The sequence below is a fragment of the Ambystoma mexicanum genome, chromosome 5p, assembly GCF_040938575.1.
Source record: "Ambystoma mexicanum isolate Mex_15411 chromosome 5p, UKY_AmexF1_1, whole genome shotgun sequence".
Taxonomy (NCBI): domain Eukaryota; kingdom Metazoa; phylum Chordata; class Amphibia; order Caudata; family Ambystomatidae; genus Ambystoma; species Ambystoma mexicanum.
Genome location: NC_090930.1, coordinates 1,035,334,637 through 1,035,478,815, shown reverse-complemented (window position 1 = coordinate 1,035,478,815; position 144,179 = coordinate 1,035,334,637).

Genomic DNA, 144,179 nt, shown 5'->3' with positions numbered 1-144,179 from the left:
GGGACGCGATCCTAAAACTTTCAAGGCTCCCTGCAATATGAAGGAAACAGAGTCCACATTTATCCGTATTTTTCGACCAGCGTCCAAATGCAACGCAGATCCTATAAAAAGCCAAAAAGCTTCTGAGATTGCGTCATGTCCCATACGGCCTCATCTTCCCGGCGAAACTACGGATTCAACATGGAGGTAGGTCGAATTTCTTTGAAACCCCTGCGGAAACCATAGCGTACATTGAGGCGTCCATCCCCATTCCTCCCAAAGAACATCCACGAGATCGGAACAGGCCACCACGACCGGGAGACGAAGTCCCGGACTCAGCCGACTGAAATTGAGTTACGCAAACATACTTACTTAAGCTGTGAAGAAATCTCTCCCGAGAGCAACGGCTTCAATTGATATTGTTTGAAAAGGGTGGGATTGTGAGCCTCTACTGATGGAGGCCCTGCAACTGCAACTAGCGATCCTCAGGAAAGTTCCACAGCTTATGGGGAAAGGGTTACATCATCGGGTTGGGGTTGATGGTGTGGGCCGGGGTGGGGGTAGGGTACAACGTTTTGCCACGGTTGGCAAGAGTTCTAAAATGCAGAGACGGGTTGCATCGGGTTCAACTGTTAAGGTTGGTGGCGTAAGCGAATCACTTCACACATTGATAGTAATAGAATACCATGGTACTGGGTGACAGGGGGGTAACTGTTAAACGTCTTTCATGGAATATCTGGGGCCTAAACAACCCGATTAAGGCCAGGAAAATCGCAGCATACATGACCAGACATAACCCCCAGATCGTGTTACTGCAAGAAACTCACGCACTGGGGCAGGTCTGTACCAGTTTTCTCCCTAGATGGGGAGCATTGCGATATTATACGGAATATTCCTCCCAATCCAGAGGTGTTCTAACCCTAATACATCCGAATATGGGCTTCCGTATTCAGGACGCTAAAACTGACACACAAGGGAGATATTTTGTAATCTGGGGCGAGTTGGCGGAAAGGAAGATGGTTATAGTTAACACGTATGGCCAACATAGAAGACCCTGAATTCTACAATGCTATGTATAATATGTTGGTTGAAGCTGAGGATGCGGCAGTGATTTGGGGAGGAGATTTTAATACGATACTTGACACGACCCTCGACAGGTCTACAACTTCTCATAGAACCTTGACCAAAACTGCATTAGGTATACGACAAATAATGCAACAGATGACCATGGTAGACATCTGGCGAGAACTACATCCCCAAGAACAGCGCTTCACGTTCTATTCATCAGTGCATGACTCTGAATCTCGAATTGATTACTGGCTTATCAGCTCAACACTCACGAATATGGTCCAGCACTGTTAAATGTACCCCCGTACCCTCTCAGATCACTCCCCTGTGTCAATTACTTTGTGTATCGGCAAAGCTGCCCCGAGGGCCAGACGCTGGAAAATGCCCCCTGTTCTACTTAGAGACCCTAACTTTTGTGAATCACTGCGCACTGACATAGAGGAATTTTTTCAACTAAATGAGGGGTCGGTAGACCGGTGCACTACACTGTGGGAAACATTTAAAGTATGGATACGTGGCACAATTATGGCCAAAACTACAGGTCTACGGAAGGCAGTTAGGCAAGAGTTGGACACAATGGAGGCCAAACTTGAGCTCCTGAAGTTCGAATACACCTGTACACATAGTAAAGAGGCCCTCCTGGATATTCACACTACATTGGCAGAATTTAATAAACTTGCTGCAAGGGAGGTACAAAACATGGCTGCCCCGGTCCCAGCCCGTAGATACGGGGCAAGCAATAAAGCAGGGAGATTCCTAGCCCGGATGCTTAAGGCCGAACACGGCCATCTCCCAACCCTGACTCCGGAGACACGCATGATATTAGACACCCCCATATCACTCGAGGAAATTACAGAGGCAATGAAAGCATTAACATCAGGCAAAGCCCCCAGCCCCGACGGTCTAGGTGCCGAATTATACAAAGAATTCCATGACATACTAGCCCCTGTCTTACTGAAAGTATGGGAAGAGGCGATGGAGTGCGGCATACTGCAAGACACTATGCGAGAGGCAGTGATAACAGTCCTTCTTAAACCCTGTAGACCCCCTCAGGACATGGGGTCATATAGACCCCTCTCACTCATTAATACCGATGCAAAGATTTTCGCAAAGGTCCTAGCTACCAGGCTCCTGCCCTATATGCCTATATTGTTGCATCCCGACCAGGCTGGATTTAAACCAACAAGGTCCACTGCTCTTAATCTGCGCAGACTCTTTGGAGTGATGACACAGATAGACCCACCGGCGGATGCGGTGGCGGCGTCCCTTGATGCCGAGAAAGCTTTTCACTCTGTATCCTGGGTCTATCTGTTTTAGGTCCTTGAGAGATTTGGGTTGGGAAGATACTTCGTTAGCTGTGTAAGGTTACTGTATACTTGCCCGGGAGCGAAGGTACTAACAAATCAAACCATGTCATCCCTGTTTCGCCTGGGTAAAGGTACCAGACAGGGCTGCCCTTTCTCCCCAATCCTTTTCGCACTTACAATAGAACCCATGGCTGAATACGTCTGACAAAACCATGCATGTAGAGGTCTTCGTATGACAGGGAGACCACAAATAATTTCCTTATATGCGGACGACACCCTACTATATATTAGGAACCCGGAGGTAAATCTAGCGCCAATTATGGCTGAGGTTAAGAGGTCCTCTGAATACTCGGGGTACAGGGTTAATGTTTCTAAGTCAGAACTGTTTCCGCTTACACCTGAAACTAGAGATATGTCAGATACACAGGGATTCAAATGGTCACCAACACACATCCGCTACTTGGGGATCAGGGGATCCAGAGACAGGAGTACATTGCTCGCAGAAAAAAATGGTGAACTCCTACAATCCCTAACAGTTAAACTACAAGTCTGGAGCAAGCTCCCTCTATCCCTATATGGGTGAATATTGTTACTTAAAATGATAGTGCTACCCAAACTCCTATACCTTTTTTGCAACATACCGATTTGGCCAGGCAGAACATTCTTCGTCAAACTCAATACGCTCACCACTACATTTGTATGGGGAGGGAAAACGCCCAGGTTGAAGTGGTCCAAAATGACAGAACCCTTTGCAAAAGGTGGGATTGCAGCACCAGACTTTGAACTTTATTACCTAACATCACAGGCACACTGCGCGAGACACTGGTTCGACCCAGAGGACACGGCACCACACATTACCCTGAAAAGATTTGCGGCATCCACCTCAGACCTGCGAGCAGTTATGTTTGGCCTTAATCGGAAGGACACATGCAAATATGATCCTGTAAGCGCCACTGCGCGTGCATGGGCCATGTTATATAAGAGACCTGCCATTACAACCCCGTATGACCCGGAGGTGCCATTGTGGAACTTCCCGGGCATAAGCCCCACATTTGATAAGGCACTCATGGTACCTGGGACCCACAGAAGCAATTTAGAAGGCAAGACATGTTCCCGGAAGGGAGATACTGTGCATTAGACGATTTTGTCGGGGCAGTGGGTGGAGATCACCTTAAGCGATTTCAGTTTCACAGGATGAAATCTGCCTTCACCGCCAAATGGCCCTCCTTCCCAGAAGAGCCACCCACACACAAATGTATTGCAGCCCTGACGGAACCAGGGGGACACAGGAAAAGTCTGTCTGCACTATACAGCCTTGTTCAGATCTATTCCAAGCCATGCAATAACATTAAAGAGACCTGGGAACGAGATCTGGGTATGGAGCTGTTTGAAACCACATGGTTGAGATATTGCCAGTTGACTAAATGTGTATCCATGAACTCAGGGCTATGTCGCATTCATTTTAAAGTTCTAAACCAGTTGCACTACACCCCAGCCAAGTTAGCTAAGTTTGTGCAGGGCCACATGGGAAAATGCCCTAAATGTGACACCCCTGACACAGACTCCTATTCCCATGTATTGGGCCTGCCCACCGATAACTAAATTCTGGGGGGAGGTGGCAGAGATTCTGGAAGACATTACGGCAATACCTGCTACACCTTCCCCACGGAAATACCTTTTTGGGGATATTGGTAAGGCTGCAACTACCACTAGACGATTGTTCAATTTAGCATGTGCGGTTGCGAAACGAAATATACTGAAATGTTGGAAGTCCATAGATCCTCCCAGGCGACTGGACTTCTTGAAAGACCTGTCGATGGTTAATGAACTTGAAGAACAATTTATTATTACATTGCCATCGAGATGCCACCCCAAAGACATATGGACGCTGTTCAGATTCTATCTATGTAATATGTTATCTGATGAAGAGGAAAATCCATCGTCACCGCTCTAGTACTGTCAAACAATGTGCAAATGTGTAGTGTATACTTTAAATGTTCATCTATGTTGTTATATCATGCTGTGATTCTCTAGCCGCTGGCAAGTTTGGTCTTGTTGTACCTCTCTCTGAACAAAAATAAAAAAAAGAAAGTCATAACCGCCTATCATGACACGTTAATGGAAGGACACCCAGGAATAGCCAAAACCATGGCAAAGATACTAAGAACTTATTGGTGGCCCACCTGGCGGAAGGACGTCATTCATTTTGTACTCTCCTGCGGCGTGTGTGCGCAAAACAAATCCCAGACACAGAAACCGGCAGGCCTCTTACATCCGTTAGCTGTCCCACCGACGGCATGGCATACCTTGTCTTTGGATTTCATTACCAATCTTCCCTCCAGTAATGGCTACAACACTATATTGGTTATAGTGGACTTGTTTTCAAAGATGGCCCATTGTATTCCATTGAAAGGGCTACCCACAGCACTCACCTTGGCAAAAGTCTTCTTGGAACAAATAGTCATATTACATGGATTCCCAACTATTGTAATTTCTGACCGTGGCAGTCAGTTTATTTCCAAATTCTGGCGGAAGTGTTGTGAGTTGGCTCAGATAGATGTACGCCTATCAACCAGTCACCATCCCCAAACTGATGGCCAAACAGAGCGCACAAATCAAACGCTTGAGCAATATCTCAGATGCCTTCTCCACCAATCTGAAAATACTTGGAAAGATGTCCTATGGATTGCAGAATATGCATATAACAACTCACAGCATTCCTCTACCGGACAAAGTCTGTTCTACATCCTGTACGGCCGTCATCCACGAACATCAATTTTCGATCCACCAAAGGAGCTAGAAATGCCAGCGGTACAAACCTTGCACTCTACCATCAGACTAGTATTTAAAGAAGCTATGGACTTTATGGCACAAACCAAAGAAAGACAGAAAAAATACACAGACCAGCATCGAAAGGCAGCACCTGAGTACTGAATAGGAGATGCAGTATGGTTAGCCTCCAAACATATTCCATTGAAAGGACCACGAACATTCTGCCCAAGGTATCTAGGTCCGTACATCATTGAGGCCATCATCAATCCGGTGGCAGTCAAGTTAGCCCTACCGGCAAATATACGGATTCACCTGGTATTTCATGTTTCCCTCCTGAAACCTGTCCAACCTAACACGCGGGTAGAGGCACCTCCAACACAGTCAGTGGTAGATGGGGAATTAGAGTATGAAGTCAGGAACATACTAGACTCCAACATTGTCAAATACAGATTATATTACTTGATTGAATGGAAAGGTTACGGTCCACAAGATACATCCTAGGAACCTAGTTGAACATGTGCACGCTCCTCGATTGATATGAAATGATATGATATTTTATTTATATTGTGCTATTACACAGGTGTTTCAGAGCGCGAACAGGCAAAGGGAGGGGAACAGCGGAGAAACAAAAACAACGATCTTACTAGGCCCAGTGACATTGAGAACGTGCAAGTGCATGGGGAAGGAAAAAAGGGGGCCCGAAAGGCAGAAGGTGGCCAGGTGCAGACTGCCGAGGGAAAAAGGCAGATCAGCAGGGGAGATGCGGGGCGAAGGCAGAAGCGAAGAGGAAGGTCTTGAGAAGCTTCCGGAACCTTAGATGGTTCTCCTCAAGTTTCAAGGTGACAGGGAGGCAGTTCCAAAGGGAGGCCCCTGCCGAAGACAGAGATCTACCTCCAGGTCGTTTCTTTGAAAAACGACTGACCCTGAGTGAGTTAGAGGTAGAGGCGCGAAGGGCTCGAGAGGGGAGGTATTTACGGAGGGATAGTTGAAGGTATTTTGGACCAAGGCCCCAGAAAGCCTTGTGGACAATGCAAAGGGTTTTAAATGTAATCCTTGCATCCACTGGGTGTCAATGAAGGGATTGTTTAAAAGCCAATGAAGGGATTGGTTAAAAGATTCCATCACACCCATCCAGACAACCGGGACCCGGGGTTTCTAATCTGAGAGGGGCCTTGGGGGGGAGTACTGTCACAACCCTTTCTGCAATGGCTTCCACCCACCGCCAAACACAACCACACACACTTACTCCCAGAGCCCCTCATTGGTTATGCAGTTGTCAGTGCCCCAAGGAACCTAGGTGGACCAGAGCATGGCGCTCTTTGGTCCATTCACAACTACCAATGGGGAGTCATGAGGCAGCATAGCATTAGGGAGCAACAGTCTAGTTTTTACACATCCCTGGGTGTGGCCAGCTATTTAAACCACGCCCAGGTTCTGCTCCACGCTTTGCGCTGAACCGTCTCTGACAGCGAACGCTCACCGCGGTTCTCCGGACCCGGCCCCTCGCAGCTCCTGCAACTCTGCCGGTCTCCGCTCCTCAGCTGTCTTCACACTTACCTGCTCAGCTCCACGACGTCTTGGCATCCAGTCCCGCGTAGAGAGCTTCTCCAGCGGCAGGTCCACGGCCCCTCCGTGGGCTCTGCCCCTCCATCTGTTCCCGTTTCGATCACGCCTCCAGACTGCAGTCACCTGGAATAGAAGGACAAGAGAGAGGCACGTTATTTAGCCCGTATTGACAACAGGACAAAAAGAAAAGCAAATCTAAGACAAGCACATGTGCACGTAATTCAGCTCGTACCGACAAAGGCACAAGAAATGCACAACGCAGATAAGCACAATGCAGACAAGCACAAGAAAAGGCGCATATTACGGCAGCTGCGAACACCAGAACAAAGGCAGGAAAAGAAGGCAGGTACTCAGCAAAGGAACCGCACAAGGAGAGAGTCTCAGCACACGCAGAGTGAAGGTGTGGCCGTGAACATTAGTAGGGAAGGCTGCACAATAGGCAAAGACAATGTTAGAGAATCAGTATCTAGCCGACAGAACGTGGACAAGCAAAAGCCAACAAGACTGGCAAAGACAATTAACCGTGATAACTCAAGGCGCAGCATACTTCTCCACACCACAGCGGGTCTGGGCAGGACCGCCCAGTGAAGTAACTGGTGGAACAGAACATTGCGCCCCTGCTACGATTGAAGCAGGATGGAGAGCTTTCCCTCTAATCATTCAAGGTGAGCATGTAATTAAGGGGGGGGTTAACATAAGGCTAGGAGAGCAAGGAGGGGAGTAGGGTGCAGGCACTCAGGCCCTTGTTCTCATCATTGGTTTACTCGTCTCTCCCTGCAGGCGCAGTCCTTCCAGTGAGCACTAGCAAGTTCTGAACGGAGGCTCCTGATACCCCTGCAGAGCTAAGGTGAGCGTGATAATAAGATACATTTCTCCAGGCGTTATTTAAGATTGAATAGGCCTTTTGTGGATGGGGACTAAGGGGTACCCTGGTCTCAGCTCAACTTTCCTGTGGGTGTCCTCGACCCGACCCCAGTCGTCCCTACTTACCCACAGCAAAATCTAGGCACAGTAACTCCCGCTTTCTGGATCTAGTCTGAGGGGAGCCTAACTGTTGTATCCTTCTCTAACTCTATCCCTCAGACGATTTTCTAAAGGGATCCTCAAGGTGTTTTCTGTGTGCCAACTAAAAAGGTGTATCTGTTTTCATCCTCTCTCACTTTCTACAGTTGTACTCTCCCCTCTCTTTCACACAGGCACACACACACAATCTTCCTCTCACTTTCTATCTTGCTCTCTCTCTCTCTCTCACTCTCTTTCTTTTTCTCTCTCTGATCTAACCTGCTCCTTCTTCTCCAAATCCCTCTATCTCGCACTTCCACTATGATCCGATTTTACCCTCTCCCTTCCACCTTCATACACAGCCCTACTCTCCTTCTACTCTCACATTTCCCTATCTATCTATCTATCTATCTATCTATCTATCTATCTATCTATCTATCTATCTATCTATCTATCTATCTATCTATCTATCTATCTAGCGCTCTCTCTCAACCACTCTCTTAATTACCCTTTCTCTCTCAGACTCAGCCACTCTAATTGGTAAAATTTGTTCTCACACACAATACCTTACATGCACTCTCTCACTATCACCATAATCTTTGTAACATTTCTCGACATGTCCATTTTCCCCGCTTGGACTTTTGGTCCTCCACCTCCATCCTTCACCTCACCTGAACACTTATCGTGCTTACTCTGTCTGGCTTTTTTAGCACAGCTGATTCCCTGTCAGTTCCCTCCAAGTTCCCACTGGCTGTTACAGTCATTTGCCTTCGGTGGCCAATCAAATAATTTCTTTCCCCTACAGGGTTGGGTCAGTACATGGGAGATTCCAAAATGTTCTTCAAGCCCGACCCCCTTTTCTTTATTTATCACATTTTCAGAGCGGTATCAAATATGGCCACTTTGCTGTATGGTTCTTCCCCACTTGGAATGTTTCCTATGGTTTTTTCCCAGACTAATGGCATGGCAAATCATTTTATATCTGGGTGCTAATTGACCATAGCAAGTTCTGTGTGGTGTTCCTACTTTTCCTGGGACTCCGGTTCAGGTCTTCTCTGGAGCCGCCAATGTCTTCTGGCTTGGTATTTCTGTAAGAAAAAGAGAAAAGATCTGGCCATAACGGAGGCTGCAAGGCATTGTAGTTGAGAAAATGCTACCAATATTTTTACACTACATCAATCTCTTAAGGGAGTCCAATACTAAAGCCCTCCCAAACCCCCTAAGCCCACTTCTGGTTTTGTTCTACTCTGGCCTCTGCCGTGGTAGGCACCCTACCTCAGGCTGTGAGGGTTCCCTGTTCCCCAGTACAGGGACAAGACCCTGACCCTGTCACAAGGGCATGGCTTTTTACCAGGAAGAGGGCTAGGTCTCATTAGCGGTGCTTCTCATTTGGTGCGTGGTGAGAATGGGAGGAGTATTGCATGATATGCAGGTGAGGGAGGTACAAGGCTGATATTGTGGGTGTGGATGAAGGGCTAGGATTTAAGGCAGAGAGGACTGGAATGGTGTTAAATAGTGGTGTTCAGATGAAAGTGGCCAAGCCATGTGTGGTGTGGAGGGGGATCTGCTTGGTGTCACTTAGTGAGGGCTGGTCTGGAGGGCTTTCGGCAGGATGGGGGCATGGGATTTTACCTTTCGATAAGCATGAATGTATTCAAGCTTACACAACTGAAAATGGTCATGTTCTTGTGACAAGATAGCTTTTAGGACATGAATGAGACCCTGAGCCAATATGTAGGTTGTTTGGATTACAACGAGAATCCAATTCTTTTATTAAACTAACAGGTTTTTATTCTTTCTTTCTAGGTATTTTGAAAAAGGATACGTCTTCTCTTGAGTAATTTCGGCTTCAGCAGGAAGACATCGCTGAGGTAACTTCAGGTAAGAGTCATTATGTATGGTTCCCTAAAGTTTCTCCTTTCTTGTCTCTTTACACATTTCTTTAGTGTCTCTCTTTTCTTGTGAGCTTCTTACTTCATGTCTTATTCAGATTTAGCCCCTGAAATGGCTTTCTCTCTTTTATTTGTCTTTCCTTTTCTCGCTCTTGCCCAGACCTCTTGTTTGTGTACGTAGCTTCTGGTTAGTGGGTGGTGATGTAGCTTTTGACTGTCTCTTTCTTTAGCTTCTGCATCGGTAGTCAGCTCCCCCTTAAAATAAAAATTCAGCCGGGAACGCAGTTCTCTCTCACTTTTCCCTTTGTGTAAAAGCTGTTCTCAGATGAGAATGTTCTCTCCTCCTCTCATATTGAATAACTTCCCTTCCGTTTAGAAACGGAACATGCTCCGTTCACCATTTACATTGTTAAACTTGGACTCGTCCAGGTAACGCTGGAGCGCTTGGGTGCTTTTCGTCCAGACTTTTACAAGCGTAACACTTCCTTTCACTGATAGCTCCTAAACGTTGATTGCGCAACTGCGCTTATTTTATAACTTTACATAAACCTTTAAACTTTCGTGTGTTGTATGAATGACTCTAAGCAAAAGCGCAACAACTCCATCTTCATTAATGTCCTTCCAGCGACAATGTTCGCCTGGGTTCTTTACCCAATCTGCATACGAGTAAAGCGGTAAAGGTTGCCTCTCGCTCTCTCACTCACCTCCGACTGCGTGGTCTCTGCCAGGCTTGGATGTAAAAGCCGACTGCAGAAACAGACTTTGCACCGGGTTCGGAGAAAACGTTTGCCTTGTCAATTTCACGTTCTCATCATCATACGGCCTTGGGTGCCCGGAACAGCGTCCTCGAGAGACGTTCCCTAGGAAACCAAAAGAGGCAATCACTAGAGGAAAGTCCATACATGCAGGACTTCCTGTATTTACAATCTGTATTCTTTTCCCACTACTCTGCCCTCAAACCATGTTAACCATGTGCCTAATATGACACATTTTCACACCCCCTCCACTAGGCCCTTACGCTAGGGAAGGGTTTCAGCTCTGGACAGATAATCAGCTTGTGTTAGTAGTCTTCCAGGTTTATGAACAGTTTTGAAAGAGAAGGGCTGGAGGGAAAGAAACCACCTAAGCACTCTCTGGTTTGAGTCTTTATTACGGGCAAGCCAGACTAAGGGAGCATGGTCGGTCACTAGTGTAAACTCTCTTTCGAGTAGATAGTACCGCAGAGCATCGATGGCCCATTTGACTGCCAGGCATTCTTTTTCTATCGTCGGATAACTCAACTCGTGTGGTAATAATTTCCGACTTATGAACAGAATTGGTCTTTCTTCCTCTCCCTCGTTCTGGAACAATACTGCTCCAATGCCCGTGCCTGAAGCATCCGTCTGAAGGAAGAACGGGGCATTAAAGTCCGGACAATGAAGAACAGCCTTAGTAGACAGTGTCTCTTTTAGTTTGTTGAAGGCTCGGTGAGCTTCGCTACTTCGCCACATTTTCTTTTCTAAAGAGGTCCTTTTCAACAAATCCGTTAGCGGTGCGGCCAAGGTAGAAAAATGAGGGATAAACCTCCTGTAATACTCCACAAATCCCAAAAAAGCTCGTATTTGTTTCAGAGTTTCCGGGAACTTCAGTTGCCTAATAGCTTTTACTTTCTCCTCCTGCGGCTTAATCATCCCTTGCCCTACATAATACCCTAGATATTTAGTGTGAAAGGTGGCAACATGGGTTTTCTTTGGGTTTACATATAAGCCCGCTTGTCCCAATGTTGTGAGTATTTTCTCCAAGTGTTGTAGGTGATCCTGCCAAGTGTGACTGTAGATTATGACGTCATCAAGATAGGCCCCTGCATGCCCCTCATGACCCTTTATAATGTAATTCATTAGTCTTTAAAATGTTGCTGGAGCCCCATGCAACAAAAAAGGTAACACCGTGAACTGATACAGCCCGCTAGGGGTGGCAAAAGCAGTCTTCTCTTTATCGGATGGTAACAATGGGATTTGCCAGTAACTTTTGGTTAAGTCAATGGTGGTCAGAAAGCTGGCTTTTCCCAAGCTATTCAGCAAGTCGTCTATTCTTGACATTGGGTAGGCATCGAACTTAGAGACTTCATTGAGTTTTCAGAAGTCCATGCAAAACCTTACGCTACCATCTGGCTTTGGGACCAGGACTACAGGGGAGCTCCAATCACTATAAGACGGTTCAATGATCCCTAGGTCTAACATTTCTTGAACCTCTTGGTTAAAGGCTTTTACCTTAGTTTCCGGTGTTCGGTAGGGTCTGAGTCGTACTATAGTTTCCGGTTTGGTCACAATTCGGTGGTGGGTTAACTTAGTCCTCCCCGGTAATGAAGAGAATACCTCTGAGAAACTTTGTAACAGATGAGATAATTCACTTCTTTGAACAATCGTCAGTTCTGAGTTAACATTTAGAGCTTCTAGTCCTATTCTCTCATTAGCTTTTGAAAAATGTTCTTCGGGACTTACATCTAGCATGATCATGGCCACTGACTGAGGAGGGGTTACCCATTTTTTTAACAAGTTTACATGATACGTTTGACAAGGTACTCTACTTCCCGGTTGTTTCACTTTGTATGTCAGAGGCCCCAACATCTCTTGAATTTCATAAGGTCCCCTCCAAGCTGCTAGCATTTTGTTCTCTGACGTGGGCAGCAGCACTAAGACTGGGTCTCCCACCTTGAACGTACATACTTGAGTTTTTTTATTATAATACCTTTCCTGGACCCCTTGGGCCTGAAGAAGATTATCTCTGGCTACAGTTTGTAACTGTTCAATTCTTCCTTGTAGTTGAGAGACATACTCCGTCAACGTTATTTCACAATCTGGTTGCTCTTCCCAATTTTCTTTCAATATATTGAGGAGGGTCCGCACCGGTCTTCCGAACAATAACTCAAAAGTTGAAAACCCTGTTGACGATTGGGGAGTGTTCCATAAATTCATCAATATCCATGGTAAGACGCGGTCCCAATCCTTATTCTCAGGAGAAGTAGTTTTCTTTAGCATTTGCTTGATGGTCTGATTATAGCGCTCCACCAAGCCGTCCGCCTGTGGATGATAAACCGCTGTCTTCAAATGTTCAATTTTCAGCGTGGCACAGACCTGCTCAAGTATTTTGGACATGAAATTTGAACCACGATCAGTGACAATTTCTTGAGGGATTCCAACTTGTCCAATAAAACGGATAAGGACGTCACAAATCTGCTGCGTATTTGTGTCCTTTAAGGGGAACGCCTCTGGATATCTGGTGGAATAATCAACGACCACAAGGATATATTTTTGACCTCTCCTCGTTGCTTCCAACGGTCCCATGATATCAATTCCTATTCGACTAAATGGCTCCAGGACAAGCGGCATAGGTTGTAAGGGCGCCTTCTTTATATTGGCTCTATTCTTTTTCTGGCACTCCTCGCATGATTGGCAAAACTTAACTACCTGGTTATACACTCCCGGCCAGTAGAATCTGTCTAGAATTTTCTTGGTCTTCTTCTCCGAACCACATGGGCGACTTCCAGTGCGGTATTATAATATTTTCTAGGAATTAACAATTGCTTCAGTTCCTCACCATTTCGGGATATACTCAGCCTGTACAACAGGCTTCTTTCTTTAATGAAGTGAGGCCCTTGTCCTGGCGGTTCCTCTAGGGCTCATTCCCTGGCATACTGTAGTGACGTATCCAAGTTTTGAGCTGATCTAAAGCTGTCTCCGTCCTCGTCTAATCTCCAATCAACTGCAATGGGGCAGACATTCTTAGCTTTCCACTCCTGTTTTAACATCCTTTTTAACTTTTTGCTTTTCTGTGTCTTAGGAGGTGGGGTAAGTATTTCTTCCTCATGAAAAGGTGCTATTTCCCACCAGCTCTTCTCAGTTTCCTGGACTAATTTAGAGAATTCTGGAATGTCAAACCCAATTAGTAATGGTTTGGGTAGAGTAGGTAATATGGCGGCTCTTACCCCTATTGTTTCTCCAGCTACCTTAACCTGAATCTTCTTAAATGGGTAAACTTTGACATCCCCATGGACACACCGTATAGGAATTTCCCCAGAGGAACAATAACCATCACCTACCAGCTCCGATGTTACGGCTGTTTGCAGGCTTCCTGAATCGATCAATGCAGTGGTCTTTTTTCCATCCACCTCAGCTTCGCACGTATATAGATATTGTGGCTGTTTTCCTGGAATTTTCTCAGAAGACTAACTGTCTTTTAGGGAGTCAAAAAAACCCACATCCATTGGTTCAGTCATGGGCTTCTTCGGGCAAAACCTGGCAAGGTGACCCCATTCCCCACAATCAAAACACTGGGGCCCGCGGACAGCTATTGGACCTTGCCTATAGTTAACAGGCCCCTCACTATTAGGCCTGGAGTGTATGGTTTCTCCTTCGGGTCTTTTAAGCATTGAGTGTGGCCACTTCGATTGAGAGATAACCTTACTCACCACGGGGTGAGGTCTAGTATTTGTCGGGAAGGAAAATATTCTGCCTTGACCAGCCTTCTGATAAGCAGAGGCTACATCTACCACTTCTACCAGTGAAAAGCGGTGATGCTGTCTGACCCATCTTTGTACGGAACCTGGTAGAGCTTCTATAAACTGTTCTAAGACCACTTTTTCAGTTATTTCAGCAGGTGAGGACATAGTAGGTTGTAGCCACTTCTCGGCTGATTCCTTTACTCTATAGAATAATTGTCTTGGAGTTTCTTCCCTGAGGAGCTTTACGTCTCGGAATTTAATTCGATAAGTCTCCTCATCATGTCCCATTCGCTCCAATACCACTTTCTTCATGTCTCCGTAATTGGTGTCTCCAGCGGGATTTGTGGCCTGATACGCACATTGCATTTCACCGGTCATTAATGGTGCGATGTAAGAACACCATCTCTCGGCGGGCCACTGTGCATTCCAAGCTACTCTCTCAAAGTTCACAAAAGAATGAGCTGGGTCCTCTCCAGTTGAATATTTTTGCAAAACTGAGGTGGGAACTTGCAGCGAGTTTCTAGCATTTGTAACTTCAAGTAACTGAGCCTGCTGTATTTGTAAAGCCTGTTGGAAGGCGAATCTGTCGGCTTGGGCTTGTTGGTTCTGCATTTGTAAAGCTTGTTGTAATGACTGTTGGCCTTCGCTTAGCGTCTTGATAAGGTCCTCCATGGCGTTCTCCGAATCCCACTTCTGACACCAAATTGTGACAAGATAGCTTTTAGGACATGAATGAGACTCTGAGCCAATACATAGGTTGTTTGGATTATAACGAGAATCCAATACTTTTATTAAACTAGCAGGTTTTTATTCTATCTTTCTAGGTATTTTGAAAAAGGATACGTCTTCTCTTGAGTAATTTCGGCTTCAGCAGGAAGACATCGCTGAGGTAACTTCAGGTAAGAGTCATTATGTATGATTCCCTAAAGTTTCTCCTTTCTTGTCTCTTTACACATTTCTTTAGTGTCTCTCTTTTCTTGTGAGCTTCTTACATCATGTCTTAATCAGATTTAGCCCCTGAAATGTCTTTCTCTCTTTTATTTGTCTTTCCTTTTCTCCCTCTTGCCCAGACCTCTTGTTTGTGTACGTAGCTTCTGGTTAGTGGGTGCTGATGTAGCTTTTGACTGTCTCTTTCTTTAGCTTCTGCATTGGTAGTCAGCTCCCCCTTCTAAATGAAAAAAAAAAAAATGCAGCATGGAACGCAGTTCTCTCTCACTTTTCCCTTTGTGTAAAAGCTGTTCTCAGATGAGAATGTTCTCTTGTCCTCTCATAGTGAATAACTTCCCTTCTGTTTAGAGACGGAACATGCTCCGTTCACCATTTACATTGTTAAACTTGGACTCTTCCAGGTAACGCTGGAGCGCCTGGGTGCTTTTCGTCCAGACTTTTACCAGCGTAACACTTGCTTTCACTGACAGCTCCTAAACGTTGATTGCGCAACGGCGCTTATCTTATAACTTTACATAAACCTTTAAACTTTCGTGTGTTGTATGAATGACTCTACGCAAAAGCGCCAACTTCATTAATGTCTTTCCAGCGACAACGGTCGCCTGGGTTCTTTACACAATCTGCATACGAGTAAAGCGGTAAAGGTTGCCTCTCTCTCTCTCACTCACCTCCGACTGCGTGGTCTCTGCCAGGCTTGGACGTAAAAGCCGACTGCAGAAACAGACTTTGCACCGGGTTCGGTGAAAACGTTCGTCTTGTCAATTTCACTTTCTCATCATCATATGGCCTTGGGTGCCGGGAAGCAGCACTCCGGAGTCAACTGCAGACGTCTCGCTTCGTCCAGCTTCTCACTTCTGGGTGTTTTTCACACACACACAGGCCCGCTTCCCACTCAGCTGGTCATCTTTCGTTACACCCCTTCAGTACGCCCAAGAAAAAACGTTTTTTTCCGGAACAGCGTCCTCGAGAGACGTTCCCTAGGAAACCAAAAGAGGCAATCACTAGAGTAAAGAACATTGAAGGAAAGTGATAGGGTACTTGACATCAGGTGTGGCAACCAAGCCCTCCCCTTAAACTGGCCACTATGAACATCACTAAATACACAACGTCGCATTGGCCACACAAACTATAGGACCCTTATTTACGCGGTCCTCTACAATTGGTTGGTTTGTAACCCCCATCAGTACTTTTCCACCTACGTCTAGCAGTTTACCGATCGAACATCCAGGTGCTGGTGAGCTCGTCTTAACACTTGCTTCCCACCAATTAGCAAATCAATCCATAATCACCTCTATGGTCCAGTGTCAATTAGGGCTTTAAAGCCTGGCCTTGAGTTTGTACTGTGCTCTGAGACATTTTAAGGAGTGTGGGCAAACCCTGCCCTCGTGCGTAGGTGTGACCACCTCGTTCTTCCAACTTCATTCTTCCACATGACTGGAGACCATGGAATCAAGCCTTTTAGTGTATTAAAATACTATTTTCTAACATCTTTTGTTTTGATCAAGCCTTCTGAACAGGAGTTTCTGTTCTTTCACACAAATTGTATCCAATGTCAGTTCACTCCAGTTTGATAATACCTTGGCTTCTTTGGCTCATCCAACTCCTTCTGCTGAGATTCATTTTGTAATTCAATTTGCTTTTTAACTGCAACACACTGAAATTAGGCCATCTTGCTAATGTCCAGCACTACTTATAATGCGTAGTGGAAACATCCATCCTTTACTCGTCCTTATGCATATATATATATATATATATATATATATATATATATATATATATATATATATATATATATTGGCGCTTGCCACAATCTATTTACTATAAAGCTAGCCTCAAGATTACTTTGTCTGCTTGCATTTCTTTTGCATCTGTACACGTATAAACTAGCTTAATATCTTCATCTGGTTCTATGGCATAAGCTTTTTCACCTTGATCCCAAGATGTCACTTATCCTTGAATCCTTGATACTTTCTTGATGCCTTATAGAATATCTGCATTCTCTGGTCTCTGTATCTCTTCTACAGACATCGGCTCGATTCTGTGTGACATCACCATTCATCTTTGCCATTTATCAGCTCTGCAACTCCAGGAATCTCATTCAACTGGCCATCATATATACTTGTATGCATGTATGGTTTTCTCAATGGGTACCTTGCCTCCCAGATCTTCTTGGGTATTGGTACTTTCACTGGTACTACACAGAGTCCATACTCTGCTCTTTGTCTCTTTGTTCAACTGCTCCATGTATGTCTCATACTCTGGTTTCCAACAGACAGGTTATATTGGCGGGAAGGTTGGAATAGGGGTACTTGGCTCCTCCTCAACACTGCCCTCAAAGTGGACCCACTTGTCACACTCCTGATACTGCTTAAAGGTCACAAAATAATTCAACAATATCCATGGCATATTGACTAGGCAATGGATCCATTTATCAATAATCGCTCTCTACTCCTGGGTTGAAACGGTTTTCACTGGGGAGACCGGCAACACGGTCCAACACTCTTCTTCCGTTGAGTCACGCTTCAGGCCACTGGGGTGTTGGGCTTCCAGGAGTAGAAATTGCATGGAAGTTGAAAACAAGGAACACAAAGGAGACATGGCATGGCCCCCTTTATAAATGAGCCAGTCGAGAAATAAAGGTGCTAGTAACATTGTTCCCGGCACCTTTTCGGGACCGGCTCACTTTGAGACTTCTGGTAGGTGCTGTGAACTACTGGCAGGCCTGACCTGCCTGTAGTTCTGGCCCCTACCAGCAGATTTTTCACAGAAGCACTGGCACAGTTATAAACGGTGCTGGTGCTTCAGGATACTCAGAATGGGAATTTACTGTTCCTCCTTGGAAAACGGTAATGTGAGTCTGCCGGTAACCTGCCACTAGCACCGGCAGGTTACCGGCAGACTCGTAATGAGGTCTTGGGTAAACTTTAAATGGAAATAATTGTGGATCAAAGGGAAATTACATGGCATGGCATTAGAGTTATAGTATTCAGCACCCCAATGATGCGCCTTAAACCTATGTAACACTTTGGTAGTTACAGGTCCCCGTGCTCTGCACCATCATATTTAGACATATTCTTCACTGTGCATATCTGACATCTCAGAATTCTTAACCTCCTGAACTACTCCAACTCTGAAGCCAGCCACCTCATCTGTCAGGGCGGGTTCGGTCTATTCCCATGTTCGGAAAGAAAGCAAAGATAAGGCGATTGAAGCCTAATAAACAATATAGCAAGACATTTCCAGGACACTGCACACAGTAAATACAGTAGCCGTATTATTTATAAACCATATTAGTAACATAATTTAACAAATCATCCATGATTTTTTTCACGACATAACACAATTTGATTCCTGCCAGAACAAAACTCACATCTTGCCCCACAACAATGTAGGTATATGGTTAATCCTATTACCAGTCTTGAGTTAACATTCATCCAGTTACAACTAAACCCCATATTAAGATGGCCTGGGAAGTCCAAAAACAGAGGTTCTGGAGCCAGATCAAACCAGAATCAATTACAGAAATAGACAAAGTGAAAGGCAAAACCCAGCTTTATCATCCAAATAAAGCAGGGACAGCATACAAGTATAACATCCTTGACACTCCCAACATGTTTATTAAAAAAAGAAGTTTATATGTTCAATATTTGTCATAACTGACATCATACTGTAATCTTAGCAGAAACTACGGGGTACAGAGATTGGTTAATAGTGGTGACAACATATACATTCTAATGGGGTAAAATGTGTGATCAGGTAATGTTTGTCTGAGGACTCCTCCTGAGACCACCTCTCAATTGATAACAGTAAACAGTAAAAAGACATAATCTCTACAATGTACTTATTGGTTGGCATAATACATCAGGGGTGTTCATTGGTTAGCTTTCTACTGACCAACCTTGGACTACTGACAGGTCGTCATGACATTAGACAGGCAGGAGTAGGGGGAGAGTGGTCCACGGACTGCTTTCCTTTCAATTAAAGAAGATTCCATCCCTGATTTCTAGGCCATGAGACAGGGTGATCTCTTTATATTTGGCTTTGTGCTGCGTCTTTTGTCTGGGGATACGTGTAATGAGTAAGGTAGATATTTTATCTGTGTTTGTTGCTAATGAATAGACAGTGTTCTTCATGTATGGGTCGCGTGTGATGGGACCGTGTTTGGAATTATTTCACCTTGCATTTATTGGGACTCTCTTGAGTTATTCTTCATGGAGTCTTTTGGCTTATAGTTGTCCTGCACCTGGCTTACAAAGGCTGGTTGTACTCTTAATTAATGAATGTATGGCTTGTGTCTTGGGAATCATTATCTCATGCTTTCTCTCTGCCGTTCCTTTCCTCCCTTATTGCTGGTACACTTTGCTTGGTTTGCTAGCTAATGTCTGAGCTCTCGACAGATCTGTATTTGTTATTTCAGAATTTTGATTTAATGTGAAGTATTGAGGCCTTTTTTTACTTAGAAGAGTGGTGTGGTTTCCATTTTGGTAAAGATGGCTGCCCATTACTGTTTCGCTTCTATGTTAGTGAGATATAGTTGCATGTCGTTCATATTGCATTCATTTTATACAGTGTTTATATTAGTATTCTTCATGTTTTATGGATGCCATGTTAATATTTTTCATGTCTAAATGCACGTGTTATCTAGTGTTCACGTTCTTCATGTTCAGTGCACATTTGCTTTGTGTCAAATGCATGCAATTGTATTATCACAGCATTGATTTGGTATAACTAGTTCTATCTTCAGTTTAAATTGTGTCCATCTCCTTCTGTGCCTGCCTGTGATAAGGGTGGTGTGGTTGTCTTAGTGAGTAACGTTTCTCACCTGAGCAATATTGAACTGGGGGATGGGTAGAAGCTATGGATGATGTATTCATCTGCCTCTCAACACCCATATCCAGAACATTGATAAACATTCGACCATTACAACTTAAATCAATAGCATTAACCTCTCTGGATACAGTATCCTCTGCTGTCGGTCACTCTTTGCATCACACAATGTACATCACAATTGATTCTCACTTTTGTCTCTTTAATCCACCGTTTACCATCCTCCAACATAAAATTCACTTTCACTACTCGTTTTGCCTTGGATAAACTGGTTTGAAGTACACAGCAGCACTGTACTGTACTTTAGCAGAATCCCTGAGGTGGTTAATTGAGGCACCATGGTCCAGAGCTTGTCCTCTGTCTTCATTCATCCTTGGGGCACAATGCCATTGCATGCTGCTCTCTGGGGAAACTTGAGGGAATTTAGAAGAAAGATAAGCTACAATGAGTCACATTGTACAGCAACATACAGTACAGTAACTTGGGCAATCATTGACCATTCTGTGTTTACTCTATTGCCAGGATGGTTCAGAGGGTAGCTCAGTGTCAGCAGCACTGGCGTAACGGGGGCCCTGCATCCTCCACAGTTTTGGGGGCCCCACCACCATATGTCCTGAGAGGGGGTCCCATTTGGAGTAAAAGAAAATGCAAACATTCTTTTTTTTTTAAACAAAAGAAATTCTTTTTTAATTCACCTTGCATTCATATAGACATTATTTCTGTAACCAAAATAATTTCTTTATGAAGGCAGTGTGAATACAATAAAAAACTTTGATTTTGAAGTCCGGGGGCTGCCTCCACCCCATGACATGGAAGACCCTAGGCTGGAGGCCTCCATGACATGGGGTGGAGGGAGCCCTATGACTTCAAAAATAAATAGTTTATTTTGAAGTCACTCTGCTTACATAAAGAAATAGTTTCTGTTATGGTTTGATCCTTAACGGAAATAATGTCTTTATGAAGTCAGAATGACTTTTTGAAGTAATATGGCTCCCCTCAACCCCATGACGTGTGCATGTGTGAGTGTATGGTTAAAGGGTACACACACATGTATGGGCGGCTGTGTGTGTGTGTGTGTGTGTGTGTGTGTGTATGTGTGTGTAGTGAAAGGATGCACACTTAAATATATGGGTGACTGCCTGGGGGTGCCTGTATGGTGAAAGGGTGAACACTTAAATGTATAGGTGGCTGCCTGTGTGATTGTATGTTGAAAGGGTGCACACTTAAATGTATCTGTGGCTGCCTGGGTGAGTGTATGATGAAAGGGTGCACACTTAAATGTATAGGTGACTGCCTGGGTGTGCCTTTATGGTGAAAGGGTGCACAATTAAATGAATGGGTTGCTGCCTGGATGTGCCTGTATGGTGCAAGAGGGCACAGTTACATGTATGGATGGCTGGGTGTCCTTGTGTGTATATGGTGAGTGGTGTGTGTGCTTGTGTTCAGGGGTGCAACAAAACCTACATTTTGTGTGGGGGTATCTAACTTCTTTACACATTTTAATGAGACTTTTTAGTGCAGCTTCAATGTTACAAGCAGTTAACTCTCTCCTTTAAGTCTGAAAGCACCCACTTGTGGACTCCTGTGAGAATGAGTGGTCTCCTGTTCCCTCTCTACCCTTCCAATCACTCCCCTGGCATACAAGTACTAAACCCACATTACGATTTCAATTGCCTAAAAAATGTGGCATTTGAATGCAGGTACTAACAGTTAAAGGCTTGTTAATAGCGAAACCCAGGTGCCATTTAACATCTGTGTCCTTTTCTGTCCGGCAACTGCTCTGTAGATCAGCCAGGGCGAGCCTGCATAGCCCAATATTTCAGCGAAGAGAGTGCCGAAGGCCAGTCAGCTCAATAGTGTTTCGCCACCACTTGTGTTTAATGTCTTGATTATGGATCTACGTGATCCGACCACAGCTTTTTTCCCACGCCAAAAAGTTTGCATTTGAAATGTATGAACCACAAAAGTTTCGTACATTTCCCATGCGAACACATGTTCAAAACCCCTACATACCCACACCCCCACCCACACCCACAACACACCCACGACACACCCCCCACCCACACCACCCCACACCCCCAACATAAATAAACCCTACTTACCCTTTTTACACGCTGTGTCCCTGCAGTGCCAGTTCCCTTTCACTTCCGTGATCAGGAACCGCCACCGCAGGGTACTTTTCTTATCTTTTTTTTTCTTTTTCGGGAGCTGCAGGGTTTTCCCCCGCAACACCCGCTCACTATGCTCTAAAGTATAGTGAGCGGGTGTTGGGGGGAATACCCCCACAGCCCCTGTTTTCTTTCCTTTTTTTCCGTGTGTGCTGCGGGGGTGTCCCCTCCAACTCCTACTCACTATACCACACAGTATAGTGGCAGGGTGTTGTGGGGGACACCCCTGCAGCCCCTGCAGTCTTTTTTTATTTAGGAGGGAGAGGGGATGTGTCGGAGGGGCAGGGTTGTGCGATAAATCCTAATAGTCGTCCATGTCCAGGCTAAGCAGGCATGATATGTGGTATTAGTGGCTAGAGTGGCATTTTGGTGCTGCCAGTCTAGTCATTCCTCAGTTTGGTATGACTTTTTTTAAACTGCGAATTTCAGATAAACCAGTCCTGTAATTACCTGGCTAGACTGACATTTGGGTACTGCCAGTCAAATCGTTTCTTACTGTGGCATTGTATATTTTTCTGGGCATCTGTGATAAAATTATATGATATGATAAGCCATTTATAATGCGCCTGTAAAGAAGTGTTTCTAGGCGTGACAAGACAAAGGAGGGAAAACAGAGGGAGGACAAGACAACCGATCTTACTAGGGCCTGTGTCATTCAGATTGTGCAAGTGCTAGAACGAGAAGTGCAAAGGGAAAGGGAATGGGGTGCATGGGAGAAGGGAGGGGAAAACAGGGCAGCAATGCTCTGAGTAAGTGCCGCCAGGGCAGTGCGGCTCTGGGCAGTGCAGGGAGAACATGCAACTGTAAGGTTACAGTTACATCCCCTAAGTGTGTGGTAGGCCCAGAGGAAGTGCAAGGGTGACTGATCAAGAAAGCGCCTGGACTCAGTGAGACTCTGAGTGCAGCCAAGCAACCAACCAGTACAGCAGACAGGTAGGTCAGCTGAGGAGGGAGAGAAAGAAAGCAGAGGAGAAGGGGAACGTTTTGAGCTGCTTCTGGAACTTTAGGTGGTGTGGCTCAAGTTTAAGAGGGGCAGGGAGGCCATTCCAGAGGTAGGCACCTGCAGAGGAGACAGACCTACCCCCAATCTCTGCCTGGAGAAGCATCTAACCCTTTGAGAGTTGGAGGTAGCTGAGCAAAAGGCTCGAGAAGGACAGTATTTTGAAAGAGAGCATTGGATGTAGTATGGGTTCCGGCCACACAAAGCCTTGTGGACAATGCAAAGGGTCTTGAACTTGATCCTTTCAGCCACCGGGAGCCAGTGGAGAGATTTCATGGCTGGTGAGATATGGTCCGTGGGCTTGAGGCCAAAGATAAGTCTTGCAGTCCTGTTCTGGATTAGTTGCAGAGGGCAGAGAGTAGAGGAAGGCCGATTGAGAAAGAGCCACTTGCTGTAGTCCAGACTAGAAAGAACCAGGCTCTAGAGACAGTGAGCTTCTCGGGGAAAGTGAGAAAGGGAAGAGTACCTTTGAGGAGGTGCAGCTGGTAGTGGGACTTCTTGGTGACGTCTGTGATGTGAAGAGATAAAGAGAGAATGGAGTCACAGAGGACTCAAGGTTGTTTGCCTCGCAGGAAGGCAAAAGAAGGCAGCGCAAGACGGGTGGCCAGAGTGAGAGAGAGAGAGAAAACAGGAGCAGGGGTTCCAATGAGGATCTCTGTCTTGCTGGCATTAATCACAGATCGTTGGAGCCACACCACTCCTGAATTGCTTACAGACAGTCAGGAATGAGCGAGAGAGGAGGCTGAGGAGAGCCAGCAGGAACGCTGAGTGCCATCCGCATAACTTGGAAAGTTAGAGGAGAAGGTAGAGATCAGGTGGGTCAAAGGGGCCAAGTATAGGTTGAAAAACCAGGGTGAGAGGTTAGAGCCCTGGGGTACGCAACGGGTAGAGAGAGAGGTGGCAGACAGAAAGGGACAAATGTGGGCCTGGGAGGGGTGGTCCAAGAGGAAGGAGGTCACCCACTCCAGGGCCTGATCCGTGATGCCCAGGTTCTCACGGAGTCAATTGATCAGGATGGTGTGGTTGACCGGGTCGAAAGCAGAGGAAAGATCAAGGAGGATGAGGACAGAAGGAATGCTTGAATCAAGATTAGAGACCAGATCTTCATGAGTGTTCAGGAGAGCAGTTTCCGTGCCTCTGGCAGCTCTGAAGTCAGACTGATGGTCATGGAGACAACCAACAGATTCAGTGTGGAGAGTAAGCTGTGGGATGGCCAGCTTTTCCAAGAGTTTGCCCAGGAAAGGGGTGATGGCGATTTGGCGATATTTTGCCAGGCATGTAGGATTGGCAGATGGCTTCTTGAGGAGTGGGTGCACAAGGGAGAACTTAAGTGGAGAGGGGAAAGTTCCAGTGTCGAAAGAGTGATTACTGAAATCGGCCAAGGCTGGAGCGAGGATGTCAATATGGTCCTTGATGGTTCTGGAGGAGCAGGGGAGCACCAGTTTGGATGACACTTTCATAGATGGGACTTTCTTGAAACCTCATCAGGTGTTATGAGAAAGAGGAGAAAGGAGGAGGAGAGGGAGAGATGGCCAAAGGGGGGCCAAGAGAGGGAGAGGAAGAGGAGATAGAGGACAGGGTGTCAGAGTTTTAGCAAAGAAGTGAGAGGCCGAAGTCGTACAGAGGGCCTGTTGAGGGAACAGGAGAGGTAGACACTGCAAGAGGATTGGCCAGTTTCTTGCAGATTTTAAAGAGTTTGGCTGTGTTGTTAGAGGGCGCACAGAAGTGGGCTTGAATGAGTGCTCTCTTCTTGATGAGTATTTCGACTGGCATTTTGGTGCAACCAGTCTAGGTATGTCTAAATGTGGCTTGGAATGCTTTACTGTAATGTTATTACGTGTCTACACTGGTCTACATTGTGCAGCCAGTTGGACATGTTTTCATTGTGGCGTGGCAGTTTTAATAGCAAAGCATTAATGTTCCTGTGCACTGTTGGTGACCTGCATGTATTGGATTGGTGTTACCCTAAAAACAATTGCAAACACTGTGGCTTTTAGCCAATTTGTTTCAGAAAGTGTGCTGTATATTTCATTAAAACACATATTTATATCTTTCACCTAGTAAATGTGTGTCATACTCCTTCAACAGTATGTTTGTGCGTATTGTGCAAGTGTGGTAATCTAGGCCTGCCCAGAATGTGGCACGACCTGTGATTTGTTGCTGAGTTGGGGGGGGGCACCCTTAGCATGTCACGCAGGGGGGCCCCCAAATTTTGTGTTACGTTACTGATCAGCACCAACCATTTTCAGCAACCCCTAGTTCTTCCATGATTGAGAAGGCTTCCAAAGTCTTTATGTGCCAGAGCTTGTTTGCCATTGGTACCTTCAAAGTCCCACTTAAGGGTCAAGCTCTCTTTCTCCAATCCCAGCTGGATCTTGGAAGCAGTAAACATTCAACGTTCCCTCTAAGTTCGTAATATCTGTGAATTGAGAAAACACAGGAACACCTTAAACACAGTCGGAAAAAGGGCCAGATGTATATTGATTGGATGGGTAAAGGCTTTTGGGGAAGACTACAAAGATGTTTAGGAAAAGTAATAGGATGGGTGAGTGAAAGTAAGGAACATCACACTCATCGCACTTGGTTCCTTAGTTTTAATTTGTGAGTTGTTTGAGCACTTACCACTCGGTTGTTGGATAACACCATCACTCGGTTATTTTATTTTTCTTGTACTAGCACACTTCCATGAATGCTTATCAACATGAGAAAACAAACAGCATTGTTTCAACTATATTGCAGCAGCAATTGATGTCCATTTGACTGTTTGCATCGCTGAGCAATCTTAACACATTTGTAAGCTTGAATGTAAATGATTGCACTGTTACGTCCCCGGACAGCCAGTAGCCAAACACTGGTGATGTCCATAAAGAAGTCACAGTTATTAGTCTCACGACACAGCTTATTTAATTAGTTGATTTGCTTAATAGTGTTGTTTACAATAAATGCTGCTATGAAAGTATGCCTGGATTCTCCTGGTAAAAGAAAATACTCAAAATGCACTTATACAAAAAAGGTAGCAGGCGCCCCTCTCTCGAAAGAAGATGGCATGATAACCTGTTCAGTGGTTATGGGAAATATCTATTTGCATATCAGTCTTTGTCCCGCCCACATGGGCAGTGCAGCACCAAAATACTGTGGCAATTCCCCTCTGAACAAGAGCACCAACAGCAACCCTATAAACGTGTCTCAGCCTTGTTGGGCCTCATCAGTGAGGTGGAGCTGTGCCTCCACACAGGACTGGAACATGCCCAAGGACAGCTCAGCTCCATATCCGGTAGTGCAAGCAGAGTTTCTGGGTGTGGTGTGGCATTTTATAGGACCACATCCAAGTTGGCTGCAAATGAGTACTTCCCATGTAAAGCATGCCTGGGGACTGTAGTCTTTTGTTATGGATTTGATTTCCTGTTTTCTTGTAGGACCACACCCAAGATGCCTGTCAATTAGTAGTTCCCAGCCATTGCATGCCTGGGTGCCTGAGAACTGTGGTCTTTTGTTCCTGATTCCGTTCCCTATTTCCTGCCACCTTTTCCCATTGATCCTCCTACTGACAAGACACCAATGAGAGTTTAGGGAGCCTAATACATACTTTCCACGCCCTTGTTTGTTATTGCTACCCATGGAATACATTCCAATAACGGGCTACATTTTTTTGTGATGTTTTGTTCTTGGGCCCTGACAAACTGTGCAGAAGATCAGTCGATTAAGTAAGCAGATCTTTTGGTGTGAGAAAATACAAGCATGCTAGATTTCCCATAGCAGTGAGAGAAATAGAGAGAGCGGGAGAGGGGAGAAAGAGAGAGAGAGAGAGGGAGGTGTTCTGTACAGCAGAGCCCCACTGAGTAAACTTTAAATGTACAATGTTCTAAGCCAAGAACCTTGTATTTGAAGGCGATCTTGGATGGCCTCGAAGATTCTGGTGCCAGTGGCTTTGGAGCTGTGGCCCATGTGTGCTTCAGGTGGCCGGGGTGACCGAGTTGCGGATTGTCGAACCCTAATTTCCATTAGATTTTACACTTGTGTCTGGTGTAGAAACTGCTAGCGTTCATCTTTAGTGATTCTCTGGAGTCAAAGCAGAGGAGGGAGGGAAGTTTAAGCAACGGTGCTCAAGCTAATGCAGCACAGCGTTGTAAAGCCAAGATGGTCCATTCACTTTCTAATTACGAGACACAGGTGGGCACTTCCGAAGCAAAGTGTTCAGTGCCAAGCTTCACCTGAAAGTCAAGTGTCAGCTAAAGTACAAAATACTATGTGACACTTCTGCAAATATCACATTGCAGAGGGTGATTCCAGCAGTGCCAGAGTTTTTATATAGTATGGGGGTGATTACAAGTAGGGCGCAAAGGGATACCGGGCACCGGTAATGACACCGGTGCCGTTAAACCCTTACCGCCCTACTACGAGTTCCCTTTGCAGGTTCTTCCTTAACGCAAGCTTTTAGCAGGCGTTATGGACGGGACCCGCAAAGGGACACCAGGGTCAATAACAATACCGTAATTTACGGTACTGTTATTGCCGCCTTCCCCCTTCCCATTGAGCCCTATGGGGGCTCAAATGGAAATGGGGAATGGCCCTGGTGAATGGGGAATTACCGGTCCCTCTGACCTCGTAATAGACCGGTAATTACTCCATTCACCAGGCCGGAGTCAGAACGATTTTGGAGGCCATGCCGCAAATAGCGGCGTGGTTACCTCCAAAGTCGGAATGAGGCCGTATGTGTAGGAAAGCAGTTACAGCTTCAATGGATGGGTGGAATATTTAAGGTGCTATCTTGGACAAAGGGTATTCATTCTGAGCTCTTTTGTTCTGTGTGAATATATTACTTTTCATATAAAATATATCATAAATCGGTGTCGGAACCTACCATTATTTCAAAAAACATACTGTTCCTTAAGAACAATATACAGTATACAGTATCTCCTCTCTTTTATGGGTATCAGGTCTGACCCACCGAATCCTTGCTCCAACACAGAAGTAAGCATTCTGACTTTATGCAATACTGTAGCTACTGGACAGTAGAAGGCACCAGTGACGTTAATGCCCACTGTGGGATTAATCCATTAAAGTACGTCATGTAAATAAATGGAGCTCATCTAGAGTGTTGGGTGAAGACGGCCATAGTTTCGCTGATGAACACTTCACCTTTCGCCGATAATGACAGTACTGCTGGGTCATAAACTTTGCACAGCGATTGTGGTATTGGAGCATAAACCATGACGGCGAAGCCATGTCTGACGGCGGACATACCGATGGCACAGATGGAACTCGCACCACCGGTGGCAGAAGTGATGTAAAAAACTGTCTGGCACTGGTCAGACAACCAGTTAAAGTGATGTTACAACCCTGCCAGTGTCGGTGAGACTGCCAGTGGAAATCACACTGCCACAAACGTTGCTACAGGTCTCTAGAAAAAAGTCCTTCGATGTCAGTGATATAAACACATCCTACCGGAGTGAAAAGCCAGAAAAGACCCCCACGTTTAACAGACACTGAACTGCAGGTACTGGTGGACAATATGGTGTCAGTGGAGGCAGGGCTCCTCAGTGAAAAGGTGCATACATCAAGTGGCAGTGAAAAGAGGGACCTGTGGATAGCACTGGTAAATGCAGTCAATGCTGTGGCCACTGCGGCACCGAGGAAGACCTAAGTGAGTGGTGGAATGACATCAAGCGTGCTATGTGCAAGAAAATATCAAAGGCCCAGGAAGACAAAGGCAGCACTGGTGAGGTGGCACCTGACACGACTATATGGACCTCATGGGCACAGAAAGTGCTTCCAATTATTGAACTGGAAAGTGTTATAGGCCTAGAGGAATGACATGACACAGGTAATTCATGCACACACATACATGCATATTGACAAACATGTACATACAGGTGCAACAGGAACACATGTCAACCAACACATCCACCACATCAAGCGCATGACCCATAACAGCTGCAGATACATTTAGAGTGCTGCCAAACACAGAGATACCAGCATACTGACCGAGCACAAGATGATGCCATGTACGTATGCTTTGCCCCATGCAGACAAAACATCACAGCATCCCAGCATATATCATACTGCACATGCCAAGCAACAGAGAAGGAGTGGCAAGAAGTAGCAAGCATCAACGTCAAAACACATTGCCAGCACCTCAGCACTTCAGGTGGCACCATACATCCAAGTGACAGCAGTGCAGATCCAAGTCCACCGAAACACCCACAGCCACGCCCACAGTTACCTTGGTAACGATACTGGTTTCACCCAGCCAACATCAACAGCCAAAACCAGATTGCAGTACCATCTCACAGGTGGGAGCAGTGGTGCAGGAGGAAGAGATGCAACCTGAAGACCTTGTGCACCAAAAGCCTCTGCAGGAGGGAGAGGATGAAGACCAGCATGTAGGAATGCAACCGTTTTTAGATGACAAGGCTGACATTTGGCTCACCACTCTGCTGCAGATGTCAAAATCCCAGGACACAACTACTGCACATAACGATGTAGAGATACAGGATCAGACAGCCTTGTTAGTCCCGGGCGAGCGTGACCTTGTCCAGAAGGCCATATGGCAGTCCAATGCAGCAGAACAACAGCTGCACATACAGGAGAGGATCCTCCAACAGCTGGAGCAGAATAGCCAGTTCCTCACACGGCAGAATGAAATCCAGGCATCCATAAAGGAATCCCTCGACATGCAGACATCTGCCATCATGAGCCTAGATAAAAATGCACAGGTGGACACCTTACAGCCTACAAAAAACAGGAGGAACTGCAGTGAATCAATGCTGGACCAGCAGCATCAAACAGGGAATTCACCTGTGCTGTATCTTGCAGCGTGACATGCATCTGGTCATGGTTCGCTGCATGGAGGCCATCAACAGAGTGCAGGAGCAGTGGTGCTTGATCAAAAGGATAAATCACTGCAAAGGCACCCCTGCAGCTGCAGCAGTTGCAGTCATCCACATCGCATGTGCCCACCATGACATCCCAGGACACAAACCCACCCCACGCATGCGTTACGGAGGCAAAATGTGTCCCATCAATTCTACCTACGACACTGGGTAGGCCATCCACACAGTAGAATTGAGTCTTATCTTTACAAAAATATATATATTTATGAAATAACTAGACCAACTTTACATACAATAACATACATTTCTATAATACAAAAATACAAAATATATTCAAAGCTTTAAAACACATTCGAATTTTTTATTACATTTCATCTGTAAGAAAAGTAATTTCTAAAATGTATTTCACGAAAGTGCATAGTAAGGCTTCAAAATCCAGTACAATCAATAATCAGTCATTTTACCACGTTTGTTCATTTCTGTTTTATCTGCACCAAACCCGCGGACCCTAAATATTGTAATACTTCAATGGTCAATAAAGTCTATTGCCCACTTATTGCCCTATGCCAGCATTCTTCTGTAGTCAGCATAATGTCATTATTTTCAAAATGATTAAATAATGGGTGTCTTAAGTCTCCTAAAACGGTACATTCCCTTAGCAAGTGCTCCCTTGTCTGTCCAGTAATCACCTCCTTACGAAATAACTGTTTTGCTTTTACTGGATTAGATGATAATTAACACTCAGTGCAGTTATATTGAGTCATAATATTTGCAGCAAAAGCGCAGCAACTCCCCAATGTCTTCACTTTTTTCCATGGACTTAATATCCCCTCTTAGTTCATTGAATGGAGATCCAAAAGCAGGCTCCAGAATTGTCTTATAAATGGTTAATACTTTCCAGTGGTAACATCCCTGGATGGAAACCAAGGACAGCTCAAAACGTAAAGCAGGTATTGGAACGCAATTTCGAAGTCCCAACACTTGCTTCCATATTATTGACTCCACTGAGCACCAATCAAAATCTCTAAGAAGTGGATTCAATTCAAGTCGATAAAGTATTGCTGAGACACATTTTTACTTATAATATTCTAACAATGGGCTAATCCTATATTTGCAGTATCTTGTATTGAGCCATTTTAGTTGTGCCTAACTTTATTTGGCTTTCATTTTATTTCTCTCTACAAGAACTTGCTTCTTTGGGCGACTTTCTATAAGACCCAAATACTTCATGTCTGTCACAGGGCAAATCTTTACACCAGCAAGTGCCCACATGTAGCTCTAAGGTTTCCTATGATCTTTTGTGAGCCGGATTAGGTTTGTTTTGGCACAGTTTATACTCAGATAATTTTCTTCTGCATATTTAGCAGTGGCTTCAATCAGTCACTGCAATCATAATTGTGTTCTATCTAAAAGGATGGCATCATCCGCAATGGATAACCAGCTCGTCTCTGAGTTACCAATCTTCGGAGGGGAAGAGGCTGTTTCCAGATCTGATGAATAGAGATTGAAGAGGCAGGGGGCAAGCACACACCCTTGCCTCAGACCCGTTTATGTTAATAGGTCTCTAGTGAGCGTCCCTGGCCTATCCAATCTCACCTGTACCTCAGTACCAGCATGAATCTGTGCAAGTATTTCCATCAGATAATCCCCTGGGCACCAACTTTTTAGCTTACTCTGCAGGTGCCCCTATTGATCGTGTCAAATGCCTGTGTGAAATCTATGGCCACAATACAAAATTGATGTACCATCTTCGCAGAGCACCCTTTGTTGCAGATAATGTACCAGAAAGCCCTTAGTTAGGGTGTTTGTAAATTGTTTTTAACCAGTCTGCCTCATGTTAATTTTATTTGTTGTGGCTGCCCATTCCTGTGTTACCACTGACATAGGCAAAGGTGGATGGCGGCCTATTTTGCAGGTTTTTACTGCGTACTTCTGGGTGATTTTAGCCTGCATAATACTTTCCAGTGGCCATTCTGATGTTCCTGATGCAAGCAGTGCACCGGAATGTTGCAGGGCCTGGACTAGTGGGTTAAAACATCCCACAAGCCCCCCCTCTTGCGATTTGGCATTGACCGTCCATCAATGGGAATTCGCAAGACTGGGATGTCTATTTCATCTCTTCTGATTCCACAAATGGCAAAGTCCATTGTCTTTTGCTCTATTAGGGGTGGATCGATCGGTTCTCCTCGCCAGTCCTGATGTGAGTACTGCGCGATACTCTGGGTCCCTCGGATCTTTGCACACGGTACCCGGGTAGTCCTCCTTGGTTAGTCTCCATGGTTTCCAATCCTAGGACGACAAAACAAAAACATATTTGTAGACATTTCCCCACCACTATTAATGTAGTGGGGCGGACAGATACATTTTGATAAATCAGGACACATTTTTAGATTGTAAATCATGGACTATATATGGAATATTTGTTGGAATTTTATGGAGCTGGAGTGGCCCCTTCTGGGGTTCCAGAAGACTCCTCCAGTTGCTGCAGAGTGTGCCTAGGATGGCAGCACTTTAGTTGATTAATATGGACCCACTTATCTTCCCCCTCTGTCAAACTGCATTTGGGGATGCAGATTTTGTAGGCGACTGGTGAGATTTTGTCTACAATTTCAAAAGGACCCCTCCAGCTAGGCAAAAATTTGCGCTGTTTAGCCTGGTTCCTTTGGAAATTGTATAAGTAGACCTGGTCTCCTACACTGTATTCTTTTCTGGTAGTCTTTATGTCATAGTGGGGCTTCATGCTGTCGGCTGATCTCTCTAGATTTCGCTGAGCATAGGCAAAAGCATGTTGAAGGTGTTTTCTTAGATTTTCAACATACTCATGAGATGTGGGGGCATTGATCAATGTCTGCTCTTGGGTTCTGTAGAGCAGTTGCTGGGGAAGCACCATCCTGCGTCCAGTCATCAGCTCAAACAGTGACATTTTAGTAGCAGACGAAGGGGTAGATCTGATGGCCATTAGGACAAGAGGTAATCGAATATCCCAACTTGGCCCAGAATCTGCCACAAACTTTTTTAATATGCTCACAATTGTTTTGTTGTATCTCTCCACTGCACCACTAGAGGCTTTCCGGTAAGCAATGTGTAGCTTCCTTTTGACCCCAAGTATCTCCCACATCTTTGTCATTACTTCGCTGATTAAATGGCTACCTCTGTCTGACTCGATCCTTTGGGGTAGTCCAAAATGCAAAAAGATGTGGTTGATCATCAGGGCAGCTGCTGTTTCTGCCTTGCAGTTTGGGGTCGGGAGACAGTCCACCCATTTAGTAAACAAGCATGTCACGGTCAACAAGTACTTGTTCCCCCTAGAGGAGCAAATCACGGGCCCGATGAAATTGACTTGTAAATGGCAGTGTCATCCTCCTCTTTTAGAGAGGCGCACAGTGTATGAGGGATGTTGGCTGAAATTGTGCACACACAAGACACCCCTTCAAGTATTGATCGAGGTCCTGCCCCATGTGTGGCCAGTATGCAACCTCTCTTAAGATTTCAAGTGTTGTATGAAACCCCCTATGACCGGCTGTGGGCGCATCATGGGCGTGACTTAACATCAGGCTTCGGAATGAGGTAGGAACCACCCACTGATCATGGCCAGCTAGGGATCTCCTCACCAACAAACCATCTTGGATTCAGAAAATCTTTGGACATTTCATCAACACTCTGAGGTCCTCCTTCGCTATGTAATCGGTATACGTCAGGGGAAAGTTCTCAGGGTCCTCAATGTGTTGATAAAACTTACCAATTATTGGATCCCCCTTCTGAGCCGAATCAAATCAGCATCTGGGGTCTCCTTACTCCATTGTCCAGTTGAGAGATCATTGTGAGCATTTGTCCGGGAACTACTGATAGCAGTGACCTGGATTTCCCCCAACATGGACTCGATCTCAGTTAGATCCCCTTGGATGACCAGCTGATCAGCTAAGTCATTACCAGTTTTGTCTGGTCCCTCTACTTTGGAATGACCCTTGATCTTTTTTCCAGTAGATGGTCATCCCATTCGAAGTGACCAGATCATCAATGTTTTGAATTAAGTTCCAATATTTTAACATGCCTCTGGTTTTCCAGTTAACCATGTGCTCCACAAACCCGTTCCGTACATAATCCGAATCTGTGATTATGACCAGTTTGTGGAGTTGATGTTGGACAGCAGTGAGGATGGCTTGATGCACAGCCATCAACCCTGCCTCTTGACTACTTCAGGGACCAATCTGAGGGTTCTGGGATCTCATTCACCCATGTATTCCCTACGCCGGCCACAAGTTCTTTTTCCCCGTTGTTGTCAACATGGTAAGAGCATCCATCCACATAGACAGTGGGCATTCCCTCACACTGGTCTTCTTCAAAGACTTTGTGTGGGGAATTGAGGTATGCCTCCATGTTGTCCTTGATTTTTAGACTCTCGTCCTCGAGACAGTTTCTCTGGCACAATCATGCCAGTCAGCCAGACCTTGCGCGAGGGGAAAGCCTTGCATTGACAGAATCTAGGAAGTCATTCGGGAATTACTCACATTTCCGGCCCGGATTCTGTCACTTTGAAGATATTGCAGATGCTGGTGTGGAGTCTCCACTATGATGTGTTCCCCCTGGATAAACGGCCGGTAATTCTTCAATGCCCACACCGTTGCCAGGAGTGCCTTCTCACAATCGTTGAATTTTTCCTCCACAGAGGATAAAGTTTTTCTCGCATAGGAGATTACTTTATTGACCTTGTCATGCTTTTGGTATGATACTGCAGTGAAGCATGTATTTGAGAACCCTGTCTCCAAGAAGAACTCCTTTTTTCTGACAGGGTAAGCTAGGCAAGGCGCTTGTGAGAGGCTTCTTTTGAGTTGTCTTACTGCCTCAGCTTGTTCTGGACCCCATTCCCACTTGACCCTCCCCTTCAAAAGATGAATCAGGGGTCTAGTGATTTATGCGTAGACCTCAATGAACTTTCTACTGTAATTAGTCAGTCCAAGGAGGCTCCTTAGTACCTGCAGAGTTATGGGGTCTTTTAATTTCTGGAGGGCTTCCACTTTCTTTTCCTGGGACAGAGACCCTGAGGAGTAATCTCATGCCCCAAGAAATTGACACGGGTTCTACACCAGTGTGCCTTCTGAAAGGAAAGTTTTGCTCCGGCAGCCCTCAAAAGAGTCAGAACATAACGGATCTCCGCTATGTGTTCCTCCACAGTTGAGCTTTTGATGAAGACATCATCTACATAAGCCATGTTACCCCTCTCACCCAGGTCGGGCATGGCCTTATGTAGAAAAATGTTGAATTCATTGCCAGAGTTGATGTATCCGAAGGGAGTCCAGGTCCAAGTGTACTGCTGCCCCCCAAAGCTAAAGGCCAGCTTTTATTGATCCTCCTTACTGACAGGTACAGTCCAGTATCAATTGGTCAGGTCTATTGCAGTGAATACCTGTGACCCCTGGATCTGGGCCAGCCCTTGGTCAATGTAACGAAAAGGCCATCGGGAAGTATGGACCCGTTTGTTGAGCTCCCTAAGGTCAGTGCAGAGTCTCCACTGGCCGTTTGGCTTCAATATCCCAAACACCGGATAATTGAAGGTGCTGTGGACTGGACGGATTATCCCACAGGACTCAAGGTTCTTAATTATTTCAGTAAGGGACTCCATTGATGCGAGAGGCAAGCAATATTGCTTCACAAACACTGGAGTCATGCCAGGGTCTGTGGGAATTGTTGTTGTGTGGATGTCGGTGCGACCACAGCCATATGAGTCCACTGCAAAGAGATCTTGAAAATCCAAGAAAACGTGTTTCCATTTTTGCTTCTGTTCCAGAGTCTCACAGGCATCAGCTAGGTTGACTCTCTCTTCAACCATCTGCCTGAAGCCTGGAAATACTTCTAGTTTTGCTATCTCAGCGGCCTCCTCCAGCTGGGTGGAGAAGTCCCTGGTCAAAGTGCTGATTTGGACTGGTGGCTTCAGGTGGGGAAGGCAGTCCTCACGGACCGGGAAAATCACCTCATCCCTCCTGAAGTCACAAGTCACATCATCCTTACCATAAGGGCAGGAAGTGTACACCAGGAGGTTCCCCCCATGCCGGATAAAGATCATGTCTGGTGTTGTATTGTCATCACTATTACTGTGAAAACAGTCCTTGGGGATTGGTCCTAACAGTTCATTACCGAAATCAATGGAAAAATGCTGGTCATTGTTAGGGAGAATTCTCTGTTTAGGCTGAATTTCCTAACCTAGTGAGTCCCCCAGCAGCTTTGCTGGATTTCTGGAGTTTGTTTTTTCCATCCTGCCAAGAGTGAGACTCTTTTGCTCCCACTCTTGGACATGAATGTGTGTAATTCCTTTGAATGTCCATGTGTTCTATGGGCTATGGGGTCTTTTACTCCATAGGGTCTCATATGTTTTTCTATGTGTGTTACACCTCACCCTACGTGCCGTAACACTGGGGCGTCCTAGCGGACCTCCACCGTAGACTCCATACCCGGGGACTGACTACTGTCTCCCCGGGCATGTAAAGTCACCATTGGCTTTACTAGACCTAAATTTACTAACAGAACTAGTACACACCATCTTATTGTGGACGTGCTAGTAGGGGTAATTCGATTACTCCTAGGTCTGTTACTCGAGGGGGCACTGTCCCGTCCCCCTTCGTCGAGTTTTGGCTGGTGGCAGTGGAAACTACTTGTTATGTTCGACCCCGAACATAACCCTATGGGATTCTTCCCATTGTTGGAGATTGATACTTTTCCTCGTTAATCTCTAACATACCACCAGTTTACTTATCTTAAATAAGTTTATCGGATGGTATTTTCTGCCAGAACTCGGTTTTTAAAATGGCGTCTGTGTTCGTCTCTGTGACTCCTAAACCAAAGGTTGAGCACTTTGTTCCACTTTTGGCGGGCTTCTGTACAGAGACCCTCCAAAGTGGTGCCATTCTGTCTGGGTTACCACAGGGGTGTGGGAGGGGGTTTAGGCACCCTGGACCGAGTTGCCTTGCCAACTCCGGTTGCACTCTGGTGTGATTGGCCCAAGTGGTGAGCCTCCCCGCTCACCACTTAGCATGTGTTGATTGACAGCTAGGCTGAATGAATGGGGGTTTTCTGCATAAAAGCAGGGCTTTTGGGACTGGATCTTCAGAAGTCGCCACAGGACCTAAGAATCCGACGAGGGTAACGCTGAGCCGACCTGCAACGACGACACCTCCGGTGGAGTCCTGCGGAACCAACTCCCCACTTCCCGACGACAGAGGAGATCTCCCTGCCGGAGAGTCTCCTCCACTGACTGGTGGGAACAACCAGTCCCCTTTGCTTTTTCTTCGCTCCAGGAAGCAGTGGTCGAATTGCCCGTGCAGAGCACCTCGGCAACCGGATAGCCACTACCCCTGTACCGTGACCAAAAGGTGGTGCCTTGTGACGGAGCACTCCGCGGCTGGTCTCTTCCCTGGTGGTGCACCAGACTTCACTTTTATTTGACGACGAGACCCGACATGCATCCACCACTAGGAACAACTGCCCCCGCCGGAGCTGTCTCTCCACAAACAAGGTACCGTGTCCGCCTGGCTTCCCTTTCTGCCGGATTGAGTGAGGTGTCTTAATCCTCGCCTTTCCATTGGGTCGCCTCCAAGCTTTCTTTAACGTGTGGTTCTGAACTGGTTCCAAACTTTCCATAACACTTTGCGATAAAGACTCGAAGCGCATTTCCACTGAGACACTTTTGGGACATATCGCCTTGCCTCTCTCCGAGTGGGCCTGGCCTCTGAACTTTGTGATCTACAGTAGACCCTGCCTTACTTGCCTTGCATTTGTCCGTAAAGTATTGGTACCGAGTTGACTTCATAACCTGTCTTATTTTTTCTCTCCCTACCTAACGAATACTAGAGTGCCATCTAGGTTAAAGCATACACCTCTGTCTGCAAATAAGTGATGCCGGTAAACCTAGACTTGTCGAACTATTGTTAGGGGGATTGATCTTTTTCTTCGTATAGTATTGTGATTGAAGTTGTTTGCCGTATTAGTGCCAGAGTGTTTTCTATAGATGTGTCATTATAAATAAATACCTTTATATCTTTACACTGAAGCCTTGTTCCGTGTTTGCTTGTTCTACTGTATGGATTGCCCTATATTGTACACTCCACATACTGCCTAACTCTTTTTGAGGGAAGTCTGACTGCTCAGCCACAGCTACCAAGTGAATCTGTGTGGTACAGACTGCTACCAAGTGGGTTTACTGCCAAACACCTGTAGTCCTAAATCTTTTGCAGTGGTCCCAGAGGGAACTGCACAGGTTTCCACCTAGCAGTCATCAACCGACATTCCAATAATGGTGCCTACGGCTAGAGTGATACTCTTTAAGTCGCTGTTATCCACCTCTATTGGAATGGTGTCATGTTCTATGTTGACTAATGGTGTTGGGTTTACACCCAACCATTGCTGTTGGAGGAAAGCATTTAGATGAATATAAGCATCATGGTTTTTCAATTTCTGTCCTCTTTTAACTTTCACTCCCAGGGAGAATTGTATGGCCCTTTCTGGGATGGTGACTTCCTCTCCAAACTGAATTTCACCTGCATAAGGCAGCAGTTGAGCTGACCTAAATGCTTTCTCTGGGTCATCAAAGCCCATGGGATTATCCTCTAATCGGGACCAAGCTTTGAAGTTTATTAGGTCCAAACTAATGGCAAAGTGAATGAGAATGTCACTGCCTAAGTAAAAGGCGGCAGTGACGTCTCGCACCACCCAACAATTATGTACTATGCTCTTGTTGCCTATGGTGGTTTTGAGCATACACCTGCTGGGCAGGAGATGTTTAGAATTGGGAGATTCCAGATCCATTTTCCATTTGTCTATGAGTCTAAATGTGGGAATGGCTGGATCTTTTGGGAGTTGGCGGAACATGGCTTTGCTGATGAAGCTCTTACTGTTGTTCCCACACACTCGGGCGAGAACAGAGTCCTTCCCTTAATTTAACTGAACAGGGATGAACAACTGCTCTCCAATTTCCTGAATATCAGCAGACTCTGGGCTGATTTCTCACCTTTCTGGACTATAGGAGTGTTAATGTCTGATTATGGATTGGTAAAGAATTTCAGAGTGTTTCCTTCAGTGTGGAATGCCACCTTAAACTGGAAGGAAGGTTGATTTTCAGAAATAGAAAGGACCCCCATCACCAGTTTGTTGTCCTACTGCTATTACTGTCACTTCTGGAATTTGGTTGTTCTGGAAGTGAAATTCTACTTGGTCAGATTTTGTTCAACCATGTGGCATGTGCAGTTTAAACTAACATGGTTGACACTCTGTTTTAACTTTATTGGTCGGCTAGTCTGGGTCCAGAGGACCTTGTTTACGCAGTCTATTAGGGGTGACAATCTTCTCAGGAGGTCATTCCCTAATAAACAAGGGGTGCCCCCTGGAGTCACAACTATGACCGGGTATTTCACCTTGTGTCACCCAATTTTAATTTCCAAATCCGCAGTCCCCTCAACGGGAATTTCCTTCCCGTCAAAGTTCTGAAATTGTCCAGAAAGAGAGGTGAGAGGAATTTGGTAATTCTCCCCCCACCAGTGCCAAAATTGTACCCTGCCCCTGTACTTGAACCGGGGCATAGTATCTTCCCTCCTTCTCCGCAAGGGGGCACAGATAATGCACATTTTTGGACAACTGGTGGGTTAATTTTCTAGTTTTGGACATTGGGGGAGAAGAGATTTGGGCAGAATTCTGTGGGGAGACTAGGGAATGTGCAAAGAAAAGGTGGCAACTAGAGATGGGAGAAGTTTTGAGTTCCCCTGGTTCCGGTGCTGGGCTACCCCCCCCCCCCTTTTTGGAGGCAGTCACCAGGATGGGTTTGCACCAGGGGATTTTCATGTTGTTGGTTCTGGGGTTGGATGATGGGTGGTGCTGGCTCAGTCCCCACATCTACCCAGTCTGGATTTGAATCCTTTGGGACCCATTTCTCTTTGGGAGGAGTTCCCCCATCTCTGAAGGAGAAGATCCTTTTCCCCAGGATCCTCTGAGGATCCCCCTCCTTCAAATTGGAAGATGTGTACCTCCTTCTCAAAATGGGTCTGTTTGGGTTCTTTGTTTCTCCTACCCCGCCTCTGCTCCTTCGGTGGCAAACTTTCAGGGGCAGGAGATTTTGGTTCCGGTTCCTGGGTTTCCAGGGGATTTTTACAAGTGGGGAAGGAAGCTTCCTCCAAGGCTTTACACCCCCTTCCCCTTGTGCCTCCTCCCTGGGAACTGGTGGGTTGTCGGGGTGCTGCCCCCGTCATTGTTCTGGAGCAGCAGGTCCAGAGTTTGAGGCATTCTGTGCCGGCATGCTCATCTGAGGATTCTGTTGAGCCCTCAGCATGCGACCCAGATCCTGTGCCATGTTTTGGACCTGGAGCTCTAGCTGTGATACCCGCTCAGCTGATACGGGGTTCTCATTTCGCCCCTGGGCTGATCCCGGGAAGGGTAGCTATCCCTTCTCTGGTAATACACCGGGTTGGGAAGATTTGGGTACCCCTCCACCCTTGGCCTCCCCTCTCCCGGATGGGCTGTCTGGGCTCAGGAAAGTGGGGAAAGAAGGATGGCTTGTTCTGGGGTTGGAAGTTTTCTGTATACCTGGGGAAAAAGTTCTGCCCAGGACTTGGGGAATTTCTGCCCTCCTGGGGGAAGTGAGGAGTGAAGTTCCCTGGGTTAGGTGCCTGGTTGGATCGCCCCCTTGGACTGGAGGAGTCCATACATAACCCAGGACGGGTCTGTTCCCCTTGTAACGGGGACTTATGTAGTCAGGAGAGTGAGGGATGCCATTTGTGGGACTACCTCCTTGACTCCCTGTCTGTGACTGGCCCGAGGGCCTTCTGGGCTTGGGATTATTCTGCTGCGCAGGCGTGCTTTTAGGCCCCCCATCTCCAAATCTAAAATGGGGGCAACCTTCACCTCTGCCACCTTTGCAGCAGCAGGGGTGTTGGTTGATTTGGGGCTTTTTTGAGTACTCTTGTTTTCTATGGGCTTTTGCACCTCATAGATTCGGGTGGCCTGTTCAATGACCCAGTCTAGTGATCTTTTCTCATGAAAATCTCTCACTAGCTGGTTCATGATGTACTTTGGTAGGGCATGGAAAAAAGTATTAACAAATTCTTTGCTGTCCGTGCGCACCCTTTTTGTGGTGTGCACAAAGGCACGCTTTAATTCCTGCACACATTCTTGTGGGGCCTGATCCTCCCCACATTGTTTGTTTGCTTGTTGGTTTCTTTATTTGTAATGCGCTCCATACCCAGAGGCAGCAGGGCGCAGCATGAAAGAAGATGCGAAGCTTACAATGTTACAGAAGTACACACTTATGCATAAATATGCATGTACAAAAATTACAGAAATATACAATATTCAGCATCCAATACAATATGATAGTTGATGCAGTGGCAAAATACAATGATATATATATATATATACAACAAAGATCTATGTATGTCAATGTATGTGAATGTGTGCATTACTATGAATAGATAGGGTGTCAAGTACAGTAATTGTTCATTGTCCTATACTTAAGTAGGAGGGCTAGGGGTTATTGGCATTCAGGTGTTTGATGAGGTTCCTTCTAAAGTGTGAGTAGGGTTGGTCAGCTCTCAGATTATGTGGTAATGAATTCCAAAGGGTAGCAGCTTTCACAGGGAAGCTGTTGCCTCCAATAGTGGAGAGTTTGAATCTTGGAACTATCAGGCAGTTAGAATTCACGGTTCTAGTCTGTCTGATGGATAGTTTCCTCTTGAGTTTGTCCATCAAATAGCTGGGTGCAGCATTATTGAGGGCTTTGTGTGTTAGGGCGGCTATTTTAGTTGGAAACTGTTCTCAGTGGAGAGCCATTTGTGTTGGTGTCTGGTGGCAATGATGTGTTCTCTTTTATTTATGCCGAGCGCGGCTCCAAGGGCATTGTTTTGTAGGATTTGCAGCCTTTGGGTAATTGATTTGTTAGCATTGCAGTAATCGAGTCTGGAGAGTATGGGGGCTCTCGCTAGGATCAGGCAGCTATCATTGGATAGGAATGGCCTGCCTGCTCTGATTAGTTTGCCGGTGTACGCGGTAGTCGATGCTAGTGAGTTGACCTGTTTATTGAATGACATAGTGGAATCCAGATAGAAGCCGAGTGTTTTTACCTCGCTTGAAACTTTGATGATGTTGCCATCTATGTTGAATGAGGTGTATTCATTGCAAGTTGTAGGCTGCCTTGCGAGCCTCTTGGGGATTTCTGTGAACAGAAAAATGCTTCAAGATGGCCGCCCTATAGGTGGACCATCTAGAATGATGTTGGTCCTCCAGCCCCGCAAAGAAACTGGAGTACTCTGGTGAGAAGGTCCATTTCACATACTGAATGCAGCTACTGCTGTCTTTGAAATGGAAAGTTTCCATCATCTGCTCAAAGAGCTCTAAGTGCTCCCAAACAGAATATTTGGCGTTCTTATGATAAGGTGGCTCCTTATTGCCTTAATTTGTTTTAAAGGGCCCTTAAGCAAGGCCCTTTTGGCATTATTGGCCTTCTTGGTTCGGGTCACCCTGGTCCAATCCTCCTCTGACTCAGAGGCACTGCTGCCAGAGGTGCCCGTCTGGTCTTCTAGGTTCTCCCAGATTCTGCGAGCCTGGGAATGGCTGGCAGAATGTGGGGACCTAGTCTATTGTGTCCTGGGGCGCACAGAGGAGTCTTCTGATTCCTCCTTGCTCCCAGGATTTGATGGGTACCCCCCCACTGTCCTAGCTGGGCAGAGGTATTTAGGATGCCCTTAGGTCGCCTACCCTCCTGGAGTTCCCCACTAATCTTCACAGTACTTGGGTACCCATACCCAGATGCACGGCCATCCATTCCTGGGAGGTACTGGTCTATGAGCCCCATACTTCTGACTGGATAGTAATCCTCCATCCCCGTGGCCCTGGGCTCATGTGCGCCAGTGGGCATGGGGGTAGTAGAGTCCAGGGACTGGGAGAGATGAAGGCCTTTGGGACTAGGGTTCCTGAGGTTATGCTCAGGTGTTTCCCTTTCCCAGCGAACCTCATCTCTATCAGCCCCTGCTCCCTGTTGCCATGCAAGAACCTGGGCTTTCTGTTCCTCAATCAAGTTCTTACTAGTCTCTATCAGTCTCTCTTGCATGGTTACCTGCCTGTGGAGCCTATCATTGTTCTGACAGAGATCCTCATTTTCCCTCTGTGCTTGCTGATTTGTCTTTGAGTACTGGGCCAGTCTTTGCTGCAGGAGGGTTACCTCCTGAGTCCTGTCCCTACTGGCCTGCTCCTTTCTTGCCAGAGCATCTTCCACCCTCCTGGTGTGCTCTAACAATCTATCATGCTCTTTTTGGAGGTCACCCAGTCCCTGGAGGGCCAGGTGATTTTCTTCCAGTTTCCATTTTAAGCGACAGACTTCCTGGCCTAAGGTGTCCCTTTCCTGCGCAAGAGCCTGCCTCTGTGCCGCCAGGTCGTCCCTCTGTCTTTGAAGGGCACCAGCTTTCTGGCGCTCTTCCTCACATTCTGCCTGGGTATCCAGGTCTTTCAGAATGAATTTGTTGCTCTCTGCCTTCTCTCTATCTAGGTGGCATTGCAGGGTGACTATCTGCTCTGTGCATGCCCTGTTGAAATCCAGTTGTTGCTCCAGCTTTTTCTGGCTCTGCAGTAGGGAGTTCAAACTTTCCTGGTACTCCTTCTGCAAGGCCAGAATTTGGGTTTCCTGCTTTGCCTTTTCCTGTTGTAGGATACCCATGTCCTTTTTTATTTTAACTATATACTGCCTGCTTTCATTTTCTGACTTCTGGCTCCTCTGTAGCCTCTGCTCAGAAGAGTCCAGATCAGATTGGGCCTTTTCGAATGCCATCAGTTGCCTACTTGCCAGATCTTGGCCTTCAGCATATTTATCCTGTATGGCTCCCATAGATAAATATAGATATGCCGCTATCTTGGAAATCTTATTTTGCTCATCCTTGGCCTTACAGGCCATATATAGTTCACTTCGGGCCACATGTAAGGGTCCCTGGTCTTTCCAGTTATCTAAACCCTGTTGCAGTGATCTGTTTTGTGATTGCCTGCAACCACACATTCTGGTCCTGCTCAGTCCATTCACCTCTCACAAATAACTTATGTAAAAGGTGTTCTCTAGCCATCTTGACGTCTACCAATGTCACCATTCTGGAAATATTAATTTCCTTCCTGACTTTATCTTTGCAAAACAGACTGTTTCCTTAGAGCGTTCCCTTTTGAGGGGTGCTTTTACAGTGTAACGCAGCGTGGTTGCCCAACAGGATTTATGTGTCCTATTAGTTAACACACTGTATTAAGCTGCACAAGTGGTATGTCTAAACCAGAAATCCTGCTACGAGCCCCCAATCTGTAAGTGGTTTCAACCCAGCACTCCACCTAAGTCAATGCCTAGTATGGGATGCCCAATTGAAACCCTTATTTATATATTTTTATGTCAAAAGTTATTTTATTTCTGGATGATGTACCCTTATATAACGCCCCTCTCTTTGAATACCCCCGGTCTCACTGAACCAAGAAATAGGTTTGTTTTGCAAAGTTAAAAGATTTATTTGAAGAATTGAACAATATATATATCACACTTTTATAAATATAAACAGTATTTGAATATCACACTTATGAATATTTCTACAATGATCAGCAGTGGGTAGTATTACAATAATCAACAATCTCTTTAATCAATTAGGAACGGGAATAGGAAGAATAATGTAGCAGAGAATAAAACTTTGTATGGGTTCAAGGAAATGTAATGATATGAAATTAATGCAACACAGAAATGAAACTTGATATGATTTCAATCAAAGACAATGTGATCACTCTTTCCCCCTGTTACTACTCACTCCCCTCAATATGCAATATGAAGAGATGGAATGAGGGCACACAGGTTTCAGGAATAACAATCAACAATTGCAGTTTCAATCCCGTTTCCCCCCAGCAAGCTTAGAGAGAACAGGATGATTTTAAACAGGTCAAATGCTTTTGAATGTTATATGAAGTGATGGGAAAAATGCTAAAAATGATTTTAATTTGCTAAACAGGATTCAGAACTAGTGAGAGTTGCTTTGGATTGGGTCAGGTAAACACTAGCAATTATTGTTGAATGATTAGCATATGCAAAACGAAATTCAGAGGTTGGATGCAAGAAATAGCTGTTTTTACATGTGGTGAAATTGAGCCAAATGCGAAATCGCGGCAAACATTTCAGCGCATGAAAAATCATTACGGCAGAGCTATAAGGAGTTGGAAAGCGATTTCTTTGAAAGCTGAGGGTGTTAGCTTCAAGATGACATTTAAATCCCGTTCTTAGCATGTACGGTTCAGAAGTTACAGAGGTTTTAGTGAAGGTCGATTTTTCTCAAAAAGGGTCAAGATTTTAAAAATGGGAATGCGCTTTTGAAGATTTTCCAACACGGATAGACTTATACTAAGGGGCTATGAAGATGCAAGATACCCAACAGCCAGCCACCAGAGGAGCGGGGCCTCCGCTCTGACTTTTGTCGGCCAGGACACTGCACTTTCTTCAGAAAAATATCAGCGCACAGATGATTATCACTATGATTATCACAGGATTATGTGGATGAGAGAAGGATTTCAGGATGGACAAAAGAGATTCTATAATGCAACCTGGATATGTTTGAATGAATTGGATTGCTTAAACTAAGAGGTTGGTTATAGACAGTTCTACTCTAAATACTCACTACTATGGTTTGGAATGGGCACGTCAAAGATCTGGTCAAAGGTTTGGACTGGACTTCGCTTGCCACCGGACAGGTCTCAGATGCTTTGTTTTGCTCTCAGCAAGGCACACTGGTCTGCACGACCTCTTGGACTGGATCTGATGGGTTCTGGGTTACAGCTCTGCTGGACTGATCTAGATCTTGGGTTCTAGCAAGGGTTCTTGGCCAGAAGCAGCCAACACAGCACAGCCAGGCTGTTGAATTGTTTAGGCCCGTGGAAGTTTAGGGGTTAAAATCAGGTTGCAAGATTTTAAAGGCCCACTGAGAAGGGTTCAGCTTTTTGGGTTAGGCCTCTGCTTCAGGGTTCTGGAGTTTGGTTCTGGAGTCTGGTTCTGGAGTCTGGAGTCTAGAGATGGGTTCTTCCTGCAGAGCGCTTCACCGGTATATCAGTGATGGGTAAAAGTGTGTGTTTCTGGGTCCTCAACAGTCCCTATTTATCCATCTTCCAAAGGGGTGGGGAGGCTGATTATACTATACCCAACCCTCTAAGAATTTGATAGGCCAGAGAATTCACCGTATCCGGATTTGAGAAGGGAACAGTGTGTCATGATGTGTCATCATGTGTCAGAGTGACACTGTGTTTAGGGTCCAGAGAAAATCCCTCCCCTTTGCTTTTACACAGAAAATCTATTTTTCCCAAAAACATATTTCCAATATGCACAACTTTTTAATAATATATATTTACATGACAGATTAGCTAAGGTATGTTTCTGTTCAAATCTTATCTTCCTATGAGTTTTGGTTCGCAAATGACAGTTTTTCGCGCTTTTGGGCGGTTACTCAGTGTCATTTCTGTACCAATTTTTACACATACATGCACATACCATTTGGGCATATTCCTGTAAATTTTTATATTCCTAACATAATCACAACAGCTAGAATATGAACATTTTCGTGGTTCAGTCGCTGAATATCGCACAGATTCCAGATTAGTTTTAAACTGTGAGTGAACTTTTCATTTTCATAACCTATAAATTCCATATTTTATCAGTTCAGTACAATTTGCTATAAGTCTTTTCCTCAAAAATATTTTCTGTGCTTTCTGAATACACAAAACGGTTTATCTCCGCCTCCAAGATCTTGGCTGGGCCAGAGAGTCACATGGGCTTGTCTTGCTGGGCAGTTGTTTTCAGTTCCCACCCGAATTAGCTTTTTCTTTCAGTTCAGGAATCCCATTGTCTCTTTCCCAGAACAGCAGAGGAAGTCTCCTCCTCTTCTCATTAGCATCCCCATGAGATATCCTCTCCTTTTGGTGGGAAGGAAGAGGGTGGTGTGTTCTCAGTGGAAAAAAACCTCTTTGAGGTTTTAGCTAAAACATATCTTCAATTCCAGTCTTTTTCAACATGAAAATGATATGTGGCACCCTATATTGCATTTGATGGAAGTCCCTTCTTTCCCCACACTTAGATATTGAGACACAAGTTTAACATGAGAGATTTAGAGATCGCCAGCTTCTGACAGAGGCGAGTAACAGTATTGCGCCTATTTTCAACATATTTTCTCAAGCAAGCATCTTTAAATGTGGATTTTCTTCTGATAAATGTACTTCTGCTGACATTATATTTATGTGAATTCTTGAAGCAAAAATGATGTTTAACATCCAACAAGGAGGTTGGATCTTTTGTGTGGTTTGTGAACCATGATTCTTCGCAAATTTGACAACCAGGAAAAACGGATTTCCAAACAGCTCTGTGTTTCTTTTGCAATCAGCAATTCCTTTTTCAAGTAGTTTTCAGGCTGCTCTGTAGGTAGCCCAAAGGTGTGTTTTGGGAGTGGTCTCCTGTGTTACCACTGACATAGGCAACAGTGGATGGCGGCCTATTTTTCAGGTTTTTACTGCGCACTTCTGGGTGATTTTAGCGTGCATAATGCTTTCCAGCGGCCATTCTGATGTTCCTGATGCAAGAAGCACACCGGAATGTTGCAGGGCCTAGACTAGTGGGTTAAAACATCCCACATATCATATCGGACAAAGAAAAAGAAGTGCTTAAAGAATACCTACAGACTAATCTAATGAATGGTCTAATTACGGAATCCACATCACCTGCGGGTGCTTCCTTATTTTTATTCTAAAAAATAACACTGAGGAATTATGTCCTTGTACAGACATTTGTGGGCTGAATAAAATCACAGTACCGGACAGATATCCTATTCATCTATTTGCTGAGATTTTAGAAGCTGTCAAAGGGGCCTTCATCTATACAAAACTTGATCTTAGAGGAACATACGATTTCATTTTAGTCCGAGCAGGTGATGAATGGAAAACAGCATTCTGCACATCATTTGATAATTTTGAATATAGAGTAATGCTGTTTGGTCTGTCAAATGCACCTGCAATCAGAGATTCATAGAAAATGTATCTGCTGACCTTCTCCTTCACTCGGTCATCATCTCTCTAGACAATATCTTTGTTTATTCCAGAGCTCCATCTGAACATACAACACAGGAGAGACAGTTCCATGCCGTCTTCAGGATAATCATCTTTTCTGCAAATTGGATTTGATCAATCCAATCTCACTTACTTAGGGTATGTGTTGTCCTCCAAGGGTATGGCGATGAATCCTACAAAAGTGTCAGCAGTTTTGGGCTGCCCTCCTCCAGGCTCTATTAAAGAACTCCAACAATTTCTTGGCTTCACTAATTTCTATAGGAAATTAATTTCCAATTTTATCTGTACAATTTTACCATTAACTGCTTTAATCAAGAAAGGAATAACATAAGAATGGACATCTGATGCTCTCAAGGCCTTTTGTGCTCTTAAAGATGCCTTCACTTCAGCTCCTATTTTGCAAACACCAGATCAGAACAGGTGTTTTTTAGTCAAATCTGATGCATCCTCCAATGCTCTACGAGCGGTACTGAAACAACCTGATACCACAGGAAGGAATTTATGGTTGTATGTTTGTCTAAAACTTTACTTCCTTCCGAGATGAACTATACACTGTTAGACAAAGAATTGTTAGCGATAAAAAGAGCATTCCAGGAGACATCTACCATTGGAGTCCAAATATCTGGTGGAAATCAAAACAGGCCATCAGAATTTGAAGAGTTTGCAATATGCGGAAACACAGAAGAGTTGTCAGGCTCGATTGCTTTTCTTCCTATGATATTACTTTTACTTTCATTCCTGGATCAACCAATCTCATGGCTGATGTCCTATCCAGAAAAATAGGAACCACATGCTCAAGCTTCCAACCTGAACTAATCTTCCCCAAAGCTGTGTTTATAGGTTTAGGGCCTCATCACGAGTTGCGCGGTAACGCCGGCGCTATTAGCCCTACCGCCAAACCCCCAAGCGCTATTAGCACCGTATCACAGGTTTGGCGGAACTGTTAGTGCCCATTCCCCATTGGGCCCAATGGGGAAAATTTGCGCTATTACCACTGGCGAATTTGCCGCCGGCGGTAATAGTGCCAGAAATCTGCAAATTTGCAGCAGATTTCCTCCCAGCTCATAGCTGGGGGGAAATCCACCAAGGCCATGATCTGGCGTACCCTTAAATGTGGCGGTAATAGCACTATCGCCGCATTTAAAGGTTACTGCCAGACTCGTGATGAGGCCCAAAGTCACAGACTTCCTCCAGGAATTACAATGGGAAACCCAAACACAGGAATAATACTGTAAAATACTGGCACTGAAATGCCCTTCATTACTTGAAGGTGATTGTTACTTCTATGGTCAACAGGTCCTAATTCCTACATCGGAATTACAGAAAGAAGTCCTCAGTATGTGTCATCATTCACTAATGGCAGGCCATCGCGGAGTAACTAAGACATTAGACCTTATCGGAAGACATTTTTGGTGGCCGACTCTGCAAAAGGATGTACAAGACTATCTGGCCTCCTGTGTGATCTGTTTATGGATGAAAACCCTTAGAAAACATCCTCTGGGTCCTCTTGTAACACCTATCCGCCCTTCTCGACCATGGCAGTAAATTTCCACACATTTCATAGTTGATTTACCTCTTTCTAATGGAAGTAGCATAATCATGGTAACAATTGATTACTGAGTTAGCTAATTTTTTAGCACTGCCTAAAGTTCCCACTGCTTTGCGCATGGCTCAGCTTTTTCTACAATTTATCTTTTCCCAACATGGTCTACCAGATACCATTGTCTCAGATCGCGGAACGCAGTACATTTCTGAATATTGGTGATTACTCTGCTCTAAACTGATTGTCAAGAGGGCCCTTAGTTCAGGATTTTATCCACAAACTAATGCACAGACAAAGAGACTCAACCAGACTATGGAGGAATATTTAAGATGTTTTGTTTCTGCAGCACAAGATAATTGGTCTGATCGCCTACCTCTTGCAGAGTTTTCTTACAATAATTCATGTCATTCCGCTTTGGGGTCTAGTCCATTACATATGGCTATCATCCTTCCTGTTTTCCTACTGTTACGTCATCTTCTACTAACTTTCCATCGATTGATGGACTACTGGTGGGTATGCAACAGGGACATATAACTGGTCTTACTGCTTTGGCTATGTCTCAAGAATGTACTAAATGGTTTGCTGACCTTTGTCGCTCTCCTGTTCCTTTGCTTTGTCCTGGTGATCGAGAGTGGCTTGCCTCTCGTTTTTTGCCTACTCACCTAAATTCTTTGGCCCTTTTGAGATTCTGGCTGCGAAGGGGACTGCTGCCTTCCTGTTGCATCTCCCTCCTTCGTGGTCATGTATACATCCTTTGTTCCATGTGTTTCAATTGAAATCTGATGTTCCTGATCATTTCAAGAGGAATGCTGTGCCTCGTCCTCCTACGCTCAGTATAGATACAGGGCTAGAATATGAAGTTGCCGTTATTTGTGATTCTCGTTATTTCAATGGTCGACTCCAGTATATGTTGAATTGGAAGGGCTATTCTCCTGCTGACCGTTCCTGTCCATGCAGCGAGATTGATTTGTCCTTTTCGTAGACTTCACCCAGGAAATTCGGGCTCCTCTCCTTTGGGGATGGAGCATACTGACACAACCTGTATTAGAGGTGGTGGCGAATTCATGCTATTTTCCTTCTTCCAGTATGGTGCCCGAAGTGCCAAGTAACAGTCTAGCTAATCCTGAGTGTATGTTTTGTGTAATTGGCAGTTCAGCTACAGAGATGTATGCAGCTCTGGATGGCCAGAAAAGACGTGTTACCAAGGACAAAAGTGTGTCAGTACTATTCTAGCAAGATGCTCCATGAGCTTGATTGATCTTTAGATCCCCTGTATTCTTGTGCTGTCTCTGCTCCTTTCATGCTTGCTTCTTTGTTCTATGTGTCTTCACTAATCTCTACCTTATTCTGTCTTGATGTTTAGAATTCTACTACAAGCACAGTACGAGCGACCGTCCGGGGCTGTTGCAGCTCTGGTCTCTACACTTCTCTGTTCCTCTTCAAAGACACGACCCTTCACATTGCACCCTTCCTCGCGACCATACAGCGCCCTGAGATTCCTCCTCTGCAAAATCCCTGGCCTGATACCAACAGCGCTCTCAGACCTTTAACGTGCATGATCCCTGGCCTGCTATTCTTCCTCTCCTGGAAGCTACCCTAAAAGAATACGACTTCCTCGACACCGCAGCAAATGCAGTGACGGAAAAGATTCTTACGCTACACTGCACACAGGATCACATCACAACAGCAAATTAAGTCTTTGGACCAAAGGGTTTTTTACCCCAGAGGGTTTCCCTGAGACCTTTGTTTTCTCTGCTTTATGCACATAGCAGGGTAATACAAATCGTGGGGCAATTCTTACAGCCGCGTTATCAACTCTGCTGTGAATAAGGTCAGTCATTTATCTTTACAAGTTTGATAAAACTCTTAGCATAACAAAAGGGGCAATACAGTGGGACACTTTTACAAACTTGATATTGCTCTCCGGTACATTTGCTTTACAGTAATTGTACTTTTGGAATTGGTGTAGAGGAGCAGGGATGTATGCATTACCGCAAGCTTTAACATTTCAGTGGGAAGTGGGCATTACTACAAGACAGAATACTTTATTGATTTATGTACAGAGCCTACAAACATACTGTTCATTAAGTACAATATACAGTATACAGTTCCTCCCCTCATTTACAGGAACCGGGCCTGACCCACCAAAGCCTAGCTGCAACACCGAAATACGTAAATAAAGATGTATCCCACCTTTTCTATGCACAGTCTAAACTGAAAATTTATTTGGGTATAATCACTTGATAATTGCTTTCCGAGTGAGCTCTCAGTTGTATCAATCCTCTAATTCTATTATTTACCAACGTTATAGTGGAATTGAGCTAGTTGGAGGAAGAAGAGAACAATCTAGTGTTTACATATAATCTTTAATTAATGAGGAAAAAGTGATTTGAACAAAAACCATTGAAATTTGCATTAAAATCTATATTCCATTCTACAATAAGCATAACAAAATTAAAGAAAAACCATTGGACTTCATGATTCATAATACAAAAACAAAACATTTAAGTAACATGACAAACAAAAATCAAGGTTTCAACATGTGATCTTCAAGGTGAGTTATAAAAGAAGAAAGCTTAAATGTAGTTCCCTTATTAAAACACCCTGTTCTAGGTGTCTTGAGGGGACTCCTTACATTTTTCCTAATACTTGCTCTATTTAGTGAAAAAAGCAGGAGTTGGTGCAATATCCAAAATGTTCTTTTCTTAGGGCTCGACTATTGCCCGATATCTGGGTCTTTTAAAGTAAAAGAATTCTTTGCCTACGTGGTGCTTGGTTCCCTACCAAGCTCTACACATTTCGGTGGTCCTTCAGCTTTTGCATACATCTGACTTACGTGGTGCTTAGTTCCCTACCAAGCTCTTCACGTTTTGGCGGTCATTCAGCTTTTGCATAAATCCGCCTTCATCAGGGTGTCTTATTTAAAGACCCTGTGTGGATATAAAAAAAGGAAAGACAGAGATTGAAGTTCTCCCTCTCTTAACTGGTCAGTGTATTTCTGACTCTGTATCATTGAATTATAACCTCTGATATATCGGCTGTGGCATTACCTGCCGATAAACTGATCCCAAGACTTGGGTTAAGTGTGGTCCGGTGTGGTAGGCCGTCCCTTCCCCTCCTGCGTGGCTGCTACTGTACCATGTTGTACCGGAAGTTTATAAACCGTGGTGTCCGGTGTCCCTTCCCTAGTTGTGGTGTAAACTTTTGACTAAATGATTTTCAGCTTCTACTTTGCCGGTAACATCTACTTGCAACTGGATACTGACAATAATAAGAAACAGAGGGTGCTGTGTGTTAATTGCTGTCCCCAAAGAAATTCATGGAACAGGTGAACAGATTTTCTAGGAAAAAATGGTGGTACCTGCACAGCAAATGGCTTGTAGATAACGCTGTCCCCGAGTTCATAGATTGTCCGGGGCTTGTTGCCTGCGGTATGGAGGCCTGTAACACATAAGCCGATGAACATTGTCAAGGTAATATATGTATACTTTTGGTGTTAGTAGTTGTAGAAGTTGGTAAATGAAACTGGGCGCAATGGATTATTAACAGTATTGGATGCCGCACCAGTTAAATCCATGTGTAGCCGAAGCTTGCTCCTTGTGAGTATTTTAAAATTAATTAATCAAAGAATTGGCGGACAAGGATGTCTGTGCTATTGGTGGCCATAACAATAAGCTTCGTGTTTTTCTAAATCTTGTTGTAAAAGTAGCATGGGCTGCGTGGTGTCACTTACTTTTGAGCCTTCCGTAGAGTGCCGCTGATAAACAGATGTCGGCGAAAACGTCCGTGTTTGTCTTAGTCCGCGTTGCTTTATGTTCTGTGGTATTCGTTGTCATGGATTCGCAGCCCGTGTTCCTACAACCTGATTGGGGCACGTGACCCCGGAAGTCCTCAATATGTGAAGACTACTCTCGGTGTTGTGGTCTGTAGTCCAAGTGATAAGTCTGCTGCCATTGGTTGGGACGAACTAGTGCCCTTGCTGATTGGTGCTCACGAACCCGGAAGTTCCATCTTGCGGTTGTCTCCACGTAGTGTTGTATTAGGTTGTCATGGTGATGTGGCTGCTCTTAGTTGTTTTGCTAGTCGCACGTCCTCGCTCAACATCCATATCATCTGAGAGATGCAGAGACATTTAGCTCAGTTTGTTTTGTAAGTTTTATGTAATTGTGTTCTTGCTGACGTGAGTGTTTGGAAAGCAAATAAATGTCTAGGGCTGGAGCATGCCAATGTATGGGTGTAAACTCAATTGTAGAAATGTCTTCTTGCTGTGCACCCTCCCATTGAGGTCTGTAGGGCCCTCGGTTACGGAAGCTAGAAAATGTCCATGGGGGATCCCTATTATTGTGTGAAGTGGAAGTCCTTCAATGTATTACCGGTTGAAAAATGTCATTTAGCCCTTGGTGGTACGAATCCAGACGATGAATCCATCTGGATTCTTTGTGCAGTAAGCTATTTGTCAGGTCAGCTCTGCCCTTCACTTTCTCTAAAACCCACCATTTGATGTCATTGGGTGAGTGTCTAGCTTCCACGAAGTTTGGAACCAGAGATGCTGACAATGTTTTACACCTAATCTACAATCTATGCTCCGAGATTCTTAAATGCACTGCTCTCATTGTCTGTCCTAGGTATCTCAAACCGCATGGACATTCTATGCAGTAGATGACTTGAGCACTCTTACAGTTGGTGAAATCTTTCAATGCCCAATCTCTCTGGCCAATCTTGAAGGTTTTCATTTTGCTCGCGAATTGGCATGCCACACAGTTCCCACATGGATGATGTCCTTGTATCGGACGTAATATTCTTTGTGCTGTTCGGGAAGGTTCAGCTTGGAGATGGGAATGTACTAGATGTTCTTTCAGATTATTGGCCCATTTGTATGAAAATTGTGGTGGTTCATCCTCTGGTAGATTCAATTTGGCAATATGCCAGTTTTCTGAATGATTCTCTTAATTGCTGCTGTGTGTTTGCCATGTGTCACTGCACAAATTAGGCGGTCCGCTCCCTGTTCGGGTGAGGCTTCTTTGGGTTGCAAGAGCTGTTGCCTGTTGGTATTGAGGGCTCTCTTCATTGATTGATTTAAGAGTCTTTTAGGATAGCCTCTTTCTTCTAGTCTTTTAGACAGCATTTTGGAGTGTGTACGAAAATCTGCATATCCGCAGAAATTGCCCGTATGGCAAATTTTGTTTTGTGTGCATCGGGTGATTGCTTGTATGGTGTAAAAGGCTATTTCTATCTGTAATTTTCAGATGAAGATCACAAACAAGTTTGCCATTGAGGTGTTGAATATTGAGGTCCAAAAAGGGGATCTTCGATTTACTATGTTCAATGGTGAACTGTATCTGTATTACAAGAATTCAACCATTGCCAGAATTGGAAGAGTTGATTCAGTTCCCCTGTCCAAATGAAAATAACATCATTGATATACCTGTACCAATGGTGTATCTTTTCCCTCCAGTGGTTGAGTGGGGAAAACACGTATTCCTCCTCGTATTTGGCCATATATAAAATCGCCAAACTGGGGGCGAACGCTGCCCCCATCGCGGTTCCCTTGGTTTGGAGGTACATCTGTTTATCAAAAGTGAAAAAATTCTTCTGGAGGGCTATCGTCATTAATTCTATAATGTAATTTTTTGGAACCCGGTCTTGTGCGGGGTTTCTGGTGAGCCACTCTCGAGTACATTTTATTGTGGCCTCTTGCGAGATGTTGGAATAAAGCGATTTTATGTCCATTGTGACCGGAAATTGGGTATCTGGGTCAAAGGGTAATTCTTCAAATGTACCGATGGTGTGTGCGGTGTCTCACATGTACGTATTTGTTTGCATACTGAGTGGTTGTAAAAATGTATCCACAAACTTACTCAAAGGTTCCAAATCCGACCTGCATCCTGAGACCATTGGTCTTCCTGGAGGGTTAATTGGGTCCTTGTGAATCTTAGGTAGGGCATAAAAACACAGAGTTCTGCCCCCTGGAGAGGTGAGAAAATTAGCTTCCTTGGAGGAAATCCAATCCCGTTCTAATGCATAGTTTACTACTTGTGATATTTCCAAATTAAGATCTTTTGTGGGATCCTTACGGAGGATGGAGTAATATTCACGATCCCTTAAGATGGTAAGTACCATGTTTTTGTATTGGGTGGTAGTCACGATCACTATCCCTCCTCATTCATCTGCCGATTTTATGACGATCTCCTTGTTGTTTTGTAAATCTGTCAGGGCTTTTTTCTCGGCCCTTGTTAGGTTATGACAGGCTCCAACTTGTCTGTTGTTCTTTATATCCTTCAGTTTGGAGAAATCCTGTAAAATGCACTTTTCGAACGTCAGGAGTTCATTGGGTATCTGACCATCCGATGGGGTAAAGGTCGAGGGTCTGTGTAGACCTGTGTCTATTTCTAGATCTTTTGGATCCATTGAATGTTCCTTGAAGTAAGTGCGGAGTCTCACTTTCCTCAGAAATGTGCGGATTTCCATTTCCGAATTTACCAATCCTTGTCTACGGTGGGTACGAATGATAGACCCTTCATGAGAACCGATGTTTGGCCCTCTGTTAATTCAATGTTGGCTAAATTGAATATTGGTGACAAATTATTGTTTCTGTTAGAAACAGTTATCTCTGTCTCCCTCTCCTGGGTTTCTATCCTTGTCTTCCACCTCTTTGTGCTGGTCTCCATTGGGGATACCCCCATGGGGGGTTGCCAAAGCCACCACCCCCTAAAAAAGGGAAAAACTGTGGTGGTGGGTATGGAAAGTTGGATTGGGGAGCACTAGTCGGTCTTTTCGCTTGGTCATCCGAGGATGATCAGCTACTGGATCCCGAAAAGTTGACCCTTCTGCGCCTATTGCGTTGTGGTCTAGTGGACTGGGGACCCAATTGGCCACCTTGATTGTGATTCGCTAAATAGTTGTCAGAGATGTATGGATACACTTTGTCTAATTGAAAATCCTTAATGTCCTTTTGTAGCTTTTTGGTTTTCCTGTATAGTGTGGTGGTTTTGAAGTCCTCGAATGTTTTATTTAAGTCTAACAACTGTTTCTGTGCATCAATAATAGTTCTGTTGGATTTGAATTTATTTTCCTCAGTCTCTAATTCTTTCTGCATTTGATGACTAATTTTTTGTGCCGTGGTGATTGTTAGGACCATTAAGTCCCGGCTGCATTTTGTTGCAATATAACTAAAATTGGTCACATATTCTTTTTCATCTAAAAAGAGACATGGCGTATTCCGAACTATTAATCCGTTCGGGATGATACTTGCCTTCAAGTATTGCCTAAGAAAATGGGCATGTAGTTCTGTTATGAATGTTTTCTTTTTTAATCTAAGTATCTCATCCCCTGTGTTGCTAATCCCACTAGTTGGTTGATTGCCTGTTATTGAGTCAAAAAAATATGGCCCTTCTATTGTGTCCTGTATCTGCTGTTTGGTAAAGCTTAGTGTTGCTTGCTCTGCCATTACCTTGGATATGAAGGGACGGTATGGTTGATGAGTGACCTCTATTGTGTGAGAAGAAACCACATGGAGGTTGTGTGGATGTCTGGACTCCGGACCAGACACTGTGTGCCACTAGATATATTTTGCTTGGGAGAGGTAAAAAGTAATAGATGATGGACTGAATAGTTTTGCAGAATCACTTTACTCAAAAGTCCTAACTATTGTGATTGGTCCTTAGCAACATGGGTTGCCCTTGTCGGTATCATGGTGAACCCCTGTGGGGGTTCTGGAATGAGGCTGTATAGGGTGAGGATACTAAGCCTCAAATCTTTGAAATATATAAATAAAGATGTATCCCACCCTTTCTATGCACAGTCTAAAGTGAACATTTATTTGGGTATAATCACTCGATAATTGCTTTCTGAGTGAGCTCTCAGTTGTATCAATCCTCTAATTCTATTATTTATCAACGTTATAGTGGAATTGAGCTAGTTGGAGGGAGAAGAGAACAATCTTGTGTTTACATGTAATCTTTAATTAATAAGGAAAACGTGATTTTGAACCAAAACAATTGAAATTCGCATTTAAAACTGTATTCCATTCTACAATAAGCATAACAAAATTAAAGAAAAACCATTGGACTTCATGATTCATAATGCAAAAACAAAACATTTAAGTAACATGACAAACAAAAATTAAGGTTTCAACATGTGATCTTCAAGGTGAGTTATAAAAGAAGGAAGCTTAAATGAAGTTCCCTTATTAAAACACCCGGTTCTAGATGTCTTGAGGGGACTCCTTAAGTTTTTCCTAATACTTGCTCTATTTAGTGAAAAAAGCAGGAGTTGGTGAAAGTTCCAAAAAGTTATTTTCTTAGGGCTCGACTATTGCCCGATATCTGGGTCTTTTAAAGTAAAAGAATTCTTTGCCTACGTGGTGCTTGGTTCCCTACCAAGCTCTTCACGTTTCGGCGGTCCTTCAGCTTTTGCATACATCCGCCTTACGTGGTCCTTAGTTCCCTACCAAGCTCTTCACGTTTCGGCGGTCATTCAGCTTTTGCATACATCCGCCTTCATCAGGGCGCCTTATTTAAAGACCCTGTCTGGATATAAAAAAAGGAAAGACAGAGATTGAAGTTCTCCCTCTCTTAACTGGTCAGTGTATTTCTGACTCTGTATCATTGAATTATAACCTCTGATATATCGGCTGTGGCATTACCTGCCGATAAGCTGATCCCAAGACTTGGGTTAAGTGTGGTCCGGAGTGGTAGGCCGTCCCTTCCCCTCCTGCATGGCTGCTACTGTACCATGTTGTACCGGAAGTTTATAAACCGTGGTGTCCGGTGTCCCTTCCCTAGTTGTGGTGTGAACTTTTGTTCCTGTAAGTGTAAACAAAAAGAGATAGGGGAATGCGAATTAGAAATCTCCTGATGTGCTGGTCCCTGTCTAAGAGTATGTAAAAACCCTTTTGTGGCATGTAGAGGGCCCTACCTGGTCAGATGTACAGGCTTGTGTTCAAAATTGGAAGATGCTGAAGGAGCTGGAAAGGTATGCCTCTTGGTGACTAAATGATTTTCAGCTTCTACTTTGCCGGTAGCCTCTACTTGCAACTGGATACTGACAATAATAAGAAACAAGAGGGGGCTGTATGTTAATCACTGTCCCCAAAGAAATTCATGGAACGGGTGAACAGATTTGCTAGGAAAAAATGATGGTACCTGCACAGCAAATGGCTTGTAGATAACGCTGTCCCCGAGTTCATAGATTGTCCCGGGCTTGTTGCCTGCGGTATGGAGGCCTGTAACACATAAACCGATAAACGTTTTCAAAGTAATATATGTATACTTTTGGTGTTAGTAGTTGTAGAAGTCGGTAAATGAAACTGGGCGGAATGGATTATTAATAGTATTGGATGCTGCACCAGTTAAATCCATGTGTAGCTGAAGCTTGCTCCTTGTGAGTATTTTAAAATGAATAAATCAAATAATTGGCAGACTAGGTTGTTCGTGCTATTGGTGGACATAATTATAAGCTTCGAGTATGTTTAAATCCTGTTGTAAAAGTAGTATGGGCTGCGCGGTGTCACTTACTTGTGAGCCTTCCGTAGAGTGCCGCTGATAAACAGATGTCGGCGAAAACGTCTGTGTCTGTCTTAGTCCGCGTTGCTACATGTTCTGCGGTATTCGTTGTCATGGATTCGCAGCCCATGTTCCTACAACCTGATTGGGGCACGTGACCCCGGAAGTCCTGAATATGTGAAGACTACTCTCGGTGTTGTGGTCTGTAGTCCAAGTGATAAGTCTGCTGCCATTGGTTGGGACGAACTAGTGCCCTTGCTGATTGGTGCTCACGAACCCGGAAGTTCCATCTTGCGTTTGTCTCCACGTAGTGTTGTATTAGGTTGTCATGGTGATGGGGCTGCTCCCAGTTGTTTTGCTAGTCGCACGTCCTCGCTCGACATCCATATCATCTGAGAGATGCAGAGGAATTTAGCTCAGTTCGTTTTGTAAGTGTTATGCAATTGTGTTCTTGCTGACGTGAGTGTTTGAAAAGAAAATAAATGTCTAGGGCTGGAGCATACCAATGTATAGTGGTAAACTCAATTGTCGAAATGTCTTCTTGCTGTGCACCCTCCCATTGAGGTCTGTAGAGCCCTCGGTTACGGAAGCTAGAAAATGTCCATGGTGGATCCTATTATTGTGTGAAGTGGAAGTCCTTCAATGTGTTACCGGTTGAAAAATTTCATTTAGCCCTTGGTAGTACGAATCCAGACGATGAATCCATCTGCCTTCTTTGTGCAGTAAGCTATTTGTCAGGTCAGCTCCGCCCTTCACTTTCTCTAAAACCCAACATTTGATTTCATTGGGTGAGTGTCTAGCTTCCACGAAGTGTGGAACCAGAGGTGCTGACAATGTTCTGCACCTAATATTCGATCTATGCTCCGAGATTCTTAAATACACTGCTCTCATTGTCTGTCCTAAGTATCTCAAACCACATGGACATTCTATGCAGTAGATGACTTGAGCACTCTTACAGTTGGTGAAATCTTTCAATGTCCAATCTCTCTGGCCAATCTTGAAGGTTTTCATTTTGCTCGTGAATTGGCATGCCACACAATTCCCACATGGATGATGTCCTTGTATCGGACGTAATATTCTTTGTCCTGTTCGGGAAGGTTCAGCTTGGAAAAGGGAATGTACTAGATGTTCTTTCAAATTTCTGGCCCTCTTGTATGCAAATCGTGGTGGTTCATCCTCTGGTAGATTCAATTTGGCAATATGCCAGTGTTTCTGAATGATTCTCTTAATTGCTGCTGTGTGTTTGCCATGTGTCACTGCACAAATTAGGCGGTCTGCTCCCTGTTCAGGTGAGGCTTCTTTGGGTTGCAAGAGCTGTTTCCTGTTGGTATTGAGGGCTCTCTTCATTGATTGATTTAAGAGTCTTTTAGGATAGCCTCTTTCTTCTAGTCTTTTAGACAGCATTTTGGAGTGTGTACGGAAATCTTCTTTCTGTGTGCAGTTTCTGCGTATCCGCAGAAATTGCCCATATGGCAAATTTTGTTTTGTGTGCATCGATTGCTCGTATGGTGTAAAAGGGTATTTCTATCTGTAATTTTCCAATGAAGATCACAAACAAGTTTGCCATTGAGGTGTTGAATATTGAGGTCCAAAAAGGGGATCTTCGATTTACTATGTTCAATGGTGAACTGTATGTCTGTATTACAATAATTCAACCATTCCCAGAATTGTAAGAGTTGATTCAGCTCCCCTGTCCAAATGAAAATAACATCATTGATGTACCTGTACCAATGGTGTGTCTGTTCTCTCCAGTGGTTGAGTGGGGAAAACATGTATTCCTCCTCGTATTTGGCCATATATAAAATGGCCAAACTGGGGGCGAACGCTGCCCCCATCGCAGTTCCCTTGGTTTGGAGATACATCTGTTTATCAAAAGTGAAAAAATTCTTCTGGAGGGCTATCGTCATTAATTCTATAATGAATTATGCATGCTGACCACATGTACATACAGCACCGACTGTACAGTAGTGGGTACCAATGAGTTTATGGCCCACAGTGTGAATTATCCATACAAGTACATACATTTTAATTTTAAAAAGTGACAGTCTTGAGGACATTGAATATGGCAACCAATCGATGTTGGTCACCCAATTTATCAGGTACTCACTAAATTGATTGGCAAGCAGCAGCTTTTGAACACTTACTAGCAAATCTATTACATGGAACAATGCAGACATAACTCACAGCCTCCATCACCATCATTAAAAAGAGCACTGGCCATTTAAAAGCCTATGTGCTTCAATGGACACCTATGTCACACTCTCCGCCTACTTGCTCTGCCCCTGTGGCAAACACCATGAAGGCAAGGGTGGTTGGCCACCCTTCAATGGCAAGGAGTCACCCAGCAGTGAAGTTAGAAGCAGTATTACTAAAGGTAGTTACAGCCAGCATCACTGATAGATTGGGGCCAAAGCATCACTGAAAGAGGTGCCTGATGAAGCTTTGTCAGCCAATAAAAACAACAAGATTTTTAGAAGTCTATGATATGTATTGTATCCTTTTCTCCTGAGCAAATCTAGCACTTCTCTATTTGAACTACAATGACTTGAATATATATATGTGATCAAGCCACACGACAGTGGCGAAACGCGCCAGACTGCCGGTGCTCTGCTGGCATGAATAACACTGGGAGAATGAATTTTTAAACGCAGAATTTTTGCCATAAAGTTTGAAACATTGGATCAAACCCTTGCAGTGTTCTTGGCTTTCCTATCCTTGGAAGTTACATCACGAGAGTGCTACTTTAGCTGTTTTCTTTTGATTTATATATATATGCGGTAGCAGCCCTGTACTTATGGTTAAGTTGCTCAACCCATAGGAAGAGCATTTTTTGTGTGGCTTATAACTTTGCGACCCTAGACCAATCCTCACGGAACTCTGTAATGTATGTAACATGCAATTTGATATTGTCATGCCACCGGCGTCTAGTCGCCGGTGGGGGCTATGGAACGCCTGGCGTTGGCGGCGCCATTAGGTTGTCCCTTGTTTCCTGTCCACTTCCGGGTTCTTCCCCGCTCTAGTCTCTCTCTGCCTCCCTGGTTTTCGCTACTTTAGCACCGCCCACTTCCGGGTTCGGCACGTTGCAACTTTGTTTCTTTTCCTCGTTGCTTGCTCCGTGTGCTTTTTCCTCCGTGCTTACCTTGCTGACCCTTGGGCCTCCAGTCGGCGTCCCTTCGCCGTTCTTTCTCTCTTCTCTCTCGTCCTCGGCTCCCCTTCGCCGTTCTGGTTCTCCTGTGTTTCTTTTCTTTTCTCTCCGTGCTGCATCCCCTCTGCGGCTGGCACCAAGGTTCGCTCCTGTTCCTTCATTGTTTCCCTCGTCCACCTCTTCTGGAAACTTCTATGGACTTGCTTCGCCTTCAGTCTCCGGTCCAGGATCCTTCCATCAGACGTCCTACTTCCGACACCGGATCTGCAGGATTTCATCGCTTCACTCTCCGGACCTGTTGGACTGTTTTCCCGTTCACCAAGGGTTTTTTTAAGCATCCGCTTTTTTCCCTCGTTTATTCGGTCCCTGCGGGAAGGAAGCCTCTTGCTTCCCTGCTTGGCAGGGAATCAGAGTGGCTTCCAACCGCGGACGGCCCTACCTCTTCTCAAAAAAGAAGAAGATCGGAAAGAAGGCTAACCGCCACGTAACTTCTTCAGAGGATTCAGGTGAGGAGGAAAGGGAGGAGGTTGTGGATATAACTGATACTCCTTCTAAGGCTGCTGAGTTTGACAGATATACTGTATTGAGTGCCCATGTGGTCTTAGGTACGTAGGTCAGACCACTCGTGCCATCTCCATAAGGATTGGCGAACATTGCTCAAGGATTAGATGTCGCAATCATGCAGCTCCGATGGTATCACACTTTACCGAACTTCAACATTCTCCAGATGACCTGAAATGGTGGGTAATCGATGTTGTCAAAAACAGTATGAATGCACAAAAAACATTGTTGTACAAGGAGGCTAGATGGATTTACCGGCTCGACTCCCTTAACAAAACTAAAGGCTTAAATGAGGAGTCAACTTTTAGGTGGATGTAGGAACGCCTCTATGTATGGTGTCTATAACAGAGTGGCAACGTGTGTACTGCACCATTCCTACCAGGGATGTGCCATTGTGTGAACACATGTACTTGGCTCCCTACACAGGGGCTCCTATGCAGGCTGCCCTTGTCATCATTTGTTGCACTGAAAGGATGTATCTGTGCACATATCCTATTCTATTCTGTATATTCCCAGTTGCAATTCTGCGACCCACCACGCAGCCTCTGTGGCGCTGCAGAACCATGAGAGTTTATCTATACCATGTCTCGAATGTTAGTCAGATCACCATGATTACGTTTGAGACACCTGGCGACTAACACGCTTCAGGCAACAACTCGTGTACTGCAGTATTCGCGTCGAGGTAAAAAATGCAGCTTGCACATTTTCTAGTCTATTTATTTATAATGACTAGACCATTAAGACTTGAGCTGACTATCACAATATTTTTTGTAGACTCACGAAGTGAAACGGACATTCCCGGAAGGTTGTGTTCCATTTTGGCTACCGTTACGCTGCTGAGCCGCTTATGGCGTTTGAATTGCAACTTCAGTGTCTCTCACGCAGACATATGCACGCTGGCCGTTGGAAAGCACCTTCAGCAATTCCAAGGTAGACCCAGCTCATGTTTCTTGGCAATATGCCTTTTTATCATGATGTTTATGCTGATCCTTAAATATTTACCTCATTGTGTTCTTTGATTAGAAACACCTGTTGATGCATGCGTGCTACATATCCCACTGACTTTACAACAAGTGGCGAGTTATGTCCCAAGCTTTAGCCGTGTGAGTGTTTACCTTTGGTTTTTACCATTTCTTGGTGCACTCTTTACATAAGTGCGTACACACACGGTGTTGTGCAGTGGATATCTCTCCTTTTAAAAAAAATGTTTTACCATCTTTACCATTTTCTGGCTGTAACTCATAGCTTCACTTAACCCATTTAGTGGCTGAGTGTTTTCGCTCTCTACATGATATATCTTTGTTTATCTACACACTACTAATGGTTTTACATTGGTTTTACTCTATTTTATCCTTTTCTATGCACAGAGGCAACTGTTTCCTATAGGCTCTGTCTAAAGGGGGATTACATCTTATTCACCTTTTTGCTTACATAGACTTTTGAGCCCAATGCCTTGTGGGATTTGTAGTTGCATGCCCAAAGAGTCACGGGATTCACATTATTTTGTGCTATTTTAGATTGTGATTCCGAGATTCTTATTGGGATTATGTTTCTCTTTTTTCCTTTTATAATTTTTTCTGTACCTCAGGGGTCATGACTTCTACTGGTCCTGAGGAAGGCGGGATTGCCTACTCCACCGAAACATAGATTACTTGTACTCTTTGATTTAGACATGTACGAGTACGACACCGTCAAGATCTACCCTGGTGCCACACGTAGACCCCGAGTTCAGTCAGTAATTGGAAATGTCGCCATCTGAACTAAGAATTTAAAATTTAGCTGTAGATGGTTTCAACCTCCAAGAGGGGGCCAATTGTGTTCAACATTTCACATTGTGTGGATTTAGTAACTGGAAATGCCCCCAGCTGAACTGAGAATTTAAAATTTAGCTGTTGATGGTTTCAACCTTCAAGAGGGGGCTAATTGTGTTCAACATTCCCATTGTGTGGATTTGTTTGATTTTTGAACCCCTTTTAAATGTTTTGAATAATTGCATTCTGATTTTGTATGAAACATTGTGTATATTACTATGATACTTGTTTGCTCCATTTGTATATATTGTGCTTGCTTTGGAATTTTTCTTGAGCCAATTGTGCTTGGTAATTTACAGACCTTGCCTGTGAGAAATAATAAAAAAGATATTTTTGTAAAATTCTAAAACAGAAATGAGAATCTGTGGATTTGTAAGATCTCAAAAGACCACAATGAAGATTTAGGTGGACACGTTAATAATAAACACATACATAGGAGCTTCTTCAGATATATAGGAAGTCCATGTTAGGACTCTCTAAGTAATTCGAGTTGAGTAAGAGACAGACTCTTTGAGCTATGCCCTTGGTATTGAGGAGACTACTATATATTTAATTTATATGTATGTTTAGCGAACCTGCCAGGACACTTTTCCGTTTTTTGCTTTATTGATATCCCAGTCCTTGACAGAGTAGGGAATTACCCTCGAGTATATTAACACTCAATGAAACTGCATGACATTTTGGAATTTTATTCTAGGCCTGAGTCTGAATGGTCTGGAAAATGTGGTGCTGTTTTGTCAAGAGGGTACAACATTAGAGAGGGGGTCCCAACAGATTTGTCAGGCTTACAAATGTGGTGCCATTTGACAAATCTGCACATGAGTTTGCAGAAAAAGTGTAGACCTAGATATGAATGTTTTAGCAAAGTCTGGTGGGATTTTCTCGAGAGCGGGCAACATAAGAGGGGTGTATAACTTTAAAAAGCCTTGAAAACACATTTTAGGTCATTTGCTGGTGGAAAGATGGGCTGGGAAGGTTGGGGGACTGGAACAAAGATGAAATGGGGCTATTTTTGTAGGTTGAATAAGGCCGGGTATGTGCTGTAGCTGCCTGTGAGGTGGTTTGCAGTCAGCGTTCTGAACGGACAGCTTGGGAAAGACATTTGGAGATATTTGATAGCTGAAAGAGGGCGTAGAAATAGTAGGGAAGTGGAATGAAAGTAAAAAAAGGTGACAAAAGTGTTTGGAAATGCCGCCGGGTCCTCAGTCAATTATGGTGGCCACGGACATAATGTAAATTGCAGAGGGTGGGGGTGACTTTCATTAGCTGACCGTGTATGATATGTATTTGTTATGCAGTTAATTGTGTTGTGGTCAGTGGCTATATTCTGCGGCCATGCCCCCCCAGAATATGTGCACTGGGCACAATGACTACAGTAGTAGTATGTGTATTGTAAGTATTGGTAATGTAGTAGGAGTAAGGTCAGAATGATCACAGTAGCAATATGTGTAAAGTAATTGTCCATAATGTAGTGGGAGTATATAGTGTTTGCAATATGAGGTATTATGAAATGTGGTCATTGGGAAAAGAAAAAAAAACATACTGGATAAAAATAAACTAAATACAAATTGTATAAATAGTTGCAGGTAAACAGTTGCCTGTAAGTGCACTATACATGCAAACATATATTCGTATTGTTACGAACACTACATGAAGAGTGGCATTGTAATGTGTCCTTGGAAACAGTGCGCTAAGAATTTGTGGAAGTAAATGTGTCAACAATCCACAAAGAAATGATAAGATTCACTCTATTAAAAGTAGACATCGGACAGTACATTTCTATTTCAGAAAACTGTGCTGTGAAGCTGTTGGTCCTCTACAACATCGGAAAATTGATTTGCAAAACACAATGCAAGCAACTTTTTAAGTGAAAGCTATGGAAGTGTGGAAAGTACACTGTCTGCCAAATCAGAAACGCTGCGACGGATACATGTTAAATTTGCCACAAAGAGTAGACATTGTACATGTTACATGAAACTTTAATTTATAGCCAAAATAAGAATGTATTTATAATATTTCATTGTAAAGTGCCCACTGAAATATGTTTTCTGTTATCCATTTATATAGTTATATACTACCTGTCTGTCCATGTCATGGGTTCAGTCTACCGGTCGACAACTTCTTCAACAGTGTTTGGACAATAATGATCAACAACAGACATGTTATAAGTATTTTGTGGGATGATCGCCAGACAACAATTTGTCCTTTTGCAGTTGCAGTAACAAGAAGCAACATGCTCGCATATAGGTTCTAGAAAAGTGTGGATGTGATCATGTGTTAATTTATTTCAATTTTAAAGCAATACATTCTCAATGTGAAATGGCGCGCCGTGTGCAGATTATTTGTCGCTTATGGAAAATAATTTTTGGCGGAGAACGCAAAGACTTGCATTGATGGATCGATGATCGGATTCAAAAAAGTGAACAAAGTTTTCGTGGACTGAAGTGAATGTTTTCATCGTTGTGTCAAAATGAAAAGTATTTCCTACGGTCTCCACTATTGCTGTTTTCTTCAAAATAAAATGTTTCTATCATTTCTGTAAAAAAGACCTAAGGTTTTGCATGTGTTGTGGATGTTTGTGTTGAAGTTCCTTGTTCTGCGTAATATAACTTTATGACGTTGCTGATCACTGTGTACGTTTGGCTACGCTGTCCACTGACATCATTGAACTAAGTGGAGCTTATTTGGAACATATAGTGCTGTTAGTATTATGGGTGTGCTAATGTAATCAGTGCCGTGAGGGCTTTTGAAGTTAGGGTGAAATAATCTTATTGCGCAGATCTTCTTCATTGAGTAATATATAGTAGATGAAGTCTATAAGATTATTTTTAGGGCTATTTTTTAACTGTGAAAGTGGTTCCTAAAGAAACCGTTTTTTGTTGTTTTTTAATGCACTTCTTTTTTTTGCAGAATCACTTAGAACGTAAAGTGGGGAGGGAAATGAGGGAAGAGGCACCAAACACTAATATGGCGGGGCAGGTGGACAGGGGAAGATGTTGCGTGTGTGTTACATCTAAGGTGGGGGAGATGTTTCTCATGCTCCTTGATTACAGCTTCAAAAGCACTTTGCAATTGCTCCCCCCGGCAGAATGGTGTGTTGCAGTATATTCAGAGGAATGTAGTCTTCGAAAGATATGGGTCAACAGCCTCTTTTATTACTTGCAAGGAGGAGGGTGGGATTTTGTGTTCTACAGAAGTAGGCTGTCTGTTTACAGTGCAGCTTGAGGCACAAGAGTTGGCGAAAGACAGCCTACCATTTGGTAAGAAAGGAACAGCCTTTTTGAGAGCATTGCAGTGGTTGGATTGGGTGTGCCGTGCACGGAGCTGGTCTTATACAAGTACTGACCAGGTAGTCCACGACTGAGTACAATGTTGCACTCAGTGCATGTCACTTTGATAGTTTTACCTTTTGGTACATTACCAACAGTGGTAAAGAACGGCCACACCCATGATTCTCTCTTGGTGCTAGAGGTAGGTAGTTCCTCTAACTCATCTAATTGGTCCTCTTCATTGTCTTTGGAAGTAGAGTGCTTTTTTTTGTTGTGTAAGTTCTCCAGCTGGTGGTGGCTATGGGGAAGAGGGATGGAAATAGCTGTGCCATTTTTAAGATAAATAGCAGTTTTATTGATATTGTTCCAAATCTGTGCTCTGTACTAGATTGTTAATAGATAATGAGTAGGAATTGGTGTAGGAGCTCTGCAAGGGGAACGTTTTCAGCTTGAAAATTCCTAGATCAGTAGAAAGTGCAGTTCCGAACTATCTGCAAAGCACGGACCCGTTCACGAAGTGCAGGTGCATTCACGAACACGCCATCATGCTGCGCACACAATGTGGTCATGTGATGCTATCCAGAAAGTCTGCGATGACACAAAAACAGTGGAAAAAGTTTTTTTTTTTTTTTTTTGGTTAAATACAAATTTTCAACCTTTAATAAATCAGTCAATGACCTTTCCCATTCCCATTCCCCACCCTTCATTCGTGACCTCACCCTGCACTCAGGATTCATTGTTGTCCTCATTTAGTCCTTTTAGAATTGATTCTATGAATCTTAGAGCTTCCAGGGTGGGTCCAATTTTTTGAGCCGTCAAAATTCTTTCCCAGTATTCCTCGTCCGTTGACGTATTTATATTTACCACCCACTCTCCTAAATATAGGTTCCTTTGGGTGTTTAATACAGGACAAGAAAACATCCAATGTTTAATTGATTCCATCGTCTCTGGGTCCTTGCAAAATCCACAGGTAGCCTCTTCCACTGGGATTTGTTTCCTTGAGTATTGAACCTCCCTGGTTTACAAGATGTTTAGCCTACATCTCATCAGAAGGTCCCTATATTCTGGTGAGGGAAACCTTCGCAAGTACGGCGGAGGGTCATTCAGGGCCTTTCGTTCCCAGATAATGTTGTGACAGTTGATATTTAGCCTCTTTAGATTGTCTATTATTTCCCAGTCTTTTTCCCGTAGAGTTTTCTTTGATTTATCCGGGTTATCTTTAAGCATGTCAATTTTGATATTGTAATGTTCTAGAATTTCAAGGCAATTCTGTTTCCAAGTGTTGAGATTGGGATCTGCATTTCTTACCTCTTTATTTGCCAGCACTTTAAACGAAATAGGGGGTTTGTCTAGAATACACTTTCGAAACAACGAGAGTGTCTTCCACAGCACTATTGGCTCCATCGATTGCAGCCTCAGTACATGCCTCATTATGGATACGGAGAGACAATTTGGAAGCCTAAGTACCTTCCTCCAGAAAGATGCCTCGAGGACCCCCCAAGTCTTCCAATGTAGATTTAGCAAGGATTCCGCTCCGTTAGTCAATATCGCCACGACCTTTTGTTAATAGAATAGAATTAGCGGCATCAATCAAAAGGTTCCGTAGCGTCGATGGAGAACGTGGGCTTGATTAGATAGTTTAGTGAGTTTTTCTTTGATAAAATTCAATTGAGCCTGCTCATTGATATTTTTGTTAATTTGGACTCCAAGGTAAACCGTTGAGTCAGCTATTTCAAGAGGTTGCTTGTCCAGTGACCAGGTGAATCCTTTTTTTGTTGTTGTTGTAGTTTTGGATCCTCGAGCCGGCTGCATTATTAGGACCATAGATTTTTTCACGTTGACTTTCAAGTGAATTTTACTTAAGTAGGTCTTAAATTCCATTATTCGTCTTTTTAGGCCTATTGGGGTTTGGTCTATAAATACGACGTCATCCGCATATAAGATCTATGAGAGCTCCTCATCCTGAAATACTGGGGGAAATGCTCGAATTTGTTCCTGGGATTCCTTCATGTCTGCTAAATACAGAATGAACAGAAACGGTGCCAAGGCACAGCCTTGCTTTATGCCTTTGGACGTCAGGATCTTTTCTGTCAGGTCACCGCCTTTGGAGACCAGTATTTGAACTGAGGTGTTTGTATAAAGTTCTTGGATAGCCTCAAGCAAATCCTCCGGACAGTTCCATTTTCTTAATTTAGCCCAGAGTAGGTGCCTACAGATCCTGTCAAAGGCCTGTTCGAGGTCGATGAAACCCAGGTATATGTTCTTTTTCTGCTTTAATGCCTGTAGTTTCAGCATATTCAGGATGAATAAATTCAAAGATGTTCCGACCCCACTCATAAATGCTGTTTGCCGCTTATCTAGGATTCCAGTCTTTATTGCCCAGCTCTTTAAGTCTCTCAACAGGATGGAGCAGAACAATTTTCCTACGGAAACTAGGAGGGAAATTGGCCTGTAATTCCTCGGGTTATTGCGGTCCCCTTTTTTGTATATCGGCACAATTAGAGCCTCTTTCCAGGACTGTGGAATTGTTCTGGTTTTTAGTATCTGATGGAATAATACTAAAATAAAGTCTGCCCATTCTTCCTTATTTTCCTTTAGCATACAGTTTGAGATACCGTCTGGGCCGGCAGCTCTTGATGAGCTCAGCTTTTGTATCCTTATAATATGTCTTCCTTATCAATGTTAATACGCCACTCATTCCCAGATCTTTGCTTGGTCTTAATTGCCTCCTTCTCCTGGAAGAGGTCCGTGTAGAATTTTACTCACTGCGTCTTTGACACATTACTAGATGTTAGGGCTGTCTGAAAGTCGTCACCTTTGTTAATTATCTCCCATAGGGACCTTGAATTAGATGTCCTTATTGCTGCCATCATTTTTTCAGCATCTGCTTGTGTTTTCCGCACCCTAGAGGATTTTAACCAGTTTTTGTAGGTCTGCTTACACTGCCTTATGGATGCCTCTTTATTAGGGTGGGTGCTTTTCTGAAGGCGTCCCAGTGCTAAACAATGTTCCCTTCGCTTTTCCACCAGGGCTTTGCTATATGCATGTTTCCTTACAAGGGCATTGTTTTTGTTTGTTCCTCGCTTGGTTTCGAACTCCTTCAGTAACCAGCCATATTCTACTGTTTCATGATTCTCTTCAAAGTTGTGAGAAAACTGCTCTGCCAGTTCTGGAATTGCCCGTGCTTTTATTTTTAGCCTATTTCTTCCCCATGATACTTCCATTTTGGGGATAGTACGATATTTCAGCTCCTCAGTCTTCCAAAGGAGTTCTATTTCTAATAAAGCATGGTTGCTTGCTTTCTGGGGATTACTTTGAAAGAATTGATCCATGGCAGCGTGTTTCTAGCAACAAAACAGTAATCCAGACAGGCACTTGTTGAGTTTGCAGACCAAGCAGACCAAGTGTCGGACCCTGGGATATCAACTGTTGTTTGGCCATTTAACATTGACAGCTCTCTAATGTTCATTTCCACTAGCCAACGTTTTTCATTAGATGCCAGAGTATCTCTTTTCTTCAGCAGGCCCTTTTTATCCAGTAGTTTGATGTTCAAATCACCACATATGGTGATTAGTTGGTCATCATCCTCTAGCATTGATGCATCAATAGCCGCCACAATATCTGCTAAATATTTACTTGTTTCTGATTCTGGGGGAAGCCAGTACGTATTTAATTGGAGAAATCTCTTTTCATGCCATCCTCTATTTTTCACAATTCTAATAACCTGTAGAAGAGGGTTCGGAGTCCGGTGTTCTAAGACTTGGAGTTGGCAATCATCTTTCACTAGGGTTATAAGCCCTGCACCGGGTCTCCCTAAGGGCCCTTTCTGCACCGGATTTATATAGACCTGATGGCCTTCGCACACAGGAGTTGTTCTAATCCAGCTCTCTTGTAGGCAGATTAGTTCCTATTTACCTAGAAAGTTGCTTTCTCCCGAGTAAAGGTGGCCAAATCCCTGTGTATTCCATGAGGCCAAGAGAGGTTTATTCCCCTCTCCACTGTAAATGGCCTATTGTCTCTTTTTCTCAATTCTAATAGTTGGAGTACGTGGTCGCATTTCATCTTTCTTCTGTGTCACATCAATGTCTCCTGCCCCTTTGGCCTTCTGGCTAGAGTTATCAATCGTAAATCTCAGCTTTGTTAGCAGGTTATCCGTCGATTTTCGATATCAATTTGCTTTGTTTGATTGACCTGTGCTGGAGTCTATTGTGTCGTCCTGGTATTGTGTAGTTCTTGAATTTTCGTTAGGTCTCTCGTCCTGTCGGGCCTTCATGGATTTCCAATGTTTTCATGATTTTTTCAACCCTCTCTTCTACGGGTCTGGGAGCCTTGACCCTCTCAGTGCTGTCGGGCCTTAATAGATTTCCTTTCAAATGTTTTCATGATTATTTCAGCCCTCTCTTCTACGGGTCTGGGAGCCTTGGCCTCGCGCCACAAAAAGTTATAGAAAGTGTATAGAAGTGTTAAAAATGAATGTTATAAGGTGGGAAATGGCAGAGTTTTAAGGTGAAACTTTGTAAATTGGACAAAAATGTTGCTATATCGAGAGAAGTACGATATTAGCAGGTTGTAGGAAATTAGCATACATTGGTAAAAACCCACGAAATTCGCTGAAAAAAACGTTGTTAAGGACGTTATGGTTAAGTTGCACCAACAAAAACCGATGAAATTCAGGGAAAAACGCAGTAAAAGGGACGTTATGGTTACAAGTAAAACCAAAAAACCTCAGAAACTCACCAGTTATTGTACGCTAAGCAACCATAATTTGTGCCACCACTGTGCACTGCTAGGACTAACACCCAGAACATCAAAGATGACATCACAATGTCATTGTTGACATCACTGATGACATCAAATATGAAATTAATTTTTATGAAATGTCTCTACAGGGTTTGTGTTCATAATGTTGGTAACAAGATGTCAGGGTGATCGGGAGACCTATCCTGGACTACTTAATCTATTAAAGAATGTACTCATCTAAACAAAACATTATATTGGAGTGTTGTTGTTAATACAGGAACCTAATCACACATAAACATAGGTAATGGCTGCAGCATGCACCATAGAAGTACAATTTTTATAATCTTATAATTTTGGATAGTAAAATAATGAATGCTACCTTATCAGAGTTTTGAGTAATGTTAAACATGTTATAATAGGCTAACAATTCAAGACTTTCTAAACACTTTTGCATACAAATCAGAGGCACATACAGGGAAACTGAAGTACAGAAGAAACAAACAGCATCATCAGAAAATGTTAATAACATTAAAGTTTATCTTCATGTATACAAATAAATGGTGTGTTTGAGGCCTGTGTATTGCCCCATGTATATGCATCTTGGGCCGAGACCAAACCCTAAGGAAAGCACTTCAAGAACATATAAAAAGGTTAATGTGAATATATATAGCACCTTTTAAACTTTGGAAATTCTCATTGTCAGTAAAAACAAAAAACGAGCCTAATCATGTCAGTAAACAAACAGAAGTGGCCCATATATGTAATGACATCAGTAATGTCATCAATGGCATTTGTGATGTCATCTTTGATGTTCTGGATGTTAGTCTTAGTAGTGCACGGTGATGGTGTGAGTTATGGTTGCTTAGCTTAGCATAACTGGTGAATTTCTGAAGTTTTTCAGTTTTACTTGTAACCATAAAATCCCTTTAACAAAGTTTTTTTCATTGAATTTCATATCTTTTTATTAGTGCAAATTAAACATAACGTCATTTAAGAAAGATATTTCAGTGAATATATATATGCATATATATATTCACTGAAAAAACTTTGTTAAAGGGACCTTATGGTTAAGTTACACTAACAAAAACCCATGAAATGTAGTAAAAAACTTTGTTAAAGGGATGTTATGGTTACAATTAAAACCAAAAAAAACCTTGAAATTCGCCAGTTATGGTATGCTAAGCAAACATAACTCGTGCCACCTCCGTACTGCTAAGACTAACACCCAGGACATCAAAGATGACATCACACATTTCATTGATAATATCACTGATGACATCACATATCTGGGCCACTTTTTGTTCACTGACATATTTCGGCAAAATGGTTTTGTTCACTGATAGAGACAATTTTAAAAATCAAACAGTGTTACATATGTAGACATTAACCTTGTTGTATGTTGTTAAGGCACGTTCCTTAGGATTTGGCCCCAGTTCATGGTACACATACATGGGGAAATAACCAAGTCTCAAACACACAATTAATTTGTGTACTTGATGATTAAGTCTAATGTAAATGTCATTTTTGGTGGTGTTGTTTCTTTCCTCCTTATTGAAGTTTCCCTGTATGTGCCTCAGATTTGTATGCATTGTAGGTCCTGATATGAATTGTTTCTACTAACACATGTATGTAGTAAGTCTTAAATTATTAGCTATTAACAATTTATTCCATGTTTATTATTACTCTAAACTCTGATAAGCTACCATTCATTATTTTAATATCGAAAATGTCCAGATTACAAATATTTTGCTTCTATAGTGCATGCTGCACCCATTGCCTATGTGTATGTGTGACTAGGTTCCTATATTAACAACAACACTCCAATATCAAGTTTTGTACCGAAGAGCACATTCTTTAATACATTAACTAGTTCATGATAGGTCTCCCGATCACCCCAGGTCATGCGAGTTATGGTTGCTTAGCATACCATAGCTGGCGAATTTCAAAGTTTTTTCGGTTTTACTTGTAACCATAACCTCCCTTTAACAAAAATTTTCAGTGAATTTTATGGGTTTGTGTCAGTGCAACTTAACCATAACGTCCCTTTATCAAAGATTTTTCAGTGAATGTTATAGGTTTTTATTAGTGCACCTTTAATCTGCTACAAGTTCCCTAAATGTACTCCTTCGCCCCCAATGTGGCCGATATGGAGTCTGCGGACAGTGAGGTAGTCCTCTGACATTGGACAGCATTCACAAGGCTCAGAATCATAGGGGAGACCAAACACAGTTTTCCTCATCAACCAACAAACAGATGTACATAAAATGATAAGTAATGTTTGTGACACACACATAAAAACGTTTGCACAAACACTTACTTTAAAAAACATTAATTATGTTTTTATTTAGCACACATTGCAATGGAATGCACCAATCACAAACCATAACTGTACACTGCATATAAACTCCTCACTACAACACTGCATGCAGATTGAGAAACACCAGGTACTTATTGGACAACACATTCTCACTAAATAGTAAGTGCAGTGTATTTATTTCTCTATTATTTGCTTCAATTACATAAACATGTGTTATAAAACAGAAGCACTTTTTTTTCTCACAGAAAATGGCAAGCACACTTGGGTGGTTAGAGGAGAACTTTCCAAAAGAAGAAATGAGGGATGATAACATCTCCAATGGTTTATTTTGTACACACCTTACTAAAATAATAATTTCTGTTTTCCTTACAGTTCATAGTTTACATGAAGAAACCACACCCCAGTTTAACGATCCACAATCTCCAGACTCACAAAGAGTAGCCCTATCTCCAACTGTAAATCATCAAATCATGAACTTGTCTAAAAAATTAAATGAACTAAGTAAAGATTTTTAAGAACTTTTAGAGTATATGAAAAATCATGTCATTCAAAGTGTTCCCTATCACTGTCCTTCTTGCAGCCTTGTCCCCACCAATCACCCCATCAAATTCTGAACATTTTATTCAAAGCCACTTGGATGAAACCTCACTCCCTTCCTCCACTCATGATTATTGTACAAAAGCTCCTAATTCTCCCATTTTTGTTTCCCATTCCGATAGCCCACATCTTTCTTGAATAGATATATTTTTATACTATAAATGTTTTGCATACTGTTGTGTGATAATAATGAGTCTGCAGACACTACGACTGTCCGGGTTGTCTGTACTCAAAATGGAGGTGCCGCCAGATAGGTCCAATGTCCACTTTAAATTAGTATGTGGACACTGCGCCTGTTCTACGGACACCCAGCGCATGCGCCCTGCGATTCCTGCCCGATGGGTGTCCGCGGACGGCTGTCTGGGCCGCGGACGGCAGCGGATGTCATCATGTAATCGCACCTGTGTGGCCTGATGGGGGTGTCCGCGAACAATGATCGTGACAGCAGGTAGTTTAAAAGTGCTTTTCAAGCCAATCTAGGGTTTTTCAAGCAGAAACCTTACCCTTGCAAAGCTCCCAGACCCGTTCTTGGTTGACCTGGCAACTTTTCAAGGCCTATTTTTGACTCGGTAGTCCACGGATAGCACGATGTGCATGGACGGTTCCTCTAAAGGGACCCACCCATTATGTTTCCTCATTCTCAATATGGCTATCCCGGAGAGAGCACTTGTTTTGCTGTATTGTTGTTTTCAAAATCTCTGGAGAAAACAACTTCTGCTTCCCAACCACCCCTGCCATCACCATCACCACAACAACCTGGAGGCCCTGGAAAGGGGAACAGGCACAGGGATGCAGAGGAGGATCAGGAGGAAAAAGAGGATTAGGTGGAGAAAGTCCTTATCACCAGTACTCAGAGTAGGTCCTGGGTGTGGCAATTCTTGTCTACCATTGGTAATATCCCAAAGACTTGTGCAAGCAAGGTTCGATGCACTGAGTGCAAAGTTGTACTCAGTTGCAGGAAACCTGGATTCAATTCCTATGGGACAACTTTCATGAGGTGCCACACAAAATCTAACCACAGGACTGCTCTGAGAAAGGTGATACCTTTCTCAGGTAAGAGTAGGTTGACTTCCTCCACCCCATCATCTACTTCTGCTCCTGTTACCATAAAGGATACGCCTTTGGGGCAGAGGATCCCAGTGGTGGCTTCACAGGTCATACAGAATGCTGTTGACCCTAACCTTTCAAGGGTTACAGTGCTATGTTTGTACTGTGAAGCACCAGTCTGCTGGAGGGAGCAGTTTCAGAGTGCTTTTGAGGCTGCAGTCACAGAACACAAGAAACACTGCCCCACCTTAAATTCAAGGCCCACCCAACATCTTCCTCTGTCCATCTGCCCCTTCGCCCCTGTGGTTGGTGCCCCGTGCCCCCCTTGCCTCCCCTACCTTGCCTCTCCTGAAAAAAGCCAAAACAATTACAAAACCAAAAAAACACACAAAAAAGGTTCCTTTAGGAGCCACTTTTCACCGTAAAAAAAATAGAGGTGAGAAAAAAGTCACAGGCCGCTGTGCTGCCAGCATAGTCCACGGACAGTGCAGTAGTCTGCGGACATCTACAAAATTCCAGGTGTGGGGTGGGAGAGTTGAAATCATTTTTATTGTTTCGCATTAAAAATGGTGACTCTTAAAATATTATTTTTTGTGTTTTTGGCTTTTATATATTTGTTTTTATTTTTGGTTTTACAAACTGAACTAAGAAACATTTTACTGAATTTAATTATTTCTTCTCACTTTCATAAAAACTGCTTTAAAGCATTTTGAATGTTTTCCACAAAAAAACAGTTTACCCACATCAGTTAGATGGATTCCATCTCTCGAAAAATGGTTGCAATATCAAATTCTCATTATGAAACAATGTCATGCCAACATCTCGTTGAAAAGCTCACACAGCTTTATTGAAGTTGCACCTCGCTTTTTCCATTTGCAGACCAAATAAGCTCAAGTGCATCCACATCTGTCTCTAGGCAACGAGTGAAAAAAATGTTTTTGAATTAGGGAACATTTCATTCAACTTTGCCAATCTCTCCTTCATTGCAAACTGAAATAAAATTCCAGTCACGTACCTCAAACTGTTCCCTCCACAATGAAAAATAATAATGTCCGGATGTTTCAATTCAACCATATTTGAACAAAATGGGATCAAGTTAACCCACTTCATGTCTCACAATCCATACCAGCACACTTCCAATTCCGGGAAGCCAAGATTTTCTACTATTCCACAGTGCTCAACATACACCTTCAACCAATGGACCCAAGAGTCCCCCAAAATCCACACACTCTGCCTTCTGAAAGACATTGCCATGGCCATTCTCAGTCCTCTCACAACTCCTACTATCACAACTCGTGCTACCCGCTCTTCCTCTAAACCACAACTAGGAATCGTGATTGGCTGATCCTCCAATGTCTGTGGACACCCACGACTGTCCGTGGTCTCCACAGTCCCCTTTCTATGCCAGACAACCTTAAAAGACCCGGATGTGGCACCTCACAGCCACTCGAAGAGGTGGTGGGGTGGGGAACTTAAACACAATTTCAGTTATTTAATCTTTAGTTGTGGCTCTGAAAATAACCTTTTTTTGAGGGGGGTTTGTTAACAAACACCTTTTTTTCTTTTTTTTTTGCTTTCATGTACATTGGTACTGTACACTCTACATCTTCCTTTACAATGTTTTTACAGGATCCTTTTCATGCATTCCTAACATTGTATATTGTAAAGGAAAATTGCATTTCTGACATCCTTGAAATGAACTCCATCTTTGCGCAAAAATCTCACACAATCAGACCTTATATTGTCATTCGCAAAAATGAGATTCCTGCAGCATATAAAAAAACAGACACCGCTTTATTGACAATCTGCCTTGATTGTTACATTTTTGGACTGAAAAAGTTTGTTGGACATCTCCATGTTTGCCCCTGATTTATTTCAGAAACAATAGTCTTGGAAGCAGGAAAGAGTTCCATTAGGCTTTTAATGAAATTCTTCAGGGCAACCTGCAAATACATTGGAGTCACAAACCCCAAACTATCCGGCCACAATGCACAATTACAATGTCTCAACATTTGAAGTGAGCCATACTCTCACAGAATGAAAACAAGCATGTCCCTTTTAAGCCACAAACTACATGCCACAAAACTTCTACTTCTGCTAATCCAATGCTTCTAGTGTTGCCATGATTTTCAGCATGCACTTTCAATGACTGAATTGAAGAATCCCCCCAAATCCACACAGTCTGCCTTCTCAAACACATACCCATGGTCATTTTCAGTGCTCTCACAACTCCTACAAACACAACTCCTGCTACCCTGTCTTCCTGTACACCACACACAGCAAACTTGATTGGCTAATCCCACAGTCCGCTTTCCATGCAAGTCATCCTCAAAAGACACAGATGTGGCACGTGCCATCTATGGACTACCAAGGTGTTCACGGACCCCATAACACAGGGCCAACCCTTTTACCCTTTCCACTTTCATGTTCTCAACACCTCCTCATTGGCTGCTTTCAGAGTGAGTCACACATCCATCCACCTATCGCACCCACAACCTCTACACCTAACCCTGTCATCTCAGTTCAACATTTCAGATGTACCCTTGAACTCTCAGAGTACATATCTCCTGTTAATGTAAGGCATCTGCATCAAAACCTACTGTGCAACTCTCCAAGATGTCAATCTCCAGATTCAAAAAAGATCTGCATCAAACAAAACATAGTACAGGTATGCTTCTATTTAAAAAAATGTTTTCTTCAACTCTTTTTCACAAATATATATATAGAGAGGGTTCCTGCACTTACCGTACTTTAATAAACAAGCATTTTGTTTAAAGTAAAAAAATGCACATGTGCATGTACAGCAGCACTGTGTCACTATATCATAAAAGAAAGGAAAAGCAGATAATTAGATCTGTGGACCATTTGTAAATGGCACTTAGTGTCTGCCAGTATAATATGTTGGCAACACATGCATACATCCCAACATCACCCATTCCAAACTAAAGATGCTTAATCAATCTTAGTTTTTTCCTTTGCATTCTTTCACTTCCAATTCCACTTCTCCCATTATAAAACTCAAACTACAAGTCCCAGAATGCAAAGAAAAAAACACGACTAAACTTCAAGATTCAAAACTGTGACACATATATCAAATAAACATATACAATGTTGTGCTTTCAAAAGATGTTTTTTGGGAAGCCTTTTGAAGAAAGTAAAAAAATGCATATCTGCATTTATAGCAGCACTGTGTGACTTGTGTCACTTGTTCATAAAAGAAATTAAAAACGGATAAAATAGATGTGCACACTATTTTTAATTGGGACTCAGTGTGAGCGAGTTTAACAGACAGACAGTACATGTATACTTCCTAACATAACCCATTCCAATATTTAGCTGCTTATGCAGTCCTCATTTTGTTTGTTTACAATCTGGGACTCAACTCCAACTTTTATAATGGGAAATGGAATCAAAAATTCAGGGACTACATAAACACCTACAGATTAGAATGCATCATATTGGCAAGTATACGTATACTCCTAACATATTACATTTCCACACACCAACTGCCATTTAAAAGTGTTCTACAAATCTTTTCCATTGACTTTTCTTCTCTTTTACAAAATGTTACATAGCTTCTATAAATGCACAAATGCATTTCTTAGCTCTCACGAAAAATGCTCCTAAAAGCAAACATTTGTTACCGTCCACCAATTTTATTACCTGTTTTATCCCACCACGCCTCCTTGCTTCACAAATAACAGTGCTGCTTACTAAAAGTACTTCACCATGACTACATATCCCCACTAACTTTCTTTTACAATTACAGGAAAGAAGCACATTACCGAAGACAAGAACCGAAAAAAGAATACCCTTCACATCCAACAAAGTAAGCACATTAATGTAGCATGTATATGTATGTAATTACAGCAGTACAGTTCCACTATATATTACCCTAGATTTACCAAAATGTCTTTCACTCTAAGCTATTATATTACACAATTCACACTTTTCCTATTGCCATCTAAACAGCACCATTGCAATACCCACTCTGTTCCTCAAAACAGCACAATGTCCCTACAGATTCCATCACACCACCACTCCCTTACTCTCTAAACCAACACCATCACACATCTGCAGACTCTTACTCTAACAACCTTCCCAACAACACCTAATATACCACCTCACAATCAAACAGCACTCTATTCATCTCTACAATCACACCCACAAACCAATGCACCATACATGCATATACGTTGCACAGCTTTCAAATCCAAACTTTCTCTTTTCCCAACAGACACAACACAATGCCTACTAAAAGTCTACTACTAGTCAGTCATCCACACCTAAAACTATTTATAGAAAAACCTCACTTAACAAAATTAAACCAGCCAAGACTAAAAAAAAGTAATGTTCTACTGTAGATTTCTTCAAAATCTTATAAAAACAGCTGAAAAGTCACAATTTACCCTTAAAAACTACCGCAGGAGACTAATACTGCAAGTTCTAATTGACAGCGCTTTTCTACGAAAGAGAACATTGCTTATATTGATTTTAAACAGAATGAAACCACTAACTAAATGAATCAATACATTACAAAAAGTACTTCTGAACATGCACAGTGTCGATGTACATAACGTTTCAAACTTCTGTGATGGTGAATGGATTCACACAAGCAGCACAGAACCATATTTCAATGAAGAAGCTTACAAACCAGAACAACAAAAAACCATTGCCATAGACAAAAATGGCCGAGAGTATGAAATGGTGGAAGACAACATTATGGCAAAAGAAACCCTTATAGAAAAATGTCCCCAACAAACTTTGAACCAAATGCTCTTTTCACCCAAACAAACTGTCCAGTGTACAAATGGACATGCAGCTCAATGTGTAATGTACGCCAACATAACCTTTATGACTATTCCTCAATCACTATGTGAAACTAACAGACAAAAGTAAAATAAAAAATATACAGACCATGGACTCTTGTCCAGTGTGCAGCCAGACTGGACTTCAAGGACATTCATTAACCTGCATTTTAGGAACAGCTTCCAAAAGCACCTTCCACCACATGAATGTTAGCAACACGCCATTCTGCTATACAGAATCATGTGCATCAACTATACTATGCAAAAAGTCCCACTTTAAAACTGCAAAATTTAAATAACATTCCCCTACATGGAACATCCAAATAACTGCTTCAAGAAATAGAACACATTACTGAAAACCTCATGAACACCAATGTCTAAAGACATAGAAAAAAGAAATAGCTAAGTTTCAAAACACATTTTCTGAAATACCAGACCAAATATGTGTCTGTTGTCACAGAACGTTTTATAAAAAATTGCACAACAATAATATATATAGCCTAAAAAATAGAAGACAATGAAGAATCCCAAAGGTTTCAATTAGCTTTATGTCTAACAGCATAAAGTAAACACAAAATAACTGACCACTCTACAGTTTGCACGTACTGCAATGGAAAGCTTGACAATAACCAAATGCCATCATGTGCCATTACTAATAACTTAGAAACATCCCCACTTCTGAAAGCTCTTCAACAGATAAACTTGTATGAGAGCATTATAATCCAAACAGTGCACCCATTTTAAGGTATAATACGCCTTCAACTGAAATCAGCCAAATTACCTTCATCCAAGTTACTAAAGGGTGTCTGTGGCAAAGTAGTATATTTTCCATAAGATCTGAAAGAAAATGTAGAAACTCTAGGAGTACAATGGCCAAGAGATCAGTCTCTGATTGTACAATGGTGTGCCAACAAAAGACAGGCCCTGCCGGTCTGGAAACAAGGGTGCCGGTAAGCTTGTTTGTTTGCTTGTTTGTTTTATTATTTATAACACGCACCAGACCCAAGGGTATCAGTGCGCAAAGGCATCAAGAAGGTTTACATCTTAGGCTACATTACATTTGAATTGCAGACAGTGTTTACAGGTATGCACAGAAATAAATACACATGCATAGTGCACCTATGGTGAACAATGGAGCAAATGCACAGGGGAGGAGTAGGTAGGAGGAGGTGTGGAAGAGATAACATATTAGTGGTCATTTTCCCTGATCCAGCGAATGATGTTTGACCTGAAGTGGAGGTGTGATTGATCTTCCCTTAGGGCAGGAGGAAGGGAGTTCCATTGTTGGAAAGCTTTGATCTGAAAGCTGTTGCCCCCAGTTTTGATGCATTTAAATCTGGGTAGGGTGAGTAGATTAGTGTTGGCAGATCTGGTAGGGCGCGAGGAAGGATGTCTTGTGAATCTGTCTATGAGGTATTGCGGGGCAGCATTGTGGAGACATTTGTGAGTCAGCGAGGCTACTTTTAGATTGATTTTGTCTGTTGTGTTGAGCCAAATATTGGCTCTTCTGATGTTAGAGATGTGGGCTTTTTTGGGGATGCTCAGTGCTGCTCGGAGGGTGTTGTTTTGTAGGATTTGGATCTTATTGTTGATGTATTTGTTGCAACCTAAATACATGGTGTTGCAGTAGTCCAGTTTTGATAAAACTAAGGCTCTTGCTAGGGTCATGCAGCTGTTGGAGGATAGGAAAGGCTTAGCTGCTCTGATCATCTTGCAGCTATAGGCAGTGGTAGAAGCCATAGAGTTTACATGTTTGTTGAAGGTGAGGGTGGCGTCTAGGTAGAAGCCAAGGGTTTTGACTTCCTTGGCTACTTTAATAGTATTGCCATCTATTATGAAGCTGATGTAGTTGTGGCCAAGTTTGTTAATATTAGTTGTGGTGCCGAGGATTAGGATCTCCGTCTTGTCATCATTCAAGCATAGACCGTGAGAGGCCATCCATGCCTTGATGATGAGATACACGCTATTCACCAAGGCCAAATCCTTGTTGTAGTCTTCCGTCAATGGAATGAGAATCTGGATATCATCGGCATGGTTTGTATAGGTGATACCCAGACCATTGAGAACATCAAAAAGGGGCTTCGTGAATATGTTGTATAGGGTCGGGGAGACGCAAGATCCCTGGGGCACTCCACAGGTAATGGGAATAGGATCAGCGGAGGCCGATGATGAAAAAACCGGCATTGTCCTATTGTTTAGGAATGACTGTATCCAGCCAATGGCTTCGTGCAAAAAATGGGCATCTGAGTCCAGGTGGTTACAAAGGGGTTTATGGTCTACTAAATCGAACGCTGCAGAGAGGTCGAGTAAGAGTAGTAGAGCCGCTTTGCCATTATCTCTGAGGGAGTTGATTTGTGCCTTTAGGTCAATCAGTGCAGTTTCTGTCCCGTGTTGGGGTCTGAAACTGGACTGACGGACTCCTAGAAGGTGGTTAGATTCTAGGTATTGTTGTATTTGTAGTTAGGCTACATTGTCAAGGATTTTGAGCAGAAGGGGACTGTGGAAATGGGTCTATAATTGGTTGGTATAGAGGGGTCTAGTGTTTTTTTTTTTGTAGTGGGAGGACCATGACTCTTTGAGATTCTTAGGGATGATGCCTGTGTCGAAGGAGAACTATTTGAAGATATTCCCTCATTGGTTCTTCCGGGATCAATTCCTACGATTCAAGTTAAATCTGATTCAAACTAAAGAAATTACATGTTCCAAAACCATACAAGCAGGGCCCCAAACCTGCTGTCTATGTAATGAAGGGAAATCAGTTGAAAATCTACAACATCTGATAATGGACTGTTCAACTTTTGAGAATCAAAGAACATTGATAATTTGTGATGTCATTGAAAAATATGGATAGAGACCGAAGGACATGTGGTGGAAAATGCTACTAGCCAATGAAAAAACATCAATAACCTTTGCATTGATCAAACTCTTAATCATCATAAAGAATCACCCCGCTAAATTGGACTAGAGGAAACTGCTATAACCAACATGACATATATACAATGCTGAGGTCTCTGTATCCAGTTTTTTGTTGGCAAATGAGTTCTTTCTTGTAGATGGAGGTTACTTTGCTAACGTTATTTTTGTTAGTTTCTGTGGATCTTGTCTCCAGGTTTGTTCACCTTTCCGTTTTTTGAGTCTGAGGGATTTTAAATGGGGAGAGAACCAGGTGTTCAGGTGTTTTTTGGGTTTACTCTTTCTAAGTTTAAGTGGTGCTAGAGAGTCAAGGGCTGTGGTCATTATTTTGTTGTATTCATCTACAAAGGTGAATGGATCAGTGGTGTCGGGCAGAGGGTTCAAAGTAGGCAAGACAAGGGGGGTACGTTTTTCGGCTGGGATATTTCTCTTGTTCCCCGGTAGGAATGGCTAGGGCTGGGATAATATTTGGTGTAGGTAGAGAGGCTGCAAGCAAAAAGTTTATCAGGTGGTGATCGGACCAAGGTTGGGGAGATATGGAAGTGATGGACGTATGGCAGTTGTGATCGGCAACCCAGTCAAGTATCCTTCCTTTGTTGTGGGTGGGTTGTGAGACTTTTTGGGTGAACCCTAGTTCTGTAAGGGAGTTGGCGATGAGAGTGGCGTGGTGATCTGAGGAGTTGTTGAACCCTAAGTTGAAGTCACCTAATAGGAGGCATTGGGAGGTATTTTTCAAATTGTCAGGGAGGATTGTAGTAAGGTCCTCTTCAAAGGATCTTAATGGGCCTGGCGGTCTGTATATAAGGTGGATGAACAGGGTTTGTGAGTCAGTGATGGGAAGTTTGGCAGAGAGGGATTCACAAGAGTTGATGATGTGTAGTGGGGAGAGTCTCATGGCTAGGCTAGTTTTAGCTATAATGGCCAGGCCACCGTCTCGGGATTTGATCCTGTCAGCTCTGATAAGTGTGTAGTCCTCAGGGATTGCTAGCGTAAGTGCGGGTCCTGCTACTGGGTGGAGCCAGGATTATGTAATGGCTAGGAGGTCCATTTTTGGGGGTGTTTATTAGGGCGCCTTTGAGGTTGGGCAGGTTTGGCTCGTTGGATATGGGATGTGGCGCTTGATAGTATTGTGTTCAGGGTGGAGGATCTGTTTGTTGGTGATCCGAATGTGTTGGTTGTTTGAGGATGAAGTACTGAGGGGTTTAGTAGTGCTAGGTGAGGCATGGGGGGACCTGGAGTGTGGGCCATGGTATCTAGTGGTTCTAGTGTTAGTGATATGTACGTCTCTATCGCGAGGTTCAAATATTTTAGGTAGTCTAGCACAGAGTTTGAGGTTGCCTTGAGTGAGGTTGCATGGTTCGGAACAAAATTGATGTAGGCTGAAGGGGCTGAGTGGGGAGTTGTTGATGCTGTTAGTTTTTTGGATGGTTATAGGAGCATACATTGGGGCTAATGTGGTCAGTGCCATGGTCGGGCTCGATATGTAGATTAGGTTGACGATAGTCCTCAGTAGGAGAGTGTAGATGCAAGGCAAATACATAGTGGAGCGGGTAGGGAATGCAGAATATAATTTGGTGCCTGAAAGTGAAATGGAGTCACTTAGGGAATGGAGATTAAATACAATTACAATTCAGTAACTTGGATCACTCAATATTCAGTATACAGTGAAGATACGGTGCAGATACAAATCAATAACAGTGACTAGAATGAATCAACATTCAGTATACAGTGCAGAGGCAGTACAGATACAGTTTTAGGGTATGTAAGGGTATAGGAGATTTGGATGTAATATACAGAATACAAATCAGTACTCGATGGAGTTGCAGCATAAAATCAAAGTGTAGTATATGTATGGTACACTATCTAAAATATGGACAAGGGAGCCTGAAGGGTTCCAATATGCAGGACAGTGTGCAATCTAGTGCCTAAGTCGTGAGCATAGAAGCCTAGGTGGAGTCTATAGTGAACAGTTCTATGATAGGTTGGTTCAGGTGAGTTTAGGTTTTCTGATCGCGGCATGTGATGCCGGGAGATAGTTTGTAGAGCAGACGCGTGGTTACATGAGTAGGGAACAGCTGGTCTGCCAGAATAGAATGTGTTATTGGAAACAGGAAATACGTGCAAAGAGCGAAATATGCTATTTAGGCAGGCAGTTTTTTAGCGGTAGGCTGGGACACAAAGCCAACAATCATATAAAGGCAGGAGAGTACCGTATGTCATCACCGTAGTGTTGATCTTACTAATTAAGAGTGCAGGTTGTCTCTGTGGAGTCGCGGGCCCATGAGGTTTGCGGGTTGGCTCTCAGCCAAGAGTCTTGGGAGAGCAGAGTAGAGTTGAGCGGTGGGGGGAACGGGTATGCAAAAATGCCTCCTGTGCTCCAATGTCGAACAGGGGCAGACAGGGCCTTAAAATCGCCTTGCAGTGGCCTGCTGGCGAAAGTTACTGTTAAGAACAGTCGTTGCTTAGCAACCAGAAGAAGCTAAGCTTGTTCTGGTGTGCATCGCGCCCATTTTGTTCAGCACCCTTGTTTCTGGACTGGTATATTACAGGTCTGCCTGCCGGAGCTTACATGCCCGACAGGTCTGACCCTGGGAGGCACAGCGGCCACAGTAGGCAGACCCACCTCAAAAGCACCAGCACTGTTAACAACGCTGCCAGTGCTGTATGGGAGTGGGGACTTACAATTTGCTGGCGCCTGACTTTCCGAGCCGCCAGGGTTGTAATCTCCCAGTAGCACTGGGAAGTCTGGCACTGGTAAATCATTAGGGTTTTTAGACCCATCGGATTTTAGACACAGGTTTATCGCCCCACCACTACCTTGTTCAGACAATGGGCCTCATTACACGGAAGGCGGTGAGCCATGGAGCTATTAGCGCCATGGCTCATGCCGGTAAAATACCGGCACCGCCTTGGCGGAAAGGGGATTTACCGCCCCATTCCAAGGTTGGAGGGGCGGTAAATCCCCCTTCCGCCATTGCCCTTCCCCATTCCCATTTCTGCCCCATAGGGCTCTATGGGAATGGGGAAGGCGCTAATTACGGCACCGCAATTTTGCGGTGCCATAATTAGCTCCGAGGTCCCTTAGCGGGTTGGTTTTTAACGCCTGCAAACAGCAGGCGTTAAAGCACCAACCCGCTAAGGGACCTCGTAGTAAGGCGGTAATGGTTAACGGTCACCGTTACCATTAACGGTGGCCGTTAACCATTACCGCCTTCCGTGTAATGAGGCCCAATAATTTCAAATGTTTATCGCTGCTATTGTTGGTCCAACTCGTTCTCATCTCAGAATCATCGACCACCACTCATCTGCCGAAAGCGATCTTGTTTCATCCACCAGTTTAGCAAAGTACTTTGTTCTTCTTTCTGTGAGTCCCAGACAGCTGGTAAATAGGTGGAGCAAGGACTCCACTACGCATGTTAGGCAACAAAATCTACATGTGGGCAGAAGGTTACTCCCTTAGATCTTGCCTCCAGAACCTCCATTGTGGAGATGAGATTGAACCTCAGTCTCACTAGACTCTAGGATGCATCCGGGAATAACATATCATACTATGGATGGGACGGAGAATAACTTCTTACATGAAGCAGTAAGACCGACTCAGGAAGTTGACAATAACTCTGTTTTATTCTCAATTGTCTGGGCATCAACGGACGTTGCACAGCATAATCTCAAAGCAGCTTGTAAAAAATCCCCTTTATATACTTAAATGTTGTCATTTGTGGCGTGATACTACGTGGCAAATTAAGAAAACGTACAGGAGATTGTGGTTGGCTCAAAGGGGACGTCTAAGTATACTTTCTATATGGGGTAGGATTGTGATTGGGTCTCTACCGTCAGGTGGGCACTCATGCCCTCCCTTAGTGCAAGTCATAGTGCAAGTCATCTTTGACAGTAATTAGAAACACAACACTTCATTGGCTCTTAAACTATAAGGCTCCTCATTATATGGCATTCTACAATTGGTTGGCACACTTGTACCCTTCTGGAATATTCAGTACTCTAGCAGCATGTAAGCTTGTACCACAGGTGCTGGTGGGTGTACTTGCCGTGTCTCCCCATCCAATTAGCCCAACATCTCTCATCACTCATGCCATCTTCCATTCACATTGTCTTTGAACTTGACTTTGTAGTAGCTTCTCGCCTCTGGGAATATAAGTGTGTGCAGGCACTCGCTATCTTCAATCTGGTGCATCATGCTCTTCGTCTATTTTCATCCTCAGCTCATGTGATCAGAGACAGTGAATTTGCTCATATGATAGCATTTAATAGTCTTCAATGAAGAAACTTGGCACTCATAGTGTTCTCTCTTTGCAACTTAAAAAGGGATGCCTCGGTTTCTCACATATAATGTTCTTCACAAGCTGATAACCAGTTTTTGACTGCTTCCAGTCTTTGACATCAAGCCAGGCAACCTCTTTGGTTTTGCTTCGAATTCAAGCCTATTCTTTGCTGTGAAACACATAGCTTTTAATCTGTCTTCCTTCATGGAGACTTGCTTACTAAACTTGTATCATCAAATGTCCAGAATTCTATATACATAGGTGTTGGCGGCAGCACCTGCAGTCTATATGCTACGTATAGCCATCCTTACAAATACTTCATCTATTTGCGTTGCAGCATCTGTACAATTGTAAAACAGCTTGTGTTTTTTGCAGTGTTCTTTGTACGTGCAATCTTCATTCCGCACATAAAGCCTTCTTGATTACTTCACCATCGGATTCTACATCGCTTATGCATTCTCTTCTCTGGTCATCCTTCCCAGTGCGTCACTTCTTATCTGTCGTCACATCACCAGCTTCTCCTTTTCACATCTTCACACTTTTTCAGGCACTTCTCTCAGGAGACCATCAGTCTTTCATGGGTATTTCCCTTAAGGTCTTCTCAACAGATACCTTGTCTCAAAGATTCTTCATGTTATAGGTACAATTACTGGCGTTGCACATGTCGCAATTTCCGGTTTCCAACATGTATGCATAATAGGGCCGGGACTTCCTGTAGAGGCATTCGGCTGCACCTCTACACTCCCCCATCCGGTTGATTCATTGACCACTCCTTCACCAGTTTCCACATCTCGACATCTTTTCTTGAAAAGTGCTTCTTTGAAGTCCAAATTTTCAATACTCCTTTCAAAGATCCTGCTGAGTTTACATGTTCATCAATACTCAAGGTCTCTGGCTCCATCGGCCATTCAGATTACAGTAAATCCATCATCCTATGCACTTCTTGTGGTTCTTTGGATGCAAGAATTTCGTTCCTTCCAGTGCTAAGATACTGGCCTTTATGTAGTCTTTGATTTCATCATCTGTCAATTCCTTGGGTCCGAACCCTGATTCAACATCTATCATGATCTTCATTCTTACTGCTTCTCTGCTTTCTTCTTGCACTGTGTAATTATTATCCTAATTACACAGAATCCGAACATCACCATTTCGAGTATAGCTGCTGATAACTTGAAGATATTCGCCATCCATTGTGGAACCTGTGAGAAGATGGACGCAAAACAAGTTCATCTGCAGTATCTTCTGTCTCGTCTTCCAACTTGTTGTGCAGGTTTGTAAGCAGCGTTAAGGCCTCTGTCAAGGTCCCATTCCCGTCATCATGAGAAGGTACGAACATACAACATGATTCTCCAATTTGGGCACAAACACCTCCATCCATTGCTCTGATCATGTCAAAGACATATCTGTTCTGGAGAGTCATCAGTCGTATGGCTCTAACTGCTTCCTTGATCACATTGAATGGCTTTATAGTGGTATTGATCATCTCCAGGAGTTCCCAGCCGGTAATCTGTAGCCATTTAGCATTTGCCATTATCTAGATCCCTGGCATAAAGTTAGTCATGAAGACCGCTGAAGTCTGGCTGAACAACCTGTGCTCATATGGAATACCATCAAAGGCTTCTATCGATTTTGCTGAAAAGTAATTCTCTATCCTCGTTAGATTGCGGAACTCAAGTGATAGAAGATCTCTTCCTCCAATGTGCATCTGCTTTTTGAAACTCATCAATATTCAGGTCACTTTTTGGAATCACTAATGGTGGAATGTGAATAAGCACTAGGAAACACATTCTTCCCCAATCCTTGGGCAGCTTCATGTAATCTCTGGACCCACAGGCCCAGTTGTGATCCATTTGTACTACTGTTCCATCCTTCATGCCTGTTACATCAAACATGTGGCCACACTGTTGATTTACTCCAACTTTCTTGCCAAATTATTTCTGAAGCATAGGGCTGCACTGGCCAGAGGCACTACCTGTAAAGGTCCTCCTTTATCATTGACCCATGTCAACAGATTCACAATCTTCCGCTAGTGATGCTTGCATTCATTCTCTGCTGTATTTATAACTGGCTCATAAAATTCTGTCATCTTTGTATTTCTTCAGGATTTTTGCCTTGACAATCATCTTGTTTTCTTCTCTTCTGATACCTGCTCCAATAATTCCAGACTGTTCATATCTTTGCACTAGATTTTGTGTCTCTGGCTTTTCCTTTGTATTCAAATCTTGTAAGTAGCTATCTTATCTTGGAGACGTGTTCTCAGTCACCCATGTCAAGGACGCTGTTCGACCCTGGAACTGACCTTGTGTCTGGCAGAGTGCAAGATGCGTTAGACAATGGGCTTTCCATACTGGTACTTCTGTAGCTATGAAGATCTTAGAGGTCCCCACAGCATAAGGTATGAGAGCACAAACATAGCAGCTCTCCTTAGAGGTTTTTTCACCCATCTTTTTCATGTGCTGATACCACATTTTATTACCCAAATGTGTTTTTCTGTCTCAATATGTGTCAATATTATCATCTTCCTCTGTCCTCCTTTTACACCTTCCCAACAGAATGGTTGCTACCCATGGAAATGATTCTAAAGCAACTTTGCTCTGGGCAGAGAACACCCGAGTCCTAGGTTCATTAGTAATTGGTAAATCTACACAGGTTACTGGAGTGGGCAGAATCAAAAGGAATTGCTGCCTACTTTGGATCAATAAAATAATAAATCAGAAGAAACAGGAAGGCACAAAGCATGATTGTGAACATATGTATGAAAAACCAAAATATGAAACCCCACTACTTGTGCCATTCTGGAATCACTTGACACGCTCATTTTCTAAAATTGTACCATTTTCAAAATTCCTCATTATGCCTGTATACGACTTTAAGGAAGGAAAAAACATTTTTAATCAGGCAAACCAAGTAAATCAGGTAGCTACAAAATAGTCATCCCCATAAGCAGCCTACTTATCGCAGGGCCATTTTTAGGATAAAGCAGAAAAGTATGTATACTACGCCCAACAAGAGCAGGATAAGCTTGAAGAATATATATGAAAACAGCAAGTAGGATCCTATAGGCATCGTCATTTGTCAAAACCATAGATTAAACCAAACAATTGCTTTGTACGAAAAGAATTGGCATATTGTTCATGCTTCCAATTTCTTATTAAAGGTTGCCGCGTAAACATATTCACAACAGTGAACAACTTTCTAAAGTTCATTTTCAAAGATCTTTGTGGCTCAAGAAACGGATTTGCACTCCTAATATAATATCTATAAGGAGTGTTCGTGAGAGCCACAGTCCAAGTGCAAACCTGCACTTTTTAATCAATCTGTTGTCTTATCGTCCTTCTTCCTCGTCATAAATCGAGTCTGCAAAGGCTGAAATTCTACTTCTTGTCCTGCTTCCAAATTAATCGTTAGGAGTGCATCAGCCGTTCCAATGTAGGGTTTAACATCGCTCAGGTGGATCCAGGGTCTTCTGCCTTGATCTTTTACTGCAGGGGGAGTAACGTCTTCCACTACGAATGGTCCAACAAATCTAGCTTCACACCACTTTCTGGTAAAGTTCAGAATTAATATTGTATCATCAATCAGCAACTTGGGTACTGATAATAGTTTTGAAACTGTGGTTGCTGAATGGTTTTCATCTCTGTTCTGAGACTGACCCTCCTGGCGTTTGAGTTGATCTGAAATGAGAGACATACTAGGAGGTATACATGTTAAGTACTCATTTAATTCATTTCCTAACAGTTTTGCAGAACTCTGGGCATCACTTCTGCTCCTCGATGGAGGAGTCAAAGACATTCTCATTTCTCTTCCTGTCACTAGTTTGTGGCGTGTGAGGTGATGGTCCGAACCAGACTGATTCCTTAGGGAACATAACGCTAACGGCAGGCAATGTAGCCATTTCTTCTTCAATGTCAATTTTAACTTGGTGACTCTCTCGTTTAGGAGGCCGTTGAGTCCCTCACATATCCCGTTTGCTTACAGCTGGTACAAAGAAGAAAACATATGTTTAACATTCAGTAACAATCCTATTTGTTCAAATACTTCATTCACAAAATGTGGCCCATCATCGGATCTCAGCACTTCACACACTCACCTTAAATACTTCATGTAATAAAAATGTTGCTGTGCAAGTGGCATCAGGGTGTGTACAAGAACCTGCTTCAATCCACCTGGCGAAAGGACACACCACCACTATCAGATACCTATATCCACTACATGCCTGTGGCATGTCAACATAATCGATATGTAAATGCTGAAAAGGACCATTTGGTTGAGGAATCACTGCTCTAATTGTTCAGTGTATGCTCAGTGGTAAACTTTTGGCATATGATGCAAATTCCTACATAAAATGCAATGTGTTCTAACAGGTTTGGCATGAACCGGTCTTCTGCAATAGCTGCAGAGTGACTCTCTCTAGTTACATGCACAGGGTAGTGCAGCTGTTCAAGCGCTACCTTTAATAATGCTAATGGCATCACCGGCTTTCCAGTACTGTCCTATCATCAGAGCACTTCTGAGGGGGATAAAGAACACCCCCTTCATTTCCTTAATTCTTGCTCTTCATGTGCTGTGAAGCCTTGGATTTCCATGTACTGAGCGCTTGATAAATGGCTAAATCCTTCTTTTACCACCACCATCTTAATCACTTTTTCCTTAACATCTGGATCATGAAAACTTGAAATATCTGGTGTATATGCAACCCTTTTGGCTTCTGCAGCTTAGTTCCAAAATCAGTTTGCTTAGTATGTGCAGCTCTTTTAACTATTGCTATGGCTACTGGGAGTTGTAGTGCCTTAATAAGCCTGTCCAATAGTGATGCATGTTGCACTGGAGTGCCGTCCACTCAGAGGTACCCCCTCCTTTTCCAATCTGCTAGCCCTGTGTGTACAGTCGACATCACATAGGCAGAGTCGCTGTATATCATAACTTCCTGTCCTTCATGTTTCTAAAGCACCGCAATGAGCGCTTTCAATTCTGCCGCTTGTGCTGAAAAATGAGACGGTCGTCTTGCACTTGCTACAACCTCATATTCACTGTTCACTCTATGACTCACTACAGCTGCGTCAGAAGTCCTTTTCCAACTTGTCTGATCAATTTTCAAAGAACCATCAATAAAGAGAATCTCTGCTCCTGACAGTGTGCTTTCTTTAACGTGTGGTATGCTGTTGTAAAACTCATTGTAGTTTGCGCAGTCATGAACTAGCTCAGCTATGAATGTGTCAGGGTCCACTATTTTACATCTAAAAATTGTAATTGATGGATAAGATATAATGACTTCATACACATAAGCCCTCTGAGATGTCAATGTGCCCTTAGGTTTCTCCAAAATGGCAAATAAAGCATGCTCTACAAAAAAGGTCATAGGGCACACCATTATAATGCTTGTAGACGTATCAATCATGAATGTGGCTGCTGCCAATGACTGATGGCACGGAAAATGCATTTCATGACTGAGTCTAACATCCCACTATAATATGCCAGGGGTGTGTTCCCTAATGTGGTTCTCTGTGTTAGCACTGCTGACACAACTGTCCCATCAATGTGTGAAAAAAACAATTCAGCATAATTGGGAATTTCTAAAACAGGAGCTGTACAAATTGCCTTCTTTAACTCTTCAAATCCCTCCTCTCTTTCCTCAGTCCATTCTATGTTTTCTTTATTCACCTGTGCTTTGTTTAAAGCCTGCAAAAGGGGTCTTCTGTATGAGCTATAGTCAAACACCCATGCTCTCACATAATTTCATAGTCCCAAGATTTGCTGCATCTGCTTTACTGTGTGTGGTTTTGCAGTTCTTATGATTGCTTCAGCTCTTTCAGGTGTCACCTTTTTCCCTCATGTGAGATTAACTGGCCTATATACAACACTTCTTCTTGCCAATACTGTAACTTTTCTTCATCTACCTTGTATCCTTTGTCTGCAAAGATAGTCATTAACTGAATTGAGTCTTGTCTACACTCATCTTCTGCTATGCTACCAATCGGAATGTCATCTACGTACTGTATCACAGTACTTTTCAAATCAATATTGCCAAGGTCCATCTGCATGACCCTATTAAAGATCGATGGAGACTCACAATACCCTTGAGGCAACCAGGTGTGTTTCAATCAAATCTGGTGAAAAGTAAAGGAAGTTAAATCTTGGTAGTCTTTGTGCAATGGGATTGAGAAAAACACATTTTTCAAGTCAATCACCATGAAATATCGCACTTCCACTGGATACTTCAAAGTATCATCGCTGGATTAGGAACTAAAGGCAACTCGGCCTCTACAATCTGGCTAATCGATCTCATTTATTGTATGAATCTCCACAACCCTCGATTTTGTCACAGGGTACACAGCAGTATTACACGAAGTTGAAACCCTAATACCTTGTTTCATCAATGCTGCGATAGTCTCAAAAATGCCCTCATCTGCCTCTCGAGACATTGTACATTGTGTCACTCGAGGTAAAATTGCTCCTGGTTTCAGCTTTATCTTACCCTCTCCAACTCTTTTTAGTAGACCTACATCATAAGGGCCTGTAGTCCATAAAACAATAGGCACTTTTTCCAAATCTTCATCAAAAAATGGTGGACACTGTTGCATTATTGCCGTGCACTTGTTCTATTCTGATCCAAAACGTAATGCTCATAAAGAACACCACTTCATTATCTAATGGATCATCAGTAAACATGTCATTGTCAGTGACGTCAGTCAATCTGCGCTCCTCCCCTATGGCAATTACTGTTCTCCAAGGTCTACCCTCATCATTTGTTCCTTCGAGCAATGCCATTTCCCCTCGTACTATGGCTGCGTCTAATTCTAAGGGGAAAGTCTGTCCCCCCTCTTCGTCCATATTTACCTGTGGTCTAAACAGAAATTCATTAGGTATCCTCATAGTCCTTCCCACTAAGCCAGGTAGCAAAGCAATGTTAACAGAATGCTCACCCCATAAAGGAAAACGTCTGGCTCTATCGGCACCCCTCACAGAGCAATTTGCCCTGTAAATGCTAATATGAACTTACCCACATTCATATAGTGTATCCCAGGAGCGGAGCACACTGTACCTTCATCAGTAAAGGAAATAATTATATTAAGTTTTGTCATTAAGTCTCTTCCCAAAATATTATCTGGTGTCTGCCTTGAATACAACAATTGGACAGACATATCACATTCTCCTATAGTGACTGGTTGCTTTGTCAGTAAAAGGAACTCGGCTTGCAGCTCCAGAGAATCCGTGAGCATTCATGGCATTTCTTGACATTGGGTATTTTCCCTCTCGCATACATGAACGAGTAGCTCCAGTTTCAACTAAAAATTAAAAGGATTTGCCTCCTATCGTCACATCAACCCTTGGTTCCTCTTGGGGGTCTGGTGTCATGGATAGTATTGAACACATCAAGTCGCCATGCGAGCTGTCCTATTGTGGATACATACAGACCCCTGTACCTGTAAATGAATTCCCTCCTCCCACTGAGACACCCCCTATTCGAGGTGTCAATAACTGCCCTGTGTTTGCATTCTGCTGTATCTGCATGGGACATGCTGCAACTGCACTTGCGGTAGATTCAATGGTGCTTCATGCGATCGCTGCAGTTGTTGTACCTGTTGCACTTGTGGTGCTTGTGCCTGATACACTGTCTGATCCTGAGTGAATCCTTCCCTGGCCTGTGAAGTATATGCTGGAGGATAAGCTGTCCCCCCTTTTGAGTATTGACCATTTTGTATATATCCTTGGCTCCCACATGTGCACGCTATGTGCCGTGTCATTCCAAACGTCCAACATATAGGAGGGTTTCGTCTAATTATCCCTCCTAGGTTAAATCCTCCTTGCACATTCTGATTCTCATTCTGCCCATTCTGAAAAACACTTAGTGTTTTGAAATCCACCCCTTCCTCTGCAGCGCATACCTATACCCCATGGTACAAACCCACTACCTCAGTGATACTTCAGGCGCTGATCATTCACCTGCGATGTGATCACTGCTTGCTGTGCTTCTAGCCCTTCTCCGCTTGTCAATACTGCCCGTTCTATGGTGTATTTTGACATTATTTTCTGGACTAGCTTACTTTCCACAATATCCCTAGCATCATCTTTCTTTTTATTCTTCTCCTTAAACAGCTGACAGTGATACACGATAGTCAACTGTATCTCAGGTCATGGTTTTGCTTCTATTCCCACTAATTTCTTAAGCTGTCATTTTACTGGCGCAGGCAGTCCCTTACACAAAATGTGGTTAAATACCGTCACTGTTTTACTTCACGGCTCACACGTTTCAAGAGACCAGTGCTCTTGAATGTAAGCAAGCAGATCTTCATCTTTCGTGTCATAATTGCACCTATATCTGACACGCCAGGATATTGTACTCTAAGGGCTCACCAAACAAGCCCTTCAGTTACTAAATGGCACTCCATTGTGCGCCGTGTTTTGTGCCACGACTTGCGAATAACTTGATCTCATCCAAATATCATCTGCTCTTTCCCCAGGAATAGCTGCTAGGAGACCCTTAATATCCCCTATTGCCAAAGTATTCCCTCTGGTCATTTTCTCTAACTCATAAATCCATTTTCCCGCACCCGCCATTAAGCTGGGGAGTTTGCACCTTAAATGATCCTTGTCCATCTGTGGCCATGGAAAATACTGTGGTCTTGCCAATCCGGTCTCCAATAGGGGAAACTGCATAAACCCTATTGCACAATCTGCTCCCATCTTCTACCTATCCATAATAGAAACAATAGTTCCTGGTCGCCTTCTTCCTGGCAGGGATCTTAACCAGTTTACATATGGAGGCAATTCTCTCCTCTCACTATAAGATCGTCCTTTACGGTGCTCTGGACATATTATAGGATCTGGTGTCCTATCCTTAGATTGATCTAGATCAGACCATATTACTCCCTTGTCTGTCTTTAAGCCTCCCTCAGGGGCACACATGCTCCTCCCCTCCCCACTGAAAGATTCTCTTTCTTCGTCTGACATGTCTAGTTCCCAACTAGTATGGCTCTCCTCTCTTTCACCCTTGTCTAAGGTTAACCTACTGAAAGACAGGGCTCAATGCTTAGGACCGAGTAAGCTTCCCTCTTCACCTCGTGATTGGGAGATTATAAATCAATCTTCTTTTCCTCTGCTTCCCGATACGCCTTTTTCTCTTAAATCGTGATAAGCTTTATTGATCCTATCTCCGATGCTACCTATATCAAAATCCTCATCTAGTATAACTTTAGATGGCCCTGGCGATGCTCCCTGTAACGAGAGGAACTCTTCTTTATCCATCATATTACTGGACTTGCCTCCATTAATTCATTTTGAATGCGATAAATCACGCGTTCTCGCTGCCTCATTTTTTGTTCTAATTCTTCATCTACTTCTCTTTGATTTCTTGCTTCCCATCTAATTCTTTCTTCATCCTTTTTTCCTTCTTCTCTCATTTACCCCACTCTTCTTCCTTCCTCTTCCTCTCGTCTATGTATCCTCTTCTCTTAAATTCTGCGCTTGCACTTCTTCTCTCTTTCTGTCCTGTCTGTCCCTTCTTCCATTTCCCTCTGTCTATTACAATACTTCCTTTGTTCTTCTGCCCTTTCCTCTTTCTTTTGTTGCTCCTCCTGATACAGTGGTTGTCGCTGTTGTCAGCTCTTCCTTTTTTGCTCATCTTCTTTTAATCTCATTTCCTGTCTTTCCTTTCTTGCTGGTCTCGATCTTCCCTTTGCCTAACTTCCTCGATGCTTTTCCCACCTAACTTGAGCAATATCTGTCCTCCCATGCATTCGTTCTGTATGAGCGTTACCTCATCAGCTTTATCATTTTCTCCTTTCCATCTCTTAATTTTGCGTTCTATGTCTGTTGATACATTTGATCATTCACCTTCTCTTCCCTCTTTTGCAAGGCCTTAATGGTCCCCACTTTTCTCTTAGTCTCCTCTGGACTATCATCACTGATAAAAGCAGGTGGATCGTATATTGGATTACTATACCCAACCACCACTTTCAGCTCCTTCAATGGATACAATCCTGCGCTTTCTGTACTAATGCTTTTTTATCTCAAGCAAGGCAAGGGGAGCAGAAGGCTGGGCCCCTTCCTCCTTAAACTTATTAAGCATCCAATCCTCAGGTGGCGGATCCTCGCTCTCTTCCTGGTACACCATCCAAAGTTCTAAAATAGCTAACCTCTTCTCTAATTTCTTTCCCGTGTACGCAGCGTGCAAGTATGTGGTCATGTGTTGCAGTACCACTTTTGCCAAAGATCCCCCTGTGTCCACGGCATGAACATCTTATCCACCGTGCCTTTCACCCATTCCGCACTATACTGTTTGACCTTAAGCATACGTTTTGGCAGGGTTTTACACAAGCGCATCAAAGGGCAACATCTTCCATTGTGACAAGTCTCAACTGACTGTCAATACTTACTCCCCTCTTCAATCGACCACACTCACCTTCCGTCCACAAAACACCTGTGGAAACCAGGAGGTATTTCATCAAAGAGGGAACCGTACCACCTGTACGATTTTCTTGCAAGAATTCTATATTGGCCGCTCTCCACAGGAACCTTGTGATTTTTTGGCAAGATGGCGAAGGGCACTCGATCGTCCAAAGCACTGGAGTATATAGGTCGATGGATCTTTGCACCAACCATCCGACATGCTACCATGTGAACCCTGGAGGTCTTTATACTCAAGGTATCACTCAATGCCATATCATTTCACATCAAGGTAACACATACAATGGATGAGATGTTGGTAAATAACTCTGTTTTATTCTCAATTGTCAAAAGCAGGGATTACAACGGACATCAACGGACGTCGCAAAGCATAATCTGAAAGCATCTTGTAAAGAATTACATTCATTTACTAAAATTTCATCATACGTGATGTCATACTATGTGGAAAATTAAGAAAACCCACAGGAGATTGTGGTTGGCTCAAAGGGGACGTCTAAGTATGTTTTCTATATGAGATAGGATTGTTATTGGGTCTCTAGAGTCAGGTGACCACTCATGCCCTCCCTTAGTGCAAGTCATAGTGCAAGTCATCTTTGATAGTATTTAGAAACACAACACTTCATTGGCTCTTAAACTATAAGGCACCTCGTTATATGGACTTCTACAATTGGTTGGCACGCTTGTACACTTCTGGAACATTCAATGCTCTAGCAGCACGTAAGCTGTTACCCCAGGTGCTGGTGGGTGAACTTGTCTGTGTCTTCCCACCCAATTAGCCCAACATCTCTCATCACTCATGCCGTCTGTCATTCAAATTGTCTATGAACTTGGCCTTGTAGTAGCTTCTCACCTCTGAGAAAATAAGGGAGTGCAGGCAATCGCTATCTTCAATCTGGTTCATCATGCTCTTTGTCTATTTTCATCCTCAGCTCACATGATCAGAGACCGTGAATTTGCTTTTATTATAGAATTTAATAGTCTTTAATGAAGAAACTTGCTACTCATAGTGTTCTCTCTTTGCAATTTAACAAGGGATGCCACAGCTTCTTACGTATAATGTCCTTCACAAGCTGATAACCAGTTCTTGGCTGCTTCCAGCCTTTGACATCAAGCCAGGCAACCTCTTTGGTCTTGCTTCGGATTCAAGCCTATTTTTTGCTGTGACTCACATAGTTTTCAATCCGTCTTCCTTCAAGGAGAATCGCTTACTAAAATTGTATCATCGAATGTCCTGAATTATATATACATATGTGTTGGCGGCACTGCCTGAAGTCTATATACTACGAATAGCCATCCTTACGAATACTTAATCTACTTGCGTTGGACGGTCTGTACAATTGTAAAATGGCTTGTGTGTTCTGCAGTGTTCTTCGAACGTGCAATCTTCATTCCTCACATAAAAGCCTTCTTATTTCTTTACTTCCCCATCAGATTCTATATCGCCTATGTATTCTCTTCTCTGGTCATCCTTCCCAGGGCGTCACTTCTTATCTGTTGTGACGTTACCAGCTTCTCCTTTTCACATCTTCACACTTCTTCAGGCGCTTCTCTCAGGAGACCCTCAGTCTTTCGGAGGTACTTCACATAAGGTCTTCTCAATGGACACCTTGTCTCAAAAATTCTTTGTGGAATAGGTACCATTACTGGTGTTGCACATGTCACAATTTCCGGTTTCCAACATATAGGGAAAATAGGGGCGGGACTTCCTGGAGAGGCATTCGGCTGCTCCTCTACAGCCGAGTTCGACCATAGGGACTGATTTCCATTTCTAGTTGGTAGAAAGGTTTATACGTGTTCGCCGTTTCTCCAGTGGCAATCCAGTCTCCTTCCCATCATTGTTTTTTAGGTCTATCCAGATTTTGAAGAAGATCTTCGACTGGTATGTCCTAATCATTCAAGAGGGTTTTACAGGCTTGGTCCCAAGCAACTTCTGCTGTGATTTTGCTGGATGATATTTTCGGATTTAATGATTCAGGACATTTAAAAAAAACAACTTAATTAACACATACTACCCAAACAGAAGAACTGCTTTGGAAAACATGTGTCTGTATGGTATTGCCCAAAACGAAACCTACAAAAACAATGTAACACCAAATAAGAAACCGGGGACTATTAATTCTCAACTTGTGAATGAAGCCTAGTTAAACTCACCAAACCCAGTCTAATTAATCATATAAAGTTACTATTTAATCCTCCACAACATAGAGAAATGTATTAAATGGCCCTACTTCAACTTTTTAAACCTTCGAAAGTGAAGAAAGGAATTGTTAGGTGACTATGACTCATTTGAAGCTGAATTCAAAGCAAATTAAAGCAGTATAACAAATGACAATTTCAAACAACACAAACAAATGTTGGAAAATGGATGTCAACAAGAGGAAGCAATTGAAGCTCAACTAGACAAAGACACTCCTGAGGGCAGTCAACCTTCAATAATAGGATGCCAAGAACCACTTGGAAACCACACATTCTAAACGAAGCAGACATAGCCATGACTGAGTTAGAAAACACCATGTACCAATCTAAACAATCTGATGAATACTTGTCAGTGATCGAATCACAGTTAAATAATGAACAACTCACCATTTATCTAGAAGTCACTCAAGAAATTGAACAAGATTTTAAACATGAAACTAAAACCTGTAGCTGTAAAAACTATAAACTTCTGCTCATGTATTTAAGTGGAGAAGCTGGTTTTGGTAAAACATTCTTAATTAAACTAATCAGCTCATTTCTACAAAACTTAACAAACAACTATCTTTCTGCTGTAGTAAAAGCCCCCACAGGTTTAGGTTCCTACAACATAGGAGGTGTAACTTTACACTGACTACTGCTCCTCCCCATAGAACACCAAAACAAATTAGAATACTACAAATTATCAGCAGAAGCTGCTACTGAAGTACGCAGAATTCTGAAACAAATGAAAGTGCCCCTGATAGATGAAGTAAGCATGGTTTCCAACCTCATGTTGGCTTTAATTCACCTGAGAATAAAGAAGTCCTAAAAACCAACTACAAAGAACTGTTTGGAGGAAAACATGTTATTGTTTTCAAAGACCTCCTACAGTTAACACCAGTGAAAGGTCAACCTATTTTTAAAAAATTAGGACACAAACAATGGCGCAGTATTGGAGATGTAAATCTATGGCAACATTTTCACTACAAAGAAATAACTCAAAACTCGCCTATGCTAACATTTTGAAAAGCATTAGAACTGGTCTGCGTAATAAAGATGTAAAATCCATCTTAAATAGTAGTCTGATCCATGAATTGTATGGACGAAACAAATCTACTTCTGATGTCACGAAACAATTAACTGAACAAAATCTAAAATGAATGTCCTTAATGCCAACCCTTGCAAGTTGTAGTCAATTCAATGAGACAATGTTGAAAAACAAAATGCATCCTATACTGCATATCAGCTCCACAGTCAAACTTAAAGTGCACGTCATGACACTTCCTATGTGACAACAACCAAGAGGAAGACTAAATAGCTTAGACAAATATATATCCAACACAGCTGAATTGAAGAAAATATTGACTTTGTGTCTAAACTGCAGAGTAATTCTAAAGCGTAACCTTGACATAGAACAAGGTTTAGTCAATGGAGCAATTGGTACAGTTGCTGGCTTCTAAACATAACCACATTACAATAACATTCAGTTTGTCAACATCCACTTTACCAAACTTACTTGCAGAAATGAAAGAAATTGGCTGAACAAAAGCATGTTTCCTTCTTTTCAAATACATGTACGTACGTAGAGAGCACATTTTCTCTATCTCTTGCAGATGCTGTGACTATTCACAAATCACAAGGTCTAACCCTAGATCAAACTTTTATTGACACTGGCAGCACAGTCTTTAAAGAATGTATGAGTTACGTAGCACTTTCACGTCTGCGTACACTCAATGGTGTCTTCCTAGTTAACTTTGATGCAAACAAAGTCAATGCTTGCATTCCTTGCATCATAGAATACAACACGCTGCAGGCACTATACATCCTTCCTTTAGATATGTACCCTGTACCTCAAAAAAATAAACCTTTAAAAAGACAAGTAATACAAACAGAATCTATAACAGATCTCCCAAACAATACCACTAAAGAAACCATGGCCAACTCCTTCTGCATCAAACAATAAAACCACAAAGTTATCGAGTAAAACGTCAACTGCACGTCTATCAGAAAACAAAGACACAAATGTCTCTTCTCCAGAAAAATCTGCAGGCCCATCAAATTATCCACAAACAGATCTCTTTGGTCCATTTAAATTCAGCAACACAACTGTAATAAATTGTTATGCTAATGTAATAATGAATCTTCTCTTTCAATTGCTACCAATTGTTGACAACATTTAATAAAACGGCTCAGACCAGTTGTGTCTGCAAATGCTTGCCTTCATAGAAATGCCACAAATAATCCTGACAACACTTATAGTGTCTCAGGTACAAGGAAAGAATAGGACTACTGTGCTGGAATGGTGAAATTTACCATAAACACAAGGAAGTTCCACAAGAATTCCTATTGTACTTACTGCAAGTACTTTAAACTAAAAACATCCCTATAAATGAAATCTTCCAAATTTAATACTCGTGGAAACATACATGCACTCCCTGCAACCATGTTTCACAAGACCACATCCCTAATGAACGATTTTTATGTTTATTAATACCACATTCTGAATCCATTGCATTTCACCAGCTTCTGCAGAATGCAAATAATGGCATATTATGCTGTTTTTGCAATTCAGACAATCGTTCCACCATACAAATATACTCACATATCCAATATGTCATATTAATGCTTCTAAAGTACAATGCAGATGGTGCCACAAATAACTGTATGCTTAAAGGCTTCAAACACAGCCAAGTATCTCTTGAAAAGAAAACCTTCACAACAGTTGGTATAGTATACCACACTGGTGCCACAACCACTTCAGGGCAGTACAGTGCATATGTCAAAAAAAAATAAGTGGTTGGTTTGAATGTAACGATACCTCCATTACTCCAAAACATAGGTTACCAGCACATTTAACAAATGCCTATTTAATATTCCTTCAACCCAAATTGTGTCACTAAACTGTAGCACAATTAACAGTTAGAATACGCCAACAGATATCTAACTACATTCATAATCCTACAATAGTACTTTTCAAAGTCAATCTCGTTAGAATACACCAACAGGTATCTAACTACTTGAAAAATACCCTTCATTACAAGACACTTCAAATACGCCATCCCAATTCATATACGACAAAACATCTTCTAACCTCTTATGTAGTTAGAATACGCCAAGAGATATCTAACTACTTCAAGCATTCCCTTAATCACAACATATGTCAAACAAACATACTATCACACTTACACTCACATAATTCTAATCCTGTATGGATTCTTTTTCCCAATGACCCAATGATTATTTAATGTCAATGCAACAGCAGTGTCATACACATGTCTAATACTTAGAATGTACTGTTTATGAGGGTCTAAAGAAATGAAGATGTAACATTGTTTACAACTAAAGCTTTTAAACTATCCTGCTTAACAAATTGTACTTTTTTCATTCCACAGAAAATAAACCAGAGATTCCAGCTTCATAATGCTATGAAACTAAATAACCATACCAAGTTGTCATGATCCCCGTAAATGAGCACAGTTCCCATTCAGGCATGCAGGAGAAGCAAGGGCATCACATCACTCAGCAGTTAAAAGTGGGTACAAGCCTGGCACAAATGGCATTTGTACCATTCATAGCATGTGCTCCCATAGTTTCTTATAGTGCTTACAGTGGTCTTATACACTAAACATGGCCGCCACTAGGTCCATAGATAATTTACAGCATACTCTAGACCTACTGCAGAGGGAGCTACTTAAGCCCAGCCTCAACTGGAGCGCTCGCTTCGTGTCTGCTCTGCCGACAGCGGGTAACTCTACCAGCGTCTCTCCTCACAGAACTTGTCAAAGGAGAAAAAACAGAGACATTAGTTTTCACAGAAAAACAACAGAATTCCACAGTTATAGATAAGACCTACCGAACCAAAGTATTTCCGAACCACACTGACGTCCCGGCTGCTATTGCCATATTTTGCGTCAGGGACTCGCGGATCATTCTGCCCGAACTGAAATTCTGTATTAGAGCCTCTCTTAAACGCTCCATTGGGACCCTCTTCAAAAAATTTTAATATGCTAAAGTTCCCTTGATGTGCCTGACAAACCACATCAGGAGGCTTTGGATTGGTAGAGGCCTTCTTCTTATGGTCCTATCAGAAGGCCAGCAGGCTTGGCTGGCCCTCCCTCCAAAGGCCCACTCCTAAACCCCTGTCTACCCCTGTCCACCACTGCCCACCACGGTACACCAGTCACCTGCAAGTACCCCCACCCCTCCGCTGCCCCTTGTATGTGTGCACTCCCCCACCTCTCCACTGCCCCTGTATGTTTGTACTCCCTCCACCACTAACACTGCCTTCTCCAGCTTCTAATCCATGCTATATGACCCCTTCTCCTGACACTTCCCGCTGCTAACTTTCACCCCTAAGTCTCAGCATCCACAACCATGGTTCCCCCATTCATATGCTGTCTCCGCACAGGTGTGTGTCGACTGCTTTGCAAATGGAGACATATCCACTCACATAAGGACCTGCCCTGAACTCTCTCAAGTCTTCTCTTGCTAGAGTGAAAACAGAATTCCACCTCACACTTATTGAAATGTACACCTTCCACCATTCCTCTCTTTCTCTCTGGCCTACTGATCTCACTCTCCTCCTTCTCCCCTGATGCTGCTTCCACTAACACTGCCTTCTTTGGCTTCTGATCCATGCTATATGACTCCTTCTCCTGGCACTTTTCACTGCTAAGTCTCAGAATCCTCACCCATGGGTCCTCCATTCATATGCTGTCTCCACACAGGCATGTGTCGGCTGCTGTGCAAATGGAGGCATACCAACTCGCATGAGGACCTGTCCAGAACTCTCTCAAGTCCTCTCTTGCTAGAGTGAAAACAGAATTCCACCTCACCCTCATTGACTTTCACTCCTACCATCCTCACCGGCTACAGGGCACCATAAACTCACTCCTCACTCTTCCTAAACCTATGACTATCAACTCCACTCTCACAGCTGATGACCTAGCTGAATAGTTTGCTGCAAACATTTCCAAAATTTGAGACTCTTTCCTTACCTTCCTCGCACTCCCACCTCCTACATTCGACATTCTGCCTACTCTACCATCACCCTCTGCCTCTTTTGTCACACTAATGCTGAAGACATCCTATCTCTACTGATGAAGGATAACCCTTCTTGTGTCCCATCAGATCATCTTGCTCCTCAGATAGTAAAGCCTATTGCCTTCTTAGTGACCTCCCACCTCGCTGAACTCTTCAAACTGTCCTTCGACTCTGCTTGCTTTCCCTCTATTTTCAAAACAACTGTGGTCATCCCTCTCCTAAAAAAGCAAGGCCTGACCTGAACCTACAGGCTAACTTTCACCCTGTGTTTCTCCTTCTGCACTGCTCTAAATTGCTCAAAATGGTTGTGTTAAACCATCTTACCAACTTCCTAGACATCCACCACCTTCGAGACTCCCTACTAACAGGCTTCCACTTCTGTCACTCCACAGACCCTGCTCTCATGAATGTCTCCAACTTCATCGCCTCTGCTGAGCAGTCCAACCTTTCCTCTAACCTCATTCTCCAAGGAGAGAACAGTCCTCTCAACTGCCTTTGACACTGTAGATCACTCTATCTCCTTAATACTCTCTTTCTTCTTGGGATTAGCGATCAAGCCCTTGCCTGCGTAAACCAGCAATACATTGTGGGTTTCTGTGTGTTAAGGGACTGTGCGCATGTACGTTTGTTTGGCATGCAAAGCTTGTTTCTCTTTTTCTCCTTTTCGTGTGTGCACGAGGGAGGGAGATGGTACGCCCCGCCAGAAGGGGAGCAAGTGTATGTGTGGGGTAATCTCACCTCAGAGGAGGTTGTAGCTCCCCTACTGCCCAAGTTGGGTGGAAGGTCCCCGGTCGGCATATAAGCTAGCGGTGTTCAGTGCAAAGGAGACGCAGGAGAGGGACTGGAGCGAGAACACAGAGGGCATGACGCCGTCTCCATAAAGGGACGTCCTGATTAGGCTGTTAGTGCCTCCTGGCAGGTCTTGGCTCTCCCCTTCCCAGGGTTGAGACGGTGCACTGTGCCAGGAGCTGTTGGGAGAACGCAGGCTGGTGTTTGGCAGAAGTGCTGGTGCCACTCTGTGAGGGACAGAGCCGGGCTGATTTCTCCTCGTGTTTGAGTCGTGGCTTGAAGGTAGGAGTGGGAAAGTGACAGGAAGGGAAGTCTGCCAAAAGTAATATTGGCTTTTTTGTAGTGACTTGCAACAACTGTGCTTTTACGCTCGGGCTTGTTGGTGTCACAGGCCAGTCCTGTTCGCACGACCGTGAGTGGAATAGTGATCCTGTTTGATCTTTATGTGTGTCTATTGGGATTTCCCCTCCAACCAGCGTTGGGTGACTCCTCAGGAGTCCAGGTGGATGGCTTTAGCATTAGTTAGAGGGTTGTTCTGGCCCTGTTGGTGGTTTCTCCCTCTCTTTGTTTCTCCAGAGGCCAGAGGTGACCTGGTGTGTCGGTTAGGCCCTCCCTCACAGAGTTTGTTGTGTTTTTTTCCAGGACCAGGGGGAAAGCAGTTCTGTGCACATGTGCGAGTGGAGCAAGATAGAGCATAGAGGGTGACCTGCTGGGCCTGGTAAACGAAAGGGCGTTCCCAAATGTTGGCACAGTCTCTCTGTGAGGCAGTGATTCGCGGGCGCTTTATAGTGAAGTGAAAAAAGGGAAGGGGAATTCAGGGGTAAATGGAGAACGTTTTGTTTTTGTTACGTACAAGTCCTGCTGGCTCCATTTCATCTTGGTTCTAGTTGGGTTGGCCAGAAAGGATGGGTGGCAGCTCTCTCCCGGACTCCTATGATAGCTAATATGGGGTGCCGGTGGAAAAAGGGTATCCTCTTTTGGGGGGCAGACTACATAAGCCACCAGTCAAGGAGTACTGGTGTTCATCCAAACCATACTAAAGTGTCTGTGTTTGTTGGTCGGTGTCCTAGGGGTTGTGTGTCTTTTGATGACCCAATTGATGCTTTTTAATAATGTATTAATCAAATGTGAACTTGCTCCCAGGTGATCTGGCTGATGCTATTTAACTATGTCATATTGAAGGTAACGGAGGAAGGACACTTTAGAATGTATTTATCTCAGATGCTCAACGGAAGCGCCACCACTTGGGGCCCTGTATTGTAATGTTACCCATGTATATCGATGATCTGTTTTGCCAAGTCAAAAGAAAAACTCTGTTCAAGCGGGCCTCATTATAAGTTTGCCAGTTTGGTAACAATAGTACCAGTAAGCTTGCCGTACCGCTATTATCAGACCGGCAAACTACGAGTTCTGCTCGCGGTCTGAGCTGGCGGGCGAACCGGCACCCGCGAGCAGAGCATGTCGGATGCACCGGCACCGATGCACCGGCACCATTGAAAATGGTGCCGGTGCATCCGGCCTCCCCATTCCAATTGAGCCATATGGGGCTCAAATGGGAAAATGGCACCCATTTGCGGGTGCCATTTTTTTCTGGCACCCGCAAATGGGCAATTACTGAGTCCGGCTGGACCGTAATGACCCAGTAATTGCCCATTCGCAGGTGCCAGAAACAATTGCAGGTTTGGCGGCAGCCTGCCGGTTTCACCCGCAAGGCTACCACCAAACTAGTAATGAGGCTGTTTATTTAACCAGGTGCATTTGCGCCACAGTCAGGTATCAGGGCTGGCCTGTAGTTGTGAAGGGCCTATTCTCTCTCAAGGCTAGTCCGCACCTACGGAGGTCGGCTTTAGGCTTTCATAGTGGAGAACCTCATTTCTCCCCCTGGTATTAAAGATGTAACTATCCCCATAATCAGGTCTTCTACAGGTTGCTGTAGACCTATTCCTATGGCATGAAGGGGAGAAACACCTTACACCTGGATTGAATCATACATGGACCTCACCAATTATGTCACCAGGAGCAACAACACCTCTCACTCACTCTTCTGTGAGTGTTCCACAAGAATCTGTCTTGGGTCCTATACTCTTTACACTCTACACCTTTTCTATTGGGGCAATAATCTCCTCCTTTGGGTTCTTGTACCAACTCTTCGAGGATGACACCCTTCTTCTATCTTTTCTCAACTCACCTCTGATCTCTCTATTAACATTTCCAACTGTCTCTCTGTCATTAATTATTGTTTGGCTTTGCATTCTCTGATGTTAAACTCTTCCACAACAGAGGTGCTTTTCTTCCCTGCCAAATACTCTGTCACATCTCTTCCGCGGACCATCCAGTTCCAACCTGGCACCCTCCCCTACTCGTCTTCAGCTGAAAAGCTCAGTGTTGTCTATGACCCTGCTCCCACCTTCTCTACTTTCATCTCCAAAATTGTAATGGTGGTTCCCCAAAACCTCCTAAATATTAGGAAAATCAGAGACTACTGTCCCGCATCTTCTTTGTTCTCCCTAACTATGCTTTTTTTATCCTCTCAACAAGATCCTTAACTTTGTTACCAGTGCTCCCTCTGAACTACCTCACTTTACACCTACTTCCTCGTACAGTCACCAGGCTGGATGGCTGATGATACAAAAAGGGCCTGATTTAAATGTTCCCTTCTGGTTCACAAATGTATCCATGGCAAGGCACCACGGTATCTATACTCCTCTATCCAACTCTACAAGGCTTCTCATAATCTCAGCTCTGCCTCCTCGCCTACCCATGAGGCACCTCGTTGTCCCTGTAGTTTCTCTCTCTTCTGCTCTTTCTCTCTTCTTGCTTCACTTGCATGGAATTCTCTTTCCCAGATATCTAAGAAGCACTCCACAAGGATGTGTTCAAACCAAACTCAAAGCCTACCTCCTCGTCTCTGAGTTACCCTCTTAACCTACCTCACATCTACCTTCTAGCTTACATGTTTTGCCTCGCCGCTAACCTGCCTCTGTTCCTCACTTTCTCTCCCTCCATTCTAGCACTTCATCCATCATGGTCATATCCCTAACACAGCTGGCTGCACCACCTACCCTTCACTTTAAAATGGCTAATGTGGGTTGTCCTTAATCTATGTAGGTCTACCCATGTATAGACCCTGGTGATTGTTCCAATTACTCCCTTCCACAACCTGGTCAGAATGTCACTTGAACTCAGCCCAATGTAAGAAGCTCACTACTCCCTGTAATACCTGATTTCTTATCTTTTGTACATACTTATGTGATGAAACGAGCATTGTTCCTTCATGTATATACATTTTTTTTAATCTAGTCAAGCATTTTGTGAAATACAAGCACCATGCAAATGAGTTCAGATGATTTGTGATTGAAGAATTTGATGAGAATCCCAGTGGGGGAGACATTGATGAAACGTTAAGGAGAATGGAACAGAAATGGATAAGCCACCTGAATATAGTTAAGACAGGCTTCAATGTTTGTATTGAGTGGAATTATTTGACGGTGATGTAATTATGAATAGGCCTAAATTGGTAATGGATGGGCATTATGAGATAAAAGAACAGAGCATACTAGCTAGTTCTATAGACTACACAAAGGGTTGGTCTGTGTGGTACCACTGAGAGATATGTGATAAGATGTTGGAAAATATGTGCAAGACTTACAGGTCTATTGATTGGAAATGTATTTTGTTCAAAAGAGATACTTGTGAGTGACCCACAAAGGATAAATAGCTTGAACTATGTAAAAACGAATGAGATTCATGCACAATATGGAGGCCATTTACTGAAGGAATGAGATGGTGTAGTGTATTTAGATGACAGAGAATAGAATTTGGTACGGATGGCCAATCAATAATAGAGTGTGCGAGTCACTGTCATCAACATATGACACACAGAGGTGCAGAGACATCCCAGCAGTCCTGGACAACACAAGTAGATAAACAAAGTACAGAATGAGTGACTTAGCGTTATCAGACTATGTGAGTCACAGTCGTATACGAAGTGCATGCAGAGGTTTAGTAATGCAGCTCGGCGGGTTAGACGCTATACTATGGCAGAAACAAGACTCAAAGGAGGCATGTTCGTCACAACTGTTTGGACATGGCAATGAAATAATGTTTGATTATATACTGCCCAGTGCAGAGAGAAAATAAGATTTGAAAACAAAGCATGGATAGGTGCACAGAGCACTGTAATGATACACGCTCTAATGGGTGTCAACTGTCCTTTTTAGCTATGACTGGAAGCAAAATAGTCAGCCCTGATGTAAATAAAATCGATATTCAATAGAAGAAAGAGGTAATGACATGAGGAGAAGGGGTTAGAAATCTGTAAAATGGGAGAGTCACATAGTATGGTAGATGTAAATGATGAAGTGTGGACTTAAGATTGTGTACGGAAAGGAATATTTCTTTTTGTGGAGGCTGACAGACATCATATATGTGAGACCACATAGCATGCTCGCCTGCTGAGTCAGATTTTTCCCTGATGAAGGCCATATTTTAAATAAATACAGGAAGGACTATTACCGTTTACCAGTTTGGGGTCGAAACACAGTGTGTCGACATGATTTTCTTTTGCTGGAGATGACATTAGATGTCATTGGTAGAAGGAGTGTGAGACTAAAAGCAAGAAAGGATGACCAGGAGGAGAAGGGAATACAGGACTTACATGGAGGCTGACTCGCGTGTGAACAATAAATAAGTTGAACAAAGTGGATTACTCATCACTATAAATAATGAAAAAGAGGGCCCTAAACCAACCTAACGCCAATGCACAAAGAGCCACATCATGAGAAAAATATGTATGTAACTTGAGATGAAAATGCATGAAAAACAGCCAGCACATGTTTCAACCAACTAAGGTATTTTTCAAGGCTAAACAATTACAACATTAAGTATGCAACTGACTAGGTCTGGATGCAAAGGCAGAAAGGACGTGTGCACCAGTGTGATCCCGAAACCTGCACAAAATCAAGATTTTCAAAAGGTACCAAGAGTTACAATAATCAGAGCATCTATTTACCCCAGCCGTGTTCGGTGTGTGTCAGTCGTGTACAAAGTCAATGCATGTGGCACTTTGTCCATTCATTGTTTTTGAATGAAGTTTTGACTTTGGCACTTGGTTTGTTTAGGTCGGTACTTTGCATTATTCACACTTATATGATGCATTATGGCATTCATCTAGCTAGCACCTGCACAATCTGCAAAGGCACTTGGCCTAGTCTGACCGCTGTCTCTGTCCCCCCTCTGTTCCCCCTCCCTTGCCGTGTCTTACCTTGAAACACTTGTGTATAGGCACGTTATAAATGCCATATTATATCAGCCTATCCACGAGCAGCAAGGAGTATTTCCCTAATTCAACAGATCAATGCGCAGTTAGGGGTTTCTGTTGTCCCCCCCTTGTTATGTTATACTCCTCACTATTTGTTTTTATGAAAAATTATGTATTGCTACACAAATGTACTGTTCTGATAATTTCTTTGCATGTACTAATCCCACGGATCAAATATATGCATTTTTAAATTAGGACTATTTGTGAAAAGTTGTTCCACACTGACGCATGTTGCCTCCCGGATAGGGGTAGCCTCCTTATTATGATTGTGATGTGAGAATGGCCAATCATACAGCACGTTTGTCCAGTACAAAGCAGATTTTGAAACCCAAGCATAATACACCTCTTCCCTGCACGTCACTTCAGGCTTGGCCAACGTTTCTGCCTTAAGTCTGTTTCTCCCCCAACATGGAAAATCTAGAAATGGGCACCCACGGGCAGAGTGCTAATTTAGTTCTTCACAACGTTGTGTGTTGGTGCGAATGTAAGAAATAACAGCAGGATGTGTAGTTTGAAGGTTAGAAATTGCAAAGCATCCAACCAGAAAACCCTGATTCATGGTAAGGCTTCCCAATTTGAATCTAAATGGGCCTCCTTTACCTTGCCAAACAAAACTGCGCTGCCTTAAAAGTGGTTCAGTTAAGTGCACATTATACAAAACAGCTCTATCGATAATAATCACTTGACTGAAAAGTTACACGATAGACCCACCGACATTGTCCCATTACATGTAAAAGTCGGCACCTCTGAAATTGAGAAACATTCTGCCAACCTTGCATTGGTGGCGCAGACGCAAGCGCTCCTGAGGACAGTCAGGTCGGTCTCACCCACATAGGATTTCTTACAAGACACGAAACAACAACAAAACCCTTCAGAACTGGTCATGGCTGGGCATATGGCAGTGTTAACACACATCTCTCCAATCAGCTCTGTCTGTCTCTCACTGACGCCCCCCTCACATCGGGCATTGAATTTGAAACGGCCTAGTCTGTCACAACATCACTGCTACTCCCACCTGTTAGTAGGAACAGTCATCAAACACAGACAAGTGACATCAAGACCTCCCTGCACAGGCACCAGGCAGGAACAAGAAACCTGGATTATGCACAAATGTTAGAGTAAGTGTCCAAGCAAGGACAGCCAATACTCCCAAGTCGGATGAATGCCATCTGTTCAGGATTCCTTCCTGCTCGCTCACCTACTCCCCCCTTTTCCTCTGCCCACCTTTCAGTACACATTCGGATCCTCTTACACACTGCACCCTGATAGCACCCTTCACTACCCCACTAACCCAACAGAGCAGCGGAAAGCTCTCTCTGCAAGACTACACAACAATCCCCCTCCCCCACCTCACATACAACAGCATCATGCTCCATGCCAGCTGCTCTCACACTACTCCTGTAGTGGTAGGGAACCAAGCAGCTCGCCTCCTCTTGGGTTCTCCCCTGTATCACCGCACAGTAGCAGGCTGAGATGTGTAAAGCATTGGACTTCATTCTATGTGTTATACTTGCTAGCAGAATTGTGGATGTGGCATATGAAATACATCGAATTGACTGATACTTTGACAAGTTACAAGATAATAGTGCACATCCATGTGTGCCAGTCTGCCATGTAACCATCCTTATCGCCCAACAGTACATATGTACAAATACCAGAGAAGTGCACAGGGAAGTTGTCGAGCCATTACAGGAAGTACATTGCATGTGTGTGATATTCATTCCTTTAATTCTATAATAGTTTCAAATCAAATGCAAATATTAAATCGCCCGCCCATTGCCGAATTAGTCAGTGTTTGGACACTGATAGTGCAAGCAAATGTTTGCTGAAGTTATCCCTTTCGATAAGCACTAGCTGGATTTTCTCAACGCATTTCAGTGCATGCAAACATGGCAAGCTCTTTGTTCTTTAACAGTAGAGTCACGCTTTCGACAACTCTGTTTACTAAAAGGGGGGATTCCAGAGAAGCATTTAGTTCAACTGGAATGGATGCAAGTCCAAGAAAATAAGGTTATGTTAAAACCGGGTATGCTCAGGTTTAAAGGTTGATTCAAAATGCAGTCTAATCTGATAGCTATTTATAGTGTGCCAGTTACCACCATAGTGTTCCACTAAGTATCCGGAGATAACAAACAAGGTTTTCAAAACTCATGACGCTGTGCATGTTGGGACTTGTAGTTCAGTAGACCTCATAATAAGTAGAACGTTGGAGTTATGAAGCCATAGTTTTACATGTAAATAAAGTGACCAGCTCCCTAGTGTGGCAGGAAATGGCCCCTGCCATAAAGCCCATTGAACATTTTTTACAGACAGCATGAAAAAGCCTAGTAATTCTAGTCGCACAAGTGCATTCAGTATGTTAAAAATAGATGCCCTGATATCCAAGAAGGTTCTGAATCTGAAGTCATTTATCAGCAAGAAGGAAAGTCAGTGACTCCTTGAAAGGCAGTGACCAGCAAATTCCTAACAGCGCCATCTAGCATTATGGCAGTGCCTAGCAAATGCATATCGCAAGCCTACACAAAACCCAAGCTATTGTCTTTGACAATGCTTATTTATTGTGCATTTTAGATTCAATCTATTTTATATTCTTTCCGCCATTGGAGCCTGTTCCAGGCGGGATCCTTCCGAGTGTTACTGTCACTTCCACTCCACTGAGACTGAAACCACCATGCATTTATTATTATGTTACCTGGCTTATAAAAGGATAAGGGCACAGCATCATTGTAGATGCTCGATATGAAGGGTGTAAGCACTATATGCCAGCACTTTTGTTTCTACGGCAGGCTGCTAACAGGGAGTTGACTTGGGTGTTTCACTCTTTTCCATCAAAAGCATTCGCTATTACAACTGGGCCCAAATGAGAGTTTTCTTAAAATGTCATTGCAGGATAAGACTGTGTATGTATTAATTCAGTAACTATCAATGGCGATGGCTGTGCAACATTAAACAGAGTTGTAATGGTGACATGATAGATGGGCCTCATTATGAGTACGGCAGTAGCTGTGCCGGTGCCGTCGGAAATATTTATTTCCAGTGCCCGGCAATGGGGACCTACCGGGGCATTACAGCCTCGCCTGTCCCGGTATTTCGCTATTTCCGGGCGCCGGGAATAATGACTCCCCATTCCCATTGCACTTAATGGGAATGGGGAGGACGGATGCACCGGCACCAGTCATGAATTCGAAAGGCACCCACCCGCAGACCTCGTAGTTTGCCGGTCCGGTAACAATGGTGCCGTTACCAGAACTGTTGTCACCGGACCGGCAAACTTGCAATGAGGCCCTCTGTGTCTTTCTCTACATATATTTTTCATCTTCTTGGTATGCATGTTCATTTTGTGTTTTTGGTGCGTTTCAATTATCATGTAGACCTCTTCTTGAAGGTCAGCATTTTGACTTTATCGATCACCCTAGAGTCAACACTTTAGTCAACCTCTTATGGGGGGTTACCCCATATGCACCCCCCGCCTCCACTCATCTATCTCCATACATCACCATGTAGACAGATGTTTGTATATATGTGTCTTTGGTCAACTCAACCAAACTAAGTCGTCTAAACGTCTGCCTTTAAAAAGAGGTCTGTCTCATCACTGCGCGCCATTATCATATTCCTGTAAAGGTTAATTGATTGGAGTAATCCAAAGTATATTTATGATAGTCTTGCAGGTCCCGGGCACCCCCTGCCAGCCCTCTCTCGCACTTGCCTTAGGGCCCTTCACCCTGCCCTCCCTCACTGCACTGATAAATAACCCAACAGAGTGGCTCTCTCTGCACTTAGCCCAGACTCCACCGACCGGGTGCACTTGGACCTCCCCCTCCCTGTGACCGTCTGTGTGCACTTGCACGATCCAAATGCAGCATGCCTGAAGATCGCCTGTCTGTATTTCCTTGTCTCCACCCCATAGTTGCACTTGGTAAAACTACAGAATTGCCGTCAGGCCTATGTGCTGTATCTCAACTGTTAAATGCATTGTAGGCACTTACTCTGCCTGCGCAGACCATTATCGTCTCACAATTTCAAGTGCTCTGAGTGACTGTTGTTTTTCCCCCATGTTGCCACCCTCCTTGAGCGCTTTGAAACACTTGCCTGTGTGTAGGCGCTTTATAAATAAACATTACCATACCATACCATAGTGAATTAATAATAGTGAAATAAACTGAATTCAAATGGTGAGGCAACAGTGACAACACACCACCTACCACTACTGGTCATGATTCTGAGTAAAGGGTCCATGTGCACAGTGACGTACTCACTCCTCATCACCCATCACCGTGATTTGGGACCACACCTTTCACACCTTCTGCATCTAGAGTCGTCTGGACCTACTCAGTTCGCTCCTCTCCTGAAAGTGTCCTTTTGGATTGGTGGAACTCAGAGGTGGGTTGAGAGGTTGGAAATATTGAATTCATAAAGTGTCCATCCTTTATAGAGCTCTGCATGCAGTGTGTCGCTTCACAGCTGAATGTCTTTTATTCTTCTTTTGACTTTTCCGTATCCTTGGAAGTGGCTTTGGGGGAACAGAAGTGCACTCAATGAGTAGAGACTGTGATGCAGCCGTACCTTGCCCACTAGCCCACACGTCTGTCATCGGGCACACTTTGTGCAATCTCCAAGGATCTGTGAACTTGACTGTAGACCTGCTAAAACTCTACAAACACTGTTGTGTGGGAGAAATACCATCCTTTCAGGATCTTCCAATGAGGTGGTGTATTCAACATCTGCTGTAGGGAACACTTGTTCTACACATAGGTATAAGGGGGCTGCCTACTACCTAGGCTCAGGCTTTTGAAATCCCACACATACATGCATACAATGAGAGCTTGTCTCACGTTCATCTCAACTACCTTCAATTACATGTATGGAACCTTTTGTTGAATCTCCAAGGACTACGTGCCACGTGCTAAACTACACCATTGACATTAAAGGGAATGACACATCCTGCAACCTTTTAGCCTAATCTGATGCTCAAACAGTGTCCTGCAACAAATAATTCTAAATAATCTGTTGATAGTTTTTAATGAGATCGATTTGGCTTAATATGTCCAAATGTAAGGCATGTTTACCCATTTGGGATCTTTTTGCACAAAGATCAGATGCAGCAGGAATATTGGCTATGGAGAGGCCCCCATACTTAGGAAGGCTTTCTTCCCGAGGTACAACAGCAGCTATTCTGCATAGGGTGTAAGCGAGAGATGGAAGGCTTGCTGCACCCCACCACAATCCTCAGCGTCTTACAGTGCCACAGCACCACATGTGGTGCAATTCATTCTGTGTCAGAATGCCAATTTGATGATTGTAAGGGAATTGAAAAAAATCTCCTGTTCAATGATATTTTGGGACACATTTACAATTTTACTTTTTTAACTGAGGGATACCAGCCGTAAAAGCTCAAGTTTTCCCCAACCATGTCCCTTACCCTTCTCCTGCTTTATTTACCCGGGTCTTTTCTTTCCATCTTTGTTTTTCCCCGATTAAATCCTCTTCTCTTCTGATCGATTTAAGGGTTATCAAAAGCAGAGTAACAACTTATCTAGTGTGCTCCTATAGGATTTCTAAATGTGTTTTGCTGCATGTCAAGCCTATGGGGTTTCCTGCTAAAGTTCCCCAAAAAACAGTATTACTTATTGTACTGTGGATGACTCATGTGCAAAAAAACATATTTGATATATTGTGTTTAAATCTTGTTGTTTATATTTTTATTTGTATACAGGTTAACAGACCATCAAGAACATATTATCTATAGTTCCAATTCTATCCCTTGATACATTCTATATTGAATAGGTGGCCATGTGTCCAACTGATTCTCTTGATCCTCAGATAGGATCGATTTCGCCTTCTTGAGTCCTGTTAGTCCTCTTAGTCCTTAATAAAATGCTTGTGATTCCAATTAATCTTCTTGATATATCATTTTTCAAGGATTTAAATAATCATCGTTTATTCAATACATTCTTGTAGTCTTCTTAGTCCTCTAGTCCACAACACATGTTTCGCTATTTTTTTATTTTTTATTCATTAGCTTTTATCAAATCAATGATTTTGCAAAAAGAGAGAAAATCTTGAAGTTTCTTGAAGTTGTGAAGTTTTCTGTCCAACCATGCTCTGGTATTCAAGATAAGTTCAAAACCTTTAGTTGGTCAAACCTGGTCGCCCGTCTCCATTGGATTTGAAGCACATTTCTCTAGGGCTGCCTTTAGAACTTTAGCAGTCGCCATTGACCATGCTGTCCTCGATCCTCTCAGGAGGCGGTTCCACCAGACTTCTTCCTCATACAAGAGTCTAGGTTGAATCAGCGGGCCCAGGTACGCTCTTCTCCATTTTTTCGTTTGAGAACAGTGCATCAGGAGGTGCTTTACCGATTCGGGCTCATGTTCAGTTTTGCATAAGCGACAATGGTTTGTTTGCGACTGGCTCCTAATGGCCCTTATCTCGTTGGTCGGAAGTAGGTTGGGACGAGACCTCAGAAAGATGGATCTTGGGGCCTTGTCTGGAAACCTTTTTAGGACTTCAGTGGTTGAATGCAATTTTTTGGGCTGGAAATTTAGATGAGTGAGAAGTTTGTTTTTTTCCGCTGATGTTAAAGTCTCTATCCAGTCCGATTCGTCCATTTTCAGTTTTATTTTTGTGGGGTTTCGGATCAGTTCGTCTTCAGAACATCCAATATTGTCCAAGTGGGCTCGCTGCTTGGCCGCCCAAGTTGTGAGAGCCTTGCCCCTTCCTGCTGAAATTTCAATTTTCATTATGTTGTACAGGGGAGGTGAGTCCTGCATTATTACTTTCCTGAACAGAGCCATTTCACCTGCTTCGATGGCAGTTTTCAAGGAGAGTGTTCCCAGTTCTCTTCTAAAGTTATGTTATGTTATGTTATTTTGCATTTATATAGCGCCTTATATACCATTGGTATGGTCTGAAGGCGCTGGTAGGTTGAACGCCCTTGGGAACCGAAGTTCAGGTCAGTAGAGGGAGTAGAGAGAGTCCAAAAGTGCGTGTGCGCACCAGGTATGTGTGCAGCTGGTGCGGAATTCAAGTGGTAGCTGCTTCTTAGCTGCAGGTGTGGTGGTTGAGAGATCAGGAGTATGTGTTCGCTCTGGTCGGCTTTATCAAGAACGAGTGTGGCTGCGTTAGGCCTGAGGAGAACGCCTGGCTGGGGGTGTGAAACCAGCAATGTTTACTTAGAGTGATGTGGAGTAAGCGGGAGATGTAGATATGAGAACAGTTATACCGAATGGTGTCATAGTATCTCTGTGTTCTAGATGAGTGGTGGTGTAAGAGAGAGAGTAAGCGTGGGGTGTGGTATGATGTATGTTTTCAAGTGATTCCTTCATTCCAAATCATATTAAGTGTGTCACGCTGTTACGTGTGGGCAGGTCATTCTATGCAACTTCTAGATGCAATTGAGTACACTTCTAATTTCAACTTTCTCAGAGAGACTGTTGGGCGCAACTTCTAAGTTCAACTTTTCAGAGAGGCTAATGGGCGCAACTTCTAAATGCAATTCGGTACACTTCTAAATGCAGGTGGGAACAATTTTGAATTCAACTTTCCCAGACCGAGACCTGGTGGAATTGGGAAGCTGAAGGACTTTCCGCCAAAAGTAGGCCTCCAATTTTGGCCATATTGTCGTCGGATTCGATGGCATTGCCTCACATCCATATGCCAAGATCGGAACTACTTTGCCTTTGTAGAATTTTATGACTGGTAAGAGCGAAAAACGGCCATATTTCCTGTCAATTATTTTTGCCTGGGTGATGAGTTTTCGGACCTTGTCCCACAGATGGTTTTGCATCGTGTCTCAGACTTTGAGTTGTCCATCATCACACCCAGGTATTTAAAGGACTTCACCACTTCTATGGTCGAGATTTCGACGTGCCATCTGAAGTTTTTTTAGTTCTTTTTTGGAGGTTGTCCGAAAATCAGGATTTTTGTTTTCCCTTTATTTATCTCCAGGTTGTTTTTAGAGATGTATTTGGCCAGATTATCAAGCTGTCTTTGAAGGGCAATTTCGGTCTGGTCAAGAAGGATGATATCATCTGCGTATAGTAAACAGACCACAGAAGCCTCGCCAACTTTCGGAGGAAAAGATCTTGTGTTGCTGGAATTTTCTTTAAGGTCTCCAAGAAAAGAGATGAACAGAGCCAGGGCCAGCGGGCAGCCCTGTTTTACCCCTCTGAGCGTTGGGATTTCTTCAGACAGTGTGCCTGTTTGGTTTAACTTGACCCTGATTGACGTCATGTTGTGAAAAGCCTTTATTGGGTCAAGAAGTTTGCTTGGACATTTCCATTGTTCCAGTTTGGAGCACAGCAGAGCTCTGTCTATTTGATCAAAAGTTTGACTGAGATCTATGAACGCCAGGTATACTTTCCTGGGCCTTGGCGTAAGCTTGTTCTTTATGACACTTAGCATCATGATGTTAACTGTGGTCCCTGAGTTTTTCATAAACCCCGCTTGAAAAGGGTCCTGGCACGGGGCTGATTTAGCCCAGGCTTGGAAGCTCTTTACGAGAAATGATCCGTATAACTTGCCGATTGTATCCAGAAGCGCAATGGGGCGATAATTCCCTGGATCAGTTCTGTCGCCTTTTTTGTAGATAGGGGCAATCACTGCAGAACACCAGGAATTCGGGATCGTTTTAGTGAGGCAGCATTTTTTGAACACCTGGCCAATGAAACTCATACTCATAGCTCATCAGCTGAAAATGGATGTGGCTTTTAGTTATAACTGCATTTCTGAATTGAAATAATGAAAGTATTATCATTAGATGGGAATGTGTGTTCTATTGTATTCATTTTTAATAACGTAATTCATTTGGTAGCTTGTTCGATTATTCTTTGTGGAATGTTCATCCTAGTAGTTGCCATTTTTCTGATTGTAGTTCTTTTAATTCGGATTTCTTTTCCTTATGGAGTAGGTTAGGAGTGTCTCTCCTTTCTCTACTGGAGCACTTAATTCACACTATTTCGAACAACCATGACCACTTAATTAATATAGAATATATCAAGGAATAGATTTGGAACTATAGATAATATTTTCTTGATGGTCTGTTAATCTATACAAAAATAAAAATATAAACAACAAGATCTCTTCTGATCTTTTCCTCACCTATTGTTAGTTTTGGCTGAAAGTTTGCAAAGCCGTTTTTTTCCAAAGTGTACCTTTGTATATGGCCTTCCAGATTGGTGCAAGGATACATTGTAATTTAGGGACCTTTTTCTTTGCTTTCATGCATGCACCCAACCTTAATATATGCACGGTAGCTTGCTGTTTTTGGTCACGGCATATACAAGAACTGTCTTGTGGCCAAAACAATGCTGCAGAAAAGAGAGAGAGATGATAAATGATGTTGAAAAGCAGTCCTTCTCCTTCTTCATAGCCCCTCGTCAGAGTTGTTTGAATTCATAATTACCTTTACACTGGGCTTCTCTTTCTTCAAAGTCCTCCCTTGACACAGTCCATCTCCTGTCTCCTTCATAATTTTCCTTTCCTCAACACAGCCTTTCTACTTTGTCACAGTACATATCACAGTTCTGTCTGTCTTGTCATAGTTCTTCCCCTTCATCACTGCCCTCTTCTTTCATCAGAGTCCTATATCATATTCCCTCTCCTTTGTCACAATCCCTCTACTTTGTAAAGGTCCCTCTCATTCATCACAGTCCTCCATCAAGTGCTCCTTTGTCACAGTCCTGCTCTTTCACACAGTCTTTCTCTTTGTGTCAGTCCTTCCCCTTTATCACAGTCCTTCTCCTTTGTCACATTCTTTAATTACATTCCATCAACATCACCACAGTCTTTCATCACAGTCCATCTCCTTCACCACAGTCCTCCTTGGTCGCAGTCCTTCTTCTTCATCACATTCCATCTCCTTTATCACAGACTTCCTTAGTCACAGTCCTTCTCCTTCATCACAGTCCTTCGCCATCATCACAGTCCTTCTCCATCATCACAGTCCTTTTTTGCAGTCCTTCTCCTTTGTCACAGTCCTTCTCCTTTTTAATATTCCTTCATCTGACTCTGACTGCCTCAGGCATATTCTTTCAGTCAGTCACAGCCACAGTCTCACTCTCTCTGCACAGCTTCATCTATATTTTCTTCTCTTCCCCTCTATTTGACCCTCTTTGTCCCTTTATGCATCACATTATCTCTTGCTTACTATCCCTTATCATCATAATCATCACTTTATTATGTAGAAAAGGTCATTACTACATAACACAATACATAAATATAATAACTCATACCATACTAAGACATGAGAGATCAAAATGAAAAATTCCATTAAACAACACCCACATCGCTAATGGGTAAATGCAATCCAGCTTCGGGATTACCTCACAGCCTAAAACAATATGCAATTGATAACAGGGTATTACCATCAGCGACTGAGTACAGCTCATTCTCTAGATGCAGGAGGCTGTCCGGAGCTCCTTTCGACAATGAAAAGAGGCTTCTAAGGAGGTACTTTTTTCCTACAGTCACTGTGGCACATGCTAGCCCCTGGCATCAGCACAGTATATAGCCTCAGGGACAAACGACTATTGATAGACATCAAGAGACCCTTCAGGATAATTCATCCAAAATGACTATTGAACCTCAAAACCCAACCAGCAGTATGACCCAATTTATTTCCACTTCTTTCCATCTTCAGCCCCAAACCTCTTTAATTATCTAGGAGGACACCCGGGTGAGCAGCGTGAGATATCTCCTCTAAATGTTTGCCATTTACACAAGCCTCCTCCATGGCCCATCAATATTGCCTTTTTTGTCTCAGTATGGACCAGCTTCTTGCAAATGTAGTAATTACAAAAGGTATTCTGTAGTTTATGCATTGCTATTTCTGTGTGAGTGGGTAGCACAACATTGACTGCAGATAGTAGGATCGGAATATGCCGGCCAACCAGAAACACTTCTAAATCATTTCAGAACAGGCTCCATTGGGTAGGTGCTAGCCCACACTGACTCCCTACTTAAAGAAATCCTGTCCACATCCCCATTCAAGCCGAATTGCCACATACAATCATGAAGAGCCTCCAGGATCTTCACATAGCCTTCCCTTAGGCCTTCCCTCCATAATGACCTCCACAACAACTCTCATTTATCGAGTTGAACACTGCTGTCAGATCCACACATCTCTTTCTCTTTCCCTTTAACTCACTGGGGAGTGAGGGCAAGTCGGGATAGAAATACTGCAAGGGAGGGCTACACAATAATTAAAGGATGAATGGAGAGTTTGCAAGGGACTGGAGACTGATACCATAAACTGTGATGCAACATATGATCACTTCACTCTGTTATGCTGAAACATTCCATCCCTGACCAGGCCTGCACATGGATCTTTGTTTGTATTTTGACATTTTGCAACTTGGGCCTTACTTAGTTGGAGTATTTCAGTTATACATAGAATTTAAATCTGTTATTAAGTGTAAAACCTGAAGACACGGACATAGTGGAGCTGCTGCTTCAGTTGTTCCAGAGGTAAATGCTAAAACATGAATGCTGTTCAAATCCTTGGCAGTTGGAAAGAGACATATGGCCATCATGTTCTTGGATGTTCCCTACATCAGTTATAACTAGCATGTTTACATGAATGTTGACACCCTTTTTGCATTGGCATGATTGGCAAACTGGTGCAGAGAGTGGGCACGTCACAATATTGTCTCCTTCCTGCAAACAGGTATTAAGGAGTAGATACCATCCTAAAAAATGTTGTCATATATGATGTTATGTCAATGTTTTCTTTTACAGTGCAATGGTTCTACTTTTTGGTCCTGTAGTAACTCTCCTGTTAGGGCTTACACCATTCTGTTGTACATTATTTACAGCCTGAGTATTTAGGCCTTAAAAGTGTGCTGTTACATTGATGATTCGATGCTGGATGTTACAGAGATCAAATGCATTTTTTAGGTCTCGCTAGAAGGCTGTGTAAACTGCAGGCTTTGTGTCTCAGCTGCTCATTTAAAGTATTTAATCAGCCAGGAGAGGCTTACAACTAGTCAATATTATTCAGGCCTTCATCAGGATAATTGCAGAGCATTTTCAATATGTAAATGTAAATGTCCTGATGAAGGCCTGACGACTATACTAAGATGCTAGAGCAGAGGATGTGCCTAGACGCTCAGAAATAGGTCAAAGCATGGAACGTCAACAATATTTATATTTCTGTGATCCTGAGGTGCTTGCCTGGAATGCAGAGGAAGTATCCATGTATTCTAAGAGATTACAGTAGATATGCTTCAAAATATAAACAACAACTTTTTTTGCACTGTTGAGTCCTTTCTTAAAATAAAAAGACAGGAGAACCCGGATCTCTGCACATATTTATATTTATGCTGATTTTGTGCACATACTTACTAACTCTGATGCACTTTATTCACTGTGATTGTTTTTAAAGAATAAATTATATTAATATGTTGAAGTATGTGTGACTAGAGCAATGTCCTTTGAAATAACCCCTTGATATTGTTTTGTTGTAAGAGGATTTGTACAAAGATATATTGGTGTGATATGCACATTTGTTAAGATCCTAAGTATTTTGGTGAAATTGTAAACATAGAGGACGGAATTCATAATAATCCTGCCTTGTTTAAAAGTAGCAATACTACATTTCCCCTCCCCCACTATATTTGGTTTCAGTATTGTTTCCATCCCGAGTGGGTACAGTGAGGTATTAAAATCCTAACCTTTTGAAATCTTTTCTCAAAATACATGGGGGTCATTACCGGCGGCCTACCAGCAACCTCAGCATAACGTTTCTGCTGCCCGATATCCTGGTATTACCGGGATATTATGGGCGGCGGCGGCGGAACAGAAAGTTCCCATTCCCGTGGCGGAATGCTAAGTTCTCATAGGATTCCACATGAATGGGAACACTGAAGCACCGGCACCGACTCAGTGATTTATCTGCCGGTAGGGGCCTGAACTACCGGCAGGTCAAGCCTGCCGGTTGTTCACTGCCCTTACTGGCAGACTCTGACTAAACAGGTCTGGAAAAAAAATACTGGAGCCGGTTGTACCAGCCATTTTTACAGCATTTTTTCCATACTCGGTTACTCGTAATGAGACCCATAGACTATCTAGTCCATTGTACTCATAGTAATCATTATATTTCTGAATGTGGCAGTGGTGTATTTCAATGTTCTGCACCGATAGCATTTGCAGGTGTTGTTGAAAGCACCAATCAGCTTGCAGCTAATAATGATTGTTGGCTCTGACAATAGCAAATTGTATTGTGACATGCAAAACAGTTCATGGTGATGAAAGCACCAATTAACTTGCAGCTAATAGTGAGTCTAGCACTGACAATAGTGAATCAGGCAAGACAAGCAAAACAATCAGCACATGGTGTCAAAAACACCAATCAACTTTCAGCTAATAGTGAGCTTCCTGGGGCTGGCAGTAATGAATCGGGCACCGACAAGCAAAACTATGACCATGTGGTGCCGAAAGCGCCAATCAGCTTGTTGCTGACCTCTGGGGCGCTTGCCTTAGCACATAAATCATCCTATCCGCATAACTAGCCTCCACATGGCTGAAACAAGTGGCAATTCCACCTGTCGCAAGTAGAAAGAGATTTGTTGTGAGCTAGTTATGCTACAATGGCCCTCTGCCTTGCTGCTCTTATGCAGTGGAATGCATCACATATGTATGCCATTGCTCCTTGACTTTCAATGTACAGAGGACGCCGTTTGCATGTCCTTCGACCTGTCACAATTTCCTGAGAGATTTTTAGTACATGCTACCACATCAGAAAATGACCATTGCTTGCATTTTGTGATTATAGTGGTTGCTACTCTCAGGGGGGGTCAGGGGGGAGACGAGCCTACAGGGAACTCTGGAGATTTCTAGGTGGGCCTCTGCACTATGGGTCTCTTTTGTGTGTTTACCCAATTATTTCCAAATTCTCATATGGGAGAACTCCCCAAACCCTTCTTATAAGGGTTGGATTTGCTCACACAGTGTAATACAGAGCCACTTTGAAAAACATTTCCAGGGTCACTTTGGTTCCCTGTCCACCCCTGACCACATTCGTTGCTAGGCGGTAAAATGTGGTGCTTGCCTGCCTTCAAGATTGCCATTCCATGCCGCTAGTGCACCACAGTCACACATTTTTCACAATCAGAATAGGCTGCATTTACCGATTCCAATGCAACACGATCTGTGCCTTTGTTGCTTTTTGAGATCCCCTTGCGCCCCCCAAAAAAACAGGGCTTCTGTACAGTATAAAATTCAAAGTCTTATCAAGAGCGTCACAGATATTCTTCTTGAAGCCTGCAACTCCCTCACTGTTCTCAAAGCCAAAACCTCCTGTGCTGAGACATTCTCTGAGCATGCTCTTAATGAACCCCAAGCTTCTTCTTAATAGCGCCCAAAAAAGATAGAAGGTTGTCCTCATTGAAAACACCAGCTGCCTACATGGCCACTATCTATGGTTCAGCCTGGGGTTAAAATATGTCCAGCAAATACACCCTTGTGCACCACCAAAAGAGGGGCACTTAAAGGAAGAGAGACTGTGCACTGTGAGAAACCATAAGGTGTCTCACCCGCTAGTCCCCGCGATCTGTCATCCCGGTGGCCATGACATGGCCATCGCATTTGGATCCAGTTCGTGGGGGTGGACCAGTGCGGGAGTATTACTTAGGTGGGGGGTCTTCGGAGAGTGGGAGTGGGACACCAGATGGTGAGATGCGGTATCCCCATCCCGGGAACAGGTAGGATACTTAGGAACTCAACCCCACCCCCCTTTTCCGACACAAACACTTTCTCACGGACAGCTCACTGGAAGAGAAAATGGACTAACACCCGAGCCGTATACCTGACATGTCCCAACACAAGGGTCAGCCAGAGTCAGGCAATTACTGATAATTACACACACACCTGACTTCCATCACACTTCCCCACATGTATAAAAGGCGGAGCATGAAAGCACCCTCGGAGCAAGGCAACACACACGAGGAAGCAGCAGTTCCGAGATGGCAATCAAATATGAGGAGAAAGATGGCAAGACCAGATAGGGTCGCAAAGAGGGAAGTGCCCTTGACCTTTTCAGAGGAAACCCGCTACTTTCATGAGCCCTCGAGAATAAGAAACATAAGACCTGCAATTAAAGCTGAAGAAAGGGGCATTGTGTGTCAGAGGTACCCGGGGCTCTCCTGTGTCCATAGCCAAGGTCGAGGATGAGAGATTGCAACGTCGTACTGTTCTTGGCTCCTACAACAAAGCAGCGCCAGTAAATCCAGCCCAGCCAGAGAGTCGGGGAGACTGACAGCAGACCGGTCTGTGTTAGAACCAGGTTTGCAAGCAGCAACTCTGTATGAAGCAATCTGAAGAAACAGTGTCTGAAGCGTATGTGATGAGCGACGCAAATATAATTGAACATCCAAGGAGTGATTGAAATTTTGAAGCCAAGATAGATACCATATACAGAATGGTCCAGCACCACGTGGGTGCTCATTTAAAGGTCTCTGTTAGGTATCCAACTGAGAGGTGGCAAATGTGCATTGTGAATTGTGAAATCGAAGTGGTCCTGTAACGGGTAAAGCTAAATCCTGTGAACTTTCGAAACTGTTTGATAGCTAATAAGAACTTCAATTGGTCCGAGCCTGGCTGAGGGAGACTGGTTGTGTAAGAGGAAGGACCTGAGCCTGGCTGAGGGAGGTCCGGGATGAATCATGAGTCACTCGAGAAAGAATATTCTCTGAACATTGGAGAAGGGGATCTGAGCCCGGCTGAGGGGGATTTAGGGTGAAGAGTAAATCACCTAACTTGAGTGCTTGTAATAGGAAACAAACATTTCATTTGTTTTGGTACATCAGGCCCTCTGAATCAAGATATTTTAAGAGACTTGGGCAAAGAAGGCCCTGATGCTGGTAATGAAACTGTGTCCTCGTGCTGAAGTCCGACAGTGTGCAATGATTGAGTGAACCACCTTGTCCTGTGCTGAAAACGTGGGGAAGGGAGGCCAATGGCTGAACATCCTGACATATCATTTGTTGAACACTTCTTTCTTTTTCATGAACCCTACCCTACACTATTAGTATTTAGCGGTAAGGATTGGCAATAGTTTTTTTTTAGTATAGGCCGTTTTATTTTGACGAGACTCCACTAGGACTGCTTTATTATTATTTGATGGTTGTAGCTTGCTCCCATCTGTAGATATAGGATTAGATAGGCATTTATCTTACCCTTGTTAAAGTTCAATAAACACCCTTGAACTGTGGTCACTTGTGTCTGTCATACTATTGATGCCATGCCTTCCTCACAGTACCTAGTAAAATACATGTGAGTGTGCAGTGTAGATGCATCGCGTGAGTTTAAGTAATTGGATCAGTAGTGAGATGTATTGATTCCCATGAAATCCTTGTGTGAAAGTCATATTTTGGTAAAATCGGATGGAACGTTTCATTGTGGTCAATCATGTTAAATGTTATTGTACCACAATGATATTCATTGCACATTTCAGGCACTTGCTACCAAAGAGAGGCTTCTTTGATAATCCGAAAATGAGCAAATGAGCGGTGGTACATGGAGTAAACAACACGTAGGGATTTAACTGGAGGCCTTTCAGAGAATATGCGTTTTCAGAATTGTTCTAGAACGGTGTGATGCAAAATGGCTGCCAGAACTACTGGCGAGGTGTTCCAATAAAAGGCAACCTGCTCTAATAGTTCATCCCCCGACCTCTGCTTAGAGAATGTAGAAACAATAGTGCAATTTTGACATGATGACCTTACTGCTGGAGCGTCACATCTGGATACCATTGAATTTTAGATTGAATGAATCCTGTTTTCAGAATATCTGTGTATTAAGTATAACTTTTCCTATTAATTCTACCATTGTATTGCCAGAAAGCAACACGTTTTCTAACGCCCACTTCACGATGCTGTAACTATCAAGTTTTGCTTTGTTTTGTGATGCATGCATCATATTTGTATGATTGTTACTTCTTTTGTTGGTCACTAACAGAAAACTATGTAATTAAAACGAATTGGGCATAATTAAAAAAAAGCACTAAGTAGCCTCAATGCTTTTGTGTGTGAATTGTGCCCTTTTGTGTGGTGCAAAGTGACTTTGATCCGCAAAAATATACCTTGCACCGCTCTGTGAATTAGGCCGGGTTCAACGTGTTTGTTGGCAATACAAAGTCACTATGCACCGCGCTAAACGTTCCATGAATTAGGCCCTTAGTCATTGTAGAAAATACTCGGGTGGCATCTTACTCCAGTTTACCTCACAGGATTCTTGTGCTGTTCATGAAAGAAATATTATGATGCCTCGTGCACTTTATAGCCGCATAGAACATCTCTGAGGCAGGGAGGCTGATTCATTTAACTCCACAGCCATAAAGTTCTGTCCTGCTCACAAAGGCCATCAGAATGTGTGCACAATAGATAAGCACATTCAGGTTTCATTTTTCCCACTGGACCCGATTGCTCAAATCCAGTGGAGGAGGAGGGATTTTCTGGGCATTTCAATGTGTACCACATTCCACTGTGCTTGTCTGGAACAGCAGCCGGGAAAAGCGCACTACACGGATGGATCATTTCTGACCCATCTGTACATTTGGCTCGATTTATTAAACTTTTTTTCCAATGATGGATTTGTTCGGCCAGTGCATTGCCATCTTTTAGCACAGAGAAAATGGGCGAGAGTTTGTGCATCTCTGTTGCACAGATTCTCTTCATGAATGCTAATGTGCCATTGTACATCATAGGGTGTGGAAGGGTCATTTGCATGTGACCTCCCTCTCATTCCTTTTTATAACAGATGCAGGAGGGTGCACAATGCATAGAAAGGATGTTTTTGACCCTTCTGTGCATTCCTTTAAACTCAGTGCAGCCGTGGATGCAGTCTGCTTTCTGAGCTGCATTTCTATCCTCTAAATAGGTAATAGAATTGTGTGCTTTGTGACAATTTGCCATGACAGGTGTTTTAAAGGCATGTTGTGGTGAAATGGGTTCCAGTCATCTATGTGGCTGCTGACAGCCTGTCATTGATTAGTGATGCGTGTATATTCCTGACATACATGAATGCCAGGGGCAGCAGGCTAGCACATCACTTGAGATGTGAACTGCTGCAAATGGGGTGACCTGCATGTTTAGAGAATCTGTTATATCAAAAATAACACATTCTGTTTGCGTTTGTTTAGATTTTCTTTTACAAACATGTGTATTCTGTGTATAACAACATATACAATAAATAACATATAAATTGTCAACAATATTATCAAATCTCGGGGAAATGGACACTAGAAAGGGGACCCCATCAAGGATGCTCGGCATCACCAATACTGTTCGCCAGAGCACTAGACCCTCTGGCAGGACAATTCAGGCACTATATACAGGAGACCGGGATTAGGGTCCGAGATATAACGCACAATATATCACTATATGCAGATGACGCGTTAATATATGTGAGCAACCCCAGGGTGAATGTCCTGGTAATATTAGAGGTACTAGCCAGCTTTAGGAGGTTATCGGGCTACAGTGTGAATAAGGAACATCCCTGGTGTTCCCGCTAGGATCAATGCGCACACAACCTGTGGATTCACTTCCGCAATGGGGAATTCGATGGGAAATGAAGTCCTTCCGCTACTTGGGAATCACAATTTTACACAAATTAGTGGAGACCTTTATGCTTAACACTGGGAGGGCACTGTCCAGCATAGGAGACTCTATAACATTTTGGAAGTCTCTACCGCTCTCTTTGATGGGGAAGATAGCCCTATGAAAAATTGTGATTCTACCCAGGTTGCTTAATTATTTTATTAATATCCCGTATAAGATCAAGAAAATATTTGTTTAAATGCTGGATACCAACATAGGGGAAATACTCTGGGGTTTGAACAGGAGAAGAGTGGCGTTAACCACTCTGCAGAGGTCATACATAGAAGGGGGACTTACCTTGGCAGATTCTGAGGTCTATTATGCAGCATCCCAGCTGCAAACAGTTTCCAACTGGGTGGAGACACCGGAGGGGTACTTGAAACATCTACATGGGGATTTTCCAACACATTGGAAAGGGATCAAACTACTGTGGGACCCAATGGCAGCTATGGGAAAGAGCAAGATATACACAGTACTAAAGGAAATTTGGAAACAGATATTAGGGAAATTACAGAACTCCCATTTGTATAACCCAGACTTACAATTGAGCTTTGACCCTGTGCTAAGGGGAATATTGACTAACCTAAATTGGTCTAGATTACGGCATAAAGGGTGCACGAAACTGGTGGATCTCTATGAAAAAGGGAAATTGCTGCCATTCCAAGAATGGCGCCAATGGTATGATATGCCCGAAAGGGCTTTCTTGAGTTATGCCCGAATCGTGAAAAGAATAGCTGCCCTGTGTGAGGAGACTGCAGAGGAACCAGAACATAGCTCTCCTATGCACCAGATGCTAAATGCTAAACATAGAAGAGGACTGATCTGACAGCTGTACCTGCAGATGGGGGAACAAAAGAAACTTCCAGAATTAGCCATTAAATCAAAATGGGAATGGGATGTTGGGAGAGAGATACCCGAAGAACAGTGGGTCAAGATATGGGAACAAACTCGCAAGGTGGCGAGAAACACCAGGTTCAGGCTCATACAATACAATTTCATCTATACAATATATATGACACCATCCAGACTCCACGTGATTAACCCACAACACACACCTACCTGCCCTATATATAAGGAGGCCTTGGCAGGCTTTTGGCAAATGATTTGGGATTGCCCTAAAATCAGAACATTCTGGGAGGAAGTAAGCAGCAGGATCAACTCTTGGGCCCATAGTGAATACACTTGCATACCTGAATCGTGTTTGTGGGGGATACTATTGGTGGAAAGAGAACTAAGACCAAAAGGAAAATAGTGGCTTTCCTGCTCATATTAGCTAAACGCAGGATTGCAATCTCATGGAAAAACCTGCAGGGCCCATCGACTCAGTCATGGTTGAAAGATACACATTGTTGAAGGATGGCAGAGATGGAGTTACTCAGAGATCAGACCCCAACGGATGCAGGGGAGGATAGGGGAATGCATTGGGGACAAATGCTGAATGAACTAATGAATACTCCTGACTCATGCCCGCCATGATGGGAGACATAGGGGAATGGACCTACCGAGAACCAGATAATAGTCCCCACTAGAAATTGGACTAGACACAGAGGTTTTTATTTTTATTACTGCTATCGATTAGACTGCTTGTGCCTGTGGGATAAACAGGTTAACAAGTGCAAAGTCTTATAATCCCGCACCCCGGACGGGAACATTTAAGGTGCATGTTGAATATTCTAGGTTTACAGTGTATGGTTTGGAAAGTTTAGTACTCAAGTAATGTTTGATACATTGTGATATTGCATGCACTTGCTGGAACTGTAATGGTAACTCATGCTGTCACTACTTTATCAATAAACACATTTAAATTAAAAAGAGATTAATATTATCACATCAACATACTGAAACCTACCCTTTTAAAAAAAGCTTTTCAAAAATGTATAATTTCGCCCCATTTTATTGAAATTCATTCCAAATATATCAAACACATTCAAGTAAACAATATATGAAGTTCGAAATTTAACTTATCTTTATGTTCTGACTCCACCAGCTCTAGGATCTCCCCATCTGTACACTCCAGGTCGAAATTCAAAAAGTTGCTCCATATTTGATCAAAACGTCTATTCTTTTTCTGCGAATTCATTACAATCCTTTCAAGATAAAGTACATTTCATTTAGCCATGCATCGTATGAAGGAATCACTTTTGATTTCCAGTTTCGTAAGATTATCCTTTTCTATACCATAGATGTCTTTAGAATCCTAGTCACTTATGATACGACAAATCTTCCTGCTTCGTGTCATCGCCCAAATTCAGTAATCCAAAATCATACTCTCTTCCCTCTCTTATAACTCTGTTTATCACATCTGTAAACCCATTCCAAAATGTTTTCACACTGTAGCAGTCCCACAGTATATCTTCAAGTGTACCTTTTCAGTGATCACAACCCCAGCAAGTTTCAGTCAAGCTTAATTGTTGTTTGTATAAACATTCAAGTGTCCAGAAAACTCTGTTTAGTAGCTTCACCTGCCTTGCTCTTTCACCAATATTCATGGACATTCCTGGAATATTTTGTGCACAGAGCCTCCCAATGGGGCGATGATATTTCATCCACAAGTCGCTCTGATGAAGAATTTAATAGCTTTTCATTTCCACTTGTCTGTTTGCTCAGAAGTTTATACACCCCAGATGCTATATGGCCTTGTTCCCCTTTGATTTTAATAAGTTCCTTTAAATGTGCATGTTCCAGAGCCACCAATGGAAGAGCTATTCTAAGTGCTCGATACTCCCCAAAAGTGCAACCGTCTTATCCATATTTCATTTTCAATTCTGAAAATGAGAGCCAGGATTCACCTTAAAAAATGTCACCAATCACCTTAACTCCTTCCAGGAACCATTTTGGCCAAAAATGGTCTTATTGTTTACTCTTATAGCTGGATTTAGCCAAATTGACGAGCAACCCATTCAGCCTGGATCCATGTCCAGTGACAAAGCTCTATTTTTCCATGTAGATCTCAGGGATTCAGTTAACATATTTTTTTTTCACCAACCTTTGCTTGAGCTTGAAAGTAAGGCCAATGGATTCATCGGGCCAACCATACTTGTTTCAGCTGATGCCCATTCATCATTTGGTTCACTTATGAGTGGTATCAAGTACCTAGACATAAATGTTTGATGATATTTTCTGAAGTTCTGAACATTTAGACCTCCTCTTTCACAATGAAGCTGCAGTTTCCTCAGTTTTAATCTCTAAATTGTATTCTCCCATAAAAATCATTTATATCATACCATCCAGCTGTTTTAATAAAACTGTCCTTGGAGTTAGCGGAATCATGCTCATTACATAAGTAATCTTTGGTGTTGTGTTCATTTTTATTGCATTCACTTTTCCACCTACTGACAACCTCTGCTGAGATCTTATCCATTCTTAGTTTCATGTTCACCTCCAGCATGTCTTTTATGTCTCTCGTAAACCATATTCCAAGGTATTTCATTCACAAAGGGCACCAACTGAAGCCTAGATTTTCCAACTCCAATTTATTATACCACGATGAGCAAGGCAGTGTCTCAGATTTTAACCAATTGATTTTGTAATTCGAGACAGTTCCAAACTTTTCAATAAGATCCATCAGTATTGGGACTGACATTGTTACTTTCTTTAAAACCAAAAGAAGATCATTTGCAAAAAGCCATAACTTTTACGACACTCCTTCGAAGTGGATACCCTTTATTCCACTCTCTGGCCTGATCGCTAGCGGTTCCAACGAAATAACAAATAGCATTGAAGACAATGGGTAACCTTGGCACGTCCCTTGGAACAGTTCAAACTTAGATGAGATCATTCCATTTGTTATACATTCTGCCGTTGGTTTCGTGTATAGCAATCTTACCCAGCTCTCCAGCGTCCTGAATAAAAATTCCCAATGAACTCTGTCGAATGCCTTTGCTGCATCCAAGAATAAGACAGCCGAATCCACCTTTTGCTTGTTTGCCTCCAACATTGTTAGTAGGAGCTTCTGCATATTTGTCACTGATACTCTTCCCGTAATGAAGGCTACCTGATTCTGATGTATCAACTTCAACAAAACTTTCTCTAACCTGCCTGCCATGATCTTTGAAAGAATTTTGCAGTCAGAGTTGGATCATACTTATAGGTCTAAACTTTTTGTTTATTTCCTGTGGTTCATAGGTAATGCGACCATTACTTTTGCGAATTGCACAAATTGCTTTACTTTCAGCTGCTACTTGCAAACGATATGCCTACAATCTGCTACACTTTTCTCCTCCTTCATAGTATTTACACTTTGATCTAAAACGTGCACGCTCTGCTTTCTCACTCAGGATCTTATTCATATCATACTTACATTTTTAATTAATTTTAGTCTTTTACTTTCATCAGGCATACTCATCACATCCTTTGCAAGTCTTTTTACAGAATCAATCAAAACAATATATTCATTGTCTCTCGCCTTCCTTTTAATCCCTGATTACCTCATTAGCACTCTTCTCATTACACATTTATCTAAAGCATTCCCACACTATGTCTATCTCCATCTCTCCATTCATATTGTACGCCAAGTATTCTTCTGCTTTTTTCACCAATATCTCTCTCAAGGAATCATCCATCAAAATGTCTGTGTTCATTCTCCATGTATGTGATCTGTATGACGAGTATTTTAGATATTCTGACTGGGGCATAATCTGAGACCACTATACTTTCAATTTCACAGCTGTTGAAATTCTGTGTTATTAAACCCAATGCCGAAATGTTGTACATCCTTGAGTATACCCAATGAGCACTGAATGAAAAGTGTATTTGCGACCTGTCGGGTCCTCTAGTCCCCACACATCTAAAAGATGCTTAGATTCTCAGTGGTTTGTGAATAAGGCTCATTGTTTCCAACTAATTACATCTGCAGTATGAATACAATCACTGTCCCAAATTCATTTCTTCCCCCTTTCAAAAGGATAGAAATGTTTTTTTAAAAATCAGCATCATAGGCCCTTTAAAGCACATGATGGTGAAATACGCTCTGAGCACCCACTTATGGGTGCTGTGAGTCTGTCTTACATTAGTGTCTGTAATGTATGAAAGCAAGCTGACTGGTGCATTCTTTGGGATGGGCATTGGAATGCAGAGGTCGCCTTTATGAATACAGTGACTTGTGCATTTCGGAGAAAAAAAAGCCCATTGGGGCTATTACATAAGGATTTGCCTGTGAGCATCTCTGATTTGCACCTGCTACCTCACACCTGATCTGAAAAAAGAATGTCACACAAGCAATGGACCTGCACCCAAAAAAGGTTCAAAGAATTCACAAAATTTGCATTATCGATTAGCACTATCGATTGGCTCATTCAGACGATATCCTTTTCCATCCCCTTTTCAAAACAGCCCAATGCTGGGGGTGCATTCATGCAGTTTAATGTGCTTCCCTTATTCACAAACAGGATGCGTGTTCAAATGCACCGATATTCAAACACACGATTGTATGTTGGAACAGGAACACGGGGCAATTCATGACAGTGGCCCTCATTAGGACCCTGGCGGATTTTTTCCGCCATCGACGGACTTTTCCGCCATGGCGTAAAGTCCGTTTACGCCATGGCGGATGGTGGACTTACCGCCCCATTCCGAGGTCGGCGGGGCGGTAAGTCCCCATTGACCCATTTACCCTTCCCCATTCCCATTTCGGCCCCATAGGGTATAATGGGAGTGGGGAAGGAGTTAATTACGCCACCGTAAATTACGGTGGCGTAATTAACACCAAGGTCCCATAGCGCCATGGATTTTTACGCCCGCAAAAAGCGGGCGGAAAAATGACCATGGCGCTCTGGGAAATCGGAATTGGCGGTAAGGGGTCGGCGCAGCTAACGCTAGCGCAAACCCCTTACCGCCAGGGTCCTAATGAGGGCCAGTGTAATTTCTGAACATTTTATGCATTCATATTGGAAGCGGAAGAGCTGTGGTATTCACTGATGTTCTTTCATTTCCTTCCTAACACCGGAGCAGGCATACAAACGTGTTTTTACGTTTTCTCAGTGAAGGTCCATTTAGGGGTGCATCACTGTGAAATGCACTTCTGGCACCCATGTAGCTGCTGGGAGACTATTATGTTTGCTCTTGAGAACTCTGCATGAATGGGGGCTGCTGGTCAGTGCATCATTTGAGCCTCCTGGAAATGCAAAGGTCACCTTTGTAGATAAGGTGACCAGTGTATTTAAAATAAATAAGAATCTGGCATCTAAAAAGTGCCCAATTTCGTTAAGTCTGGAACTGGGGTACGCCTGGGGATATCTGCAGCGTCTTTGAGATGCTCCTGTACCCATGCAATTCACACGTGTGTGCTCATGGGCATCTTAGAGCGGCCCCAGGCATATTTTACTCCAGTTTTAAGGTGCGTGAAACAGATGTGATGTACAGATGCAGGTGCAAATCTGTCATGCCTACTGGCATATCTTCATTTGCTCCAGTGCAAATCTATGTGAAGCCGGACCAAAGTGTCGTAAATGTAGCTCGGTTGATCTGATCCGGATCTGGACGCGGCTCCTAAATATACTTAATTCCTAAATATACTTCATTTTGCAAGTGTAGCTAACCTCTATTATTATACTTTTGGATCTTGGACAGAACTATTTGACAGCATGTAAGCACATCCATCTTTTTAGAGAACCTGTAAAAGCTCAGAATTGTGAAACAAAGTATCCAAATGTGGGCTTGTGATGGCTGTCGCCCAGCAATTTATGAGAAAAAAATAATCCTGGGAAATGTTGAATATGTATGTAGCTTGATGAAAGTGCTTTGAACAAGAATCGAAATTTCAATTACATTTTTTGAGGTCCTGTTTCAACAGACTTTCAGACTTCTTTGCCAAACCACAGGTATTTGTAATTTTACAACATCACTTGGTCTAAATTTTTTTGGTATTTCTGTGTCAGTCTTTTTCATTTACATATGAAATGTTCTGCATTTGCCAGGACTGACCACAATTCTTTCCAGACATTGAGGAGTTGGAGATAAATAAGTGCTCTGGGCCAAGGAACTTTAGAGCTTTACATGTAGAGCTGAGGGAATAACTTTATTAAGGGAAGGTTTTGGGTACAGAGTTAATCTTTTATTTGATTGTATTCTTTTGTGGCTGAAATAACTGGTTTTTAAAACAAGAATAACTATAAATAGATGGCACTTGCTGCTTTTCCCACATATTGGCTTTGCTATGAGTATCTTGGTAACAGTAAATGCATGTGATCTTCTTAATACGCTTTGTTTTAAAATATTCTCTAAAGGCAAGTTGGGATCTCATGAGATGTATGTATGTGTGTAACAGAGCAATGTGTATAGGTTATGCACCAAGGGGGCTACAAGTAAGGTGCTGGGGTGGCAGCGGAGATGCGATGGGTAAGGGGTGGGAAAGAGAGGCGGAGCTCTGGAGGGAGAGAAGTAGGTTAACAGAACGATCAGCGATCAGGGAGACATTCTTTGAAGGCAAGGAACTCCAACTGGAAGGCAGAATTATCTACATTGGTAACTTGTCCCAATACCCAAAAACAGCATGTGAAACATAACTTATCCAACATTGAGAGAGAAGCACTCTAGGCACCTATGACAGACCAAAGATTGGGAGGAGGTATAGTTGTGTTCAATAATGCCCAATACACTCATATGGTATTAGAACTACTGCAGGAGAGCTACTGGATGCTCAGGATGGAACTGTCACCAGAAATAAAACTGGAAATGCTTGAAACAATTGAAGTTGGAGAGGACAGGGGTTGGATATCTAAAGAGGAATTTGAATACCTAAACCACTCGGAACAAAGACCCCTTACATGTTATGCCCTCCATAAATGCGCAAGGACACTGTCACACCTCCAGGAAGAGTCGGGATGTGGCTCTATCCTGGAACCATTGTGTAAATGTGTGGACATTTTTTGCAACCCATTAGTAAGGAGACCGTGACTTACATAAAAGATGGTATCTAGTCATTGCATCGACTTCCAAAGCATCAAATGCTATAAACCATAAAAGATACAATGGCCACTATAAAACTCTTTGAGGGTTTGGTTTTTTAACCTGAATGTTGTCTTTTGGTCACCATAGACATAAACTCGCTTTATACTAACATTTCCCAAGATGAAGCGATTGGAAAGATTCAGGAACATCTTACACATGGGGCCACACAACAAAGGGTACATGCAGAATTCATCATAGATCTGATGAGTGTAGCATTCAGGAAGAATATCTTTCAATATGCAAACCAATTTTATTTACAAATGCAAAGGAAAGCTATGGGAGCTGCCTTTGCGCAGAGTCTAGCAAAATTGTATATGGCAGCGTCTAAAGAAGATGTTTGTCCACGCTGAAAGAAACCAAACAGGCCCCAGATCACTAGCTGGTTTCAATATATAGATGATATCATTTTCATCTGGACAAGAAATCAGATGTCGTTGCTCAAATTTTTTAATTGTCTGTCTGAATGGATTTCATCCCAGTATAGAATTCACTATGGAATCTGAAAGGCAAAGGCACCAAATACACTTCCTGGACCTTATCATCAAGACAGAGGCAGGCAATTTGAACTGCTCACTGTCCAAAAAAACGACGGATAGGAACACTCCACTCCACTCCATTTCTCTAGTTTACATCTGAGGCCACTAAAGGAGAACCTACCTTTTGGCCAGTTCTTATGTAAAAGGCGCAATTTTACTTCACTTTAACTGCCATGGGTTTTCCCCCCCCCAGTGTCAAGGCCTTTTTTGGTGATTTTGGTATATCGCCATACAATGCCTTATAAGGTTTTCTCTTTCAATCGAAATCTCCTACCCATGTACCTGTCATGCCTTTATGTTATGACTAATGCCCTATGCCTGCAAGTATACTATCCCAAAGCTTGCACATGAGCTTGTACTGATGTAAATATGCATATGTACCTATGCCTACACCCGACCGTGGGTCCCTTTTAACTGGTATAAGTGCCCTGATGCCTGTGGGTTTGTGCACACTCTACAAATGAAAAAAATAAATAAATACATAAATAAATTACTACGAACATGCCAACAATTTAATCACCAACCTCAAAGAGAGGGGATACCCAAGGAAACTAGATTCCCATGCCTTGAAGAGGGCTTGGTTTGTGCAAAGAGAAACTCTATTGGAGCTGAAGGATAGATGAGGCACGGGAGATAGACTTACGTGTGTCACTACATACAATACAAATTTATACCATATTAAAAACATGATAAGAAAATACTGGCCGATGGTTAACACATGTATGCCTAACACACCCTTTTTTTTGCGTTCAAACCCTCGCAGAATTTGAAGGATAAACTGGTCCACTCAAGACCCAAACAGACAAGGGCTGCTACGTCCGCTAAATGGGCACTTCCCGTGTGGTCACTGTAAAGCATGCAGATACACCACAAAGATGATATCCTTTAAGATTGAAGATAGGACATGGGAACTCAGATTTATGTCCAACTGCAAGACATCAAGTGTGGTCTACTGCATTCAGCGCTCACGTTGACTTAGGTTTGCAGGACAAACTGTTAGAACAATACATATCCAATCAAAGAACATAGGTCAAGAATCTGATGTAAACATTCCTCTGCCCCACTTGTTTCCCACTTTGTAGAATATCAGCCCTCAGCGGATGACATCATGTGGTGGGTCATTGACACAGGGACCCACGTGCCAAATCCCCAAAGAATTCTTCTGATAAATGAAATACATTGGATACCCTGTCTTAATAAGTCTTGAAAGAGGACTCAATGAAGAAATGAGTTAGTTGGTCCACGTGGCACGTTTTTAAGTGTTAAATGCTGTGTTTTAGTTAGAGAGACATTAGCATCTATCACGCTTTTGCCAAATTGAGGTAATCACACAGGGATCCCCCCACCCCTTGTGTGGTATTTAACATACTTCATTTGATGTAAACGATATTTGAAGGAAGCCAACACACCGGTATGTAAGTATAATGCTTTATTGTGTGGACCCCAGAGACAAGCCACCACCACCGGAGAGCCCAAGACCAACTGGCCCGTGTGGAATGTTGATACCTGAAAGCAGATCAACATTCCACACGCGCCCAGCAATGCATTACAACATATCCTCTTCCCTTACATAACCAACTAATAACATACAACATTTTAAAACACCAAGAACAATACATAATGAACTGAACTGAATGCTTCATACAATGAATACTTCAACATACATTGGAATACTTTAGAACTTTATATAGCACTAACGTTGACGCCAGCACAAATGACCAGCCGACTGATGGCAGGAATACTGGATTGAAGAAAATGCTAACACATATTGGGCCTCATTACGACCCAGGCGGTAAGTTACCGCCTGGGTCGTACCTTTACCACCATGGCGTAAACTACGTTTACGCCATGGTGGTTGTCGGATTTACCGCCCCATTCCGAGGTTGGCGGGGCGGTAAGTCCCCAATCCCCATTTACCCTTCCCCATTCCCATTTTTGCCCCATAGGGCATAATGGGAGTGGGGAAGGCGTTAATTACGCCACCGTAAATTACGGTGGCGTAATTAACAACAAGGTCCCTTAGCGCCATGGATTTTAACACCTGCTAAAAGCAGGTGTTAAATCCTCCATGGCGCTAAGGGACCTCGGAATCAGGCGGTAAGGGTCGGCGCTGTTTACGCCGCCGTAAACCCCTTACCGCCTGGGTCCTAATGAGGCCCATAATCCCTAAATTTCACAGGCGGCCCACAACGCCTAATCGGCCACTGCACACCCACTTCAGGTACCACACGAGCATCAACTTGTTCATCTCTCAGTACACCGTGAGTTTCTATAGTAAGATCTGCCCCTGAACCATATGCAGCTGCATCATCATCTCTGCACGTATCCACCTGAGATCTCACAGGGTCAAAATCCAACGCATCAGCCTCTTCTATTTCAGTCAAATTAGGATTTCTGCCTCCCCCTACTACCACCCTTCTTTTACACCAGACATATCCATCCTCCAATTGTACATGACCTTTGCCAGTCCTTACCACCCTCTTGGCAGGCATAAATGTGCTAGTACCTTTCTGAACAAATCTAGGATTCTTAATACATACTGTATCGCCCACCAGACCTTGCAACTCTTTCCTTCTCTTCTGGGAAGAACACATGGCCTCTTGGCGAGCTAGAATATTGCGATGTATATTCTCCAAGTCTAACTCACATGGACCACCCCTGCCCAAAGCCAAAGTCCTGAGAGTGGTACCTGCCTTTCTTCCTCTCATGAGTTCAAACGGCGACCTAACAGTGGTAACTGACGGAGTTCTGCGATACACCGCCAAATACTCTGTCACCACCTCTTGCCAATCCAGTCCATTCGCCAAAGCCAATTGTATGGCAGCTTTAATGGTACCATTGGCCCTTTCCACAAGGCCATTGGCGCTCGGATTATACAAGGCCGTGTGATGATGTACTATTGCACATCGACCGAAAAACTCCTTCATGGCCTTAGAAGTAAACTGCACACCATTGTTGGTGACTAGACTGGCCGGTATGCCTTCCCTGTCGAACACTTTCTTCAAAAAAGCAATAACCAAATCAGTAGTGACACTTCCAAATGCTGCAACCTCAATCCACCTAGATGTATAATCAACAAGAACCAATAGAAACCTACACTCTGGCTGCAAACAATCGAAAGGACCCATAATATCTAGAGCCAACTTAGACCAAACATGCTTAAGAATTTCTACAGGGTGTACCGTTTGGGGATGCACTATCTTGCTCTTGTCGCTGATAGCGCACGCTTGACATTCCTCCACTGCTGCCTCTACATCCTTATCCATGGAAGGCCACCAGTAGTCTTCCCTTAGTCAAAGAACGACCCAAATGTCCAGCATGGGCCAATTCCACTATCCTATCCCTGAGGCTGACGGGGGGGCACCAACCTCACTCCTCTAGACACACCCCAAGGACCCTCGGCTAACTCATGTAACACCTGAGAGTAACACCTCCCCTCAGGTCTGTTTTTAACAGCTTCCCAACGTTTGTTGAGACCTTCTCTGATCCATTTTAATTCAATATCAGTTTCACTTTCAACATCCCACACAGACTTATCCACAGCAGACGTGATATAAGCAACTTGACATTCTTGCAAAACCTCCCCCTTCTCTAGCTCACCCTCATGGCCATCACAGCCCTCCACCGTGGGCTAGCGCGACAAACAGTCACTACATTCTGTTTTCCCGGAACATACTGCATGGTAAAATTTTAATCCTGCAGCTCAACAGACCACTTTGCTATCCTTGGTGATACTGCTACTACACCTCTAGTGGAGAATACCTGAACCAAAGGTTTATGGACAGTTCTAACTATGTACGGGACACCACATAGGCATGTCCTGAAATGCTTTGATGCCCACACCACAGCCAAAGTCTCCTTTTCGATTACCGAATACCTGCTTTCCACCTCCCTTAGAGTCCTGGATGCAAAAGCTACTGGCTTACGCTCCCCTTCACACCATTGCCCTAATACCGCCCCAACCCTACCTCGCTGGTATCCACAGTCAGGATTGTTTTGTGTTTAGGATCAAATGACCTCAAACATGGAGCATTTCCAACATCACTCTTAACAGACTTAAATTCCACGTCACATTCACCGGACCATTCAAATCTGGCTGATTTATTCATCAGGGCCCTCATAGCCACAGTCTTCTCAGCATAATTAGGTATGAATTTAACATACTACTTTGCAAGACCTAAAAACGCTCTCAACTTGTCCTTGTTAATGGGAACAGGAGTGTTTTTCATCACCTGGACCAGTTCAACCTTTGGACTGACACCCTCTGCACTAAGGGTATGTCCCAAATACGTTACTTTATCCACTCCTACTTGACATTTAGACAGTTTCACAGTAAGACCTCTTTCCTTCAAGATATTCATCACATTCCAAACCCTGACATCATGTTCATCCCTACTACCATCCCACACCAAGATGTCACCCTGAAAGTAACATACCCCGGGAAAACCACCAACAATTCTTGCATCAAACGCTGAAATACAGCCAATGCCGATGCAAGCCCAAAGGGCATGCGACAGAAACGATATGCCCCAAAAGGAGTCACAAATGAGGTGAGGGGCCTGGACTCAACGTGAAGATCAATTTGATGGTACGCCGTGGATAAATCAAAGGTAGAGAAACATATTGCCTTACCCATTGTCAGCAATAATTCATTAATGTTCGGCAAGGAGTGACGATCCACCCAAATACTAGAATTCAGTTCCCGGGGGTCCACACACATTCTGATGTTACCATCACTCTTCTTGACCAGGACAACCGGAAATAACCACTCTGACGCCTCAATGGCTCAATTATTGCTGCCCCTTGCAATTTGTTCAGCTCCACCTCCAAACCCTGCCTTGCTGACACCGGAACCCTTCTCACTTTGTGCACCTTGGGTACAGTACCCCTCTTCAAAATAATGCGATGGGCA